The sequence below is a fragment of the Oryctolagus cuniculus genome, chromosome 1, assembly GCF_964237555.1.
Source record: "Oryctolagus cuniculus chromosome 1, mOryCun1.1, whole genome shotgun sequence".
NCBI lineage: Eukaryota > Metazoa > Chordata > Mammalia > Lagomorpha > Leporidae > Oryctolagus > Oryctolagus cuniculus.
In genome coordinates, this window is record NC_091432.1 from 167,404,579 (window position 1) to 167,548,085 (window position 143,507).

At 44.5% G+C, this 143,507-nt stretch overlaps 1 protein-coding gene, 2 long non-coding RNA genes, 2 other non-coding genes and 1 pseudogene across 6 annotated transcripts; 4 read left to right on the plus strand and 2 right to left on the minus strand.

The window, feature by feature from the left end:
* Positions 1-7,920: 7,920 nt before the first annotated feature.
* LOC100348198 (solute carrier family 25 member 36 pseudogene) lies at positions 7,921-9,696 on the plus strand (annotated as a pseudogene).
* Positions 9,697-18,443: 8,747 nt separating this feature from the next.
* LOC108176539 (uncharacterized) lies at positions 18,444-19,920 on the minus strand. Its single transcript, XR_001793205.3, has 3 exons — positions 19,776-19,920; positions 19,218-19,408; positions 18,444-18,673 (listed from the first exon to the last, which is right to left on the minus strand). It is a non-coding gene; the product is annotated as an uncharacterized lncRNA (long non-coding RNA).
* Positions 19,921-20,139: 219 nt separating this feature from the next.
* Positions 20,140-109,211, plus strand: RCL1 (RNA terminal phosphate cyclase like 1). Of its 2 annotated transcripts, none has more exons than XM_051846120.2 (9): positions 20,140-20,474; positions 58,104-58,175; positions 65,542-65,717; positions 70,873-70,947; positions 71,894-72,018; positions 79,757-79,882; positions 83,438-83,594; positions 88,781-88,884; positions 108,169-109,211. In XM_051846120.2, exons 1-9 carry the CDS (start codon positions 20,339-20,341, stop codon positions 108,182-108,184), a joined length of 987 nt encoding a protein of 328 aa, XP_051702080.1. In that variant the 5' UTR covers positions 20,140-20,338; the 3' UTR covers positions 108,185-109,211. The 2 variants fall into 2 exon arrangements, with proteins under 2 accessions (XP_051702080.1, XP_002708155.1); XM_002708109.5 differs by lacking the exon at positions 108,169-109,211 and adding an exon at positions 101,238-101,998.
* On the plus strand, positions 78,662-79,184 carry LOC138844281 (uncharacterized). Its single transcript, XR_011379848.1, has 2 exons — positions 78,662-78,740; positions 79,122-79,184. It is a non-coding gene; the product is annotated as an uncharacterized lncRNA (long non-coding RNA).
* On the plus strand, positions 89,630-89,688 carry MIR101-2 (microRNA mir-101-2). Its single transcript, NR_162503.1, has one exon. It is a non-coding gene; the product is annotated as a microRNA mir-101-2 (primary transcript).
* Positions 90,498-90,599, minus strand: LOC127485045 (U6 spliceosomal RNA). The gene has a single exon (XR_007912250.1). It is a non-coding gene; the product is annotated as a U6 spliceosomal RNA (small nuclear RNA).
* Positions 109,212-143,507: the final 34,296 nt, after the last annotated feature.

The window sequence follows — 143,507 nt, forward strand, 5'->3', positions numbered from 1 at the left end:
GAGACAGGTATTGATGCTGTAAGGTTGATAGACCAGAAAAATTACATTTCCTTGTCTATTAAAAAATTGGTTATAAAATTACACTGAGACCTTGGGGAAAAAATGACATGACTTGGAAGAGCCTCAGATTTGAGTAGAAGACGAGCTGAGCATTTAGACTTGTTCAGTTCGAAATGACTAATATTTCCCCTGGGCCATCAAAAAAAAAAAAAAAAGCCATATTGAAAGACTTCCTTGATATTTTGGTCAGCCACAAAATAACCCTGGAGTTTATTTTTTTTTCCTTGTCTGAGAAGTCAAGAAATAGAAGTAAATTCTGTAATTCTAGCAGAAAGAAAGGAGTTAAAGCTTTAAAAATTCTAATTCCTGTTAAATTTTAAGGACACAACCAAAGCAATTTTGAGCCATGGTATTTTTGTATTAAATATGACCATTAATACCATTAGTTACTTTGTCTACTTAATAATGCAAATACTTCATTGTAAGAGTACCTGTGATAACAGATTTAACTTCTACTTATATTTTTCAAACTTTCTATAAATCAGGAAAAGGTAGCACACTTTTTAGAATTTATTTATTTATTTGAAAAGCAAGTTACAGAGAAAGGCGGGGAGAGAGAGAGAGTGAGCCTCCATCTGCTGGTCCACTCCCCAAATGGCCATGATGGCCAGAGCTGGGCCTGTCCAAAGCCTGGAGCCAGGAGCCTCTTCCAGGTTTCCCACGTTAATACAGGGGCCCAAGTGCTTGGGCCACCCTATGCTGCTTTCCCAGGCACATTACAAGAAGCTGGATTGGAAACTGAATAGCTGGACTTGAACTGGGGTGTACATTGGATGCAGGCATCGTGGATGGCGGCTTTACCGCTATGCCACAGCATTGGCCCTAGGACACATTTTAAGAAAAAAGTTGGAGGCTGGCACTGTGGTACAGCAGGTTAAGCAATAGCTTGACTTCTGATTTCAACCTAGCCCAGCTCTGGTCATTGAGACGATATGGGGTGTGAACCAGCAGATGGGAGGTCTCTCTCTTCTTCTCTCTCTCTGTAACTATGTCTTTCAAATAAATAAATAAATTTTAAAAAGAGAAAGAAAAAAATTGAAGATCCACTGTACTGATTTCTTTCTTTCTTCTTCTTTTTTAAAGATTATTTATCTATTTGAAAGTCAGAGTTACAGAGAAGGAGGGACAGGGAAAGATCTTCTATCTGTTGGTTCAGTCAACAGATGGCCACAATGGCCAGTGCTGGACCAGACTGAAGCCAGGAGCTTCATTCCAGTCTCCCACATGGGTGGCAGGAGCCCAGATACTTGGGACATCTTCTGCTGTTTCCCAGGCCATTAGCAGGGAGCTGGTTCAGAAGTGGAGCAGCCGGGACTCGAACAGACACCCATATGGGATGCTTACCTTGCAGGCAGTGTGCTGCTACACCACAGCACCTGATTTCTGAATGAGTATTTTGGGTTAAGCATTTGCCTTATGCACACTAAACATATGTAAGCACAGAAGTTACTAAATGTTCCCAGAAATCCCTGGAAGTTTCCCTCCAAGAAGTACACACATGTTGATATTTCTTGGAATTCACTGCAGCTGGTTTCTCTTCTCTGGTTTCAGACTGCACTGGTCCCCAAAATCATTTAGCTGGAATTATACAATAAACCCATTGTTCTAGTACTTTTCCCTGAAGGTGAATTTAAGGATTTGTTCTTTTTTTGTTATTATAATTTCAGATCTAACTATTATCCATTCTTCTCTGTGTGGTTTTGATCTCATAGAGGATGTTTGAATCAAAGGTATCTTTTCTGGGCTGGCTTTTCTGTGGAGGGGATTTGGTTCCACCAGTGCCCAGCTTGGGAGGAGGTGGAGTCGCAGGGGTATGTGGTGTAGGTATAGTGCTCTCCAGGTGAAGGGTCTTCTTGGTTATCAGACTGAAGAATGGTCTACTGTGTTCACAGTTGGACCCCAGATGAGTGCCTGGAAAAGGGAATGATCTGGAAATAATGACACTGAGGAATAGTGCAAACAATTAGGTTAATTTCATCAGGAGAAAGGGGATACATAAGGATTTTGTAGCATGAAGAATTGAATTTACTCACATAACCAAATATGTTTCAATAAGAGGAAGAAAGAAAACTAGTTCAATAGAGAAACACTTTTACATAGGTATCAGGAAAGGAAGCATGCTGTTTCTATGACATAAGTTATCTATGTGTGTGTACAATAAGACCACGAGAGATTGTTCTCTGGGCATGGTGTACAGAGAAGCTTTGTGTTGGAAAGAGTATTGGATTTGGTCAACTCTAAGATCTCTCAAACTCTGAAAACCTATGATCTATTAGTAACTGAAAATTGACCTGAAATTTGATATTAATTTCACAGATTACACTGTTGTTCTTTAGTTGCAGAATAATTATTTGATACCTCTGCTGTTTCAAAGGTGACATGTTTCCAATGTCCTCAACTGCACTAAACTTCAGGTCTCTGTAATACAGAGTGACATTAAAGATACTTTGCTTTATTAGTCAGGATAGGCTATGTCATGTTACATTAACAATCAACCTCAAAATTTCTGTAGTTTGAAACAACCCAGTTTAATTTCCAGTTTGAGTCTACTTTTGATCCAGCTCCCTGCTAATGTGCATGGGATCGCAGCAGAGGATGGCCCAAGTCCTTGGTCCCCTGCACCCACATGGAGATCCTGGATGAAGCTCCTGGCTCCTGACTTTGGCCCAGCCTCAGCTGGCCATTTCAGCCATTTGGGGAGTGAACCAGCGGATAGAAGACTTTCTCTTTCTCTATCCCTCTGCTTCTCTCTCTAACTCTTTCAAATAAATAAATAAATATTTTAAAAATAGTTATTTAAAACAATTTTTCATTTTATTTGAAAAGGAGAGAGAGAGAGAGAGATCTCCCATCCAGTGATTTACTCCCCAAATGCCCACACAGCTGGGGATGGGCCAGGCCAAAGCCAGGAATCTAGAATTCAATCCAGATCTTCCACGTGAGTGGCAGGGACTCAAGTCCTTCTTATCTGCAGCCTCCCAAGATGTCTGCTGGCAAGAAAATGAAGCAAAGGTAGGACTGAAACCCAGGCACTCCCAAGATGGAATGCAGACACCCCAGCAGTGTACCAAACACCCATGTCATTTTGACTGAGTTAATAGTGCCAGGCAACTGGTAAAACATTACTTTGGGTTTGTCTGTGAGGGCATTTCCAGAAGGGATTAGCATTTAGCTTACTAATGGACTAAGTGGGTGTGGGTGTGGGTGTGGGTGAGCATAAACCAATCCGCTGAGGGCCCAAACAGAACAAGCAGGCAAAGGAAAGGCAAATTTGTTTTTTTCCTCTTTACGCTGGGATGTCCACCTTCTCTTGCCCATGGACATTGAAGCCCATGGGTCTCAGGCATTCAGATATGGACACCACCAGCCCCCTGGTTCTCCAGCTTGCAGGTCATAGAGAGTAGAACTTGTTAGCTTTCATAATGGTGTGAACTAATCCTCCTAATACACATGTACACACACATAACCACAGACACATACACAGGAGTCTTCAAAAACTTCATGAGAGTGTGTGGCTTTCTAGAATATATATGTTAAAAACTAACAGGCTGGGGTTTTAACCCACCGCGCCACAGCGCTGGCCCCCACAATATGTTTTATCTTGAAAGAGAAGAGAAAATATTTACCAGCTCTGATTACTGAGAAAGCCTTGAAATAAGGACAGTAGCAAACAATGCCTGGATTTTGGTCTCTCATTACCAATTCCCAATAGGAGAAATCAAGGCTTCTTGGAAACATGGCTGGTTCCAGATTTGGGGCAGAAAATGTACATTTGTGTCATCCAGAAAACAAGAAAGTTTTTAGGGAATACTGGAGTCATGCAAAAGGGCTTAGCAAGCAAGTATTCTGCAGCTAGCAGGGTAATTTGGACATTATTGAGAATACTCACTGCACTGGTTGAGATAAATCAAATATACTTACATTCATGGGCTCATGAAGACTCACACAGACAAAAATCCCCAAGGACACTTCTGCAGAACTTCTTATTTTGAAAATTGTAGATAAAAGAAAAGGAGCAAACAGAGATCTTGTCTTTTCTCTATGAACTATACCAAATTATTCAATATGGAATGTAAAAAGTGTTGAGTTTGAAAAATCCCATTTTAGATCAGATAATCAATTTATATAAAATTGTATGGTTTTTTTTTTTTAAAAAGATTTGTTTGTTTATTTGAAAGACAGAGTTAGAGAGGCAGAGAGAGAGGTCTTCCATTTGCTGGTTCACTCCCCAAGTGGCTGAAACAGCCAGAGCTACGGTGATCCAAAGCTACACCGATCCAAAGCTAGGAACCAGGAAATTCTCCCAGGTATGTCATACAGGGGCCCGAGGACTTGGACCATCTTCTACTGGTTTCCCAGGCCATAGCAGAGAACTGGATCAGTAGAAGAGTAGCCAGGACATGAAACAGCGCCAATATGGGATGCCGGCACTGCAGGTGGCAGCTTTACCTGCCATGCCACAGCGCCAGCACCCAACCAGTGTCTTAACCACTATACCAAATACCTGCCCTGAATAGGATAAATTTTACAGGGTAAATCAATTTATATCACTACAATTCTTAATGAGATGATCAGTTATGAATATATAGGGTTGTTTCATACAAATGAACAAAAGCCAGCTCTAAACCTCTCATCTTCCAAATATCTCAGGATTACCGTAATTTACAAGGGGCTGGGTATAATCCTATACAGAAAAACCACATTTACTGTGCTTTACAGATATTGTGCTTTTCATATGCTTATTTTATTTTGAAGGCAGAAAAACCCAGATGGAGAGACAGATAATGATCTTCCATCCCCTGGTTTACTTCCCAAATGCCTGCAATGGTCAGAGATGGGCTAGGCTGAAGCCAAGAGCCAGGAATTCAATCCAGGTCCTCCACATGAGTGGCAGGGACCTGAGCCATCACTTGCTGACTCCTGAAGTGTGCATTAGCAGGAAGAGGGAATTGGAAGTGGAGCCAGGACTCAGACTCAGGCACTTGAATAGGAGATGTGGTTGCTCCAAGAAGTGTCTTAACTGCTGTACCAAACACCTGCCTCAGATATTGTGTTCCAGCTGAAGGTTTGTGGCAACCCCACATCAGGACAGTTGTTGGGCATTATTTTTCCAATAGCATGTGCTCACTTGATATCTCTGTGTCACATTTTGGTAACTCTCACAATCTTTTACACTTATTCAGCGTTATTATGTTTGTTATGGTTATTTGTGATTGGGGACCTTTGATGTTGTTATTGTAATTATTTCACAGGGCATCACAAACCTCACCCATACAAACTGGCAAACTTATTGATAAATGTTGTATGTGGGGGCCGGCGCTGTGGCACAGTGGGTTAACACCCTGACCTGAAGTGCTGGCATCCCATATGGGCGCCGATTCAAGACCTGGCTGCTCCACTTCCAGTCCACCTCTCTGCTATGGATGGGAAAGCAGTAGAAGGTGGCCCAAGTGCTTGGGCCCCTGCACCCATGTGGGAGACCTGGAAGAAGCTCCTGGCTCCTAGTTTCTGATCGGCGCAGCTCCGGCCATTGTGGCCAATTGGGAAGTGAACCAGTGGATGGAAGACCTCTCTCTCTCTCTCTCTCTCTGCCTCTCCTTCTCTCTTTGTGTAACTCTGACTTTCAAATAAATAAATAAATCTTTAAAAAAAACCCTATAATGACTTACAACTAGTCAAGTGAAAGAAAAGTCCTATATCTCTCATTTTCAATTGAAAGCTGTAAATTACATTTAGCAAAGAAACCATATCAAAAGAAAGCCAAGATAGGCCAAAACTAGGCCTCTTGTCCCAGTTAGCCAAGCTGTGAATGCAAGGGAAGAGTTCTTAAAGGAAATTTTAAAATGCTACTTTAGTGAACACACAAATAATGAGAAAGTGAAGCAACCTTAAGGCTGATGTGGAGAAAATGTTAGAGGGGTGTATAGACCAAACCAGCCACAACATTCCCTTAAGCCAGAGCAAGACCCTCTCTTCAGTTCTGTGAAGGATGTGAGAGGTGAGAAGGTTCCAGAAGAAATGTTTGAAGCTAGGAGAGGTTGGTTCTTGAGACTGAAGGAAAAAAAATCCGTCTCCATAAAATCAAAGTGCAAGTAAGTGCTGATGTGGAAGCTACAGCAAGTTATCCAGAAGATTTAGTTAAGGTAACTGATGAAGGTAGCTACACTAAACAACCTATTTTCCAGGTTGGCAAAACAGCTTCTGTTGGAAGAACATGCCATGGAAACTGCATAGCTGTGGAGGATAAGTCAATGCCTGCTTCACAGCTGCAAAGGACAGGCTTTGTCAGGAGCTAATACTGGTGGGTGACTGTAAGTTGAAGCTGATAGTCATTTATTGTGCTAGAGCCCTTAAGGATTGCATTAAATCCAATCTGCCTGTTCTCTGTGCATGGAACAAAAAACCTGAGTGACAGTACATCTAACATTTTTTAAAAAGATTTATTTATTTATTTGAAAAGCAGAGTTACAGAGAGCAAGAGAGGGAGATCTTCCATCTGCTTATTCACTCTCCAGATGGCTTCAATGGCCAGCTCTGGACCAGGCTAAAGCTAGGAGTGAGGAGCTTCATCTAGGTCTCCCATGTGGGCGCAGGAGCCCATGTAGTTGAGCCATCTTCCACTGTTTTTCCAGGCACATTAGCAGGGAACTGGATCAGGAATGGAACAGCCGGGCCTTGATTCAGAGCCCCTGTGGAATATTGGCATTGCAGGCAAGTGCTTAACCTCCTGCTCCACAATGCTGGCCCTGGTTTACAAAATATTTTAAATCTGTCATTGAGACCAATTGCTTAGAAAAAATATCCTTTCTAAAATATTACTACTTGTTGACAATGCACTTGATTGCCCAAGATCTGATGGAGATATACAATGAGATTAATGTTATTTTCTTGCCTAAAAACACAAAATTTATTCTCAGCCTATGAATCTAGGAGTAATTTAGACTTCTAAATATTTTTAAAATTTTTTTGTGTACATGTTTTCAGAAAGAGAGAGAGAGCTCCTATCCACTGTTTTATTCCCTAAATCCCCACAAGAGCTGGCACTGGAGTCAAGGCCAAAGCTGAGAGACAGGAGCTTAATCTAAGTCTCCCACAAGAGTGGCAGGAACCCAACTGAATGAGCCATAACTGCTGCTTCCCAGGGCCTGCATTAGCAAAACCTGGAGTTAGGTGGGTATCAAATCCAAGAACTCTGATGTGGGATGTATGTGTCTTAAGTGCTAAACCAAATGTCCTCCTCCAACTTTCAAGGTTTATTACTTAGAAATATAGTTTTTAAGGCTGCAACTGCATGTATTTGTTAGCTTTCATTGCTACAATGAAATACCTGAGGCAGGCTACTTTATATGGAAAAAAATGAGTTTTATTTTGTCTCATGGTTCTGGAGATAGAAGGTTCAAAGAGCATGGCACAGGTTCTTATGAGGGCCCCGCCCCCTTGGACTGAAACACATCATGCTTGGAGCACATGTGTGTCTCTCTGTTGCTTTCTTAAAGATTTATTTGAAAGACAGAGTTACAGAGAGACAGAGGGAGAAATTTTTCCATCTGCTGCCTGATTCCCAAATGGCTGCAATGGCTGGGGTTAGGTCAGACCAAAGCCAGGAGCTGGAATTCCATTTGGGTCCCACTTGGGTGTCAGTGGCCCAAGTATTTGGGCCATCTTCTGCTGCCTTCTCAGGCCTCTAATGGAGACCTGAATAAGAAACAGAGCATCCAAGACTTATACCAGTACCCACATTGTGGGCCCCATATCTCTCTGTTTCTATGTGGTCTCTCCTCGCCTCCTTTTAAAGTCACCAGGATTCGGGGAGATCGCTGAGCCAGGGCGGGCGGCGCGCGGCGGGAGCGCCGCGGGGAGGGTTGCGCCGGTGGCTCTTCTCACTGTCCCCCGGGGCGCCCTGCGTCTCCCATCGGGGACCGAAGCCGTCCGCCGTGGCGGGCGGCCGGATCCGCGTCCCGCCTCGGCGCCGAGAGGACATGCGGAAGAGAGAATGAGCCAGAGGGACACGCTGGTGCATCTGTTTGCTGGGGGATGTGGTGGTGCAGTGGGAGCTATTCTGACATGTCCACTGGAAGTTGTGAAAACAAGGCTGCAGCCATCTTCTGTGACACTGTACATCTCTGAAGTTCAGCTGAACACCATGGCCGGAGCCAGTGTCAACCAGTGTCACCTGGACCTCTCCATTGCCTAAAGGTGATCTTGGAAAAAGAAGGGCCTCGTTTCCTATTTAGAGGATTAGGCCCCAATTTAGTGGGGGTAGCCCCTTCCAGAGCAATATACTTTGCTGCTTATTCAAACTGCAAGGAAAAGTTGAGTGGTGTATTTGATCCTCATTCTACCCAGGTACACATGATTTCAGCTGCAATGGCAGGTTTTACTGCAATCACAGCAACTAACCCCATCTGGCTTATAACGACTCGGTTACAACTTGATGCAAGGAGCCGTGGGGAAAAGCGATTGGGTGCTTTTGAATGTGTTCGCAAAGTATATCAGACAGATGGACTTAGAGGATTTTACAGGGGCATGTCTGCTTCCTATGCTGGCATATCAGAGACTGTTATCCACTTTGTTATTTATGAAAGTATAAAGCAAAAACTGCTGGAATGTAAGACTGCCTCTATGATGGAAAACGATGAAGAGTCTGTGAAGGAAGCATCAGATTTTGTGGGAATGATGCTGGCTGCAGCCACCTCAAAGACTTGTGCCACAACTATCGCATACCCTCATGAAGTTGTAAGAACAAGACTACGTGAAGAGGGAACAAAATATAGATCATTTTTTCAGACACTCTCTTTGGTTGTTCAAGAAGAAGGTTATGGATCTCCTTACCGTGGCCTAACAACTCATCTGGTGAGACAGATTCCAAACACAGCCATTATGATAGCCACCTATGAATTGGTGGTGTACCTACTCAATGGATAGCAGTGCGGGGCTGCTCCAGAGAGGGGAGACCAAAAGATTGCAGTGGACCATGGAGTATCCAAGCCAGCATGGTGGACGGAAGAAAAGTAGTTTGGGAACATGTAACTATGCCTAAGTGGAAGTTTGGTTGTAGGAATTTAAGTAACCATACCACATTACTTGATCTTTCAGTAATGAGGGAAAGAAAAACCTTGGCTGCCTTCAAGGAAATGCCTCTCAAAGCACTCCTTACGCAAAATTGCCATTTTCTCTACCATGTCCACCAGATGCAGTTGTGTTTCATTGATTTATGGCAGTCAGAGTATAGTGTTGTTTATTCCATGAGCACACACTTCTCCAATATTCTAAACACATACTGTAACTATCCAAAGATAGTATTGGCAGTCATAAATTTCTGATTTCTGGCTATTAATTCCTGTAAAAGTGTTAAGCAACAACATTAGGGAGAGCCTTGGTATTACTGTCACATTTTCCCAAGAAGACCTTGCTCAATATTTTATGTTCAGTTATTTGGCTTTGTAGTTGCTTTTTACAGCCAACGAGATAGCATCTAAATATCTTACATATTTTTAACATTAAATTTTGATTTCCACAGCTTACAAGTGTTTGATCTTTTGCATAATGTGGATTTTAAATTGTTTGCCAGTGTATCCAACTCACATGGTAATGGTTTGGGAAGATGAAATAAACTAGTAAAATGTTGATTCTTGACCATTTCAGTGTCTTGAGCATGTCCTCATATCTTCCCTAATTGTATGGTACTTGAATGAATGTAGTAGTCTTTTCAGTGACTTACTGGATATAAACTTGACTTTCTACCTATTTGTCACACCTTAGTATCATTACAAGTGGAAAACATACACCACTTCTCAATTTTTCTGTACTTGTTTTCACTTTAAGAATTTGAGCCCTTGAGTTGTTTTCAAGCCTATGTAGATTACATTTTAATTATTTTGTAGAGAAACTGGTAATTTTCTGTTTGGCCCTTGAAAGTTTTTATTTTAAAAATAACATACTAAAACTAATATGTGGGACAGTAACAGTATTAAAGATGAGGGTCCCTCTGCATCTGATTCAGTGGGTAATGCTCTTAACTGACTTAGAGTTTGGCAAAAGAACAAGCTGCTTTTGACAAGAAATTTATTCTGTGCTGCATTTTCTGAACGGTAAATCATAGCATTCAAGTTAGTTTGGGTTAAATGTATTAACAGGATATAACTTTTAAATTTTGCTATTGAGACAACTGTACCTTTTAATACTTTAAATGTATTCTATATATGGCCCTTATGAAGCTATTTGTTGTAATTCTCTAAGAGACTTTGCCTATGGATGTTGCTATACTGGTGTATAAAATGTCTACAATTAAAAAAAAAATAAAGCCACCAGGATTCAATAATGGGGGCCCCACCCCATTGACCTAATATAATTTAATCAATTTCCAAAGCTTTCCATCTCCAAATGGCATAAGTGGATAACATTTCCACTCTCTTAATACCATTATGACATGAAACTTTATGGTTAAATTCCTGCATGAATGGGAAAAGACAAATCATATTCAAACCATAGCACTATCATAGATAGTGTTTCCTCTAATAGATCTGGACAAAGTAAAACTTTCTAGAACTTTCTAGAAAGGATTCACCATTCTAGATGCTATTAAGAACACTTGTGATTTATAGAAGCAAGTCAACCTATCAACATTAACAAGAACTTGGAAGAAGTTGATTCCAGCAGTGCAGTGCGCCACCCTTAGCGGCTATTTGGGGGGGGTGAACCAATGGAAAAAGGAAGACCTTTCTCTCTCTCTCTCTCTCTCTTTCTCTCTCTGTCTAACTCTGCCTGTCAAAAAAAAAATGTGAATTGAATCTTTGGTAAAATTCAGTATAGTTAGGTTTTTTTTTTTTTTTTTTTTTGCTAATTTTTGCCTTTTAATTGGAGAATTTAATCCTTTTTTTTTTTTTTTTTTTGACAGGCAGAGTGGACAGTGAGAGAGAGAGAGAGAGAGAGAGAGAGAAAGGTCTTCCTTTGCCGTTGGTTCACCCTCCAATGGCCGCCGCGGCTGGTGCGCTGTGGCTGGCGCACCGCGCTGATCCGATGGCAGGAGCCAGGAGCCAGGTGCTTTTCCTGGTCTCCCATGGGGTGCAGGGCCCAAGCACCTGGGCCATCCTCCACTGCACTCCCTGGCCACAGCAGAGAGCTGGCCTGGAAGAGGGGCAACCGGGACAGAATCCAGTGCCCCAACCGGGACTAGAACCCGGGGTGCCGGCGCCGCTAGGCGGAGGATTAGCCTAGTGAGCCACGGCGCCGGCCTGAATTTAATTCATTTATTAATGTAGCCACAGATAAGGAAGGACTTACCTTTGTCAATTTGCTATTAATTCTTTCCTTTTAATCCTTCCATTGATGTGTATAGGTATTTTCTATTGTATTATTTAAATTCTTTTTTAAAAAAAGTTTTATTTATTTATTTGGAAGTCAGGGCTACATAGGAGAGAGAGAGAGAGAAATAAACATAGAGAGAGAGATAAACATAGAGAGAGATATATATATATCTTCTATCTTCTGGTTCATTCCCCAGATGATCCCAACAGCTAGGGCTGGGATCCAAAGCCAGGAGCCAGGAGCTTCTTCCAGGTCTCCCACATGGATGGCAGGGGTCCAAACAGTTGGCCCATCTTCCATTGCTTTCCCAGGCACTTTATCAGGAAGTTGAATTGGGAGTGGAGCAGCTGGGATTGAACTGGCACCCATATGGGATGCCAGTATTGCAGGCAGCAGCTTTACCCACTATGCCAAAACACTGGCCTCCTAAATTCTTTTGCCATTTGCTTTACTATATATTATTAACTTATTTTCTTAGTGGTTGCCATGGGCATTAACATTAGCATCTTTTAAAAAATTAAGTATTGGGGGGAGGGTCAGTGTAATGGCTCATCTGGTAAACCTGCCTCCTGCAATGCTGGCATTCCCTATGGGCACTGTTTTGTATCCTGGCTGCTCCACTTCCAATCCAACTCCCTGCTAAAGACCTATAAAAGCAGCAGAAGATGGCCCAAGTGTTTGGGCTCCTGCACCAATATGGGAGGCCTGGAAGAAGCTCCTGGCTCTTGGCTTTGGTTTGGTCCAGCCCTAGCCATTGCAGCCGTCTGGTGAATGAACCAGCAGATGGAAGAACTCTCTCTGTCTCTGTCTCTGTTTCTCCCTCTCTCTCTGTAGCTCTGACATTCATATAAATAAATATTTTAAAAATTAAACATTTTAATTTCTTTTGAAAGGCAGAGAGAGAGTGAAAGATCTTTAATTTGCTCATTCAGTTCCTAAATGCTTCCAACATAGGCAGCAGGAACCCAAGTATTTAAATAATCATCTCGGGAGCCGGCACTGTGGCGTAATGGGTAAAGCCACCACTTGCAGTGCTGGCATCCCATATGAATGCTGGTTCAAGTCCCAGCGGCTCCACTTCCTATCCAGCTCTCTGCTATCGCCTGGGAAGGCAGTAGAAGATGGCCCTAGTCCTTGGGCCCATGAACCCATGTGGGAGACTGGGAAGAGGCTCTTGGCTCCTGGCTTCGGACTGGCACAGTTCCGGCTATTGCAGCCAATTGGGGAGTGAACCATCGGATGGAAGACCTCTCTCTCTCTGCCTCTGCCTCCCGGTAACTCTGCATTTCAAATAAATAAATAAATCTTTAAAATAAATAAATAATGATCTCCTGCCTTCCAGGGTGGGCCTTAGCAGGAAGCTGGAACCAGAAGTAGAGCTATGACTTGAATGGAACCCGAGCACTTCAATATTGGATATCATGTCTTTTCTTCTTTAAAAGATTTATTTGTTTATTTGAAAGTCAGAGTTACATGGAGAGAGGAACAGAGACAGAGAGAAAGAGAGAGAGAGTTGAGAGAGAGTGGGAGAGAGAGAAAGATCTTCCATCTGCTGGTTCACTCCCCAAATGGCTGCAATGGCCAGGGCAGGGCCAGGCTGAAGCCAGGAGTCAGGAGCTTTTTCTGGAGCTCCCATGTGAGTGTAGTGGCCCAAGCACTTTGACCACTCTCCACTTCTATCCCAGAGCTGGATTGGAAGTAGAATAGCCTGGTCTTGAACTGGCACCCATATGGGATGACTATGTCACAGGTGCTTTATATGGGATGACTATGTCACAGGTGCTTTACTCACTATGTCACAATGCTGGCCACATCAATTGGTGTCTTAACTGCTATGCCAAATGCCCGCCCCGACATTTACATATTAATTTGTAACAATCTAGTTCAGTTTAATTTTTTTTTTTTTTGACAAGCAGAGTGGACAGTGAGAGAGAGAGAGAGAGAGAAAGGTCTTCCTTTACTGTTGGTTCACCCTCCAATGGCCGCTGCAGCTGGCGCACCGCACTGATGTGAAGGCAGGAGCCAGGTGCTTCTCCTGGTCTCCCATGGGGTGCAGGGCCCAAGCACTTGGGCCATCCTCCACTGCACTCCCTGGCCACAGCAGAGAGCTGGCCTGGAAGAGGGGCAACTGGGACAGAATCCGGCGCCCCGGCCGGGACTAGAACCCGGTATGTCGGCGCCGCAGGCGGAGGATCAGCTTATTGAGCCGTGGCGCTGGCCTAGTTCTAATAATTTCACTAGTGTATAAAATCTTCACTGCTGTAGAGCTGCTTCCCTCTCTTTTCTGTTGTTATTATCACAATCTACAACTTTGTACATTGTATACCTGTCAATATAGACTCATAGCTATTTTTTGCAGTTTCTTTTAAATAAGATAGGAAAAAAGAGAGGTTGCTAGAAAAAAATATATGGATACTGTCATTAATATTTATATTTGTAGTTACCTTTACTCTTGTTCTTTTTGTTACTCTCCACTGTCCTTTCATTTCAGCCTGAGACTTCTCTTTGGCATTTCTTGTAGTGTAGGTCTACAGAAACTTTGTTTACTGGGAGTGTCTTTCTCCCTCATATTTTAAGGATAATTTTGTTGGCTAGAGTTTTTGAGTGACAGGGGGTGTTTTTTCTTTTAGCACTTTGACTACGTCTTCCCATTTCTTTTTGACTTTCATGGTTCTTGATGTGAAATTATCTGTTGACTTTATCGAGGATCCCATGTACAATAAGTGGATTATCTCTTTTCTCATTTTCAAGATTCCCATTTTTTCCAAGATTTGATTCTGTTGTGCCTTGGTTTGGATGTCTTTGAGTTTATCCTGCTTGTAATTTATTGAGCTTCTTAGATGCATAGATTTGTGTGCTTAATCAAATTTGGGATGTTTTGGTCTACTTTTTTAAAATTAATTTATTTATTTGAAAGGCAGAGTTACTGAGAGACAGAGAGAAAGAGAGAAAGGGAGAAAGAGAGAGAGAGAGAGAGAGAGATCTTCCATCCTCTGGTTCACTCCCCAAATGGCCACAAAGGCAGAAGCTGGGTTGATCCAAAGCCAGGAGCCAGGAGCTTCTTCTGGCTCTCCCACACGGGTGCAGGGGCCCCAGCACTTGGGCCATCTTCTACTGCTTTCCTGGGCCATAGCAGAGAGCTGGATCAAAAGTGGAGCGGCTGGTTTGAAACAGTGAGAGAGAGAGAGAGAGAGAGAGAGACAGAAAGGTCTTCCTTCCATTGGTTCACCCCCAAAATGGCCACCACGGGGATCCGAAGCCAGAAACCAGGTGCCTCCCCTGGTCTCCCATGCGGGTGCAGGGCCCAAGCACCTGGGCCATCCTCCACCGCCTTCCCAGGCCACAACAGAGAGCTGGACTGGAAGAGGATCAGCTGGGACCAGAGCCCGGTGCCCTTATGGGATGCTGGCACCACAGGCGGAGGATTAACCAAGTGAGCCACGGCGCCGGCCCCCCACAATCTGAGTTTTAACAAGCTCTCCTGATAATTTTGATGAATAGTAAAAATTTTGGAACTGAAGGCTTAGGTATTTTTGAGTTCACTGATTCAGCCTAGGCTTCTCTTTCAATTAATAAGAAATTAATTCTGGGGCCAGCATTGTGATGCATTGGGTTAAGCTGCTACCTGCCATGTTGGTATCCTATATGGGTGCCAGTTCAATCACTTGCAATCCAGCTTCTTACTAATGCACCTGCAAATGTAGCAGAGGATGGCCCAAGTGCTTGGGCCCCTGCCACCCATTTGCGAGACCTGGATGGAGTTCCTGGCTCCTGGCATTGGCATAACCCAGCCCTGGCTCAATAAGATCTCTGTGAGTGAGATCCCAGTGGAAAGAACAGGTCTTCAAAGAAGGAGGTACCTTTCTCTGAAGGGAGGAGAGAACCTCCACTTTGACTATGACCTTGTCTAAACAAGATAAGAGTCGGAGAACTCAAGGGGCTTCCATAGCCTTGGAAACTCATGACTGGTGCATAGGGAGATTACTGATGCCATAAACAGGAGTGTCAATTGGTAAAGTCAACAACAGGAGTCACTGTGCACTTACTCCTCATGTAGGATCTCTGTCCTTAACGTGCTGTACATTGAGGCTTAATGCTATAACGAGTACTCAAACAGTATATTTCACTTTGTGTTTCTATGGGGGTGCAAACGGTTGAAATCTTTACTTAATGTATACTAAACTGATCTTCTGTAAAAAAAAAAAAAAAAAGAAATTATCAATTCCCAACTTGACTCTCACTGGGATTAAACATGACAATAGGTCTGATCTGATTTCATCATTTAAAAAAATCATCTATTATTTTTCACTTTATGTTTCTGTGTGGGAGCAAACTGTTGAAATCCTTACTTAATGTATACTAAGCTGATCTTCTGTATATTAAGATAATCGAAAATGAATCTTGATGTGAATGGAAGGGGAGAGGGAGTGGGAAAGGGGAGGATTGTGGGTGGGAGGGACGGTATGGGGGGGAAGCCATTGTAATCCATAAGTCGTACTTTGGAAATTTATATTCATTAAAAAAAAAAATAAATAAATAACCCAGCCCTGGCTGTTGCAGCCATTTAGGGAGTGAATCAGTGGATGGAAGCTCCCGCTCTCTGTCTCTGTCTCTGTCTCTGTCTCTCTTTCTCTCTCTCTCTCTCTCTCTCTCTCTCTTCCTCTTTGTGTGTCCCTGTCTCTTTTACTCTGCCTTTCAAATAAATTAACAAATCTTAAAAAAGAAATTAATTTTAGTTATACTTTCATTGAACTCCTACTGGATGCTAAGCACTGATATTGCAATTATAAGATACTCTCTCTGGGGGCCAGCGCTATGGTGTAATGGGTAAACCTGCTGCACACCAGCATCTGATATGGGCAAAAATTCAAGTCCTGGCTGCTCCACTTCCAATCCAGCTCCCTGTTAATGCACCTGGGAAAGCAGTGAAAGATGGCCCAAGTGCTTGGGACCCTGCACCCTTGAGGGAGATCTGGAAGAAGCTCCTGGCTCCTGGCTTCAGATTGGTCCAGCTCTGGCCATTGCAGCCATTTGGGGAGTGAACCAGCTGATGGAAGATGGATCTCTCTCTCTCTCTCTCTCTCTCTCTCTCTCTCTCTCTCTCCCTCTCCCTCTCCTTGCAAATAAATACATAAATCTTTTTTTTTAAGATACTCTGTTTGCTGTAAATGAGAGGACACAGATCCTGCCACCACTGAATCACAAAATGTTATTAGAGAGACTGCAACACAGACTATAAAACAGTATATATGCGGCCGGCGCCATGGCTCACTAGGCTAATCCTCCACCTGGGGCGCTGGCATCCCGGGTTCTAGTCCCAGTTGGGGCGCTGGATTCTGTCCCAGTTGCTCCTCTTCCAGTCCAGCTCTCTGCTGTGGCCCGGGAGTGCAGTGGGGGATGGCCCCAGTGCTTGGGCCCTGCACCCTCATGGGAGACCAGGAGGAAGCACCTGGCTCCTGGTTTTGGATTGGTGCAGCGCGCCAGCCATAGAGGCCATTTAGGGGTTGAATCAATGGAAGGAAGGCTTTTCTCTGTCTCTCTCTCTCTCTCACTGTCTAATTCTGCCTGTCCAAATAAATAAACAAACAAATAACAACAACAAAAACAGTATATATGCAAAGTTGTAGTTGTGGGTAGTTGTTGTCAAGGCTTGGAAGAGGATTTTTGGGCATAGGAACTCATCCTAAAACTGGTACAGTATAAGCATTAGTTCCAGACTTCTGTGGGAAAAAGCCCTTGGATCCATGACAGTTTGAACAAAGAAAATGGTGATAGCAGAGTCTGTGGAAGTGTCGTCTTGGGAAAGTAACTATCTCTGTGGATCTGGAAGAATTCATTCCTGCTTTGGTCCCTAAATCCAATGCTCTGTGACTGAACCAAGGAGGCATTTGTTTTTAGAAACATGGAAATATTTGTGGAAGCAATTACAAGGTAAAAAATATGTCATTTATCACTTAATGTGAAGGGAGAATTTGTGAATGGCTTACAATATGTGTAATGGACACTTTAAAATAGAAACAGAAATAGAGAAAAGTGTACTATACTCCCATTTGCTGTGAATCCAGCTTTTGAGCTGGTTGGTGTAAAGGCCAAATGAGGTGTAGACTTACAGTCCTTGCCCAGAGCCTTGCTCTTAGGAGACCTTAATAATCTCATGCAATGTGTTTTTTTTTTTTTTTTTTTGTGTGGTTTGCTAATACAGAACTATTCAGGGATATGTAGCTCTAGTTTATTTAAACTGAAACAATACAAAGGTACCACAGCCAATCTTTTTTTAAAATTTTTTTAAGATTTATTTATTTTATTTGAAAGTCAGAGTTACACACAGAGAGAGGCAGAGAGAGAGAAAGAGAGAGAGAGAGAGAGATCTTCCATCTGATGGTTCACTCCCCAAATGGCCGCAATGGCCCGAGTTGCGCCGATCTGAAGCCAGGAGCCAGGAGCTTCCTCTGGGTCTCCCACGTGAGTGCAGGGGCCCAAGCACTTGGGCCATCTTCCACTGCTATCCCAGGCCATAGCAGAGAGCTGGACAGGAAGTGAAGCAGCCAGGTCTCGAACCGGCACCCATATGGGATGCCAGCGCTCCAGGCCAGGACATTAACCCACTGTGCCACAGCCGCCGGCCCCTTCTGTTATTTATTACTGTGTAACAAGCTACCCCTAAATCCATGGTTTAAAAGAGTAACAATCATTTACTTGGTTTGTGGATATGCAATTTGGTCAGGGCTTAAAGGGGAAAGCTCATCTGGGATCCATATGGGGATAGCTCCATCTGGGCATCAGCTATGGTGGCTCCAAAGAGTGGTTGGAGGCCAGCTGGTGACTGGAATCATCTGAAATCTCCCTACTCTGGCAGTTGATGCTGGCTGTCAGCTAGCAGTGTGTGTGTGTGTGAGAGAGTGTGTGTGGTCCCTGTGCCCTGTGCCCTGTGCCCTGTGCCCTGTGGCATGGCCACCTCATGCTAGCAGACTTCTGATGAACTTTTTGTTGAAGGTTCAGGGTTCTATACATGTACGTTCATACATTTTTATATACTAGATTCAAAAAATTTGTGGAAAATAGAATTAAAAGAAAAGTTTATTTTGGTACAGAAATTATTTATTTATTTGAAAGGCAGTTACAGTGTGAGAGAGGGACACAGAAAGGTCTTCCCTCCACTGGTTCATTCCCATAATGGATGCAACAGCCAGGGTTGAGCCATGCCAAAGCCAGGAGTCAGGAGCTTCTTCTGGGTCTCCCATGTGGGTGCAGGGGCCCAAGGACTTGGGCCATCTTCTACTGCTTTCTCAGGTGCATTAGCAGGGAACTGGATGGGAAGTGGAGCAGCCAGGAGTTGAACAAACAACCATATGGGGTGCTAGCACTGCAGGAGACTACGCTACCTGCTATGCCACAATGCCAGTCACTGTGCAAAAATTTTGAAATTCATGTATAATTTCTTCACAATATGCACTTTGCATGAACTTTGGAGACCTTTTGTGTGTATACATACATACATACAGAGTGGGACGGGAGACAGAGAAAGAGTTTCTATTGTGATTCTGCATTTATTGTCTACATCACTTTAAGCAAGTCACTTGTTTTTTCTGAGCCTCAGTTCTCAAATTTTAAGTCAGGATTTGTTTTGGAATTGCCCAGAAAGACCTTGAGGCAAGGTTTTGAGTGCAAGTAGTTTATTTGAAAGTTAATCCCTGGACATTATCAGAAGGGAGTTGGGGAGTGCTACAGGGGAGGGAAAGTAGCCAGCAAGATTCTTAAACAAGTCACCAGTGTGGGCAACTGGAGCTTATTAAACCCGCGGGGACCCCTGGGGGAAACAGTGTAGAATCTCCATTCTAGCGTTGTCTCACCCAAGAGTTTCAGGAACTGGGCTATTTATGTATCAGCTCCCATAAGTCATTAGCTGAAGACTTTGGGGGTCTTCATTCCCGATCTCTGTTGGTTTGCTGAGTTTCCAGGCAGGTGGGAGGATCCCTCGGGTACAAAGATGCACGTGCAGGTGAAAGACAATTCAGCAGGTTTGCCTTCACAATAATAAGAGCTGAAAGGATATAAACAGGGCATTCGTAATTAACTAAGCATCTTTGAAGATTATTTAGAAGCGTGAAATAATTCAGTTTTCCGCCAGACGTTAGAGTGCAGGATGGGAGAAGCATGGCAAAGAGGGAAACGTGCAGTGAGGCCCGCGGAGCAGGAGGGTCGCACTCGGCATGGTGCGCAGTGAACACAATGGCAGGGCAAAGCGAGGTGTTTCACAATAAATAAGTAAAGGCCGGCTTGCGAACACCCGAGTCCACTGCCAGCTTCGACATTTTCCTCGAGTCTTTCCCCGGGTCTAAGAACCGCGCGGCACCAGCTCCCGGGGATATAGCGGCGGCTAGGGGGCCTCCAGCCGGCAGCGTGCCCACCTCTGGCTGAGGGGAAGGGGACAGCACCATCCTCACGCCTGGGGTCGCACATCGAAGGCACCCACCCCCAACCTCTCGCTCCCCTCAGCTCCCACTCCAGGGGGTAACGCCGAAGAGACTCCCGGGACCTGGGAGCCGCCCTCCCGCGCTCCCTCCCGCTGCGCGCTGTTGCCGGGGTCCGGGCACCGCCCTGCTGCACTACGGGCCAATGGCAGTGCGGCCTAGGCACCGCCCAACTACAGCTCGGGCCAATGACGGCGTGCTATGGGTACCACCCTTATTCTGCGCGGACCAGTAGTAGCGTGGTGCGGCGCAGGGGCCGCCCCCAGCTGGGTGGGGAGGCGGGGTGGTAGCCACTAGCTCCGCCCCACTCCCCTCTGACCCGGTGTCTTGTCTCTCCGTCTTCCTGTTCCAAACCACGTGGACGCGCCGGGGCTGCGGGGCTGCGGGAGGCATCTAGGGCCGCCACTGCCGCTGTCGCCTCTGCCACCGGGGTCGCGACCCCGGCTCTGGTCTGAAGTCGCCACGCCCGGGCCTCCGGTGCCTCTGAAGAGGGCGAGCACATGGCGACCCAGACGCACTCCCTCAGCTACGCGGGGTGCAACTTCTTGCGCCAGCGTCTGGTCCTTTCCACCCTGAGCGGGCGCCCAGTCAAAATCCGAAAGATTCGAGCCAGAGATGACAACCCGGGCCTCCGAGGTAACTTGGGGCAGGCGGGGGGCATGCCCTGGGGGCCGGCGCGCGGGGGTCCGTGGGGAGGGCTGGCGGCGCGTGGTGCCCTCAGCCTGAGGCGCCGGGATGGTGGGGGAGGCGGGGTCAGCCCGGAGGGGTGCGCTCAGCTGCGCGCTGCGCTCGGCGGCTCTCGGGCGCTGCTAGTAAACAGCTACACGTTTTCCAGCATTCCGTGGTGCAACAGAGCCCAGGCATCGCCCCCTTGCTTCCCTTCAGCCCCTTTTGCTCTCGCCGTAAACCTTTCAAAAGAGGAAAACAGTTTGTTGGACGGCATGTGGCGAATGCGCCACGGGGAGACATTGGCCGGGACAAGTAGCACTGATGGGGTCCCGGCCCTGTCCCGACGTAGTCTCAAGTAGCTGACTCCTTCGACGCCGGCTATCTCCGTCGCCATGCTTTCCTGGCTGCCCTCACACCTCTCATTGAGTGTGGATGAAATTTTTTTAGAAATACTGCGTTTTCCCCTGTGACTTCGATTGACGTGTTCAGGACAGTCGCATTGGGCCTAATTGCTTTGACTTCAGAAAAAGGTTGAGGACAAGTGGTCGTCTATACGCTTTCAAGCTCACTTTTTGCCCTACAGAGGTAGACAGGTTTAAAATAAGCCCCATTAAAACACACACTGCATTAGATGGCACTGGTTTTCACCTGGTCTCATGGAATAAGACGTGCTTTTGAAAGCTTCTGTCTGCTTATCTCAAAATGGGAGAGTCAGAGAAGAAAGGAAAAACCTGTCTAAGTTGAAAGAGAGGGTTTACAGTCAACACTGAAAGCTTCCTAGGTTGTGCTGGTGGGTTTAATTTTGCACCGTCTCCTTGATAGGTGGCCAGGACATGTCATCACCTATCAGGATGCATACTCTGAAGTGTTACATTTCTGCCTCTCTTGAATAATGAGTTGTGGCACAAGGGGTGTGTGTGTGTGTGTGTGTGTGTGTGTGTGTGAGAGAGAGAGAGAGAGAGAGAGAGAGAGAGAGAGAGAATACCAGGTCTTTGGAGATAGGTTGGGAAGCAGCGAATCAGAATTAGGTGCACTGATGAGAAACCTGGTAACAGAGGAAAAGCTTGCTTGCATGGTTCCTGTCCTCACTCAAATTAAGGAGAGATCACTAAATGGTTTATGCTGAAGCTCTAATTCTCAACATCTGTTTCCCTTATTTTCAGTGTGGCCCTTGAGCGATGTAGTTGCTTGATCGTTCTGTTCTGTGGCATTCTCAGCTCTCCCCTTCACCCCCAGAGTAGCCTAGAGAATTTGCCACTAGCTGGGTATGTTCAGAAGACCAGCTTCTATTGTCTATGATTATGGGTTGTAAGCTTTTTTTTTTTTAAAGATTTATTTATTTTAAAGAGTTACAAAGAGAGGTAGAGGGGTGGGGGGGTTCTGTCTTCTACTGGTTCACTCCTCAAATGGCTGCAACAGCCAGAGCTGGGCCCCTTCAAAGCCAGGAGCCAGGAGCTTCTTCCGGGTCTCCCACATGAGTGCACCCAGGTGCATTAGCAGAGAGCTGGATTGGAAGTGGAGAAGCCAGGACTTGAACAGGTGCCTGTATGTGATGCGGCATTACAGGAGGAGGCAGCTACTGGCTCCCCTGCAAGGCTGACCTCTGTGAACATTTTCTTTGCCACTCAAATACGAGTTTTTCCGAAGAACACGACTTGACCATTAAACACTCTCCTGAAAGGGTGTCAGTCTGGTACCGACTGGGGTGGAGGGGTGGGTAGTACTACTTGGCAGATGTGATTTCTTTTTTAAGATTAATTAATTTATTTTTTAAGGAATACAAATGTCATAAGTACAGCTTTAGGAATGTAGTGATTTCTTCCCACCATACCTGCCCTCCCACCCTTCCTCCTCCTGCCTCTCCCATTCCCAGTCCCATTCTCCATTAAGATTCATTTTCAATTAACTTTGTGCACAGAAAACCAACTCTATACTAAGTGAAGATTTCAACAATTTGCACACATACTCACACACAAAAAAACTTTGAGAACTAGTTTTATAGTTAACTCTCATCATATAACTCATTCAGGACAGAGGTCCTGCATTGGGAGTTAGTGCATAGTGACTCCTATTGTTAATTTAACAATTAACACTTTTTTTTTTTTAAAGATTTATTTATTTATTTGAAAGAGTTACAGAGAGAAGGAGAGGCAGAGAGAGAGAAAGAGAGAGGTCTTCCATCTGCTGCTTCCCTCCCCAGCTGGCTATAGTTACACCCATCTGAAGCCAGGAGCCAGGAGCTTCTTCTGGGTTTCCCACACGGGTTCAGGGGCCCAGGGACTTGGGCCATCTTCTGCTGCTTTCCCAGGCCATAGCAGAGAGCTGGATCGGAAGTGGAGCAGCTGGGACTAGAACCAGTGCCCATATGGGATGCTGGCACTGCAGGTGGCAGCTTTACCCGCTGAACCACAGCATATGCCCCCAACAATTAACATTCTCATGTATGACGTCAGTGACTACCCGAGGATCTTGACGTGAGCTGCCTAGGCTAGGGCAGCCTTTTGAGTCCACAAATTCCATCAGTTTTGAGATAAGGCCATAAGCAAAGTGGAAATTCTCTCCTCTCTTTAGAGAAAAGTACATCCTTCTTTGATGGCCACTTTACACTGGGGTCTCACAAGAGATCTGCATGTAGAACATTCTTGGCCGTAGTGTCTTGCTTTCCATGCCTGAAATGCTCACACAGGCTTTTCAGCCAGACTAGGAAGCCTTAAGGGCTAATTCTGAGCTCAGAGTGTTACTTAAAGCGATTCTCAATCTGAGTCTGCTGTGTGGACTGCTATCCGTGTTGGAACATTTTCTCCTTTTTAATTCTATCTATTTTTTTTTTTTTTTTTTTGACAGGCAGAGTGGACAGTGAGAGAGAGAGAGACAGAGAGAAAGGTCTTCCTTTTGCCGTTGGTTCACCCTCCAATGGCCGCCGCGACCGGCGCGCTGCGGCTGGCGCATAGCACTGATCTGAAGCCAGGAGCCAGGTGCTTCTCCTGGTCTCCCATGGGGTGCAGGGCCCAAGGACTTGGGCCATCCTCCGCTGCATAATTCTATCTTATTACCAGACACTTGATCCTATTTATATGATCACTTTAACAGTGAATCCTATCTATATGTTCACTTTAACATTTAATTTGATCACCTTAACGCTTAAGATGGCATTTTTACCGCCCAGCTTAATGGGATTTGGGGTCTCATGTAAGTCTGTAGGAATGTATGCAGAACTATACAGCTTTATAGTTATAAACTTCCTCCTTCCTCTCTTATTTTTTTGAGATCCATCCTCAATTGACTTTATACACATATGAGTAACTCTGTGTTAAGAGTTCAACAAAGAGTACGAAGAAAAAAAGTGAAAAAAAAAAATAAAGAAATGTTCCTCAACAGTTAAGACACAGGCAGCTCAAGTCATCCCTTCTCGAAGTGTCAATTTCAGTTCTACAGATTTTATTTTAGGTGCTCCATTAGTTCTCAAAGATCAGGGAGAACATGTGATATTTGTCCCTTTGGGACTGGCTTATTTCACTAAGTATGATGTTTTCCAGATTCATCCATTGTGTTGCAAATGACTGGATTTCATTTTTTTAAGCTGCTGTGTAGTATTCCATAGTGTACATGTCTTATAATTTTTTTATTTTTTTGACAGGCAGAGTGGACAGTGAGAGAGAGAGAGAGAAAGGTCTTCCTTTGCCATTGGTTCACCCTCCAATGGCCGCCGCAGCCAGTGCACTGCGGCTGGCGCACCACGCTGATCTGAAGCCAGGAGCCAGGTGCTTCTGGTCTCCCATGGGGTGCAGGGCCCAAGGACTTGGGCCATCCTCCACTGCACTCCCGGGCCACAGCAGAGAGCTGGCCTGGAAGAGGGGCAACTGGGACAGAATCCGGTGCCCCGACCGGGACTAGAACCCTGTGTGCCGGCGCTGCAAGGCGGAGGATTAGCCTAGTGAGCCGCGGCGCCGGCCTGTCCTATAAATTCTTTATCCAGTTTTTGGTTGACGGGTTTTGGTTGATTGCATGTCTTCGCTATTGTGAATTGGGCTGCAATAAATGTGGGGGTGCAGATAACTTTAATTTACTGATTTTATTTCCCTTGGGTAAATTCCCAGGAGTGAGATGGTTGGGTCATATGATAGATTTTTGAGGTATGTCCATACTGTCTTCTTTAGTGGCTTTACCAGTTTACATTCCTGCCAACAGTGGATTAGGGTACCTTTTTCTCTACATCCTGACCAGCATTTGTTGTCTGTTGATTTCTTGTATGAAAGCTATTCTACTGAGATGAGATGAAATGTCATTGTGGTTTTGATTTGCCTTTCCCTGATGGCTAGTGATCCTGAGAATTTTTTTTTTATGTGTCTGTTGGCATTTAGATTTCCTCTTTTGAAAAATGTCTGCTTAGGGGCCAGCGCTGTGGCATAGTGGGTAAGGCCGCTACCTGCAGTGCTGGCATCCCATATTGGTGCTGGTTCGAATCCCGGCTGCTCCATTTCCTATCCAGGTCTCTGCTGTGGCCTGGGAAAATACTAGAAGATGGCCCAAGTGCTTGGGCCCCTGCACCCAGGTGGGAAACCCAGAAGAAGCACCTGGCTCCTGGCTCCGGATCAGCGCAGCTTCGGCCATTGTGGCCAGTTGGGGAGTGAACTAGCAGATGGAAGGCCTCGCTCTCTCTCTGCCTTTCCTTCTCTCTCTGTGTAACTCTGACTTTCAAATAAATAAATAAATCTTAAAAAGAAAAAGAAAAATGTCTGTTTAAATCCTTGGCCCATCTCTTAACTGGGTTGTTTGTTTTGTTGTTGAGATTCTTGATCTCTTTGTATATTCTGGGTATTAATCCTTTATCAGTTGCATAGTTTGCAAATTATTTCTCCCATTTTGTCAGTTGCCACTTTCCCTGTTTTTTTTTTTTTTTTTTTTTTTTTCAATACAGAAGCTTCTCAATTTGAAGTAATCCCATTTGTTAATTTTGGCTTTGATTGCCTGTGCCTGTAGGATCTTTTCCAGGAACTCTTTGTCTATGCCAGTGTTTTGCAGGGGTTCCCCAATGTTCTTTATTAATTTGATGCTATCAGGTTGTAGATTTAGATCTTCAGTCCATGTTGGATGGATTTTTGTGTAAGGTGTAAGGTAGGGGTCCTACTTCATAATTCTGTGTGTGGAGATCCAATTTTCCCAGCACCAACTGGTGAAGAGACTGTCCTTGCTCCAGGGATTAGTTTTAGCTCCTTGATCAGATATGATTTGATTGTAGATGCTTGGATTGATTTCTGGTATTTCAATTCTGTTCCATTGGTCTGTCCATCTGTTTTTGTATCGGTACCAGGCTGTTTTGATTATAAATGCCTTGTAGTATGTCTTTAAATCTGGTATTGTGATGCCTCTGGCTTGGTTTTTTGTTGTATAAGATTGCTTTAGCTATTCAGGTTTCCTGTGTTTCTGTGTGAATGTCAGCATCATTTTTTCTAGATCTGAGAATAATGTCTTCGGTATTTTGATTGGTATTGTATTGAATCTGTAAATTGCTTTCAGAAGAATGGACATTTAGGTGATATTGATTATTCCAATCCATGAACATGGAAGATTTTTCCATTTTTTATCTTCTGTTTCTTTCTTTAATGTTTCATAATTCTCATTGTATAGATCTTTGACATCCTTGGTGAAATTTATTCCAAGGTATTTCATTTTTTTATAGCTATTGTGAATGGGATTGATCTTAGAAGTTCGTACTCAGCGGTGGCATTGTCTGTATACAAAGACTGTTGATTTTTGTGTGTTGATTTTATATCATTTTCCCAAACTCTTCTATGAGTTCCAGTAGTATCTTGGTGGAGTCTTTTGGATCCCTTTTATATAGAATCATGTCATCTGCAAATAGGGATAGTTTGACTACCTTCTTCCCAATTTGTATCCCTTTGATATCTTTTTCTTGCCTAATGGCTCTGGCTAAAACTTCCAGGACTAATTGAATATCAATGGTAGGAGTGGGCGTCATTGTGTGGTACTGGATCGCAGTGGAAATGATGCCAACTTTTCCACGTTCAGTAGGATGGTGACCATGGATTTGTCATAAGTTGCCATGATTGTGTTGAAGAATGTTCCTTCTAAACCCAATTTGCTTAGAGTTTTCATCATGAAAGGGTGTTGTATTTTATCACAGGCTCTCTCTGTCGAGATAATCATATGTTTTTTGTTCTTCAATTTGTTGATGTGATATATTACTTTGATTTGAGATTGTTGAACCATCCCTACATAATAGGGATAAATCCTACTTGGTCTGGGTGGACAGTCTTTCTGATGTGTTTTTGGATTGGATTGGCTAGAATTTTGTTGAGGATTTTTGTGTCTATGTTCATTGGAGAATTTAGTTTGTACTTCTTTCTCTGTTGCATCTTTTTTAGGTTTAGGAATTAAGGTGATGCTGACTTTGTAGAAAGAATTTGGGAGGATTCCCTTCCTTTCAATTGCTTGAATAGCTTGAGAAGAATTGCAGTTGGTTCTTCTTTAAATGTCTGGTAGAATTCAGCAGTGAATCCATCTGGTCCTGGGCTTTTCTCTGTTGGGAGGGTCTTTATTACTCATTCAATTTCCATCTTGGTTATTGGTCTGTTTAGGTTTTCTGTGTCTTCATTGCTCAATTTAGGGAGGTTGAATGGATACAGGAATCTATCCATTTCTGCTAGGTTTCCCAGTTTGTTGGCATACAGCTCTTTGTAGTGGTTTCTGATGATTCTTTTTATTTCTGTGGTGTCTGTTGTTACATTTCCTTTTTCATCTCTGATTTTATTGATTTGGCTTTCTCTCTCCTTTTTTTGGTTAGTTGGGCCAATGGTGTGTTAATTTTGTTTATTTTTTCAAAAACACCGGCTCTTCATTTTGCTGATCTTTTGTATTGTTGTTTTTTTTTTTTGGATTCAATTTTGTTGATTTCTTCTCTAATTTTAATTATTTTTTTGTGTATATTTTGTGGGAGGTGTAACTGTGAGAAGCTTGTTGGCTCTTCTCTCCAGGAGCTTATCAAATAAATAGGAGGAGCTTGAGTGTGGTAAAAGGGTTCAGAGCAGAGGCTTTCCTGAAAGCTGTGAAGGAAGACTTTCAAGATCTCCTTCTGATCTGGAGTTAAATTCAGGTTAGTGGCTATGATCATCACTGAGGTGAAAGAAACCTTTCTTTTGGCCGGCACCGTGGCTCAACAGGCTAATCCTCCGCCTAGCGGCGCTGGCACACTGGGTTCTAGTCCCGGTCAGGGCACTGGATTCTGTCCCGGTTGCCCCTCTTCCAGGCCAGCTCTCTGCTATGTCCTGGGAGTGCAGTGGAGGATGGCCCAAGTGCTTGGGCCCTGCACCCCATGGGAGACCAGGAGAAGCACCTGGCTCCTGGCTTCAGATCAGCGTGGTGCGCCAGCCGCAGCGCGCCGGCCGCGGCGGCCATTGGAGGGTGAACCTACGGCAAAGGAAGACCTTTCTCTATGTCTCTCTCTCTCACTGTCCACTCTGTCAAAAAAAAAAATTTATTTTTTTAAAGATTTATTTATTTATTTGAAAGTCAGAGTTACAGAGAGAAGAAGTAGAAAGAGAGAGAGAGAGAGAGGTCTTCCATCCACTGATTTCACTCCCCAGTTGGCCTCAATGGCTGGAGCTGTGCCATTCCGAAGCTAGGAGCCAGGAGTTTCTTCTGGGTCTCCCATGCAGGTGTAGGGGCCTAAGGACTTGGGCCATCTTCTACTACTTTCCCAGGCCACAGCAGAGAGCTGGACTGGAAGTGGTGTATCCGAGACTCCAACCTGTGCCCATATGGGATGCTGGCACTGAAGGCGGTGACTTTACTTGCTATGCCACAGTGCTGGCCCCACCATTCTTAAGTCAAAAATATTCTTCTTTTTAAATTTTTGTTGTTGTTGAAGTAAAATCCTTGAGAGAGAGAGAGAGAGAGAGAGTAGGAGATAGGTCTTTCATCTGCTAGTTTACTCTCCAAATGAACACAACAGCCAGGGCTGGGCCAGACCCAAGATGGGAGCCAGGAACCTCATCCTGGTCTCCCATGTGTGTGGCAGCGTCCCATGTACTTCCACTGCTTTTCCAGACACATTATCAGGGAGCCTTGTCAGAAGTGGAGCAGCTGGGACTTGAACTGTTGCTCCGACGTGGGATGCCAGTGTCAGAAGCAGCAGTGTAAGCAGCTGTGCCACAATGCCCACCCCATGAAGTCACATCCTTAGTTTGTCATGGTTATAGTAGCTTGGTGGCTAAGTTTGGTCTAGTTTTATACCTCAGTTTGAGTACTGATTCCGCCTTTTGGACCTTGGGCAATTTAACATTTCAGAGCCTCAATTTTTTTTTTTTTCATTTCTAAAGTGCGACATGTACTCCTTGCCTCTTAGGGTTATTGTGAGGGCTAAATAAAATACTTGAAGTGTACTGAACAGTGCCTGCAAATAGGAAGAATAAGTGCTAACTGGTTTTACTTATTATGTGGCTTCTGTTTACTGGATATACTTCTGTTTTCTGGCATCCTAAATCTTATCCTGCTTCTGTGTGGACATTTTTTCAGCTACATAAGAAGAATTATGCATTCTCTTTATCTATTCTTTTTTAGCCTAAAGTTTTCCTTTTAGGTTATCCTTTCCTAAAACGTCTATGTATATAACACAGTGGTTCTCATCCAGGGGCTGCTTTACTCCCCAGGAGGCTGTTGGCAGTGTTTGGAGATGGTTTTAATTTGTCAAAACAGTGTAGGGGGTGCTATTGGCATCTGGTGGATGGAGCCTAAGCAAACTACCAACTGTCTATGATATCATAGGACACAGCCCCTGCGGCAAAGAATTTTTCCATTCAAAATGTCATCAGTACTGATGTTGAAAACCTCAATTTACTGGATTTTAATAGTATATCTTTTTCTTTCCCTTGTATCCCTAATGATTCAGAACAGCAGCATGTCATACTGAGAAAACTGTGCAGAGATTCAGAAGTGGATGAAGCATAGGTGAAATTCTCTGACTTCAGGCAAATTTCTTAAATAAAACTGCCCCTTCCCAAGGGAGAGAGAGAGTTTTTATTCTCAACTGCAAAGAAAGATGAGTTGGAAATGATTTTAATAAATATGCAGTCACAATTATAATTAATGCTTCTCTGCTGAAGAACATGGACAGTTATTATGTCTTATTCTATTCTTCCTGATAGAAGGAATTGAATTTTTCATGTGCTTTACTGAAGGTAAAAAAAGCCAAGATACAGTAGACTAAGATAGTTGGTGAACTTGAGCCTCACTGAGTGGCAGAGCTGGAATGAGAAGGCAACCAGTTCAGCTGGGAGGCTTTTCTCCTTCCTGCTCTAACTGAAGGATGGACATGGTGTTTCTCCTCAGTATTGCAAAGCAGCTGTCCCAGGTGTGTTTGTCTCTGCATTTTGGGGGGCTGTAACTTGCAGGGTCTGGTGACTTAATAGTTTTGGCAGAATGTGAGGTCTAATTAGGAAAGAAGTTCATGAAAATGATAATTGTTTAAAGGAGAACTAGCAGAAATGATGGATTTGGGGAAGTGTGCTACTTTAGTAGTAGTTAGAAGACAAGAATGCTGCCACCTGGGATCCAGAGCAGCTCCCATGATTAAGCCTCAGCTCTTCCCCCAGTGTGAAGTCAGAGGAGTTTCTGGTACCATAGCGGTGCTACGGCATGGCTTAAGCATGTATGATTCTGAAAAGGGAGGGTTGAATAATCTTTTTTTTGGATTGATTTTTTGGAAGGCAAAGTGACATAGAGGGAGAGGCAACAGCCAGGACTGGGTCAGGTGGGAGCCAGGAGCAAGGAGTTTCCTTGGGGTCTCCCACATGGGTGCAGAGGCCCAAGCCTTTGGGCAATCCTCCACAGCTTTCTCACATGCATTAGCAGGGAGCTGGATTGGAAGTGGAGCAGCCTGGACAGGAACCTGTGCCCAGATGGGATACTAGTGCTGTAGGCTGTGGCTTTACTTGCTGTGCCATAATGCTGGCCCCAAAGGGAGTCTTAATCAAACATGTCCTTTAAAGTGTGCTGAGGAAGCATGCTATGTAGAGGTCTTTTGAAAGATAAAACATCCTTTTGTAAATGATATGTTGTTTTGGAGATAAATAAGGCTGTTCATAAATAGGACCTTAAAAAAGGCAGATGTGCCTGTGTTTTTTCCAATATAATCTGGGACTCAGAATTTTTGATAGACAACTAGATTTGGGGAAGGCCAGGTGACTAAATGTAGATTGAATATTGTCTTGTTGATTAGAAACCTACCTTCTTGTGCCACTATTAACTTTTTTTTTTTTTTTAATTAACTAATATATTTGACATGGACAGAGAGAGATTTTCCATCTGCTCGTTTACTCTCCAAATGCCTGCAACAGTCAGGACTGGGCAAGGCTGAAGCTGGGAACTCGGAATTTAGTCCAAGTTTCCCACCAAGGGTGTCAGGGACCCAAGTACTTCAGCCATCTTCTGCTGCCTCCCTCAGTGCACATTTGCAAGTGGCTGGATTAGAAGTGGAGCTGGGACGCAAAACCAGGAACTTTGATTTGGTTGCCCAAAACAAAACTTATCTTTAAAGACAAATTCCAAGAATCCTGATGTTCTATTTTCAAATCCACTGTTGCTTGGAAGCTGTGAAATATTTTCTAGGTAGAATAATGTGTATTTTAAAACTGAATTTTCATTCTGAGATAATTATAGACTCATTGTTAAAAAAAAGCAATGCAGAGATCTTGTCTATTCTTTATCCAGTTTCATCCAGTGATAATATCTGGAAAAACTATAGTAAGTACAAAATCATAGCCAGTATATTAATGTTGATACAGCAAAGAAACAACATGTCCATCACTCCAGGATTCCTCTACTGCCCTCTTATAGTCACACCCACCTTCCTCCCTTCACCACCTTCTCCTTAACCCTTGACAATCACTAGTCTCTTTTCCATAGCTGTAATTTTGTCATTTGAAGAATGTTATGTAAATAGAATCATATAGTATGTAACCTTTTGAGACTTTTTCATTTAGTGTGATTGGTTCTCTATCTAAGTAGCTTTTTTTTTTTTTTAAAGATTTATTTTATTTGTTTGAAAGACAGAGTTAGAGAAAGAGGTAGAGACAGAGAGAGAGAGAAGTCTTCCATCCATTGATTCACTCCCCAGATGGCGCAACGGCCGGAGCTGGGTTGATCCCAAGCCAGGAGCCAGGAGCTTCTTCTGGGTCTCCCACGTGGGTATAAGGGCCCAAGTACTTCTTCTACTGCTTTCCCGGGCCATAGCAGAGAGCTGGATTGGAAGAGGAGCAGCCAGGACTAGAACCAGCACCCACATGGGATGCCGATGCCTCAGGCCAGGGCTTTAACCCACTGCGCCACAGTGCCATCCCTTTTTGTTTTTTAAATCATTTGTTCCTTTTTATTGCTGTGTAGGATTCTATGATATGAAAGTACTTAAGTTTGTTTTAGCCAAGTACCTGTTGAGGGACACCTGGATTGTTTGCAGTTTTTTCTGTTACTAATAAGGTTGCTGGGACTATAAAAAGATTTTTATGGGAGCATGGCTCCCTTTTCTCTTGAATAAATAACTGGCCAAGGCTGTAGTTGCTTTGTTGTATGGTAGCTGCATGTTTATTTTTTAAGAAATCAGTTTTGAGGCCAGTGCTGTGGCGTAGTGGGTAATGCCAATGTTGGAGCCTCTGCTGCTCCATTTCCAATCCAGCTTTCTGATATGTCCTGGGAAAGCAGTAGAGGATGGCCCAAGTGCTTGTGCCCCTGCACCTGCGTGAGAAACTCAGCGAAAGCTCCTGGCTCCTGGCTTTGGATTGGCCCAGCTCTAGCTGTTGTGGCCATTTGGGGAATAAATCAGCGGATGGAAGACCCCTTCCTATCTGTAACTCTGCTTTTCAAACAAATAAATAAATCTTTAAAAAAAATAAAAAGTCACCATTTTTCCAGTGTGCCATTTCATATTCCCACCAGCTTTGTATGAATGATTTGCTTTCTTCCTGTCCTGACCAGCATTTGGTATTGTCACTACTTTTAATTTTAGTCATTCTGTTAGGAGTGTGGTGATTTCTCTTTGTGATTTTAATCATGTATTCCAAATAATGAATGATGTCTTCAGTGATCAATGTTTGCATGTCTTTTGCCCATTTGCTAATAGAATTGTGTTTATTGTTGTGTTTCCTTTGAGAATTCTTTACATATTTTAGACCTTTGCCAGACAATGTGGTTTGTGGATATTTCTCCCTGTCTAGCTTACCTTTTCATTCTCATACCTTTTCATTCATTCATTTCTTTCGCAGACGAAATTATTTTATTTTTAATGAGGTAGGATTTATCAGTTTTTCCTCTTCTTACTGTGCATTTGGTTACAGTCTAATTGGTTACAGTCTAAGAACTCTGCCTAGACTGAGAGCCCACTGTATATTGAGTATCCCTAATTTGAAACCTGAAATGCTTCAAAATGTGGAATTTTGAGCATTTACATGAAACCACCGTGGGGAAATCTCACATCTAATCTCATATGACAGACCATAGTGAAATGCAGGTGCATTAAAAATATTGTATAAAATTACTTTCAGGTGATGTGTATAAGGTATATACAGGGCCGGTGCCGCGGCTCAATAGGCTAATCCTCCTCCTTGTGGTGCCAGCGGAACGGGTTCTAGTCCCGGTCGGGGCGCCGGATTCTGTCCCGGTTACCCCCCTTCCAGGCCAGCTCTCTGCTGTGGCCAGGGAGTGCAGTGGAGGATGGCCCAAATGCTTGGGCCCTGCACCCCATGGGAGACCAGGATAAGCACCTGGCTCCTGCCTTCGGATCGGTGCGCTGCACTGGCCGCAGTGCACCGGCCATGGCGGCCACTGAAGGGTGAACCAACGGCAAAGGAAGACCTTTCTCTCTGTCTCTCTCTCTCTCTCTCACTGTCCACTCTGCCTGTCCAAAAAAAAAAAAAAAAGTTATATACAGATGAGAAATAAGTGATTTCATCTTTAGGTTCCCTCCCCAAGATACCTCGGTATGTGTGTGTCGATATTCCAAGATCTGAAATAATCTGAAATCCAAAACATTCTGGACTCAAGTGTTTTGGATAATGGATAGTGTATTTTATTAAATGTATTATTGTTTTACATTTTAGTTATTGAAGTTAATTTACATATGAGGGGTAAGGCTTAGGTCAAGGTAATTTTTCCTCTCATGGATGTCTAATGGCTACAGTATCACTTTATTGAAATGGCAGTGTTTTTTCTATTTAATTGCTTTTGCAACTTTGTAAAAAAAAAATCATAGGTTTGAGTCTCTCTTTGTGTTCTTCATTCTGCTCTGTTGATCTGTGTGTCCCTTTGTGACCACCACAGTCTTGGTTACTATAGCTGTATAAGAAGTCTTGAAGCTAGATGGATTAATTCCCCTCACTTTATTTGTATTTTTCAGACCCATTTTAGCTATTCTATTTCCTTTGACTTTCCATATAAATTTTACAATAACCTTGTATCATCTGTAAAGAAATATTGCCAAATTTTTGGCAATAATTATATTGAACTTGTATATCAGTTTGGGTATTATGATATTTTTATTATGTTGAGTCTTCTAATTCATGAATATGGAATTTTTTTAGTTTTTTAGAATTTCTTTCGTTATTGTTACATAGTTTTCAGCATATGAGTTCTTTTTTTTGTTTTGTTTTGTTTAAAGATTTATTTATTTATTTATTTGAAAGTCAGTTACACAGAGAGAGTAGAGACAGAGAGAGGTCTTCCATTCAATGGTTCACTCCAATTGGCCGCAGCGGCCAGAACTGCGCCAATCTGAAGCCAGGAGCCAGGAGTTTCTTCCGGATCTGCCATGTGGGTGCAGAGGCCTAAGGATTTGGGCCATCTTCTACTGCTTTCCCAGGCCATAGCAGAGAGCTGGATCGGAAGAAGAGTAGCCAGGACTAGAACCGGTACCTATATGGGATGCTGCCGCTTCAGGCCAGGGTGTTAACCGCTGCGCCACAGTGCTGGCCCCCAGATTTTGTTAGATTTACACTAAATATTTCATTTTTAAAATACTTGAAATGATATAATATTTTAAATTTTTGCTACCATGTGTTCATGTTAGTATATAAAAGTATAATTTATTAATTTAGTTTTTGGTGTATTTATTTCCTGCAACCTTACTGAATTGACTTATTTTATGAGTTATTCATTTTGGGGAATTTGCTACAAGACAGTCATCATCTGCAGTAAGAGTGGGGAGAACAAACATTCTTTCCTTGTTTTATATCTTAAGGGAAAAGTATCCAGTATTTCATCATCAAGTCTGTTTTTTAAAATTTATTTTCATTGTATTTGAAAGGCAGAGAGGGAGGGAGAAAGGTATCTTATATTCATATTGGTTTGCTTCCTAAATGGCTACAACAGCTAAGGCTGGACCACACTGAAGCCAAGACCCCAGAACTCAGCCTGGGTCTCCCACTAGTGACAGGAACCTAAGCATTTGAGCCAACTCCTGTTGTTTCCCAGTATGCACATTAGCAGGAAGTTGGTATTGGAAGTGGAGCCCAGACTTGACTCCAGACACTCACTCTGATATGGGAATGTAGATATTCCAAGTGACATCCTAACCATTGTGCCAAAGGACTGCCCTTGCACATTTCTTTGTAGATAATTTTTATTGAGAAAGTTCCTTTTGTTACTATTATTCTAAAAGTTTAATTCATGAGTGTTGTATTTTGTCAAATGATTTTTTACCAATTGATGGGTTCTTTTTAGCCTGTTAATATGGGATATTTTGCTGGCTTTCAAGTATTGAACTAGCCTTGAATTTCTAGAATACACTCCATTTGGTCATGGTTTTTAAATCTCTATGTATTGCTGAGTTGCATTTGCTAATATTTTGAGGATTTTTTGGTGTATTAATGATTATTATTTTATTTTTTAAATAAAACCAAATGGGTCAATTTAAATAAGTTCCTCTGTATACACATTTATTTGCTACTGAAAATTGAAACAGCATATCAAAATTTCTTTTTATTGCTATTCAAACATTTGAAAACCAGAATATCTAATTGCATGCCCTAATTATTATGCTCTAGACAGACCATTCAGTGTTTTCTTTAATTCCTTTTCCACAAGTTGTTTGCCCCTCAGTTATTGGTGCTGGGTTTCATCTCACTGCCTTTAGTCTTCTAAAACACATGGAGATGCTTGAAACTTATTGGTGCTGCCTCTCTGGATCAAATCAAAAAGACAAAAACAACTATAGTGTATTGGAAATTATTCAAATATATTCAAACTATAGATCCGTATAAATTACTGGTACTAAGATAGGAAGAGGAAGACAACACAACTAGTATCATATGTTATCAAAGTTATTGTTGTACAAATTCATTTTAGCCTAGAATAGTTTATGTCTACCACATAAAATTACCAGCAAGAATAGTAAGATCAGGCATATGCCTAACCTGACTGTTTGTCATAGTCCATTCCTATCCTGACATTCTTGGAAGGATCCCATCCATGATAGAGGCAGGAACTGCAGCGACACCTGCAGTTCTGGCTGTCACACTTCTTGGTCCAGTCTAAACTCCGTTAGGATCACTGTGTCTGTGTTCTCTTTGAAGCTGAGAATATCTGTATGTAGAAAGGTTTCTCAGCTTTGCTGGCCTCTCTTCCCACTCAGGTAGGAATGGCCTTTCCCCTCTCCTCCTTTCTGGCCTCCAGAACACCTCTGTCAAGCTGTTGAGGTGGGTCTTCTGGTACAGGGGAAGAGAATTTGGCAGTAGGGTTGAGTGTCAAGAGGCTGAATCCTGAGAATTTTCTTCTGTGGACATCCCAAAAGACTCTGGGTTCAAGTTGGGTTATGCTTTTGCGGTAGGTCCATGGCAGTCTAATGATACTACTTAAGTATTTGAATCTCAGGTAAGGAGTGCTGGACTTTCTCGTTACTCTACGGTAGCCTGGAAAGAACTAAACAGCCGTGTGAGACACAGGAAATGCAGCCTCCAACACAGAGAGGTGAATTGAGCCAGCTTAAAAAATAAGCAGTATCTTGTCTTCAAATCTGGTTTTGGTTCAAAGTGATACTGATTTAAGATATATTGGAAGTGTTTTCTCTTTTCTGGAAGAGATTGTATACAATTGTTTTTAATTCTACTTGAAATGTTTTTTATAATTCTCCAATGAAATCATTTGGACCTAGAAGTTTATTTTGGGAGAATTTTTCTTTTCTTTCTTTTAAGATTTATTTATTTGTTTGAAAGGCAGAGTTACAGAGAGACAGAGAGAGAGAGAGATAATCCATCTGCAGATTCCCTCCCCAAATGCCTTCAATGACCGGAGCTGGGCCAGGCTGAAGCCAGGAGCCGGCAGCTTCTTCTGGTTCTACCAGTTGGGTGCAGAGGTCCAAGCACTTGGGCCATCTTCCACTGCTTCCCAGGTGCATTAGCAGGGAGCTGGATGGGAAGTGGAGCAACTGGGACGTGAACCAGCACTTAGGTGGGATGTCGGCATCTCTGGCTGCGGTTTTACCCATTATATCACAATGGAAATGTTCTGTTGAAATAGGACAAGAGAGGGATTATTTCCTCCCAGTGTGTTCATGAGGAAGAGGACTAGGACTGAAGAGTGTGGCTATGAATGGGAAACTTGAAAACCAGTAAAAACCAGCATAAATCAGAGAATTAGGTTGCCCTTTATTGATTATATTTCTTTTACAGAGTTTTATGTAAGCATAGTGAAATATTTAGGAAATGTTGAAGGTATGTGACAGAAAAGTTTTTTTAATGTTATAAAAATAATATGCATTTGTCAGGGGAAACAATTATTTTGAATTCAAATTTAAAGTAATCCATGCAGATTGCATCCCATATTGCCCCTGTCCTCAGAAACCACAGAACTTAACTGTGGGCTCTCATTAGTCGTATTACAAACAAGCAGTCTGCCAGACTTTTTTTCCGGATGTTTAACAAAAAACATTACCATTACCAGGCATACTGTGGCTTGTATTTTCACCTTGACAACTCATGGTGGACATTATCACATGGCAAGACACATGAGTTTTCTGACATGTTCTTAAAATAGCTGCAGAGAGTATTTTACAATATGGGCATGTTCAAGTACTTAGCCATTCCTTTCAGTGTAGTAGCTATTTAAGTAATCTTCACTATTTGTTATTATAGATAAAGCAGCATTTTTTTTGTAGCTATATCCTAGCATAGTTCTGTTCTTATAAGAAAGTCTTAGATATGAAGTTATTGGATCAAAGACTGTGCTTTAAAAAAACAGGGAATGTGAGGTCAAATCGAATTATGTGAAATTCTTTTGCGGTAGTCTCCTTCATTGATTTTCTTCTTTGTATTGGTACCTTCTGTTGCTTTTATTTCTTCTTGAGATTATTTTAATGGCACTTCTTACACCATGGTATGTTGGTGAGGTGATTAGGTTTCTTTGTTCTTTTCCTGTTTTTAAACACCTTTTTTTTTGGTGCTGGATTTTTGGTGTAACAGTTAAAGGCACTGCCTATGATGCCAGCATCCCATATGGACACCAGTTCCAGTTCTGGAAACCCCCCTTCTAATCCAACTCCCTGCTAACGCCTTTGGCCTTTGGAAAAGCAGCAGAAGATGGGCCAAGTGCTTGGGCCCTTGCTACCCACAAGGAAGAGCTGGCTCTTGGCTTTCGTCTGGCTCAGCCTTGGCCATTGTGACCATCTGGGGAGTGAATCAACAGATGGAAGATTCTCTGTGTCTCTCACTCTCTCTCTGTCACTCTGACTTTGAAATAAATGAATCTTTAAAAAAAAAAAAACACTTTTTTCTGTGGGATTTTTCATTTTTTAAAATAAAGTACAACCATATAAAATAATGTACAAACCAACTTGATGAATTATTACTCAGTGGACATACCCATATAGCTATTACTCTACCCTATCCCTAAAACTTCCCTCATCTTTATTGCTTTTCATTACCTTTCCCTCCATGCCCACGATAAGCATTCAGCTGACTTTTAGTTTATTTATTTTTATTTATTTGAAAAGTAGAGTGACAGGGAGTGCACACATGCGCTTCATCTTCTATCCACTGGTTAACCTTCCAGACACCTACAGTAGTAGCCTGAGGTAGGCCAGGCCAAAACCTCCATTTGAGTCTCCCATGTGGGAGGCAGGGACCTGTGTGCTTGAACTATCATTTACTACATCCAGGTTGCACATAAGCAGGAAGCTGGAATACAAAGTGAAGACAGGGCTTGATTTCAGGCACACTGATATGGAATGCAGGCATCCCAAGCAGCAGCTTAACCCACTGTGCCATAGCAGCCCCCTCTGAATTGACTTAACACCATAGAATAAGTTTCTAAAATGTTAACTATAATTTATATAAATAGGATCATGCAGTGTGCATTTTTTTGTGTGGATAAAGAGGAATGTAATATTCTCCTTAACCTTATAGATGCTGTTTTATTTTCTCTCATTTTCTTTTCTTTAAAGGCAGAGTTGCAGAGAGGGAGGGAGAGAGAGGGAATAAGAGAAGGAGAGAAGGAGGAGGGGAGAGAGAGAGAGAGGTATCTTCCATGTGCTGGTTCACTCCTCAGATGGCTCCAAGGGCTGGGGCTGTGCCATGCTCAAGCCAGGAGCCAGGAGCTTCTTCCAGGTCTCCCATGTGGGTGCAGGGGCCTAAACAGTTGGGCCATCCTCTGCTACTTTCCCAGGTGCATCAGCAGGGAGCTGGATCTGAAGTGGAGCATCCAGATCAGGACTCAAACCAGTGTCCATAGGGGATATCAGCGTTGGCATTGTAGGTGGCGGCTTTACCTGTCCTGTCACAACACCAGCCCCAAAGCTGCTGTTTTAAATATAAGCTCTTCATTGCATTTAGTAAACTCGCTTATGCTTATTTTACAACAGAGTTTTACTGAAAAATAGAAGTTGAATTTTATCATAAATATTTTAATACTAATATAGTTGCTGGAAATTTCCCCGTTTTTTATAATTTTTTTATTTTATTTTTTTATTTTTGACAGGCAGAGTGGACAGTGAGAGAGAGACAGAGAGAAAGGTCTTCCTTTTGCTGTTGGTTCGCCCTCCAATGGCCGCCGCGGCCGGCGCGCTGTGGCCGGCGCATTGCGCTGATCCGAAGCCAGGAGCCAGGTGCTTCTCCTGGTCTCCCATGTGGGTGCAGGGCCCAAGCACTTGGGCCATCCTCCACTGCACTCCCGGGCCACAGCAGAGAGCTGGCCTGGAAGAGGGGCAACCGGGACAGAATCCGGTGCCCTGACCGGGACTAGAACCGGTACTAGAACCGCTGGTGCCGCAAGGCAGAGGATTAGCCTATTGAGCCATGGCGCCGGCCTCCCCCTGTTTTTTACTTGTATACTTAATATTATATTTAAATATGTTGTAGTTTTCCTTATGACTTATCTGCAGCCCATTCTTGAGATATACTGCTCTTAATCATGGTATATAATTTAAAGATGTATTATGGTCTCTTTTCTTAGGTGTTGCTTAGGAATTTTTGTCAGTTCTAATTAAACTTACTTATAGTTGAAAAGAATTTCTAGTTGGTCCTTAATTGTTTTGTTATAGCCATCTTTACGCATTCTTTTTTGTACTTTGCAATGTGTAATATAAGAATTTCTTCTTTGAATGTTTGGGAAAAAATTTCCCAGTGACTTCATTGGTGTTCTTTTCTGTTTATCATGTGATACATCTGCTCATTCTAAATCCTCAGTGACTTGCTCTTGCTTTTCCTTTTCTTGATTACTAAGATATTTAGAGTAGAAAGACTTTCTTTGGCAGATGCCATATATTTTGATTAATTTTGTATTTGAGAAACTTTTATTATGTTCTGTGAGTTTTCCTTGGTCTTTTAGGAAGGGTGTTGTGTTTCTTTACCTTTTTGATTTTTATTTTTTAAGATTTAATTTATTTATTTGAAAGAGTTACAGAGAGGCAGAGGCAGAGGAAGGGAGGGGGGTCTTCCATCCACTGGTTCACTCCCCAAATGGCCACAATGGCCGGAGCTGGACCAATCCGAAGCCAGGAGCCTGGAGCCTCTAGGTTTTCCACATGGGTGCAGGGGCCCAAGGACTTGGGGTGTCTTCTGCTTTTCCAGGAACATTAGCAGGGAGCTGTATCAGAATTGGAGCAGCTGGGACTCCAGCTGGCACCCACATGGGATGCTGGCACTGCAGATGCAGCTTTACATGCACCACCACAGCAGTGGCCCCTGTTTCTTTCCATTAAAATGAATTTATCACATTATAATTATATATGTATAAATAAATAAACATTTCCAAGTGACTGGATAGATATCTTTTAATTTATTCTAAGAATTGGGCATGTGTTTTTAATTTTTACCTTTTGGATTAAATGAAGAAAATCTTGACTTTAAAAGATTTATTTATTTGTTAGAAATTCAGAGTTACATAGAGAGAGGCAGAGACAGAGATCTTTACTCTGCCAGTTCACCCTCCATATGGCCTCAATAGCCAGGGCTGAGCCAGGCCGAAGTCAGAAGCCAGGAACTTCTTCTGGGTCTCTGACATGGGTGCAGGGGCCCAGGCACTTGGGCCAGGTTTTGCTGCTTACTCAATCAGCATGGAGCTGGATCTGAAAGGGAGCAGCCAGGACTCTAACCAAGGCTCATACATGATGTTGGTGTTGCAGGCAGCAGCTTAACCCACTACGCCATGATGCCAGGCCCTGAAAAACATAGCTTTTTAAAAGATTGATTTATCTATTTTGAAAGTTAGAGTTATAGAGAAAGGAGGAGAGAGAGAGAGAGAAAGAAAGAAAGAAACCTAGAGCAAGGAGGGGAGAGAGAGAGAGAGAGAGAAAGAAAGAGAGAGAAACCTATCTTCCATCTGCCAGGGCCAGCGCTGGGGCACAAACCAGTGCCTATGTGGAATGCCAGTGTCATAAAGGCGGCGGCATTACCCACTATGCCACAACACCAGACCCAGGAAATGACGACTTCTAATTTCACATGTTAAGATTTCACTGTTTTAATTTCACTGTTTTGTCTGCCAGTATTCGCTAAAGAAATTGAAATCATATTGCAAGTATTACTTTCAGAATTTATTTTTTTAAAGATTTATTTATTTATTTGAAAGAGTTACACAGAGAGAGAAGAGGCAGAGAGAGAGGTCCTCCATCTGATGGTTTAGTCCCCAATTGGCAGCAACGGCTGGAACTGTGCTGATCCAAAGCCAGGAGCCAGGAGCTTTCCTCCGGGTCTCCCATGTGGGTGCAGAGGCCCAAGCACTTGGACCATCTTCTACTGCTATCCCAGGCCATAGCAGAGAGTTGGATTGGAAGTGGAGCAGCCGGGTCTCAAACTGTCACCCATATGGGATGCTGGCACGTCAGGCCAGGGCGTTAACCCACTGTGCCACAACGCCGGCCCCCAGAATTAATTTATTTGAAAGGCTGGCATGTAGGTGCACACGTGCGTGCATATACATGTATATATACACACACACACAGATTGAGGTTTTCCATCTGCTGTTTCATTACTCAAATGCCTGCAACAGCTCTGGCTCTGCATCCACGTGTCTTCCACCTGGGTGGCAGGGATCCAAGTACTTGAATTACCACCTGCTGTCTCTTAGAGTGTGCATTAACTGGAAGCTGGATTGGAAGCACAGCATGGACCTAAACCCAGATATTTGATGTCAGATGAGAATGTCATAGGTGGTAACATAACTGATTCAACAAAGCCCATCCCACAAATAATACTTTTTAACTTTCTCCTTAATATAGTGTGAATATTTCCTATATAATTAAATAATTCTTTTAGAAACGTTTCTAATGGCTACGTAGTATCATAAAGGGATATCATAGGCTACTTAAAGAAAACCATTTTACTAGCTATTTAAATTATGTTGCAGTACCTTTATTCATATTTTTAAATTTTTTATTTATTTATTTTTTAAAAATATGCACTCCTGGCTTCTGTGAGGCTCAGTGCTGGCTTCTGTGGGCATTTGGGGAATAAACCAGTGGATGGTAGATCTGTCTGTTTCTGTCTCTTTCTCTGTCTGCCTTTCCAACAAAATGAAATTTATTAAACAAACTCATTATAAGGCTGCACAGTGTTCTGATAGATGGATATACCATGATTTCTGAAACCAGCTGGTATTTGTGCACATTTGAGTCAGAATACTTCTTTTTTCTTTTTTTTTTTTTTTTTTTTTTTTTTTTTTTTTTTTTTTTGACAGGCAGAGTGGACAGTGAGAGAGAGAGACAGAGAGAGAAAGGTCTTCCTTTTGCCGTTGGTTCACCCTCCAATGGCCGCCGCTGCAGCCGGCGCACCGCGCTGATCCGATGGCAGGAGCCAGGAGCCAGGTGCTTTTCCTGGTCTCCCATGGGGTGCAGGGCCCAAGCACCTGGGCCATCCTCCACTGCACTCCCTGGCCATAGCAGAGAGCTGGCCTGGAAGAGGGGCAACCGGGACAGAATCCGGCGCCCTGACCGGGACTAGAACCCGGTGTGCCGGCGCCGCAAGGTGGAGGATTAGCCTATTGAGCCACGGCGCCGGCTCTCTTTTTTTTTTTAAGATTTATTTATTTATTTGAAAGTCAGAGGTGAAACAGAGAGAGGGAGAGGCAGAGAGCGAGTGAGCTCATTCACTCCCTAGTTGGCCTCAATGGTCGGAGCTGCGCAGATCTGAAGCCAGGAGCCAGGAGTTTCTTCTGGATCTCCCACATAAGTGCAGGGGCTGAAGGACTTGGGCGATCTTCCATTGCTTTCCCAGGCCATAGCAGAGAGCTGGGTCAGAAGTGGAGCATACGGGACTTGAATCGGCGGTGCCCATATGGGATGCCAGCACCGCAGGTGACTGCTTTACCCGCTATGTCACAGTGCCAGCCTCAGAATACCTTTTTTAAAATTGTCATATGTGGGACCGGTGCTGTTGCGTAGTGGGTAGTGCCACTGTCTGCAGTGCCGGCATCCCATATGGGCGCCGGTTCTAGTCTCGGCTCCTCCTCTTCCGATCCAGCTTTCTGCTGTGGCCTGGGAAAGCAGTGGAAGGTGGCCCAAGTCCTTGAGCCCCTGCACCCAGGTGGGAGACCCAGAGGAGGCTCCTGGCTCCTGGCTTTGGATCAGCTCAGCTCCGTCCGTTGCAGCCATCTTGGGGAGTGAACCAACGGAGGGAAGACCTTTCTCTCTCTCTCTGATTCTGCTTTTCTCTCAGTGTAACTCTTTCAAGTAAATAAATAAATCTTAAAAAAAAAATTGTCATGTGTTGGGAGCTGGTGCTATGGTGCTATGGGTTGGTTTTCCGTCTGTGGCACCAGTATCCCATATGGGCACCAGTTCTAGTCCTGGCTGCCCCTCTTCCAATCCAGCTCTCTGCTATGGCCTGGGAAAGCAGTGGAAGATGGCCCAGGTCCTTGGGCCCCTGCACCCACATGGGAGACCTGGAAGAGGCTCCTGGCTCCTGGCATTGGATCATCACAGCACCGACTGTTGTGGCCACCTGGGGAGTGAACCAATGGAGGGAAGACCTTTCTCTGTCTCTGCCTCTCACTCTGTAACTCTACCTCTCAAATAACTAAATAAAATCTTCAAAAAAATTGTCATTTGTGTAATTTATTTGAAAGGCAGAGAGAGAGGGAGAGGGACAGATTCAGAAAACAGAGAGATCACCTCTCTGCTGGTTCACTCCTGAAATGCCCACTTCAGCTAAGGTTGTGCCATCCTAAAACAAGGAAGCAGAAATTCAATCCAGGTCACAACAAGGGTAGCAAGGACCTACGTACATGAGTACTCACCTGCTGTGTCCCAGGGTATCCATTAACAGGAAACTGGAATTGGAACCATAGCCTGGGACTCATACCTAGCCACTTTAATATGGGATGCATACTTCCCTAGTGACTTTTTTTTTTTTTTAAGATCTATTTATTTATTTGAGAGGGAAAGACAGAGAATGTCCATCTGCTGGTTCACTCCCCAAAAGGCTGCAAAGCCAGGGTGGGGTCAGGCCAAAGCCAGGAGTCTGAAACTCCTGTCCTGTCTCCCACATGGGTGTCAGGGGCTGCTTTCCTAGGCACACAAGCAGGGAGCTGGATCTGAAGTGGAGCAGCCATTGGAACCTGTGCTCATATGGGATGCCAGCATTGCAGGCTGCAGCTTTTCTTTTTTTTTTCTTTCTTTTCTTTTTTTCTAAAGATTTTTATTTATTTGAAAGATAGAGTTACAGAGAGGTACAGACAGAGAGGTCTTGTATCTTCTGGTTTACTCCCCAAATGACCGCAATGGCCGGAGCTGAGTGGATCTGAAGTCAGGAGCCGGGACCTTCTTGCATGTCTCCCACATCAGTGCAGGGGCCCAAGGTTGGCCTTCCTCCACTGCTTTCCCAGGAAAGCAGAGAGTTGTATCAGAAGAGGAACAACCAGGACTAGATCTGGTACCATTATGGGATGCTAGCACTTCAGGCTGGGGCTTTAACCCGCTGTGTCACACAGCACCGCCCCCCCCCCCCCATTTTAAAATTTTTTTAGAAAATTAAAGAAGCACCCAAGATTGATACATCTTTTAGGAGTACTTAGTCATAATTATAATACAACTTTTTGAGTACAGGAGTCCCGCATGGGAAGTAAGTGCACAGTGACTTCTGTTGTTAATTTAACAGTTGACACTCTTATGTATGATGTCATGATCACTCGAGGCTATTGACATGAGCTGCCTAGACTATGGAAGGCTTTTGAATCCACAAACTCTGTCAGTATTTAGTCAAGGCCATAAGCAGAGTGAAAGTCTTCTCCTCCCTTCGAAGTACTTCCTTCTTTGATGACCACTTCTTTCCACTGGGGTCTCTCCCCCCGAGGTCCTTCATGGAGGACATTTTTGGCCACAGTGTCTTGGTTTTCTATGCCTGAAATGCAGGCTGCAGCTTTACAGGCTAAATCACGATGCCAGCCCGACCAAGTGACATTTTAACTCCTTTGCCAGATGCCTGCCCCAGAGTTAGAATACTTTAGATTGTAGATTGAAACTGTGTATATTGAAATGTGCTCCTTTTAAAAAAGTACATATCTTTATATTGTGTTTTTCCCTTATTTGAGATGTAACTTTTATGTTTCCTAGTGAGGGATCAGTCAAGCTGGTGAATACCACTATCTGTCTTCCAAAGATATACAGAGACACTTATTTGGGGGATTATTCCTGGGATGTTGGGGTGGGGGAGATGGAGAGGGAGGGGAATGATTAGGCACAGGAGATAATAAGAAATTTCAAAATTCATGGTACCAACCATGAAAAGTTTTTTAAAAACGTGAAATAGAAGAGCCTAAAAAATACGTAAGACATTAAAATGGTACTTAAGGAATTGTAAGATGTGTGTGACCTGCATCCAGCTCAAGAAATAGAACCTTGCCAACATGTATATACCTCTTAGCATTCAGAGCTCCCTGCCCTGCCCCTGGTGGTGGGCACTGTCCTGACCATTGTGACATTCACTCTGATTCTCTATCATTTTATGACCTGATTATATATTCCTAGATAATGTAGTAAAATTGTACTTGTTTTTGGAATTTTCCCCCTGAATTGTTTAAATACCTGAAATTTTATATCCCTGATGGGGAGGGGATCTTGAAGAGTTAAGTCAGAAAGGGAATGTGGGAGGTAATGAACAACGAATCCGACATAGCCTGGTTTAATGAAGTTTGGGAGTTTTGATGGTAGTGTTATTGGGTAAGCTTAAGATCTTTTTTGTAGCAGGTGATGTAGCTGGATCTTCACTGTTGCCAGGACTCTGGATCTAGCCTTCTCTGTGTTCTTTGACTAATGCTTCTGAAGTACCTGTTTCTATGACTTGGGATGGTCCTGCGTGGAGGCCTCTTTAGGCACCCATCTCTTCCTAGTCATGTTCCTGCTGGGCATTTCTCAGTGGTCATGATTAAGAGTCCTTTTGGACAAGCCTCTGGTTCCCATTATTTTTCTGAAGTCTTACTGCTTTGCTTTTTCTGTCCTAATTTGTAAAAGCTATAGTATGGAGTTTAATGATGGATTTGTTTGTCAATACTTATTTCTTTTTCCTATTTAGGCACCTGGAAAGCTTGAGCAAGCAAGAAGATTTCTTTGTTTTGGTGAAGGGTACCTTACCTTGCTTTGGTTTTAAACTTAACTAGAAATTTGCATTGTGACAGAGGTTGTACCTGATGGATAAAGATGTCTTCTCTCTCTCTTTCTTTTTTTATAGATTTATTTATTTATTTGAAAGTCAGATGGCTGGTGCCACGGCTCACAAGGCTAATCATCCGCCTATGGCGCCAGCACCCCGGGTTCTAGTACTGGTTGCTCCTCTTCCAATCCAGCTCTCTGCTGTGGCCTGGAAAGGTAGTTGAGGATGGCCCAAGTGCTTGGGCCGTGCACCCGCGTGGGAGACCAGGAGGAAGAACCTGGCTCCTGGATTCAGATTGGTGCAGCGTGCCGGCCATAGCAGCCATTTGGGGGGTGAACCAATGGAAGGAAGACCTTTCTCTCTGTCTCTCTCTCACTAACTCTGCCTGTCAAAAAAAGAAAAGAAAAAAGGAAAGTCAGAGTTACACAGAGAGAGAAGAGGAGAGACACACAGAGAGAGAAGTTTTCCATCCGCTGGTTCACTCCCAGGTTGGCTGCAATGGCCAGAGCTGCTCCATCAGAAGCCAGGAGCCAGGAGCTTCTTCCGGGTCTCCCACATGGGTGCAGGGGCCCAAGGACTCCGGCCATCTTCTACTGCTCTCCCAGGCCATAGCAGAGAGCTGGATCTGAAGTGAAGCAGCCAGGACTCAAACTGGCACCCATGTGGGATGCCGGCACTGCACGTGGTGGCTTTACGTGCTATGCCACAGCACCGGCCCCAAAGACGTCTCTTTAGAGAAAAAGATAGAAACAGTTTCTAATTCCTCTTCATAGTTCAGTTACTTTTATATTTCTGTAGTGCTACTTGTACAAAAAACAGCCTGTCCCGTATAGAATACATACAAAACTGAGACTAAGAGTTCATGTACTATGTGCAGTCTGACATAGAATAGTTCCCTTATCTGCAGGAATTACATTCCAAGATGTATGGGTGGTCTTTAAAAAGTTAACTGAAAACCTTGAATAGATTTCAAAAAAATTTTTTTAAGGATTTATTTTTATTTATTTGCAAGTCAGAGTTACACAGAGAAGAGGCAGAGAGAGAGAGAGAGAGAGAGAGAGACAGAGAGGTCTTCTATCCAATGGTTCACTCCCCAACTGGCAGCAACGGCCGGAGCTGCACTGATCCAAAGCCAGGATCCAGGAGCTTCTTCCAGGTCTCTACGCGGTTGCAGGGGCCCAAGGACTTGGGCCATCTTCCATTGCTTTCCCAGGCCATAGCAGAGAGCTGGATTGGAAGAGGAGCAGCCAGGACTAGAACCAGCACCCATATGGGATGCTGGCGCTTCAGGCCGGGGTGTTAACCTGCTGCGCCACAGCACTGGCCCCTCAAAAAAATTTTTAGGCCTAAATCAACTCATCTTGTAATTTCATTTTCTAAGAACTTTTGGAAGTGTCCTTATATACTCTGTTTTCTCTGATACATCTGTACCTACCATAAGAGGTTTCTCTGGCATATCTGAACTGTCAGCATTACTGCTAGTGTGCTTGGGCGCCATTCTTAGTAAAGTGAGCATTATTGTAGCTTAAGCACTGTGCCAGTTGCTCTGACAGTTAAGAGGGCTACCAAATGACTAATGGGTGGGTATACTGGACCCACATACTGTTTGTATGCCAGACAAAGGCACAGTTCACATCCTGAGTGGAATGGAGCTACTCAGACCACCGTGTAATTTAAAGCTTATAAATTGTTTATTTTTGAAATTTTCTATGTAGTATTTTTAGGCCAGAGTTGATTGTGAGTAACTGAAAGCAAACAAAGCAAAACTATGGATATTTCTATTATAATTTCATTAAATTAAATCAACACATATGTATGCAGTTACTGATGTATGCTCTCTGGCAAGGGTTAACACCATTGCTCCGTACTAGGAAGCAGAACCTGAAATGGTTACATCTAAGCAGATAACTACAGTTGAAGGATTCGTAGACAAGCAGATAATGACCACATTCCATTCCCAGTGTTTGTTTTTTTCTTTGACCTGGGGAAGGCCTCTATCACAGCCCCCACTTTGATGCTCAAACCGCTTTGGGGTCAGAGAACATCACCTTTATCATGTTGACTCAAGGCATCACTTTGGCTTATAGAGCTGTTTTTTATATCTCCACAACATGGGTGGCTGTTTTTAACCTTTTTAAGTTATCTATTTTTGTTTTATTATTATTTTTTTAGACAACAGTTACTCAAGTTGAACTTTTTACAAACTCTTTTCTCAGAGGCAAGTATTGCAACTATGATTGGGAACCAAGGGTGTGTATCATAATCAGGAGGTAACAGAGAACGAGAATAGTCTATACAGTTTGTTTGATAGCTGATTGTTTAACATTTTGCTGTGCATGGGTCAGTCAGTTTTCGGAGTGGCTGAAGCAGGGCTGTGGTTTTTGGGTACTCTTTTGAAGCTCAGAGGCTTCTCAGTGTATGGCTCGCTTGTTCTGGATGGGCAGCTTGCACAGTGTTTATGGGATCTGAGATGCAGTCCCAGTTGCAGGCCTCCGGCTTTACTCTGTTAGGGTGGATCCAGGGAGCTATTTCAGCCACTCTGACTGCAATACGGGTGGAGAGAACAACAGTAAACTGACCTCTTCAAAGGGGCTTTAGGGGCTGGGCATTTTATTTCCTTACCCATACCATATCTCTTCGCTTAAAAGGATGAGCTTTTATGTTTAAGCTCACATCAGTCATTCCCCAACTCAGGGATTGATGGAGGTCATGGCACAGCTGAGAGCCTGCATCTGTTGTCTCAAGGTGAGGCTGCCTATTTCTTTTAAATCTCTGTGCATTCCCTTGATTGTATAGGGAGGGTGCCCATAAAGAATTTCAAAAGGAGAACCCTTTCTGTTTAGTAGGGCTACATCTAATTCTCAACAGTGCTGTTGGTAATAGCCGATCCCAGTATAAGTGAGTCTCTTGGCACAGTTTACTTCATTGTGTTGTGAGTGTCTGGTTCTTGTGTTCCACTTTTCCAGAGCTCTGGGGCTGATAGGCCATTGTAACTTCCAGATGATTCCTAGTCCTTTTGCCATCACCTGCATCACCTCCACTATAAATTCAGGCCTGTTGGCAGACCTAATAGTAATTGGAATTCCAAAACGGAATGATTTTTTTTTTAAGTGAAATTTGGGCCACCTAGCATGCTTTTTTAGTATGGGGTTGGAGAGCCTCTACCCACCCTGAGAAAGTGCACACAAGGACCAATAAGCATTCCATAATTAAATTTTCAAACGGAGTTCCTCCTATGCTATGCACCTGGAGGGGTGCTTGGCAGAGGTTCTTCCAGGCAAACATTTCACATTGTCTGCAAACTGTCCTAGCTATGTTGGAAAGCCCAGGGTTCTAAAGGTGCCATATTCCAGGGCCATTCTGCCTGCATGAGTTCCTTCATGAAACTGCTTGATAAAGGCCGAGGCTAGCGGCTTGGGATGGCAACCTGGCCACTCTCAAATTTCTACCATTGCCCAGGGATATAATTTCTGATTCAGTTTTGAACCAGGTTAGCTCATGCTGAGAGTAGTTTGGTTCCTATTCTGCTAGAGGACCAGGAAACAGGGCAGTCAGTGGTCAGGGTGACTGGCCCTGTTGTTTCTGTGGTGGCCATGGGCTTAGCTTCTCAGTCAGCTTTTCTGTTTCCTTGCACTGTGAAGGTGTTTCGCCTCTGATGGCCCCAGCATTGCATAACAGCCACTCTTGTAGGTGCCCACACAGCATCCACAAGTTAGTGCCCCGACTATTGTGCCAACATGCCCATGCATAGATAGGAAAATGGCTTAGTTATGTCCAGAATCCCCTGAGCTGAGGCATTGGTGAGTGCCCTTTTAATCTGTCTGGAGTCCTTTCTTATGTCTGTTTTTAGAACAGAGGCTCTCTCTCTCTGCCTGCTTTCTAACTTTATAATGTGGCTTTGCCAAACTAGAGAAACTAGGTATCCATATTCTACAGAAGCCATTGGCTCCAAGGAACCCTTGAACCTGGCACTGGGTTGAAGCAGTGGGGATTGAGCAAACTGTTTTCTCTCAAGCTGACGCTGTCCTTGGGACAAGTGAAAGCCAAGATATCTTACTTTCTCTTGGCAAATTTGAGTCTTTTTTAAAGAGATGTTGTAGCCAGCCTCCCACAAGAAAGTGGGGAGAGGCCGTGTTCCCTCCATGCAGTCCTCTTGTGTCTGCCCATGTTAGCAGATCACCCACATACCAGAGTAGCCTGCGGCCATGCCAGTTGACTGGGAAAGCTTTTCAGTCAGAGGCTAGCACAGTGCCAAAAATGGTTGGAAAATTTGTAAATTCTTGGGGTAGTCTAGTCCAAGTTAGCTAGCCCTTGTGTCTTTTCTTGGGATTTTCCCACTGGAAGGCAAAAATCAGCTGACTGTGAGGGACCAGATGGAAACAGAAAAAGGCATCCTTTAAGTCGAAACATGTAAGTAGCTTCAGCAGGGATGAGACTCAGAAGGGTGTAAGGATTTGGGACTACCGGGTGTAAAGTTACAGCTTGGTTTACTGCTCGCAAGTCCTGAACTGGCCGATAAACATCTGTCCTCGGCTTCTGAACTGGTAGAAGGAGTCTATTCCATGACAACTGGCAAGGCTAGAGGATCCTATGCTTTAGAAACCTCTCTAAATATTTTTGAATTTTAATCTGTGTCTTGCGAGGGATGAAATACTGCCTTTGTCGGATGGGCCCAGTTCCTGGCTATAGTTTTATCATTTATGTAGGACACGCTTCTAGCCAGTCCTTGGCTGGGAGGCGGTTGTCCTCTGTCCGCGCCCCCAGTACCTTAAAGGAGAGGGCCCGTGTTGTGTCTCCCCCTGGAGGCTTTCGAGGCTCCGCTCTTCCTGAGGAGCTGTGAGTCAAAATTTTTGTTTCTGGTCCTCCAAAGATCAGAGCCACTTGACTGCAGGAGTTGAAGGTTATCTGAATCTGCAGCTTCTCTAATAAATCTTGACCCATTAAAGCCACTGGCGGTCAGGAAGATGTAGGAACTTGGGAATAACTTCATGGCTGCCTGAATTACATGGCCGAGGCAGGAAAAAGGACGATGAGCTTGGCGACTGGTGGCTCTCACAGTAGTAGGCTGGCTCTGAGAGTGGCCCCACGGGGTGGATCACTACTGAATTCTCTGCTCCCAAGTCCACCATGAGGTCAGTGGGCTGGTGCCCCTGACAGTCATTTTGACCATGGGCTCCTGGACGCCCAGCAGAATGGAACCTTCTGTCTTTTTTTATAGTATTTTTTCTAAATACATACAACATGTACACATATAATAATATACATTACAGGACAGAATAATAAAGAAGCTTGGTAACAGTCTTTTAACATCTTTAACTGCTTAAAAATTACCATTAATCAATTAGAATTACTTTTTGCTCTTAGAAACCTGAATTAACCATACTTTTTAAGTTGCAACCTGTAGTCCATTGATTGTAAACTTGTTAGAAAACTTGCATTTAAGAGCATTTGTTAGAGTCCTTAAAAAAAAAAACCCTGATTTTAGGTGTTTTTAGAGAAGAATACAAAACTGTAGATGACAAAAGACTTTAGATAGCCATGGTTGAAATTATAAAACTCATTAATCATCAAGAAGAGGCATTTGTTTACTCCACAAACACCTGTCTGATTTTGTAATCACTTGTCTCTTTTAGGCCTCTGGGCTTTTTTTAATAAGATAACTGTCATGACTGATCAACAACAAGCTCATTAGACTTCTGTAACTTTGGACATTTGTATCAGTACATTTTATATTAGCACAACTTAAAGTTTAGTACCATTTTACATGTTGACAGTACCTTTGCTATAATCCAAATAGCCTAATTAGTTGGAGTATATACAAGATGAGAGATATATCCTTCCACATTTCCAGGAGCCCAGCTGGAAATATCAAAGTTTAAAGAATTTGGAACTTTGACTTTCTAAATGTTAAGGATGTCAAGAAGGCTTAAAATATCTGCTTGAAATAGGATCCCTTAACATCACAACATAATATAAACCAGATTTAATCATTGTTATAAAGTGATCACTCAAACACTTTAAAATAAGTACATATTTAAACAAACCTTAACTCTTAAAACTCAGCTGTTTTTAAACAGTCAGAACTTACCAAGACAGAAAACACAAAGATTACCTCCATAGGATACAAAATTTGTTTTTTTAGTCTGTCACCAAAATGGGAAATAAAAACCTCAGATGTAAGAGTTAGCATGTGGATAATCATCCCATAACTTGAAACGATTTAAGAGAGTCAGAACTAAAGTTTCCTGGAGCTGGCTAGAAAATTGACAGTCACAGATTAAACAAAAACTACTTAAAAGGAGATGCTGCAGTTTTTTTTTTTTTTTTATTTAAGCAGATTTTAAAATTAAAGATCAACTATTTAAAAATATTTACTAACATGTATTTCAAAAACCTCGTTGTTTTAACAGAGGATCAGATTCTAATCCTATGTCACTGTACCTTTGGTTTTAATGTTAAATTTTTAGAAAACATTATAACTACATTTTAATAATTATAGTCAATTTTTCACACAGATATTATAAGATTATTCCGCTTAAAGCTTTTGGTTGTGTGTGTGTTTTGATAGGCAGAGTGGACAGTGAGAGAGAGAGACAGAGAGAAAGGTCTTCCTTTTGCCGTAGGTTCACCCTCCAATGGCCGCCGTGGCCGGCGCACTGCTGCTGGTGCACCGCGCTGATGTGATGGCAGGAGCCAGGTACTTCTCCTGGTCTCCCATGGGGTGCAGGGCCCAAGCACTTGGGCCATCCTCCACTGCACTCCCTGGCCACAGCAGAGAGCTGGCCTGGAAGAGGGGCAACCGGGACAGAATCCGGCGCCCCAACCGGGACTAGAACCCGGTGTGCCGGTGCCGCAAGGCGGAGGATTAGCCTAGTGAGCCGTGGCGCCGGCTCACTTAAAGCTTTTGTGACTTCCTCACATATTTCACAACTTACACTTTTAAGTATTTTGCCCTATTTTTTCTTTTTCAGTCTAGAGTAAATTCTCCTGTAGGACAAAACAATTTTTTACAAGCATTGCCCTTTTTTACTTAAAAAAATTTCAAAAAAATATTATTTATTTATTTATTTGAAGGCAGATTTACAGGGAGTCAGAGGCGGGGGTGGGGGGAGAGGTCTTCCATCTGTTGGTTCACTCCCCTGATGGCTGCAATAGTTGGAACTGCACCAATCTGAAGCTGGGAGCCAGGAACTTCTTCTGGGTCTCCCACAGGGGTACCGGGGCCTAAGGACTTGGGCCATCTTCCACTGCTTTCCCAAGCCATAGCAGAGAGCTGGATCAGAAGTGGAGTAGCTGGGACTCGAACTGGTGCCCATATAGGATGCTGGCACTGCAGGCGGTGGCTTTACCTGCTATACCACAGAGCCAGCCCCTAAAATTTATTTTAATAACCTTTCTCACCTAAAAAGATTTTCATGCTTGTGACCCTTTTTTCATTTGTTGATTTCCTTGATTACATTGAAATAATTATTTAAAAATCTCTAAATTAAGACATTCTAAAACTAAAAGAACATGTCAAATATTAACCCCAGTTACTTTCAGGCAGTCTTGAATTATTTTTCAAATATAGACTATTTATGAAAACATTAACAAACTCAAATAGTTATATTTTTTAGAATTTAAGATGTTAAGAATATCAAAGTTTACATTTAGAAAGATTTATCTCATTTACCTTTACCCAATTTGTACTGAACAGTTACACCTAGATAAGATGGTGAGATACTATATGATACTTTTATCTGAATTAAGGTCAAAATTACTTTTTTAAGGAATTTTATTATTTTTCATAAACCAACTCTAATTGGAAATCAGTGACATAAACCAGAGACTGCAAAATCTACCCCAAGGGGCAATAACAAGAACTCATTACCATTGTTATTTTGGCTGAATCTGTTAAACCACATTACAAAACAAGATGGGTGAGTTACAAAGCAAATTATTTTTAAGGCAATTAATTTTTAGTTTCAAAAGGGAGAAATCCTTTTAAACCTAGTTACAACTGTACCAGATTAGCACAAGAGCAATTACCCTGGCATTTTTATGCATGAGATTGTTATTTATCAAAACTACCTCTAACTGGTCACCCAGTGTCTCAGAGTTGCAGTTTTTTTTTTTTTTAATTAATTAATTTATTTATTTTGACAGGCAGAGTTAATGAGAGAGAGACAGAGAGAAAGGTCTTTTTTTTTTTCATTGGTTCACCCCCCCAAGTGGCCACTACAGTTGGCATGCTGCACTGATCTGAAGCCAGGAGCCAGGTGCTTCCTCCTGGTCTCCCATGTGGGTGCAGGGCCCAAGGACCTGGGCCATTCTCCACTGCCTTCCTGGGCCACAGCAGAGAGCTGGACTGAAAGAGGAGCAACTGGCACAGAATCCGGCGCCCAAACTGGGACTAGAACCCGGGGTTCCGGCGCTGCAGGCAGATTAGCTTAGTGAGCCCCGGCTCCAGCTGAGTTGCAGTTTCATCTCTGTGCTATATCGTTTTATGAGATTGCTTGGGCAACCCTGCAAGGTGATCAGCCTCCCTTTCTGCCACTCAGGCAGATCTGCTAAACCAAATGAATCAGGGTTCCTACCAGTTCCAATCGGTAGTGCTCCCTAGATTGATTCCTCTGCCTACTGGGTCCATTGTGCTGGCAGGGTCAGAGTCCTAGCACACTGCGGAGAGCCACTCACCACAGAGTAAGTGATCCACTGGCACCACGAGAGATCACTCTGCCCCTGATGCTCCAGGGACCCTGAGCCCTAATCAACAAGGGAGGTGGAACAAACACTAGCCCAATCCCAGACGAGCCCCCAGAAAAATGTAGGGGGGGCTCCTGAATAGAGATGAGACATCAAGGCCAGGAAGCAATCTTTTATGTTGATGATGATGATGATGATGATGATGCCACCGCTGGAGGCATAAGGCCCAGTTGGGTTTTTATCCCAAAGACTGAGCCAAGAAGGGTATTTCCTTATATATGGTTATAGCCTCTTTGTCGTCTTTATATGGTTATATACATACATGAGATTGGATATTCTAATATTACGCGGCAGCCACAGGAATTGTTACAATACTGGCATGCATATGTAGTTACTGATGTAAGTTGTTGGGCAATGGTTAACATCATTGCTTTGTACTAGCAAGCAGAACCTGAAATGGTTACATATAAGCAGACAGTAACTACAGTTGAAGCATTCAAAGACAAGCAGATAATGACCATATTTACTTCCAGTGTAAGTTTCTTTTTCACTGTCTGATCTTGTTGAGGCCTCTTATCACAACACAGCAGTTCTTATTAGCCATTTTTATTTGTTTCAGGCTCTCATGGAGTTCCTCTGACTTCTAGCCCAGTGCTCTTTGTTCAGATTACAGAATCTCCTCTGACAGGAGTTATGGGACAGGGTTAAGTAACAGACCAGGTGGGTGGGAATTGCTTATTTGATCTGCTCACCTCTTGGGGTCAGTTCAGGTGATGTTGGAGTCTGTGCGGCAAGCTCTGCTGGCAGGCAGTCAGGCTGCGTTTGGTGCCACAGGAATCAGTCTTTCTGTCCTTGTTCCCAAGCTAAACCTAAAGGGAGGGGTGTGTGACAACAGCTCAGGGAAGGCCAGTGCACCCGCTATGCTATTCTGCCAGAGTCTCTGTTCCCCCTCCTCGCTTAATTTCATGTTGACAGTCTCTTCTTTCTTCCCCTCCCTCCCTCTCTTTCTGTTCTAAAGAGTGACAGACTTATATTTTAGCTAAAAATCTGCTCATATATGGCATTGAAGCAAATTTAAGTGTAAAAATACAAACTTTTAAAATATAAAATTAGGCTGGCACCACGGCTCACTAGGCTAATCCTCCGCCTTGTGGCGCTGGCCCACCGGGTTCTAGTCCCGGTCAGGGCGCTGGATTCTGTCCTGGTTGCCCCTCTTCCAGGCCAGCTCTCTACTGTGGCCAGGGAGTGCAGTGGAGGATGGCCCAAATCCTTGGGCCCTGAACCCCACGGGAGACCAGGAGAAGCACCTGGCTCCTGCCATCGGATCAGCGCGGTGCACCGGCCGCAGCGCGGCGGCCATTGGAGGGCGAACCAATGGTAAAAGAAGACCTTTCTCTCTGTCTCTGTCTCTCACTGTCCACTCTGCCTGTCCAAAAAAAAAAGTAAAATATAAAATTAAGTTCATGTAAAAACCTATAGTGGGGCCGGCGTCGCGGCTCACTAGGCTAATCCTCTGCCTAGCGGCGCCAGCACCCCGGGTTCTAGTCCCGGTCGGGGCGCCGGATTCTGTCCCGGTTGCCCCTCTTCCAGGCCAGCTCTCTGCTGTGGCCAGGGAGTGCAGTGGAGGATGGCCCAAGTGCTTGGGCCCTGCACCCCATGGGAGACCAGGATAAGTACCTGGCTCCTGCCATCGGATCAGTGCGGTGCACCGGCTGCAGCGCGGAGGCCATTGGAGGGTGAACCAATGGTAAAGGAAGACCTTTCTCTCTGTTGTCTCTCTCTCTCACTGTCCACTCTGCCTGTCCAAAAAAAAAAAAAAAAAAGTAAAATATAAAATTAAGTTCATGTAAAAACCTATAGTGGGCCGACGCCACGGTTCACTAGGCTAATCCTCCGCCTAGCGGCGCCAGCACCCCGGGTTCTAGTCCCGGTCGGGGCGCCGGATTCTGTCCCGGTTGCCCCTCTTCCAGGCCAGCTCTCTGCTGTGGCCAGGGAGTGCAGTGGAGGATGGCCCAAGTGCTTGGGCCCTGCATCCCATGGGAGACCAGGATAAGTACCTGGCTCCTGCCATCGGATCAGCGCGGTGCTCCGGCCACAGTGTGCCGGCTGCTGCGGCCATTGGAGGGTGAACCAACGGCAAAGGAAGACCTTTCTCTCTGTTGTCTCTCTCTCTCTCTCACTGTCCACTCTGTCTGTCAAAAACAAACAAACAAACAAAACAAAAAAAAACAAAAAAAAACAAACCTATAGTGAAGAAAACCCATTTATGAACAGTTGGTATATATTTTTTCGTCTTTTTCATTCAGTTAAAAGACAGTGGCCATGATTATAGCACTTTTTTAATGAAATAAAAAACAACTTCTTGCATGATTTTAGGTCGGGAAGGTGTTAGAGGAAATTACTGTTTCTGAGACTGAAGGGTGGCCCTTAAGTTAATCTCCCTTTTCAGACATCCTGGAGCAAGGAAGGATTTGATTTCAAAACTCTCCCCTACTTTGTGCTGTTTCTTCCTGATTTGATGTGCTCTCCTTAGGTCAGAAAAACAGGTCTTAGATGATTTTATGCTGCTGAGATTGAGATCCTGTTTGTTTGCTGGTGGAGTTGCTGTTCCTGTGCCATATGAAAGCTGAATTGTTTCTGATTGTTCTGCTGAACATGTATATCCATCCTTGTTGGGGCTCTTTCAACTGCTCAGGTTCCCCAACCTTGTTCCTGAGGAAAACCCAGGTGTGATACAGGAGCTAACCTACCCCTCCTGCAATACCTGCAGCAGAGTGGCTTCATGGGCATGGTGACTAACCTGCTGGCGATCTCTTTTCTCTTCCCACAGATTTTGAAGCCAGCTTCATAAGGCTTTTGGACAAAATAACTAACGGTTCTCGAATCGAAATAAACCAAACAGGTAAACTCCTTTTCTTTCCCTGCATGAAAGCACCTACATACACCATTGAAACAACCTCTGCTTCTCACTCTTCCATAGTGTAAATGCTGTATTTTGCTTAAAACTCTACCTGAAAGAGAAAAAAAAAGGGGGGGGGGGGCTGGCGCTGTGGTGTAGTGGGCTAAGCCTCCGCCTGCAGTGCTGGCATCCCATACAGGCGCCGGTCCTGGCTGTTCCTCTTCCTATCGAACTCTCTGCTAATGGCCTGAGAGAGCAGTGGAAGATGACCCAAGTGGTTGGGCCCCTGCACCTGTGTAGGAGACTCGGAAGAAGCTCCTGGGCTGCTTTGGATCAGCCCAGCTCCAGCCATTGCGGCCAAAAATAGGGAGTGAACCAGCGGATGGAAGACCTCTCTCTCTTTCTCTCCCTCTCTCTCTGTGCCTCTCTGCCTTTCAGATAATATTTAATTATTTGAAAATCAGAATTAGAGAGAGGGAGAGACAGAGAGAGATCTTCCATTGGCTGGTTTACTCCCCGAATGGTCAAAATGGCCAGGGCTCGGCCAGGGCTCAGCCAGACCGAAGCCAACAGCCAGGAGCTTCATCTGGATCTCCCACATGAGGGTAGGGGCCCAAGTGCTGGGCCATCTTCAGTTGCTTTCTCAGGTGCATTAGCAGTGAGCTGGATCAGAAGTGGAGCTGCTGAGACTCGAACCAGTGTCCATATGGGATGCCAGCACTATAGTTGGCGGCTTAACCCACTACTCTACAGAGCTGGCCCCTATATAAAAATTTTCAAAATATGTTCACTTTTAATATCACATTAAATTCTTAAGGCAAACTTTGGGGCCGGTGCTGTGGCTCACTTGGTTAATCCTCTGCCTGCGGCGCCAGCATCCCATATGGGTGCTGGGTTCTAGTCCCGGTTACTCCTCTTCCAGTCCAGCTCTCTGCTGTGGCCCAGGAAGGCAGTGGAGGATGGCCCAAGTGCTTGGGCGCCTGCACCTGCATGGGAGACCAGGAAGAAGCACCTGGCTCCTGGCTTCAGATCGGCAGAGCTCCAGCCGTAGCGGCCATTTGGGGAGTGAACCAATGGGAGGAAGACCTTTCTCTCTGTCTCTCTCTCTCACTATCTATAACTCTACCTGTCAAATAAAAAAAAATTCTTATGGCAAACTCTGAGGTAGTTGCATATGCTGAATTTATTTTATTTTCTCTCTTACAGTAAGTTTACAGATGTATATGTAAATGTGAGAACTCCTTCATCTCTTGCCTTTCCATTCCCTTCTCTAGGGGCAGCCACTGTCACAGTGTTTGTTGACACAGGCACTTACATAACTCAGACCATCAACGGGGTCATGCTCCTCATAGTCTTCAGCAGCCAGTATTTCGTCACTGGCATTAACTGTCTTAGGGAAATCTCTCTGCCAGCAAATACAGGTCTGTTCAGTATTTCTGTTCGCTGTGTATAGTATTCCATTGTATGGATGCACAATCATTTATTTAACTGCTTCCTACTGTAATCTTTTAGGTTATTTCTTTTCTCTTTTCTATTAGTCTTTCTCTTCTTTGTGTAGACCATGGCAAAACTCCATTGGCCAACTTCATGAACTGTGTACCTTTGTGTATATATTCCACACATAATTCTTTGACCTTTCCTGTATACTGGTGCTTTTAAAAAAGAAGACAAGATTGAGTTCATACATAGCCCTGTTTCATGGGAGGTTTGCTGATCTGTGACTGCATCTAGCCATACCTTACAGAGAGCTGGTTTTGGACGTGAGCTGTTCACATGCTCTTTGCCAGCTGGAAGACCCTTAGTCTTTCGTGGCTTGTTTGATTGGAAATTGCTGCAAGTTTTTACATAACTTTTTAAAAAGGTTTACTTACTAGAAAAGCAGAGTGACACACACACACACACTTCACACACAGCTTGTATTTTTTATATAAGATGAACAAATTTCATGTATTTCATATTTTCAGATATAGGAGCATAATGAAACTTACCATCCTACCCTCCCTCAAGCCCACACTCCCACCCTCCATCCTCCTTCCTTTCTTATTCTTTCTTTTAATTTTTAAAATGTCTTACTTTCAGTTTATTTTAAAATCATAAGATTAACCCTCTAGTAAGTAAAACATTCAACAAAAAGAAGAAAAAAAAAACCACCAAAAACTCTGTTCCTCAACAGCAGAGACAAGGACTGTGAACAATAATCAATTCTCAAAATACCAATTTCATTCCAATATTGCATTCTAGATTAGTTACCACAGAAAACGTATGGCACTTGTCTTTTTGGGACTGCCTTATTCCACTAAGTATAATAGTTTCCAGTTGCATTCATTTTGTTGTGAAAGACATGATTTCATTTTTTTAACCACTGAATAGTATTCCATATTGTATATATACACATTTTCTTTATCCAGTCATTGGTTGATGTGCATCTGGGTTGATTCCACATCTTGGCTATTGTGAATTGAGTTGCAATAAACATGGGAGTACAGTTAACTCTTTCATATGCTGATTTTATTTCCTTCAGGTAAATTCCCAGGAGTGGGATGGCTGAGTCTATGGTAGTTCTATTTTCAGCTTTCTGAGTATCTCCATACTGTCTGCCACAATGGCTGTACTAGTTTACATTTCTACCAACAGATTAGGGTACCTTTTCCCCCACCATACCTGTTCGAGTCCTTTTTCCATTCCTTGAGTGGATTTTTTGTTTTTGTTGTTGTTGAGTTTCTTGAGCTTTTTATAGATTCTGGATACTAATCTTTATCAGTTGCATAGTTTGCAGATATTTTCTCCATTCTGTCTGTTGCCTCTTTACTTTGTTGAGTGTTTCTTTTGCAGTATAGAAACTTCTCAATTTGATGTTATTCCATAAGTTTTGGTTTTGATTGCCTGTGTCTCTGGGGTCTTTTTAAGAACTCTGCCTATTGGCCGGCGCCGCGGCTCACCAGGCTAATCCTCTGCCTAGCGGCGCCGGCACACCGGGTTCTAGTCCCGGTCGGGGCGCCGGATTCTGTCCCGGTTGCCCCTCTTCCAGGCCAGCCCTCTGCTGTGGCCAGGGAGTGCAGTGGAGGATGGCCCAGGTGCTTGGGCCCTGCACCCCATGGGAGACCAGGAAAAGCACCTGGCTCCTGGCTCCTGCCATCGGATCAGCGCGGTGCGCTGGCCGCAGCGCGCCGGCCGCGGAGGCCATTGGAGGGTGAACCAACGGCAAAAGGAAGACCTTTCTCTCTGTCTCTCTCTCTCTCACTGTCCACTCTGCCTGTCAAAAAAAAAAAAAAAAAGAACTCTGCCTATGCCAATGTCTTGTATGGTTTCCCAATGTTGTCTAACAATTTGATGGTATCGGTTGCAGATTTAGGTCTTTAATCCATTTTGAATAGATTGTGTGAGTTGTACAGTAGGGGACTTGTTTCATACTTGTGCATGTGGAAATTCAGTTTTTCCAACATCATTTGTTGAAGAGACTGTCCTTGTTCCAGGGACTGATTTTAATGCCTTTGTCCAAGAATAGTTGATTGTGGATTTGTGGATTGATTTCTGGAGTTTTTATTCAGTTCAATTAGTCTACATGTCTATTTTTGTGCCAGTACCAGGCTGTTTTAATAATAACTGCCCTGTAGTTTGTCTTGAAATTTGGTTTTGTGATTCCTCTGGCTTTGTTTTTGTTGTTTAAAATTGTTTTGGCTGATCGGTGTCTCTTGTGTTTCCCTATGAATTTTAGCATTGTTTTTTCCAGATCTGAGAAGAATGCTGTTGGTATTTTCATTGGGATTGCATTGACTCTGTAAACTGCTTTTGCTGGTATGGACATTTTGATGATATTGATTGTTCCAATCGATGAACATGGGAGATTTTTCCATTTTTTTGTGTGTTCTGTTTCTTTCTTTAATGTTTTGTTATTTTCATTGTAGAGATCGTTGACATCCTTGGTTAAATTTATTCCAAGGTATTTAAATTTTTTGGAGCTATTGTGAATGGAACTGATCCTAGAAGTTCTTTCTCAACCATGACATTGGCATTGTCTGTGTATACAAAGGCTATTGATTTTTGGGTGTTAATTTTATATCCTGCCACTTAGCCAAACTCTTACAAGTTCCAATAGTCTCCCCCCCCCCCCTTTTTTTTTTAAAGATTTATTTATTTATTTGAAAGGTGGAGTTACAAAGGGGCAGAGGCAAAGAGAGATCTGCCATCTGCTGGTTCATTCCCTAATTGGCCACAATCAGTGGAGCTGGGCCAATCTGAAGCCAGGAACTAGGAGCTTCCTCTGAGTCTTCCATGTGGGTACAGGGGCCCAAGCACTAGGGCCATCTTCTGCTGCTTTCTCAGGCCATAGGAGAGAGCTGGATCAGAAGTGGAGTGGCTGGAACTTGAACCAGTGCCCATACTGGATGCTGGCACTGCAGGTGGCAGCTTTACCCACTATGACACAGCACCAGTCCCTCCAATAGTCTCTTAATGGAGTCTTTTGGTTCCCCCTCTATATTTAATCATGTCATGCAAACAAGGATAATTTGTCTTCCTCCTTTCCAATTTGTATCTGTTTGACTTCTTTTTCTTGCCTAATTGCTCTGGCTAGAAGTTCTAGAACCATATTGAATAGCAATGGTTAAAGTGGGCATCCTTGTCTGCTTCTGGATCTTAGTGGAAATGCTTCCAGCTTTTTTATTTTTATTTTTTATGATTTATTTATTTATTTGAAAGAGTTACAGAGAGGGAGAGGCAAAGGCAGAGAGAGGAGAAGGATCTTCCATTTCTTGGTTTACTCCCCAAATGTTGTCTTCCTTATTCTTGTTTCTAATATTTCTGTGTTTATTTTTAGGCGTTTATGGAAGTACTTGTTGGTTTTCTATTCTGATGTGTTCTGTCTTTGAACTATGCCTCTGTGGCTTAGTGGAGTGTCTGCTCCTTCAGTGAATACCCAGAGGCATGGTCTGGGTGGGTCAGGGAGCTCTGGTCAGTGCACAAGGGTGAGATGAGAATCTAGGTGACACTAAAGTTGGACATGGCAGATCTCCTTTGTTGTAATCAAGGGTAGGGTATGTTGATGCCTGTTAGCATAATCACAGTCTCACCTCCTCTCTTCCAAGGTGATCAATGCCTGGGGTGAGCCCAGAGTGGGTACAACCCTGACCCATGCTGGCGCCTGAACCACAGAGACAATCTGAATAGTCCTCAGCATGAACGTGAAACACTCTGCTGTGACCTACCCCAGGCAATCAGAGAGCTCTGAGTCTCTGATGCTAGACACAATGATTGGGCAGAGACCCAGCTACACCCTATGCCCTATCGTGTAGACACAGAATTCCCACAGTCATAGCATGCAAAGGCTCCCACAGTCACAGGGTACAGAGGATCCCCTATCAGTCCTGCGAGCCTGACCCATCCACTGAGAGAACAAAACCAGCTGCCTCTGGGTACTCTACCTTGTCCATTGAGCCCCAGAGCCTGTGATAGGTTGAGAGGATGGGAGTACCCCACAGTCCTAAGTGGGTACCCAGCCCCCTGTCAGCCCTCTCAGCCAGACTCAAAGTCAGTCGGAAACACAGATTTCCCCCCTCTTTTAAAATGTCCTGGCCTCTCCTCGCCTCTCCCCACCTCTCCCCACCTCTCCCCGCCTCTCCCTGCCTCTCCCCGCCTCTCCTTGCCTCTCCCCGCCTCTCCTTGCCTCTCCCCGCCTCTCCCCGCCTCCCCCCTCCCCCCCCCTCCCCTCCCCTCGCCTCGCCCCTCCCCTCCTCTCCCCTCCCCTCTCCTCCCCTCCCCTCTCCTCTCCTCCCCTCCCCTTCCCTCCCCTCCCCTCCCCTCTCCTCTCCTCTCCTCTCCTCTTGACAGGCAGAGTAGACAGAGAAAGAGAGAAAGGTCTTTCTTTACCGTTGATTCATCTCCAATGGTCGCTGCGGCCGGCGCACTGCGCTGATCCAAAGCCAGGAGCCAGGTGCTTCTCCGGCTCTTTTCTAGGTTAGGTAGGCATCGTGCCCGCTGCTAGGGATCTTGTTAGTGTGGTCCACGAGGTTCTTCTTCATGCAGTATTACCAGTGACATGGGCTGCCATAGTCTGCTCTCACCTTGCTCTCAGAAGCTAGCATCTCCTTCAAACCCTGGCTGCTGGAATTGTGTGTCGTGTCCCACTCGCTGCTGTGTGTCTGCTCTTTCCAGGCTGCTCCATGGCATCTCTCTTCTTTCTGTAGAATTTCCACTTCTCCTCTGGGAATACATTTCGTCTACTTTTTTTCTGTCATCTTCCCCTCCTCAAAATCAGCATATCTTTTACCTATTCAGCTATCTTTGAAACTAAAGAGAAAAACTTTCCATTCACTAGTTTACTCTCCAAATGGCCACATCTTTGCAAAAGATTTTGAGCAGCCAAATTACCTTGTTCACCTTTCATCTAGTTGTTTCCTCCCAGTCCCCCAATGTCGTTTAGGGTATTTAACTTTGTTCATTTTCTGATGTGTCAATCCCATAAAATTTTTGGGTGAGTATTAAGAAAGTAAGTAAAGATAATAAAGAGCTTCTACTAATGCCTTAAAATGCTTTGGTTGTTTCTGTTCATTAATGTTAAAACAGCTGCTGTGAATGTCATTGAATGCCTTAGATACTTGCCTTTTCTAGGCATCTTACTTTATGAGATACCTGAAGACTCTTACTTCAGGGGACCCAGGGGAGGCTGATCCCAGTGGGATGATTTAAGAACTTTTTTTTTTTAGGATTTATTTATTTATTTGAAAGGCAGAATAACAGAGAGGCAGAGGAAGATAGAGAAAAAGACAAAGTCTTCCATCTGCTGGCTTACTCCCCAGATGGCTGCAACAGCCAGAGCTGTACCATTCTGAAGAGGAGCCTCCTCTGGGTCTCCCACGTGGGTGCAGGGGTCCAAGGACTTGGGCCATCTTCCACTGCTTTTCCAGGCCATAGCAGAGAGCTGGATCGGAAGTGGAGCAGCCAGGACTCAAACTGGTGCCCTTATGGGATGCTGGCACTGCAGGTGGCAGCTTTACCCATTATTCCACAGCACTGGCTCCTAAGAATGTCATTTAAAACCTACAGTTGGTGCAGTCTTGGTGTGCCCTTGGGAAGCTAGGGTGCTTATGAGGAGCTCTTCCCTGGGCCCTGCCATGACTTGGCAACTTGGGTGGCTTAGGGAGGGGTTTAATTTATTACTGTTTATTAAATTACACTCACAGTTTATTATTGTTTCAAAGGCTTGACAGTCATGAGTCAGCATTTACAGTGAAGTATGGACTCTCAGGAATGGCATTTTGAATTCCCTTAGATACCCTTGTTACATTTTCCCCTTGGGACTCACTGCCTTCATTGCCTTTGTGACACTTAGTGTTTTTCCTGCTGAGAGTGGCTCTTTTTCCCCTGACTCCAGGAACAACCTTGTATTACCAGCCTGGCCTCCTATATGGTGGGTCCCTGGAACATGACTGCAGCGTGCTCCGCGGCATTGGCTATTACCTGGAGAGTCTTCTTTGCCTGGCTCCATTCATGAAGCATCCACTAAAAATAATTCTGCGGGGAGTGACCAATGACCAGGTGGACCCCTCGGTGAGTATTGAGTACAAGCCATGGTGTCAGTTGCATTTTGTCTCTTTCGCCGCCTGATTTCTGAACAAAAAAAAGTTCCTCATAAAGCACTGTTTTATTTTGAATTATATCTTTGTTATGTGCTTTGAGATTTATAGGTTAATCCACTTCAGGAGGCAGATGAACCCAGACTCATTGTAATCCTCAGGGTCAGGACAATTGTTAATATTCATCCAGGTGCCTATCGTTGTTGTGTAAGAACCTTCGAAACAGATGCTTAGAGTCTCATTGCAGTTGACATGAAGTATGACTTTGTTGATTGAAGTGTGTGAGAGTGATGTTTTTAGAAGGTTATGTGATAGGTGAAGCTGGAGGGCAGCAGACCAGGACATAATATCCTCTTGGCATTACCACAACATGATCCTGACTTATGCAGGCTTCTGGCCTACGCTGAAGAATTTCCTTCATCGGAGAAGAGTTTGCAGATTTAGTAAAAAGGCCTAAGTGCAGAGAAGGAATGTATGAGCTCTGATAGTTTGTTGGTTCTAGCAGGCTTCTTATTAAGCATGTCAGTTTTCCTGCGTGTATTTATATGGAGAGAATGGTTCAACATCCAGCTAAAGTTTTCACAGTGATCACCACAGCCGTCTTAGTGCCAACCTTGGACATCTTACATTGAGGAAAGGATTCTCTGCTTTTGTATGCCCTGTTATCCAAACTGTGTCTTAAAGCTGATGGCCTTGAAGTCCTGCTATGGACAAAGGCTGTGACCATTCTGCAGCTTCTGAGACCGAAGGTGAAGTGTGTAGCTTTCCTAACTGGTGAAGACCAACTGCTTGTGCAGTGAGCCCTGAAGTGGAGACTGCTAGTATTCACTAAGATACCAGCTAGAGGATAACCATGGTTGGTATGTTCTTAGGCAGTTAAAAATGTATTTCTCAATTCTTCGAAATTCAGTTGTATAAACTCTTTTCCTAGAATGCCAAATACAGTGCAAGATCTGAAATCCTTAGTTGTAAATGTATGTTGTATAAGCTGTTTAGAATTTTAAACAAATTTAAGTGCTTGCTCTTTTCCTGCAGTTTCTGGGAGATGCTAGGAAATGGGCCCTTTGGTACAAGTATGAGAGGGGGCTCTACTCTTTTAGATTACAAGGGGCTAAGACACCTCAGACGATGGGGAAGGGTCCTGCGGTATACTTAGGACTTTAGTGCTGTATGTCCAATTAGTACTCTCTTTTTCCATAATTTATAATACTCTTAATAGCTGTTCTCATTGGCAATATTAGAAAAGTTTTAAACATTAACCGTAATAAAGATCAGATGATGAATTCTCCAGAAGGTGGTGCCTAATCCTGTTATGCAGATTGTTATAAACAAATCTGTTTTCACATGCTACAGGATCATCTGCTTTTTGCCAGCTGCATGACTAAAATGATGTCGGTTGGTACATAGCCCCACCCAGGTTAAATAAATACAATTAATTTTGGATAAAGAGTAACTTCTTCAGCCTGCAGCTTTCTCTTTCTATGTGGTTTCCTCATCTGTTTATGTCCACATCCATTCTCTTCATACAAGGATGAATACCAGGAGTGGTTGTGCCCTCCAACAGCCTTCAGTCTCATGGAGGTACATATGATCAGTATAGCTAAGGACTACAAGGCTAAATACCCCTGGGGCCTGATAGAGAGGTGCAAGCAAAAGGCTGAGTAGTGTGGTATCTTGGTCTGTTTCGCATTATTATAACAAAACACCTGAGACTGAGTAATTTATAAAGAACAGACATTTGTTTCATACTGATATGGAAATCCAAGACTATGGCACCAACAGGCCTTTCTTGTGCATCATAACATAAAGGAGGCACCCTGTTGTGAGACACAGAGAGAAGTTGGGCCAAACCGACCCACTCCAGTGACAATGACTTTAATCCGTTCATAAGGGTGGAGACATGACCAAATCACTTCTTAAAGGCTTCATCTTTTAGTACCTTTTTAGTGGCAGTTAAATTTCAACCTGAGTTTTGGAGGTGACTTTTTTTTTTTTTTTTTTTTTTTTTATAGGCAGAGTGGACAGTGAGAGAGAGAGACAACAGAGAGAAAGGTCTTCCTTTGCCGTTGGTTCACCCTCCAATGGCCGCCACGGCCAGCACGCTGCGGCCAGCGCACTGCGCTGATCCAAAGGCAGGAGCCAGGTGCTTCTCCTGGTCTCCCATGGGGTGCAGGGCCCAAGCACTTGGGCCATCCTCCACTGCACTCCCTGGCCACAGCAGAGAGCTGGCCTGGAAGAGGGGCAACCGGGACAGAATCCGGCGCCCCGACCGGGACTAGAACCCGGTGTGCCGGCGCCACAAGGCGGAGGATTAGCCTAGTGAGCCACGGCGCCAGCCTGCATAAGGTTTTGTAATAGAGCTGAAAAATTCTGATTGTTTCATGATGTTGTATCTATCATAACGTCAGTGCAACACAGTACTCACAAGTTTGTAGTGATGCTGGTGTAAGTAAATCATACTACTCTGCCAGTTGTATAAAAGTGTAGCATTGCATTGCAGTTATGTAGAGTACACAGCACTTGATAATGACAGACAACTGTGTCAGTTTATGTATTTAACTATTTAAAAAAAAAGATTTTTTTTTTTACTTATTTGAAAGGCCGATATACAGAAAGAGAAAGAGAGAGAGGGAGATCGTCTATCTGCTGGTTCACTCACCTATGGCTGCAACAGCAAGGGCGGGGCCAGGCTGAAGCCAAGAGCCAGGAGCTTCATCCTGGTTTCCCACATGGATGTAGGAGCCCAAGGACTTGGGCCATCTTCTGCTGTTTTCTGAGGCTCATTAGCAGGGAGCCGGATCAAAAGTGGAGCAGCCAGGACTTGAAGTGCCTCCCGTATAGGATGCTGGTGTTGCAAGTGGCAGCTTAACCCATTATACCAATGCCAGCTCTTTATGTATTTACTATCTATGTTTTTGTTAACTCCTTCCACTTACTAAAAAAAAGTTTACTGTAAAACAGCCATGGTCAGGTCCTTCAGGAGATGTCAGAAACCAGTGTTGTTATCTTAGGCGAGGACAGCCCCATGTGGGTCACTGTGTCTGAAGGCTGCCCAGTGGGTCAGGATGTGGATGGTAGTAGAAGATAGGGATATTCATGATGATCCCAATTGTGTGTAGGCCTAGGCTGTTTGTCTCTCTCTCTCTCTCTCTCTCTCTCTTTTTTTTTTTTTTTTTGACAAGTAGACAGTGAGAGAGAGAGAGAGAGAGAAAGATCTTCTTTTTCCCTTGTTTCACCCTCCAATGGCCGCTGTGGCCAGTGTGCTGCAGCCGGCGCACCGAGCTGATCCGAAGCCAGGAGCCAGGTACTTCTCCTGGTCTCCCATGGGGTGCAGGGCCCAAGCACTTGGGCCATCCTCCACTGCACTCCCGGGCCACAGCAGAGAGCTGGACTGGAAGAGGGGCAACCAGGATGGGACAGAATCTGGCGCCCCGACCAGGACTAGAACCCAGTGTGCCAGTGCCGCAGGCGGAGGATTAGCCTATTGAGCCGCGGTGCCTGCTTGTCTCTCGGTTTTTAACAAGAAGTCTAAAATTAAAAATAAAATATGTAAGCAGTAGACTGTGCCTTATAGCTTTGGTGTAGTACGATGTAGGTTTATGTAAGTATATTCCATGATGTCTGCACAGTGAAATGGTCTAATGCATTTCTTAGAATGGATCCCTTTTGTTAAGTGATACATGACTGTATTAAGTATTTTTTTTTTAAAGTTTATATATTTGAAAGGCAGAAATAGAGAAAGAGAGCTCTTCCATCTGCTGGTCACTCCCCAAATGTCTGCGACAGCTAGGGCTGGGCCATGCCATCTGGGAGTTCCAGGTTGGTGGCAGGGGCTCAAGTACTTGGGCCATCCGCTGTTATCTTTCCAGGTGCCTTATGGGAGAGCTGGATTGGAAGTAGAGTAGCTGGGACTTGAACAGACGACCGTGTGGGAATGCCAGTGTTGCAGGCGGCAGCCCAGCCTGCTAGACTACAACCCCAGCCCCAACTGTATTTTTAAGTGTGTTTAACTTTACTACTTAATTGGAATTAGTTAATCTTTAGTGGGTTTTCTTAGTTACTGCCCCTGTTCTGGCTGGTGCATTCCGAATATCTTCCTATACCTCACAGGTCATTTCTACCTCTGGTTGATTTACTGATATCAGAATATTTAGTTGGAAGCTGTTTTTTTTTTTTTTTTTTTTTTTTTTTTTTTTTTTGTTATCAAACCTTATTTGAATTGGTGGAAACTTGGAGATACCCAGACTTGAGGCCTTCATCTTAGAGACAAGGGCATTCAGGCAGTTGTGACTTTCTTGACTGAGGCCAGGCAGCTAAGTAGAGCTGAGGCACGACTAGGACTTTTCCTTACACTCCCTGCCTGTACTGGGTCTGCCCTCACTGTCTCCTGACAGGGTTGACTTCCACACTCTCTGGCCAAGAAGGGAATGTCTCTTGCCCCATGAGACAAATAAGGCAACATTTACTGGCTCGCTAGGTGGTTGTGTTTTGGATGTCATCTTGATGGCCTATGAGGAATCCCCAAATGAGAAAGAAGAGACCCCCAGCATCTCTGAAAAGAGAGATCATGGCAGTGCTTGGCAAAGTCTTCATAACTGTGGATGTTGTTGTCATCGCATTTTGGGGTTTGTAATGCTTGAGGCTATTATTCTTTTTTTTTTCCCCCACCCCGAGGCTATTATTCTTCACTACTTCACACTCCAAGGTAGAATAACCACCTACATTTGAATTCTTAGCTTAGCCATTGACTTAGAGTTCTACCAGCTCTAAGCCATAAGCAACCATATTGGAAAAGTTTTATAAAAAAGGCTGATAGTTCCTTTTATAGTGAGATCCAGTTTGTTGTAAGTTTCTCCATGCTTTTTGCATGATGCATGTGGTAAGCACAATGGCTGGCAGGTAGTTGAAGGTCTCCATGCTGTACGTGAGCACGGCCAGGCCCACAGAAGCTCAGTGGCTTACAAAGTCACAGCAGGGTTAGAGGCAGCCCACACTCTCAGTTGTAAGCCAGCATCCCTCTTCACCAGACTCCATCATATACAGGTTGCTAAGCCTCATCTGCTTTGGACTCTTCCTAACTGCCACAGGCTAATGAACATTTTTTTTTCCTCCGTGGAATAATTTCACAGGTTGATGTTCTTAAGGCAACGGCACTTCCCCTACTGAAACAGTTTGGGATTGATGGTGAATCATTTGAGCTTAAGGTAAGACTGTATGAATTGCAACTTGTTGGAAGAGCAGTGTAACTCTGTGTGTGTGTGTGTGACTACTTATCAGAACATCTATCTACAGGACTCATGAGCCACACACTTCAGACTTCGAACTAAAAGGGGCCCTTTATTTTATTTATTTTTTTAATATTTTTTATTTTTCCCAAAGAAACTTTATTTCAGGTGAAAGGGGCCCTTTAGTGATGACAGTAGTGACATTGATGTTTGTACTCACTTTGTAGTAGGGGCTATGGTATATATACTAGTATTAACTCCTTTATTTCTCCTACCAGCTCTGTCTGTATAGTTAATGAGAGCAGCAGGTATTCTGGCACTATAGCTTCTCTGGTCTAACCCAGGATGCCTTTGAGAATTTTTCAGTATGTCCATAACCTACAAGTAACTCAAGCATCTGTTCATTTACTGTCAAAAGGAATTATACTAGTCCATTGCAGGAACACTGAGTTATCTTAAGCCATTTAACATCTCTGCATTGTAGATTAATATTGCTAAGCAGGGGAAAAACCTTATTTTTCTTTAATAGTATAGAGTTTTGATGGGTGAATTACTGACATAGGAAGAAAGAAGAGGTTGCTGATGGTTAAGAAATGGGATCAGCTGATGAATGAGACCAGTTCCCCATTTTAGAGTACAGAAACAGGTCCTAGTGGTGAAGGAACCTGCCCAGGGTGATATAGATGGGTGGAGCCACTTAGCATTCCACTTTGTGTTTGACTCTGGTTTTAAGTCCACTGCTCTTTCTGACACACCATGGGCTGCCCTCTAGGAGCTAGCAGGGGGTGCTGCTGGTGTTGCAGGATTGGCAGGTTGAAGATGAAAGGACTGTCCGGCCCATTGGTATACACCTTCACGGACTGGGCATCCAGGTAATCCACTGCCTTGCTGTGCCCTCGGCTCACTTTTCTCACCTTCTGTGCAGATTGTGCGGCGGGGAATGCCTCCTGGAGGAGGTGGTGAGGTGCTTTTCTCCTGTCCCGTGAGGAAGGTCTTGAAGCCCATCCAGCTCACGGATCCGGGAAAAATCAAACGTATCAGAGGGATGGCGTATCCTTTGCTTTTGGTGAGGTTTATTAGTTTTTCTTGCCTGACTGTGATAAAAATTACAGAAAGCTTTACTTCTTTCCAGAGTTATTTGCATTTTAGACAACAGTCTTGGGAAAGACTTCATAGTGAAATGTAGTTATTGACTGAGAAGTGCTGCACTATTATCTGCCTCACCATGATTAGATTGGTTGATGCCCTAATTGTTTTTTTGGTAATGTACATAAGCACATGGCTTTCCTGTGTGAAATATCCTTCCAAGGGCTTTGGTTTGGGGGCCAGGAATTCACCACAATCCCTCCCTCAGAAGAGTTCATTTTCCAGTGGGAAAAAAAAAATATGCACACATACACTTCTTTAGTTTCTAAATTTTCATTTTATTTGAAAGGAAAGGCAGAGACACAGACGAGAGAAATTTTCCTTCTACTGGTCCACTCCCTAAATGCTTTTAACAGCTAGGTCTGGGCCAGGCCAAAGCTTGGAACCAGAAACTCAATTTGGATTTCCCATGTGGGTGGCAGGGACCCAAGCACTTGAGCCATCACCTGCCTTCCAGAGTGCACATTAGTAGGAAGCTAGATAGGAAGTGGGAAGGCCAGCACTGAAAGCAGGCATTGCGGGGCCGGTGCTGTGTTGCAGTGGGTTAAAGCCCTGGCCTGCAATGCTGGCATCCCATATAGTCATGTTCTATCCCGGCTACTTCTCTTCCAATCCAGCTCTCTGCTATAGCCTGGGATAGCAATACAAGATGGCCCAAGTCCTTGGGCCCCTGCACCCACATGGGAGACCTGGAAGAAGCTCTTGGCTTCTATCTTTGGGTTGGCGCAGCTCAGGCCTTTGCGGCCATCTGGGGAATGAATCAGCAGATGCAAGACCTCTCTCTGTCTCTACCTCTCTGTAACTCTGTCTTTCAAATACATAAAATAAATTTTTTTTGGCTGGCGCCACGGCTCAATAGGCTAATCCTCCGCCTGCAGCACCAGTACACCGGGTTCTAGTCCCTGTCGGGGTGCCGGATTCTGTCCCGGTTGCTCCTCTTCCAGTCCAGCTCTCTGCTGTGGCCCGGGAGTGCAGTGGAGGATGGCCCAAGTGCTTGGGCCCTGCACCCGCATGGGAGACCAGGAGAAACACCTGGCTCCTGGCTTTGGATCAGCGTGGTGTGCCGGCCGCAGCACGCCGGCCGTGGCGGCCATTGGAGGGTGAACACAATGTCTACTTCTTATTCAGTGCTTGCTCTGTATGTACACTGATAATTACTTGAGGTTTATGCCCCAAATGGCTGCAGTGGACGGGGCTGTGTCAAGTTGAAGGCAGGAGCCTGGACTCCATTGGATTCTCCCACAGGAGTGCAGGGGCCCAAGTACTGGGGCCATCTTCCTCTGCTTTTCCAGGCACATCAGCGGGAGTGGGATTGGAAATTGAGCAGCTGAGACTTGCCTGGATTTCAGGCAGTAGATTAATCCTCTTTGCCTCAATGCTGGCCCCTAGATACCTTACTTTTAAGCCTTAGATTCACTTTTTTTTTTTTTATTAAGATTTATTTATTTATTTATTTGAAAGGCAGAGTTACAAAGAAGCAGAAGCAGAGATGGAGCGAGGGAGAGAGTTATCTTCCATCTATTGGTTCACTCTCCAAATGGCCATAACGGTTGGAGTTGTGCTGATCCAAAGCCAAGAGCCAGGAGCTTTGTCCAGGTCTCCCACGTGGGTGCAGGGGCCTAAGGACCTGGGCCATCCTCTACTGCTTTCCTAGCCCATAGCAAAGAGCTGGATTGGAAGTGGAATAGCTGGGACTTGAACCGGTGCCCATATGGGATGTCAGCACTGCAGGTGGCGGCTTCACTCCCTATGCTACAGTGCCAGCTCCAGATTCACTCCCGATTTTGCTTACATCTTATTTTGCAGGTGGGGAAATAAGGCTTTTAAAAGGTTAAAGAATTTGCTAATAATTTCACACTGCTGATAATGACAGAACTGGGATTTGAACTCTGTCTGTATTACCGTGAAGTCTAGGCTTTTTTAAAAAATTTATTTATTTTATTTGAAAGGCAGAGATATAGAGAGGCAGAGGCAGAGAGAGAGGTTTCCCGTCCGCTGGTCCACTCCCCAAATGGCTGCAATAGCCGGAGCTCAGCTGATCTCAAGCCAGGAGCCAGGAGCTTCTTCTGGGTCTCCCACGCAGGTGCAGGGACCCAAGGACTTGGGCCATCTTCCACTGCTTTTCAGGCCATAGCAAAGAACTGGATTGGAAGTGGAGTAGCTGGGACTCGAACTGGCATCCAAATGGGATGCCAGCTTTGCAGGCAGCGGCTTTACCCACTATGCCAAAGCACCACCTCCAAAGTCTAGGCTTTTAACCTCTGTTTTTGCCTAAAGAAAGAAGAGGGCATTTAACCTTAGTTTTGGAGACTAGAGACTTGTTTAAGTAAAAGTAAAGGAGGATTACTTCTGATAGAAAGTGCCTACTGTTTACAGTGGTCCTGTGGAGTGACAGATGGTGTGGCCTGCCAGGTTTCATGTTGTCAGCAGCATTTGATGGTAGAACATGGGGCATAATGTGGCAGAGCCGCCAAGGGGCTGAAGCCTTTGTGGAGGTGGTTGTCTTATTCAGAGTTAGCGATTTTCATCTGGAGAGGGAATTTGTGCATTAGGAGGACAGTTCTGGTGCTATGCTTCTTTCTTATGGTAGGGGTTTTAGAAAGTACAGGTTTAAAAAATCATAACAGCAGCTTCTTAGAGGCAAAGGAACAAGGAATTGTTGTGCCCTATTGAGAGATAGTGAGGTGGGAGGTGGCGGTTGGAGGACAGGGAAGCACAAGAGTTAGAAAGGGTAAGATGCAGGGATCTCCTTGGTGTGTGGTGGAAAATGGAGACTCTGTGGGTGATGTTGGTGGCTCACTGAAGCCCCTGGGTAGAGAGGTTTGCCCTAACAGTAGCTACACAGATAGGTCCAGTTTTATACTTATGGGGTTTAAGGATCATTCATGTCTAGTAAGATAGGTCTAGTATGGAAATGAGAAAGTCAGGGCTGTAACTCAGGGTGAGGTGAGGACTGGTAATGCATGATTAGCATGTAGAATACAGAAAGGAGAGTGGAACCCTGAGGGAGGCCTTGCAAACCAGAATGCCCAGGGCAAGTCAGAGGTCAGGGAGGAGCAGAACGAGCATACTGCCTCCTAGGAACCCAGGCCAGCACCTTGAAGGCCAGAGGAGCCAGCATTAGGGAGGGGAGGAACTGAGGGGCTCAGAAGCAGGTGCCTCTGGTGCCTTGGGAAGAGCTCTTCCTGGAGAGCAGCGGTGTGGAACCCAAGTGGCCACTTTGGGATTATGGCATGGAGTGGAGGGCCATGGGGCAGGGGGCAGGGGGACACTTCCCAGAATCTTAATATGGAGAAGGAAACAGATGAGGGGATAACCTGATGAAAATAGAATGCAGATGGCCGGCGCCGTGGCTCACTAGGCTAATCCTCTACCTGCGGCACCGGCACCCCAGGTTCTAGTCCCCGTCAGGGCGCTGGATTCTGTCCTGGTTGCTCCTCTTCCAGTCCAGCCCTCTGCTGTGGCCCGGGAGTGCAGTGGAGGATGGCCCAAGTGCTTGGGCTCTGCATCTGTATGGGAGACCAGGAGGAAGCACCTGGCTCCTGGCTTCGGATTGGTGTAGCACACTGGCCATAGCAGCCATTTGGGGGGTGAACCAGTGGAAGGAAGACCTTTCTCTCTGTCTCACTCGCTCTCTCTCTCTCTCTCACTGTCTAACTCTGCCTGTCAAAAAAAAAAAAAAAAAAAAAAAAAAGAATGCAGAAGACTCCCCCCTCCCCTTTCTTTTAAAAGGGTAATAACAATTTGAGTGTTTGTAGTTTGGACAAGGAGGCTTAAGTAGGAGAAAGGGAAACTGAGGAAGCCAAGTAGTAAGGTGTTGAAAATCCTGGCTCCTAGAGCGACATGGATAGAGGCTGTGTCACTCACTGATGGTAGCACTTCGGCCCCAAGCTTTGACTGACTCCCTTGTCATGGGGCCTGTTACACCTACTGCACAGAGGTGCATGGAAGATTAGCAGAGGCAGGAGATGTGCAGTGGAGGCACTGGGCCCATGTATGAGTGATCATTTAGCAGCTGCTGTATTCATGCTGACAGAAGTAGGAATCTGGGTTCAGTGGCCTGACTCATTTGGAGAATGAACCAGTAGTTGGTTCTCTCTCTGTCTCTGTGCCTTTGAAACAATGAAAATAGATAAATAAAAAAGTTTTTAAAACCCCACAAAGTAAGAAGATGCCCAAATTTGCCTTTTCTTCTTGATCCATGTCAGTTACTTGGGGATTAATCTCATTCTTGTTCACAAGCACTTCGTATTCCAGTGTATAAGGGACCTCACATCCAACTCTGATGATGCCATTGAGTTGTTTTTTGTTTTATACTGTTGCTTGCATGTGAAATGGTACACACTTTCAGGACTGGTTCAGGTATTTTCCCTCTGGGGTGTGTTTGCTTACGACTGCTCTGAGCCCAGTCTCTCTGGCCTGGACCTGTGATTCCCAGCAGTGTGCTCTATGTGTTGACACTGTCTCACTGGATTTCATAGAGGCCATCATTCCTGGTGCCTCTGTAGTTTCTGTATTGGGAGTATTTGATGCTGCCGCTGGGAAGTGCTGAAGGTTCCTGGGTTTTACAGGGGGAGCATAAAAGTGACAAGAGCCACGATGCCCCGGGCACTTTGGGTGTAGCTTTGTTCCTGCCTGGCTTCCCCCTTAGTGTTCTTTGAACTTCTTCTCTGTGGAAGCTGAGCAGGAACGTGACTTGTGAGGTGCTGAGTCTTCTCTTTCCTTGTGGCAGAGGATGAGACCCTTGCATCACCCTGGATCCATCAGTGTCTGGTAGAGGTTCCCCCCTAACCCCGGGAAAATGGGTGCCCAACCCTTGCTCAGACTCCGGTCTGTAAACCTTTCCAGCCTCTGGGCTGCAAAGCTGCCCGATTAACAAACACCTCAAAGGAATGTGGGTTTGAATTATCGCTTTCCTTGCCAGCTTTTGGAGCCTGGGGAAAAAGAGCTGCCTTCAGAAAGGGCTATATTTGATTTTGTGTTTTTTTCCTTGTGAGGCTGGCTGACTGGTTGGACTGAACTTGGAGGCTGTATTTCCCGTCAGAGGTCTGCCATTGGGAGAACCAGTCCTGCTGTCTTGTGTGCATTTGTGGTTTTGACTGGATTGCCCCCAAAGTGCATCTTTGGCCACTTGCTTTCTACATGGTGATGACGATTGTCAGGGCCTCGGAAGGAGCTGCTGGGACATGGCAGTGGTTACCTTGGATACCACCCATGCTCGTTCTCCCCAGCCAGGTGTGGCGTGGGAAAAGGGAGCACTCTGTTTTTCAGTTTCGCGGTGCTGTACCAACACTCAGGATTTGGTACATAACAAAAAATAAAGATGCAGGGGTAGAGGCAGAAGAGGGTACTGAGTTGATATTTGTGGGATGATCTGGTTTCCTTTCCTTGACTGTAGGGAAGGCCCTTTGAAAGTGTCTCTTTCTTTCTTTCTCTTTTACGTACACTCACCACACCTCCTACCCCAATGCGTGCCTTGGCTTTCCAACCTTGAACACCAGGGAGGGCAAAAGCTGGAGTCCCATAAGAACTATAGTTATGAACTGGTCTCTCTTGGGTGTTGATCCTCTCTGTGGTGTTTATCAGTAGACTTTAGGAGGTTCAGAAAGCTCTGACGTTTTCTGCAGAGTTGTGTGCTCACATATGTTTCTTGGGAGAGGATCCGTAGCTTTCCTCAGATGCTCAGGTAATCTGTGTTTTAGGATTTGAATCTTGAAGTAATAATAGGACAAGCAATAGCTGATGCTTGCTGGGCTGCTGCCACACCCCAGGTAGATTTACATGCAGTATTTCATTTGAGGGAAGGGAAAGTATTATGGTTATCCTCCTTTTCTGGTGAATTTGAAGCACAGAGAAATTAGCACACTTAACCCAGACTGTTGTCATACGGGACTTGGACTCCAGAAGTTGGCTCTTAACCATTCTTCAGCAGGGCTTCCCTGCCCAGCCAGATAGCTCCAGGTAACTCTGGCTGTCACTGGCCTTGATGCGCCTTTGCCTTCTTCATTTCACTGGTCGAATTTTAGAATTGTCTTCCCTTGGCCCTGAATTAATCCATTACCCTCATGCTTTTCTTGTCTTTGGAGCTGTAGGAGGAAGAAGATGTATTTTAGAGTGAATGTGTGTCTTGGTTCTGTGTCATGGTTCTCCTTCTGTATGCCCTGGAGCTGGGTATTAAGGCCCTTGCCACAGGGTTGCTGTGAGCATAGGTAAGGTCATAATATATGTGAGGGGATCTGGGGAGCTGCAAATGCTGTGGGATTTCATGTTAGGCAAGTGACATGTCCCTTGCCCTCCTGGAGAGAGTGGGCAGCCTCAGGCCTCAGAAGGACAGCGCCCTCTCAGTCCAAAGGGTAGGAGACCCAGGGCTGTTTGTCTGAGCTGCTTGTGGTCAAAAGTATGTTCTGCACAGGCGAGGTGGTGATGTCACTGGGCTCTGTGTGTGTATTGAAAAATCCCTCTTTGCTCTTTCCTCACTCCAGGTTTGTCCTTTGAGTCAAGTCAAATATTTATTGAGCATTTCTGAGTACAAATGTAGTGTATTAGAGAGTTGTGAGGGATACGGAAGGGAAGCCTCTGTCCTTGTGGAGCGTGCGGGCTCACTGAGAAGCGAGAACCCAATGTGTGTACGTGAAGAGGATACATGGTGGCCACAGCTGGGTGCTGGCTCCAGGCTGCAGGAGAGTCAGGGACCTGTGGGCTGGAAGAACGAGGAAAGGCGGTTCGGGGTGAAGGATTTGAATAGTTTGGGAGCATGGAGGGCGTGATGGTGCCAGGCCGAGGGTGAGCTCACTGAGCAGCAGAGGTGACTTGGGTTGTGTGAGGGAGATGGATCTTTTAGTGGAGTGTCTGGGACAGGGCGCAGGGGGATACCAGGTGCCATGTCAGTTCCTTGCAGTCTCTGCTCATTTTGTTTCTGCTTTGTTCTCACATATGCAGCCAGCTCTTCATTGTCCTTTGCATGTGGAAAGTGCTCAGTATGTATTTCCTTTTTCTTTGACCTATAGGATTGGGGAGAGCCCATCTCTGTTGTCAAGTCTAATTTTTGATAATAGTCTCCACTTTCTCAAGCACTGGCCTTTTCACTGGAGTTACTAATATATTTCTCCTTTCTTTTCTGGGTTCTCTGATGAAGAAGTGCTGATTGTCAGTATTTTGACCATAAGGTAGAAGATGTGAGGGGTCTGCATCATCCACAGATGGAGTGGTTCTTAAATAACAGAGTAGGCTCTTTAGGATAGAAACACCTGTTTGAGTCTTTATAAATAGCAGTCACCAAACTTTTTCTGCTTCCCTTCTCAACATGCCGGGAGGTGGGATTGCTCTTGGCCCAGGTCAACACCTGTGTAATGTCTGTTTTGGCTTATTATTTACGGCAATGGGAATGACAAGGGAATGGAAAGTTCTTCTGGTATTGTACCCCAAAGGGAGCCTGACTTGTTTGGATTTTTTTTCAACCTTTAATAATAATAATACTAAGGAAATAAATTGAGTTATGGTACTGTGAAGTTAAGTAATTAATTATAGTTGGAAAGCAGAACGGAGTTAGAAAGTCCCAGTTTGTTGGTATAATTCCACACACAGTTGTCAGTTCCCTGTCCCCGAGCCCCAGCAAGATGATGTCCTTAACTCCAGATTGCAGGTACTCTGTACGCGTCTCACCGCAGATGGCAAATCGGATCGTGGATTCTGCAAGGAGCATCCTCAACAAGTTCATACCTGATATCTATATTTACACGGACCACATGAAAGGAGTCAACTCTGGGAAGTAAGTGTCTGCATTTTGAAGTCTACTTGTGCAGCTGCCTAGCAAATTTGTCGTCTTCCTTTTCTGGTTGAAGTTTAAACTGCCGGCTCGGGTCAGGCGGCTGGAGGAAGAGCGATTTTAGAATTAGTCTGTCTCCTTCCAGTTATTGCCATTGTTACCACCAGGCATTTTTTGAGTGCCTGTCACATGGAAAGCATCCCAGTGGCAAGCACTGAGATCCTAAGGTCCATTCCCTAACCTTGGACACTTAATACTCATCTATTAATAAACAGTGCTTCAGGCTTTAAATCCCATCTTCAATGTGTCCAACAAAAAGTTAAAGTGAACAGGTTGTTCCCCCAAGTAAATGACAGTAGGGGGAAAATCCTTTGTTATTAAGTGCAGGTCAGCTTATCTCTCCATCACTGGGAACAGTATACCTAGCTCCACTGGAAGCTGTTATTGCAGATTTCAGTTTGGTTCAGTGAAAGCCTTTGCTAATGAAAAACAAAGAAAAAAACCCCACTAAAAATTAACATGAAAGTTAAAAAATAGAACATTAAAAGAAAAATTTTCAAAAGATTTATTTATTTATTTATGAGGCAGAGTTACAGAGAGAGAGAGAGAGATCTTCCATCTGCTGGTTTACTTCTCCAAATGGCTGGAGCTGGGCTGATCCGAAGCCAGGGGCTAGGAACTTCTTTCGGGTCTTCCACATTACTGCAGGGTCCCAAGGACTTGGGCCATCTTCTGTTGCTTTCTCAGGCCATTAGCAGAGAGCTGGATTGAAAGTGGAGCAGCCAGGGCTTGAACCGGTGCACATATGAGATGCTGACAGTGCAGGCGGCGGCTTTACCAGCTATGCCACAGCACCAGCTCCCCCCCGCCCCCCCCAAAAAAGAAATTTTAAATAATGAGAATTAAAGCAATAAAAGAAAAAAATAGTGATCTATATAATGAAAATGGCTGTACAGGCTTTGCTTGTATGTTTAGAATTGGGGAAGCAATTAAAACCACTTTAATTATGAAAAGGTTAAGCATGCAGGAAATCTGTAAAAATGGTCTGATGAACATCTACATGTATTTCCACTGTAGTTAATTAAGACTGTTTTGCCACACTGCTTTATTTGTGTGTTTTGTCTCTTGTTAAACTGTTTCACTGTGATCGATGCCATCATTATACTTTGAAATTTTCTGGTTGTGTCTCCTAAAAATAAGGATATCAGAGTCAGGGGTTAACTCTTGAGGTAAGAAGCAAGCTTTTTCCTGAGTGAAATCACAGATGTTCCATTTTCACAGGTATTCCACTTGAAGTATTTTTTTAAGATTTATTTATTTATTTGAAAGGCAGAGTGACAGGCAGCGAGAAAGAGAAACAGAGAAAAAGGAAGCTCTTTCCTCCACTGGTTCACTATCCAAATTGCCACAGCAATCAGATCTGTGTCAGGCCAAAGCCAGGAGCCAGGAACTCCATCCTGGTCTCCCATGGGCCACCTTCCTCTGCCTTCCCAGGCACATTAGCAGGAAGCTGGCTGGGGAGCAGAGCAGCTGGGACTCAAACCAGCACTCTAGTATGGGGTGCCAGGGTTGCAAATAGTGACTTAACCTGTTGAACTACAACATAGGCCTTTGGGGTGTTTTTTTAAATTTCATCTAAAAAAAAAAAGTAGGGGGAAGGGTGTGGGAGTGGATGAGGATCTTTGACCTCCATGAGGCCCAGTGGAAAGATGCAGGTGATTTCAGAGATTCAGTGGTAGCTCATAGTCCAAAGCAACAAAGTGCTAGTGTCAGAGGTTAGAATTGGGAAAGCATTTGTGTGCAAAGCTGGCCCTTTCTTCTGGCAGTTGGAAAAGTCAATGTTTGATACCACATCAAGCATCAACAATATTTTCTTTTTTAATTTATTTAACAGGTAGAGTTATAGACAGAGAGAGAGACAGAGAGAAAGGTCTTCCTTCCGTTGGTTCATTCCCCAAATGGCCACTACAGCTGGTGCTGCGTCGATCCAAAGCCAGGAGCCAGGTGCCTCCTCCTGGTCTCTCATGTGGGTGCAGGGTCCCAAACACTTGGGCCATCCTCCACTGCCCTCCCGGGCCACAGCAGAGAGCTGTACTGGAAGAGGAGCAGCCGGGACTAGAACCTGGCGCCCAAATGGGATGCTGGCACCACAAGCGGAGGGTTAACTAAGTGAGCCACGGCACCAGTCCCGGATTATATTGTTGAGAAGGTTGCCACATCTGGTGGCATTTTCTTAAGAGACGTTGAACCAAATAGATTTGAGTTTTATGGAGAGGTGCTTGTGTTTATTGTTTATGGTCTGATTTTCTTTGGTAGGCAAACTGGTTGACTGCATGGTTATCATGGATACTTTCCCCTAGATGTATGTTGGATGCATGAGCGAAAGTGCATCAGTGGTCCTGGTCAAGAAAGGTGTTGGGTTCTGGCTGTTGGGTGGTAGAAATACAATGGGGGAGAACATGGTACTTGCTCACTGGTTATATTGATCGAATTCTGAATTTTGAGCTGGTTTTTTTTTTTTTGGGGGGGGGTACAACAATGTAAAGGTGTTTCTTTTTTTAAAAATTTTTTTTATTTGAAAGAGTTATACAGAGGCAGAGGCAGAGAGAGAGAGGTCTTCCATCAGCTGGTTCACTCCCCAAATAGCCAGAACTGGGCTGATCTGAAGCCAGGAGCCATGTGGGTACAGGGGCCCAAGGACTTGGGCCATCTTCCACTGCTTCCCCAGGCCATAGCAGAGAGCTGTATCATAAGTGGAGCAGCTGGGACTTGAACCAGCGCCCATATGGGATGCTGGCACTGCAGCTGTACCTGACCATGCTCACTATGCCACAGTGCCAGCCCCTAATGGTGTTTCTAATCTAGGCCCTTTTTGGTTTGTGTGGTATCTTTCATTGCAGGAAAAAGCCTGATGTTTCTCAAGAAAAGTTTTAATCTGATAGTCTGTAAGGCCCTTGTACCTCCTGTGTAGGTTGTGACTAAGGGTTGAGTTAAGTGCTGGGGTGGAGAACTTGCATAGCCTTTGGAGTCTGGAAGGCCTGTGTTTGCAGCTCATCTCTGTCACTTCCTAGCTATGTGGCCTCAGTGCAGGTTGCTTAATTCCTTCGTTTCCTCATTTGTAAAAAAATAAAATAAGTATCTACCCTGCAGTGTTGTAGTATCACAAATATGGTTTGCAGAGCCCCTAGCCCAGTAACTGGCAGAAAGTAGATGCCCAACATCTGGTAGCTCTAGTTCATGTTGTCATACACTGTTGATTATTGCCAGTTCTCATAGGAAGAGCGTTTACATTTAGGAGGGAAGGGGAAAAAGAAGGGTGGAGAGAGCTAATAGGAAAGCAATGGGCCCTTGTGTCTCTCTTGGGTTCTGCTTTGTGTGCCCTCACCAAGTCGTCTCTTTCTCCTGTGTCAGTGAGTAGGAGCTCCAGTAAGCTTAATGTAACCGGAAGGAAGCTTTAGGACACAGTGCCATCCAGAAGATGTTTGTCTTCTCTGTTTGCCGGTGAGTATGAGCTCCATGCCATTCGCCCTACTCAGTGTCTGTCCCTTGAATCCCCAGGTCACCAGGATTTGGGTTGTCACTCGTTGCTGAGACCACCAGTGGCACCTTCCTCAGTGCTGAGCTGGCCTCCAACCCCCAGGGCCAGGGGGCAGCGGTGCTTCCAGAGGACCTTGGTAGGAACTGTGCCAAGCTACTACTAGAAGAAATCTACAGGGTATGTCGTCAGCCTGTGGGCTGCAGGGAGAGCAGCAGTTGTGAAGCAGTTTATGTTCTCTTGTTTTTGTTCTTTGGCAACTTTCCTTCTCTTCCAGGAGCTTAAGCCAAGGAGTTAACCACTTCCACAGATTAAATGGTTTAGTGTTAATTAGTTTAATGGATTAGTTGAAATAGAGCATGAACAGAGATCCAGCACCATTGGTTGGTTGGGACCCAGGGCACACTTTTTTTTTTTTTGGTGAGAGGCACAGGGGAGAGGGCAGGGAGAGAGATGGACTGGCAGACTGACAGAGCTTTCATCTACTGGCTTACTCCAAATGCCTACTGCAGCTGGATCTCCAGAGCCAGGAGCTAAGAACTCAGTTAAGATTTCCCAAATAGGTAGCAGGAACCCAAGAACTTGAGCCACTCCTTCAAGCTTCTGCATTATGAGGAATTTGGAATTGGGAACCAAAGCTGAGAACTGAACCCTGGCATTCCAATGTGGGACATGGTTGGTTTAACCAGTATATTAACCACTAGGCCAAATGCCTACCTCAGGCAGGCAGATTTTAACCGTGGATAGAGGAACCACCCAGAAGGGTTGTAAAGGATAGAGAAGGTAAAAAACAACGAAGCAGGTAAGGTAAGGTAGTGACTGGCATGCTGCCCTGGCCAAACAGGGTACCACCAGCTCCCTTGGTTGTTGCTGTGTGAGAGTGGGGGCTCATTGTTCTCAGATTTGTCAGAAGAAGTTGGAAATCTGGATTTCCATGTGACAGTTGATTCAAACATGAAATAATGTCAACAGACTGGATTTTGCCGTGTATTCTAGATCATGGAAAAATGTTCAGGGAAGGCAGGCCTGTGCCAGGCGGGGGCTTTGGAAAACATGGGAACACATGCCAGAGAAAGGATGACCCAGTGTAGAAGACAGACCTCAGCCAGTTGTCATTTGTACACCTCTGCTAATGGGACGCCACAGTTCCAACCGCCCCAGTCTGGTTGGCCAGTCTTTCTCTGTGGATCTGTGTGTGCAACATGCACAGATGCATGGACATGCTTCCACCCTTTCCCCCCAAGTGGTTGAAGTGACCTAAAGAAAGAAATTGGGAGGAAAGGGAGATGACGGCAGAAGGAATAAGATGTCGTTGCCTGGAAAAGCCTTCTCTAGGATCCCATATACTAGGCAGGGGAGTGTCTGAAATGTGATTCTGAGATGTTTGTTGGTCTGCCCTCTGTTTTGCCGTGGACACACATCAGGGTGGTGAAACCTTTTCCTTCACACGCAGAGTTCAAGCCAGGCTCTGAGGGAGGGAATTTTCTCTGCTGTGTGTTGTCAGGCCACATGTTGTAGAATTGAATGCTAGCCAGAACTGTATTCTGGGCGACTTGCTATTGGAGGATGTATAGTGTTTGTCAGTTCTCTCTTCTGCACTGAAGGAGCTAAGAGACTTCTCTCTTTGTATTTATCTGTATATCTCTTCTCAGTTCTTAGTCATCTCTGTGGTCTCCAAGAAAGCTTTGTCCTGTCTAAAGTAGCAAAAATCACATCTGAGCCCAGTGAAGGGAAATCAGTAAAGGAGGGGCAGGGGTGATTTTTTTTTTCTTTTAATTCTTCCTTTTGCCACTAGTCCAGCTTATTACTCACATGGCAGGTGAAGCCGGGGCCATGGATATTGCTCCCCAGACAGATCTCACAACAGAAGGCTGCTTATGATTGTAGTCTGCTCCCTGGTCCAAGTCAGCACTCTGGAAAATGTCTCATCAGGAGGAACAAATGAGAATAAGCTGTTTCAGAGTTCATTAAAATGTCTTGACCCAAATGGTTCTATTTAATAGCCATCTAATTAAAAATCAAAGATAAATGACCCACAGTTGTGTCTTCCAGGGAGTGACTCTGTCCCTGCTGCCCAACTTCTAGCTGGGAAGTCGTAGAGGAAGGCCTTCAGCTGAAATCCAAAAGGGGGAGATTTCCTTTCATGAGTCTTGTGCAGTCCAGGTCTGGCCTCTGATTTTTTGGTGCTAAGTCAGTTCTAATTATGGTGCTAAAGTTAGTGGATATTGGAAAGAGGAGTAACTACAGGTGTGGGGGCAAATCATCAAGGAGTTGCCCTGCCAGTTACTTTGTTCACAAAGGTGGGCCATCAAGGGCTGACGCTGCGGCTCACTAGGCTAATCCTCTGCCTTGCGGCGCCGGCACACCGGGTTCTAGTCCCGGTCGGGGCTCCGGATTCTGTCCCTGTTGCCCCTCTTCCAGGCCAGCTCTCTGCTGTGGCCAGGGAGTGCAGTGGAGGATGGCCCAAGTCCTTGGGCCCTGCACCCCATGGGAGACCAGGATAAGTACCTGGCTCCTGTCATCAGATCAGTGTTGTGCACTGTTCGCAGCGCGCCAGCTGCGGTGGCCATTGGAGGGTGAACCAACGGCAAAGGAAGACCTTTCTCTCTGTCTCTCTCTCTCACTGTCCACTCTGCCTGTCCAAAAAAAAAAAAAAAAAAGTGGGTTATCTACACATTTAAGCAGGGAGAAAAAGGTGGCTGTGATCGGTGTGTATCCGATCCCCTTGCTGGCTTGTGCTGGTTTCCTTTTTCTGTGGTGGCTGGCAGGCCCTCTGTCTGACGACAGGGACACTTCTGTCCCTTCCTAGCAGACCTTGGGAGAATTGGAAGCATCACATTACAGAGGGGCCCAGTGGGAGCCCAAGGGCACAGCTGGTGTGTGGGTTTCTGTCCCTATTAATAGCAGAGTATAAGCTTCAGGGTGAAAACACAGCCCACCAGTCCATTAGAGGAAAAACATGTAGGCTTTTTTTTTTTTCCCCTCTTTCCTCTAATTGAGATCTACTTTAAACCATTTCATGGTGTCTGGACCGCATTTGTTTGTTTTGTTTTAGTCATTAAGAAAACTTCCTTTATGTATCTATGATGTTTAATTATTAAAAGGATGGAAATACTTTTTTTTTGAATAATTTTCTACAGATTTGGGATGTGACATGATTTGAATGAGTCATAGAAGTCCATCCCTTTTGAAGGTGCTCTGGTAATCTTACTCAAGTTTTAAGTTTCTCATCTAATCCCCCAAGTTGGCATCTGTGCCCTCTAGCTTCTGTCCCAGGCTTTCTGGAATGCCCTTTCCATTGGTCCATCCACTCCTTTGCACTGCCCTGCCTTCCACTTGGATTGTGATGATGTACTGGTACCCACACCCCTGCCCCCCAAACTGCAGACCAGGAGACATTTTCAAGTCCTCTCTGACATCCTTTTCACTCATAGTCTCCCCTTTAACACCTGTCTGATTTCCTACCTCCTGTACACAGAGACCTTCACTGGCTTCTTAGTTTCCGGAGATAAATATAGAACTCTTGACCTAGTTACATAAGCTCTACATTTGTCTAGCCGCCCCACTCCCTCCCTCCCTGTGGCTGTCAGGCCTCTTTGAGAATGGCCTCCTAGCGATCCTTAGTGGACCCTGGGGCATGCTTTCCTCATCTTCCTTCTCTTCCTTCCTCTCTCTCCAGGGCCAGCTCAAGTCCTACCCCTCAAAGTCTTCCTCTAGTGTCAGCTGAGCAGTTGCCCTCCCACCTTGGTAGTCTGGTAGCCCCCATGACTCCCTCCGTGTATCCTGTACACGAACCCTAATGTAATATTGCAGTAAAATATTAATCCTATACCTAATAAAAAAATCAGTTGAAACTGAACTAATGACGTAAGGATAGAAACAGAGACCAGACAGAGTGGTTTGATTCCAGGCAGTCATATGGAAAGGGAGCGAGACATGTGGCACAGGCCCTTCATATTTCCTGTGGGTCAGGTTTTCCTTTTTGGGTAGAAAAAATACTCTTATCTTAAAATATGGTAATGAGATAACCGTTTTCCCCTTTTGTTAAGTAGTTAAGAAGAGCTAACAGGAGGATAACCTCTTGATTTTGGCTAAGGATATCCTAAATAAGTAGTGCCAACACCTGAGAATGATGTATTCCCTACCTCAGATCCATTATAGAGGACAGCGGTGGGTATGCCCACATAAACAACACTGACTTCTGGTCAAAAAGTCCAGACTTGGACAGTACTGTGCTAGGGTCAGAACGTGGGTTTCTTTTCTTTTTTCTTTTCTTTTCTTTTTTTCTTTTCTTTTTTTTTTTTTTTTTGACAGGCAGAGTGGAGAGAGAGACAGAGAGAAAGGTCTTCCTTTTGCCATTGGTTCACCCTCCAATGGCCGCCACGGCCGGTGCGCTGCGGCCTGCGCACCGCACTGATCCGAAGGCAGGAGCCAGGTGCTTCTCCTGGTCTCCCATGGGGTGCAGGGCCCAAGGACTTGGGCCATCCTCCACTGCACTCCCGGGCCACAGCAGAGAGGGGCCTGGAAGAGGGGCAACCAGGATGGAATCCGGCGCCCCGACCGGGACTAGAACCCGGTGTGCCGGCGCCGCTAGGTGGAGGATTAGCCTATTGAGCCGCGGCCATATTGCAGAATATGTAGGAATTCAAGGTTCTCTTGATTTTATTATGTACCATGTAAGTTTGAATCACTATAAATAAAATTGTCCCAGGATCGTACACATCAGTAATGCATGCATCTAGAAGAAGCAAAGAGCCGAAACAGTTGAGAAAATCAAGAATGAAAGGAGAAAGGCCACCAAAGCAGTTGTACATCAGGAGAAAGTTTTGGAAGATAATTCTGTTGTGCTTATTGAGGAAAAGGAAGGAAAGTAGTGGGGGCTGGGGCGAAGGAATAATGTGTAAGTAATAAGAATGGAGGGATCTGATCCTGCTAACTCGGGTTGAAGGCACTTGTGCAGAGAATAGGTGGCGGGGGAGTTCCCGTGGCAGGGCAAGCGGTTTGTGAGTGGTCGGTAGTAAGACCCTTTAAAGGGAGGGCCTTTTTACTGTTCAGTAAATATGAGTGCCATCCACTGGGCCTTTGAGATAAAATAGTGTCTCCCAGAGTGTTGCTTACACTCAATAGAATGATATTATGCTCCTGCTATGATCACACTGATCATACTGATCATCTGTCAGTTTAACCCACTAAAGTTAGCTGATGCAAGGCTTAATCTTACTTGTCTTCTGTTGTATCTGTTTGGATTTTACTCTGAGTTCTGGGTTTGTGTTTCTGATTTTATTTCCCCTTTTCTCTCTTGTTGCTTCCCCTGCCCCTTGTGGTTTGTGCAGTGTTTAATCATTAAAGTTAGTTTGTGCTTACAGGGTGGATGTGTGGATTCAACCAATCAAAGCCTGGCCCTGCTGCTCATGACCCTTGGACAACAGGATGTTTCCAAAGTCCTGTTAGGACCACTCTCTCCCTACACGTGAGTGATTTTCTTTCACCCTTGTTATTCTGTCTAGTTTAATTTTCTGATTGCAAAAAGTGACAGTGTGTTGTGCATAGTTTTGTTACGTGACTGCTTGCAGTTGTCACTCTTAACCTGGTATTTCTTTTATGAAGGAGTTTTACCTTCCTTTCCTTCCTCATTCCCACCTGTCATTCCCATGTAATTAACATTACCTCATATCTCTGGAGTGATACTTTTCTTGTCTGTGCTTTAGATGTTATTTCCTTTATGAAGGTAAACTCCTGGCTCTGCACAGCTAGGATTTTATTTTATTTATTTATTTATTTTTAAAATTCCCCTTCTCTCTGTCAGTCTTCGCTTGCTGTGGCAAAACGGGCTTTTTGTCCACGATGATAAGATATGAGCTGGCTAGAAAAGATAAAGTGAGGCAAAGTTGATAGTCATGCTCCTGGGCTAGTAGTGAAATTGTGGGGGTGAGGCTGGGCTGTGGCTGTTAACAGAAGCTGGCTGCTCAGGTGTAAGAGCAAGCGGTCTGTAGAAAGCAACTCCTCAGAGGACCTGACGTAGGAACTAACTGCACAGTGAAAGAAGCTTCCCCAGGGCTCACGTAGGCTGCTGAGAGCAACCTTTTTGAATACTGACATGTGTTAAGTGTGCACATATGTGCTTGTGTACTTCCGGATGGTTCCGTGATCATCTGTGGGTGGTGAGCTGGGTGGGAGGAAGTACTCAGCTAGATATGAGACTGAACTGTCCTTTTTCGGTTATCATGGTACCGATGCTGTATATCTGAAAGGTACAGTACTGTGATAACTGAAGAATGGTGGTGCCATCACATTGAGAAAGGGACAAGGCGTGTGGTGCAGCAGTGTAGCTATGAGCCATGGCCTTGGCATGAAAACCAGAAGCTGGGAAGCAATTCTTTGGGAGGTGCCCCCCTCACCCCATCCCCGCCCCAGATAGACTTGTGTACAGTGTTCACAGGCCAGGGAACCTAAAATTAGGTAATCCTAAATGGCACGCTGACGTCAGCAGGTAACACTGCTGAAGCATTTGGAGAGGTGCTAAGCGCTGGGAGTATACTTCCCATTTGGTAGTGAAGCATTTGGAGAGGAGGTAAGAGCTGGGAGTGTAGCTCTCTGAAGTATAGTGTAGTGTTTGCTGGAAGCAGCTGATAGCTGTGGGGCCACCTGGCCCCCGCCGGCTTTTTAGGGCCTCTCATTGCTGCAGCTTCCCCAGCTGCTACTCCAGGGCAGCAGCCTGACCATTCGCACAGCAAAGAAGCCTTGTTGCTAAATGTGTGTGATCTTGGGCATGGCTTTGGTAGAACATTATGTGAGAAATGGAATACATATTTTCATTTTTCCTTGACACTGTTTTTTTGGCTTCTGTGAAGTTTTTCAAAGATGGTCAAGATGTGACTGGACATTTTGTAAATTCCTGTGTCCTTCTTAGGACACTGCTCTCCGATCATTCACTGCAGTGGCTTTTTTTTTTTTTTTTTTTTTTCTAAAAAACCTTGCCTAAAATTGCTGTATCACTCTGAATGGAACTCTCCCCACTCCCAGGAACCTTTTATTTAAGGAATACAAACTTGATACATTTCATATTTACAACTTTAGGAACATAAAAATATAGAACACTTCATGAATTTGCGTGTTATCTTTGCACGGTGGCCATGCTAGTCTTCTCTGTATCATTGCAATGTAAATGTGTTGCTGAAGTGAGCACCTGAATGGAACTTTAAAGGAGTAGGACAAATTGTGTTTGGAACTAGGGCTTGAAGACATTCTGCTTCCTCTAGATTACCTGCCCCACTCAGGGCTTCTTGCCAAGGGGCTTGCCATGAAGGGGGCCTCCCTTTTTTGGGTCAGCTAGCACAAGCAAGGGTAAGGGGGTTTGTTCTCAGAAAAGCTGAACCTGTGTTTGGGATCCATTTTACCTTTAGTCACTATGAAGGGCTCCAAGTGGCCCACAGCGTGAAGGGTGAAAGTGGGCCCCAATAGACAAGGTTCATGTCGTATTTATAAAGCCCGGTGGAGGGTAAAATGGGACAGAATCATGGCCAGGACCATCATGGTTGGGGGAACAGTTTATTCTAGTTGAATTCACAATCTGATGAGCTATCGCATTTATTTTTGTGTGCAATTAAAGTCATAGAAATGCTTTATGAAACCTCAGGTTTCTAAAGAAAACCAGAAGCAAGACCCTCCTTGTTGCTTTTTTTCCTAAATGTGTGTCTTCTGGCAATTTGCACATGTTTTGATTTGCATAAATAGCTTTGTGAATGTTTATTTGCAATGTTGGCTTAAGAAGGAGTTTTTTCTTTCAGCATTGCTTTCAAAGCCCTTTTGGAAAGTGAGGGTCTCAGTGTCTCTCTGTTTTCCTCTTCTCACCGTCTTACTTCAGGTACCACTGTTGCCCATTTTCAGTGCTGCTTGAGAGGGTCCATCTGTATGTATGAGTGAAATTCTCCAGCAAGGGCAGAGAAAATTTTTTTCCAGTAAAGTAAAATAGTATTGGATGTGGGGAGCAACTGAGACTAGACTAAGTTACTGGAACTAAGACTAACACTATGCATCTGATCTCCCACAATATGGCGCTGAGAGGGAGCAAACAATTTCTATGCAGCTGCCTCACCAATTTGACTAACAAGTGGCAGGAGCTGATCCTGCTCCTGATTGGAGGAGAGCAGCGTGCTCAGCGTGTGGGCAGCAGAGCATGGATTGGTGGAAGAGGACTGTAAAGGAAGAGAGAGACACTATGCCCTGGGGAAACATCTGAGGAACATCTGAGCAGCCCCTGAGAGAGCCGGCTGCTGGTGTGCCGCTCCTCCGCGGAAGCGGGGAAAGTGGCGGGCTGCCGCCCTTCCGTGGAGGTGGGGTGGGGAGGGGGGGCCCGGCAGCTAACCCGGGACGGTGTCCTTCCTCTGCGAGTGAGGGAACGGCAGCTAACCTGGGAAGGGCCGGGCAGAGAGAACAGCGCAGGGTCCGGTGTCGTTCCTCCGCAAATGGGGGAGCGACAATTGGATAACATGCTGGGGTGTGGAGAATCCGTTTCTGTTAAATTTATCGAGTTCCTTTTCTTTTCTTTTCTTTTTTTTTTTTTAACAGCCAGACTGAATTTATTCAGAGGAAATAAATTCATAGATACTGAGGTGTTTTTTTTGTTTGTTTTTAAGGTAGTTTACATTTGGTGACATTGGTTTTACCCTTTCCTCAAAAAGTTTAATTTTACAGCTTGTGAAGGATTCACGCTTATTTTATTTAAAGTTGAATTAACGTAAAGAAAACAGTATGTATTACAAGCATCTCCAATGGCACATTCAGAAATTGTGAAAGGATCCCGGGGTGACTGGAGTTCCCCGTGTTCTCTCAGTGCACAAGCCCTGGGGTGCAGCCTACCTGGGCTGCAGTTCTGACTCTTCATGGGGCTACCAGGAGATCGTGGACTTGATATTTTATGTGTCTGAACCTCAGTCTCACCTCTAGATAAGGGGACTACTCCTGAAGTCATAGAGGTGGCCGAGACGGAGCCATGCTTAAATGAGGTCAAGCATTCATTGCTCGTGGCAAGGCCCAGTTAGTGCTGCATGCTCAGGATCCTTTCTGGACACCCCCTTGCCCTACCCTAGTCCATTCTCTTAGGTCACTCTGACCATCAGGAGGCCTGATAAACGCTTGTGGGGAGATTGTATGCCTGCGTAAAGATGTGACTGAGTTCCTCCTGCCACATAGCTGAATAAGCTACACATATTTATAATGCCCAAGAATTGTGTAAAGTAGGCGTTCATTTAACAAACAGTGTTTACTATGTGCCAGATACTGTCTTAAGCTTTTCAGTCATTTAGTTTGCATCGTTACCCAGTGAGGATAGGAAAGGTGGACACTGATACTGTCTACCTTACAGGTGATGGAATCGAGGCCCAGAGAGATCAGGTTGTGCACAGAAAGTCAGGGTCACACAGACAGTAAGTGGGGTTCAGACCCAGACAGTTTCACACAGAGCCGCTGCTTCCCTCAACCACTGTGCTCTTCTGTAAGAATTGGGGTTCTGTGTAGGTCGCTGGACTCCCTGCTACCTTACCTGAGGCAGGATGCCAGAGAGTCCTCATTTGTTGTGGAATACTCTCCTTCTATCTTTGTTGGAGTCTGAAATACACCATGCTGCTTGTTTGTTTTCGGACTTCAGTAATTTGAGGAAGGGCTGGGGAGTTGGAGGCTACTTGTTCAACACCCACCAAGTGGGGCTTCTGGGCTCAGCCAGTCTGAAGATGGGTAAGATAATGAATGCACAGGAAAACAGTGGCCTGCTGCTTCCGAGGTCCAGTGTCGTCACAGGTGTCTGGGAGCTCACACAGCATTGCTCCACCTTAAAATCTGGGAAGTGCTTTCAGTGCTGCATAGCCCTGTCATCTGTGCTAAGTTAGATCCTAGCACAGAACGTCTGTGGGAAAATGGGATTGAAAGGAATGTTTATTTGGGGGCAAGGACATCTTGAAATTCATGTTTAATTTTTGCAGAAGACACATTTTCCGTGAACTTTTTGAAGATCTCTCATATTTGGCATGTTGTAAAAGTGACACCTAACTTTTCAGATGAAGAAGAAAGGCCAGTGACCTGCTCATAGTGACTTTCTGTGGAAATTCAGCTGGGATTCCCATCCCTCAGTGGTGCAGCCAGCCTGGTTCCCTGTTTCCTGCTGCCTCTGTAACCTAATTTAATAACTTCCTGGTCAACTAGGCTTTGGAAAAGCTGCTTTTCAGCAGATAATTTTTTTCACCGATATATTTTAATTTGCGGCTTGGTCATGGCTAGGGGGACCAGAGTTGAGCAGATTATTTTCTTACCCTGAGATCTTCCCCTTCAACTTCTGGGTGGCTTGGTGGGGCAATAGGCAGGGCCCTGTGTCATGGTTGTGTCAGCGGGATCTGCCGAAGAGTGTTCCCTCCATAACTGCTCTCACTCCACTCTGTCACATGCTTCCAAAGGGGAACCTACTGAGAGGGGCCTGGGCTTGGGGCTGGGGCCCAGGGCTGCTGGGATGCAGTGGGCAGATGGCTGTGAACTTCATGGCTCTTCCTTGCTGGTCTGCAGCAGCAGTAGGAACAACCCACCTTTCGAAAATACAAAGGAAAAATTATCTTCATCCTCTGCAATTCTCTGAAAACTGTCAGATGGACTGGGGGCTTTCGTTGAAGAGTCAATTGTTTTTGTTGTTTGGTTTTTTCCAAATAAATTACTTTGTCCTGAGAAAAATAAAAAGATTCCCTGTAGATGCATTTTTCCAGGTGGGGAGTTAACATCCTTCACAAAGCGCGTCTGGAGCCCCTGTTGCTGCAGTGCTTCATCTGAAAAGCTGCCAGTTCTGAGTGTGCGTGTCTGCTGAGGGTCAGAGTAGTCCTCACTTTGCCATCCGTCGGCCTGTGCTGGCTGTTTGGCTGTGCAGTTTTACCTGTAGTGCTGTGGAAGAAAGGCAAGGATTGTGAGCTTGGAAGGTGGTCCCCTTGAGGAGCTGCTGCCGTGCACAGCTGTGGGGCTGTGGAGAAGGCTGAGCATCAGCTCTGGACAAGACATTGTTCAATGGAACAGACAAGGGTACCTCACAAAGTTCGTGGAAAGGCACCGGCATCACGGCTCAGCTAATTAAGCCACTGCTTGTGACTCCCATATCGCAGTGCCTGGGTTTGAGTCCTGCCTCCACTTCTGATCCAACGTCCTGCTCATATGCACCCTGGGAGGCAGTAGATGATGGCTCAAGTACTTGAGTCCATACCAATCATGTGGGAGAACCGGATGAAGTTCATAACTCCTGGCTTTGACCTGGGCCAGCCCCAATTGTTGTAGGCATTTGAGATGTGAACCAGTGGATGGAAGATCTCTTTTCTCTCTCTGTCTCTCTCTTCCTCTCCCTCTGTCTCCTTTGCTCTGCCTGTCAAATAAGTAAACATTTTTTAAAATTCATTGGAAAATAGAATTAAAAGATAAGTTTAGGGACAGGTGTTTGACCTAGTAAAGATGCCTGCATCCCACATCAGATTGCTTGGCTTTGAGTCTTGGGTCCTGTCTGAATTCCACCTTCCTGCTAATATGCACCCTGAGAGGCAGCAGGTGATGGTTCAAGTAGTTGGGTCTTGTCACCCACATGGGAAACCCGAATTGAATTCCCAGCTTTGCCCTGGCCATATGTAGGCATTTGGGAGTGAATTAGTGTAATGGGGGTGCCCTCTCCTCTCTCTCCCTGTTTGCCTCTCAAACAAATACATTTTGAAAGTTTGTGGAAAATGCATATTATGAAAAAACTATGCGTGGATTAAATTTTTTTTTGCAGTGAAATAAACTTAGCTGTTAATTTCATTTTCTGTGAACTTTTGGAAATACCCCTGTAGATACAGGGAGAGTTTGTTTTCCTTTAGTTTTCATTTTCTTAAGAAAGCTGTTTATTGGGATTTAATATCATCTGTGGTTGTTTCTCAGCTTCTGAGCATTTTTGCTTTTTAGTATCCAGCTATTGCTAACAAAGGGAGAACCGGGTTGGAGGTGGGGAAAGATTCTGAAATGTACCTTAATCCAGTCTTGTATACAGTCTTCTCCAGAAAGGCCAAAGGGCTGGCAGAACATTATGTGAAAAATGGACCTGAATTTGCTTTTTCTAACTGTTCCAAAGGCTACAAATACCTGACAGCTGCAAATATGTGGGCCTGCACACTCATGCCTTGTGTTTCTCCCATCCTTTTTTCTCCAAGAGATCGGAAGCCAGCTGAGGCCCCTTAGGAGTTGTGCCAGCTGGGAGTGTATTTGGGTTTTCCAGCACAGTTGAATGATTCAGAATGAAGTAGGCTGGGTGAGGCCTTGGGAGCAGTGTGTGCCCCAGGCCTGTGTAAGTTCTAGGCAGCAGCACCAGAGAACAAGATGTTTCTTCCTTAGAATACAGCTGAGTGGGTGAGATGGCTGGCTTTGTCTGTCCTGCTGCTAGCTACAAGCCTTGCCTGAAGATGTGGACTGTTTACCTATGGGTTTGATGTGTTTTTCTTTTTTTCCCTAGGACAGGGTGGGGGAGGTAGTGGGATAGATGGAGAGCAAAAAAAGGGGGAAACAGGGAAAAATTCATTTGGCTCATGAGACTGGAAAGCCAGCAGGGGGAGAACTGACTTCCCTTAATTGCAAAGTATATTGGAGTCTTTTCTCAAGATTACCCCTAACGCCTACATTTATTCCATGTGTATTTCTTGAAGGCCTTTATATATATAGTGACAGAAAGTCATTGCCCTTGAGGGGCTTGTAACTTGCCCATGTGGAAAGACCAGTTATTGCAACATGAAACACCAGCATTTACTTAAATACCATAAGCAGAGAAGGCCATGGAAACCTATAGGGGAGAGAAATATCTCATGGGGTAGGGATTATTGGTTGGCATGGCTTTGTAGAAGATTGACAAATGGGATGGTATTTTTTTTTTTTTTTTGGATAGGCAGAGTTAGTGAGAGAGACAGAGAGAAAGGTCCTCCTTCCATTGGTTCACCCCCTAAATGGCCGCCTTGGCCAGTGCGCTGTGCTGATTCGAAGCCAGGAGCCAGGTGCCTCCTCCTGGTCTCCCATGCGGGTGCAGGGGCCCAAGCACTTGGACCATCCTCCACTGCCCTCCCAGGCCACAGCAGAGAGCTGGACTGGAAGAGGAGCAACCAGGGCCAGAACCTGGCGCCCATATGGGATGCCGGCGCTGCAGGCAGAGAATTAACCAAATGAGCCATGGCACTGGCCCCGGGATGGTATTTTAAGGATGAAGACGAAACTGCACATTCCTAGGTGGGAGAGAAAGCTAAGAAGAGGGCGATTTTCCTGTGCACAAGCAGCATTGGCCTGAGCATATGCTCTCCAGGTGGCTGCCGCTAGCCTCACAGCCCTGGAGAGCTGAGGTTTTAACCACATTGCCATTGGCCCTGCTTCTTGTTGCCTTTTCTTTCCTTTGACTGGATCAGTGCTCTAAGGACAGAGGGCTGGGAGCCAGTGCAGGATTCAGTGCAGGAGACTTTATATAGTGTTTAGTAAACACTGGGAAAAGGGTGGGAGCCAGAATCAGGATGTTCTCTTTAAGGTCACAAATATGTATTTATTTTAAGCAGTTTTATTGAGATACAGTTCACATGCCCAACTACCAGTTTAGTGTTTAAACCAATGCACTGGAAAGCCAAGACTGTGGCAAAAATTATCCTACATGGAGGATGTCTGTGAGACCTCAGTGGAAAGAAAGGGCCATCAAAGAAGGATTTACTTTTTTCTGAAAGGAGGAGAGAGCGTCCACTTTGCTTATGGCCGTGTCTAAATACTGATGGAGTCTGTGGTCGCAAAAGGCTTCCATAGCCTTGGCAGCCCATGGCAAGAGACTCCGGTGATCACTGACACCATAAATAAGAGTGTGTCTCCCACATACTTGGGCTATCCTCCCCTGCTTTCCCAGGTGCATTAGCAGTGAGCTGGATCTGAAGTGGAGCAGCTGGGACTTGAACTGGCATTCATAAGGGATGCCAGTACTGCAGGTGGCAGCTTAACCTGCTATGCTTTATATCAGTGCTGGGCCCCCCCCCCCCCATGTGATCTTTTGATACATGGGTACATTGTAGACTGTTCAATTAGTAAATAGATCTATCTTCTTGAATGTTTAACACTTTCTTTATGATGAAACATTCAGAGTCCTACCTTACAGTTTTTTAAAATAGAGAGATAGTATGTATTATCTTGTCACCCTACTGTGCAATAGAATCCCAGAACTTCTTACTCCCATTTAGTTATAACTTAGTATCAGTTAATCAAACCTTTCCTTATCACTGCCAACCCTATTCCCTCCTCAACCTCTGGTATAGATTTATTTATTTTATTTGAAAGTCACAGTTACAGAGAGAGGGAGAGTTTGGAGAGAGAGAGGTATCTTTCATACACTGGCTAATTCCCTAGATGGCTGCAATGGCCAGGACTGAACCAGGCTGAAGCCAGGAGCCAGAAGCTTCATTCAGGTTACCCATGTGAGTGACAGAGGACCAAGTACTTGGACCGTCTTCTGCATTTCTCCTGCCATTAACATGGAACTGGATTGGAAGTGGAGCAGCTAGGACATGAACTGGTGCCCATATGGGATGCCAGTTTATAGGCAGTGGCTTAACCTACATCACAGTGCCAGCCCACTGTTACACTTTTAACTTCTACGAGATCACTTTTTTTTTTTTTTTTTTGACAGGCAGAGTAGACAGTGAGAGAGAGAGAGAGAAAGGTCTTCCTTTTGCCGTTGGTTCACCCTCCAATGGCCACTGCGGCCGGCGTGCTGCGGCTGGCACACCGCGCCTATCCAATGGCAGGAGCCAGGTACTTATCCTGGTCTCCCATGGGGTGCAGGGCCCAAGCACTTGGGCCATCCTCCACTGTACTCCCGGGCCATAGCAGAGAGCTGGCCTGGAAGAGGGGCAACCGGGACAGAATCCGGTGCCCCGACTGGGACTAGAACCCGGTGTGCCAGTGCCGCAAGGCGGAGGATTAACCTAGTGAGCCGTGGCGCCAGCCAAGATCACATTTTTTTAAGACTGTATATATGAGTGAGATCATGTTAGACCTGCCTTTCTATGATCATGTGATACCTGTCTTTGTGCTTGTCTTACTTCACTTAACATGTTTTCCTCCAGTTCTATCCATGTGCTTGTGAAGGACAAAATTTCATCCTTTTCTGTGGCTGAGTAACATTCCATTGTGTTTATGTAGGACATTTTCTTCATCCATCCATCCATCAGTGGATAGTTTTTGTTTCGGTTTCTCAACTATTGTGAATAGAGCTGCAGTAAACATGAGAGTGCAAATGTCTCTTCAACAGACTGATTTCATTCCATTGTTTGTATACCTAATAATGGAATTGTTGGGTCACACAGTAATTCTATTTTTAGAACCTTCCATACCGTTTTCCACAGTGGCTTTACTAATTTACATTCCTACCAACAGTGTGCAAGAGTTCTCTTTTCTCCATATGTTCAACACTTGTTATCTTTTTGATAATAGCCAGTATAATTAGAGTGGTACTTCATTGGGGTTTTGATTTCCATTTCCCTGATGATTAGTGATATCAAGCATTTCTTCATGTACCTAGTGATGTTTTTATTTATTTATTTTTAAAGATGTGTTGTTTATTTGAAAGGCAGAGTTACAGAGAAAGAGGGAGAGACAGAGAAGAGAGATCTTCTGTCCACTGTTGACTTCCCAAATGGCTGCAATGGCCAGGACTGGGCCAGGTGAAAGCCAGAAGCCTGGAACTTCCTCAGGGTCTCCACATGGATGGCAAAGACCCAGGCACTTGGGCCATCTTCCAGTGCTTTCCCAGCTGCATTACTGGGGAACTGGATTGGAAGTGGAGTGGCTGGTACTCATGTCCCAGGCAGTGGCTTAACCTGCTGCATATCATTGCTGGCCCCTGATTTTTTTTTATTTTATTTTATTTTTTTTTATGTAGCCATCCTACTGGGTTTGAAGTTGTTTCTCATAGAAGTTTTGTCATTTCCTCAGTGACTAATGATGTTGAGCATCTTTTCATATATTTATTGGTTATTTGTCTTCTTTGATGAAATGTCTGTTTAGATCTCTTGCCAATATTTTCATTTTTTAATTATTGAATTCTTTACATATTCTGAATGTCAGGCCCTTATCAGATGTATGACTTCCAAATATTCCATCCTGCAGGTTTTTCACTTTCTTGATAGTGTCTTTGATGGACAGAACATTGTAATCTTGCTTAAGGCCAATTTATTTTTTTCTCTTATTGCTATGCTTTTGGTGTTGTATTTAAGTAACTTAAGCAATTGTTTTCTAACTCAAGCTAATGACGATCTATCCTTGTCTTTTTTTCTATGAATTTTATAGTTTTATCTCCAACAGTTAGGTCTCTGATCCATTTGAGTTAATTTTTGTATGTGAGGTTAGGTGATAGTCTAACTTCATTCTTTTGCATGAAGATGTCTAGCACCATTTGTTGAAAAAAAGTCATCAAATTATCAATTGACTGTAAGTGTGTGGTTTTATGCTTTGACTGTCAGTTCTACACCATTGATCTGCATGTCTAGGATCAGTACTGTTAAAGCCTTCTGGGTCATTCCATGTGCAGTTGAGGTTGTACCATCTTGCTGGGGTAGGGAGTTTGGTGGTTGGACTGGGAGGTAGCACAACACAGAATTTTTATAATACTCCATTACAGATGGACAGGCCACTGTTCTTCACCAGCCTGATGTTTCCTAAACTTTCTTGCTAAGAATTACCAGGGATGATTGCTAATGATAGATTTCGGATCCCAAATGGTTGGGGAGCACACGGCCCTGTAGGAGTTGGGTAGGGAATATCTGAGTGTGCTCTGTAGTCTGGGTTTTTTTGTATGGGCACTGCCACCCTCCTGTTGCAAGTTGCTCAGAATCTTGAAGAACCTGTGTACTTAATGGACTCCCCAGGTGAATATCAGGTTAGCTGGAATGAGGCTGAGTCTGGTAGGGCATACAAGTTGAAGCCTGTAAATTCATACCACTCTTTGTACAGAGCATTGCCATTCCCAAGAGACTCTTGGAATGATGCCGTCTCTGTGTTAAGCGAGATTACAAGGAATAGCCCTATGAAACTCCTTGCCATGCTTCTGTGAGCTCCTTCTTGGCCACTTTAATATTGCTCTTTGCAAATATATGGAAAAACTGTTAACGCCCACAGTTCTTCCCTGTCTGTTGGTTGCTTTATTTAAATTCCCACAGTACTTTTAGAGGATATTTAACTTATGGATTTTGTCTATACCTCTAGATTGAAATCTTCATGAGGGTAAGTTTTAAATTCTTTTTCTAATCTTCTCTGTTGGCTACAACACCAAGAGAGGTTGGCACCAGGAACAGTGCCTGGCATATATAGTAGACATTCAGTAAACATTTGTTGTGTAAATGGAAGGATATTGTTCAGGAAGAAAGGGAGATGCTTTATCTCTTTTTTTGCTTCAGAAGTAGTCATTCTACTTGTTTTTGTCTCAAGGTGCTGTGAATCGTGGAAGTACGTTTTTCTGTCTTTGCATGGCTACTCAAAGATGACCACTCTAACAAGTGTGTAGACTAAATGACTTACATGTCATTTATTAACTGAAAACTTTTTTTCTCCTTAATGTATTTTTCCATATTGTATGCATCTCTACAAGCTGTCTAAATCCTCTTTGGAAACTGGCAGGCTACGAATGTGTGTTGTCTAATCAAATTTGATAAGAAATTCTTAATTTCAGTCAAAGTTTCCTCTTGGTCTGGGAGTTAAGTTGGGGTTCCAGGTGGGAGAGGGAGATTATTTTTTAAACAAATTCCTTTTTCTTTCTTTTTTTTTTAGGATAGAATTTTTGCGGCATTTGAAGAGCTTTTTCCAGATTATGTTTAAAATTGAAACCAAGCCATGTGGTGAAGAACTCAAGGGCGGGGATAAAGTACTGCTGACTTGTGTTGGCATTGGCTTCTCCAACCTTAGCAAGACCCTCAAATGATACTGTCACAAGATCAGGCCCTCTTGCCTACAGACAAAGCCAAAGCTGCCAAGACATCAGAAGGGACAAGTAGAAATGTCTTCATCCAGGACAGGATAACCACTTTTATTGAGGACTTCCTTAATTTCCCACCAAAAAGAAAATCAATATAAAATCAGACATCCTGTATTGTGTAGTTGCTGTTTCTTCAGTCACCATAAGAACTCCCTTGGTTTACCTGGAGGAAGAATGTGCCTTTTGGATATGCTTTGTTGTTCAAACAGAATCACAGATGTGCTCCCACAGCCCACAAACTGGTGCTTCTGTCGTATGGGCATTTTCCAGACTTATGCAGTCTGTTCCTGTTCTTTCCACAAGGATTTAACTTGTTAAGCCTCCATTTCAGTTACAGAGATTAAGAGAGATAATATGTGTGGACGGTCTTTATGAGTGGCACAGTGCTATGTAAGTGTCAGAAATTGGTATGTCGAATTACTGAAGGTCTTATCTTTTGAATGGATCGCTGTCATGGATGTAGATATTGTTGCTCTTGTTCATTGACTGTGTACGTGAGGGACAGGTAGAGGGGAGGGGGCATGGGTCCAATTAAAGTTTTTGTACATTTTCTATATCCCAGGTGTGCTCTACATGTCCTTATTTTGTTCTTAATACCTCCATGTTGTAAAGTTTATTATCTGCACAAGTAAATTCAGAAAGGGGGTTTTACTCCTTTGAAGTTTATAATGTAGAGACATTGGATCTTCTGATTTAAAGATCTAAGTGCAATAAAATCAGGTCCTGGGAATTTTACCTACTTGCAAGCTAAGAAGTTCAATTTTTACTGTTTTCTAGATGCCAGCAGCAATCGTGAGAGTCCTGGGTCAGAGGCAGAGCTTAGTAGGCAACATGAGCCTCATGTTACATTGGTTTTCTCTCTTGCTCAGGTCTCACAGTGGCCATGGAGGGGCCCAGATAGTTGCCACACATGCCATGGGTTTGTGGCACAGCCAAGAAATATGGTTGTTGGAGGACTCACCTCTTCTGTAGCAAGTCTGCTCTTGGTTACATAGGGGGACATTCCTTCATCCCTCAAGATGGCCTTTCTCAGAACTGTGTTTGCAGCAGGCATACCCTGCAGGAAGTGGATTGCCCCACCAAATAGTAGAGTCTACATTTAGTGTGTGTGTGGGGGTGGAGGTGGGGGTTGGAGTTGGTAGGAGGGGAGTATCTGCTTCTTTCTACCAGGATTCCAAATGGTATCTCCCACCTAGGGTGAACTTTTTAAATAAGGAAAGGTCTTTGTCTCACCAATCTGTTTGAATACCTATTTTTTCCTCCAGTGAAAGAGGGAACCAAAAAAGGCTGTGCTCTGGTGAGTGAGCATGTGGGAGGATCTGGAGAGAGAGAGCTGATGTGGAAGAAGGCCAGGCCACTCTGAACTGTGGCATTCTGCTGAGTGCTTCATATGGCAGATCCATGTTCTGTTGGTATGGAAGAAATGGCCACAACCGTAGCAGCCAAAACCATATCCATTCATCACTTCACAGTTCTGTATGTCAGAAGTCCAGGAAGACTTGGTTCTCTGCTTAGGGTCATAGAAGTTTGATACTGAGATGGCAGTTGGGCAGGACTCTCATCTGAATGCTCCAGGAAAGAACATGCTTCCAGCTCTTTCAGCTTGTTGGCAAAATTGGTTCAGGACTGTTATTTCCATTTTCTTGCTGGCTGTCAGCTTGAAGCTGCTGCCTGCGTTCCTATTCACTTGGTTGCCTAAAGCTAGCAATAGTGCATTGAGTCCTTCTCCTGCTTCAAATCTGACTTCGTCTCGTGATGCCAGCCGGGAAAATGTTGCCTTTAAGTGGTTCATTTGACAATAGTCCCACCTAGATAATCTCCCTGTCTTCAGATGAGCTGATCACAGGAATTCCTAGGTTTGTGTTGAATTATCACAAGCTGGGGACCATAGATGGCCATCTTAGATGGTCTACCATGCATAACAACAATCTTACGGCCTCTTACTTTTGAATGCAGAGCTGCACATCCAGAACTAAAGGTTCACATTGCTTTGCACGTGTCAAATATTGTCAGAGGCCTTCTTGTCCTTTGATAGCAGCTCTGGAAATGGTACTGTTGGCCAAGTTAGGGTAGCAGGTAGAGGCCAGACAGATTGTCGCAAGCAGTAGAAGGGACATATGCTCCTGTCTGCCGCAAGCCCAGTAGTATCTGATGAGGTTCCAGCTCTCCATCTGGCTCTACTGCTTCAGGAATGGGAACAAATGTCTGGCAGTAGTGGTGATGATATTGCCAAAAGAGGGACAAATTTATTATTTAAATAGTCTGCTCCCAGTCACTTCTCAAATTCCCAAGAGAAGCATGCCATTCCTTGGACAGAGTCATCCTTTGCTGGTTGCTCATACAGACAATTCAGCTTCTGCAGGCTCAGCCTTGTTCCCTGCTTTGCTTCTGTATGTTCAGCTACTCTGGGGTGGTTGGTGAAAGAGAGTCCAGCATCTGGGTGCTTGGTTTTCTAATGTGTCCTATTTGTTCCTCTCTGTTCACTCTGAGTCACAGTAGCTGTTGTTCAATGGGACAAGTGAATTCTTTAGTCAGATCCACGTGTGCCTTGCTGGGTGTCATGGCACAATCCTTGTCTTTGCCTTCGTGTCATCTGTCAGCCCTGCTTCTGTCTTTAACATGCTTCAATTACGTTTTGTGCCAATGCCAGCCTGCTCCCTCCACGTGATTGCTTTACCAGAGCTGTTGCTAAGGAGTGGGAGGAAGCTGGCATCCTGCGTGTGCCGCATGCTAAAAGAAAACAGCCACAGGGGGACCTGCTGACATCCAGGTTGTCTTCACAGGGCAGATAATCCTTGCAGGTTTTGAGTTGCATCGTTTTAAGTCATTTCCAGTAAAAAGCAGTAAAAGACAATCTAATTACAGATCTATCCTAAAAAGACAAAAACAAAAACTTAAGTTGCACTATGGTATCGGTCTCGTCATGCCTCTAGCACAAGACCATGACGTGGATATTTCCCTCCAGGTCTTTCTGTTTGGAAGCTCCAGGTGAGGCCCATGCTGGCAATTAGTGAGTAGAAGAGTTGAGAATACTGAGGGCACAGAAGGAAGTAGACAGGATAGATTAGAAAGGTGATAGAGAACCAGAAGTTTTGGGGAAGACAAAAGTACCAAAGGTTTGGCAGTGCCCCAGCTGGAGGAGGAAGAGAATTACGGAGGACTGAAGAAATGGTTTACTGGGGGCTTTGGTGAAGGGTGTGAGGATTGGCGTGTGGGAATCCATTGCCTTGTCCTTTGGCACTGTGTTGGTGACCTGGGCAGCTATAAGGAGGTGGTTTTAGCCAGTCTAAGATGAATTGGCATGTGGCACTTGGGCCATATCCCAGCCTGGATCTCCATTGTTCCTCACCTGGCTCCAGAGTGGATCAGAAGTAACTTGTACTTCGAATTTCCATGCTCAGATGACCCTGGCCTGTTCTTTAGAAGTGACTAATAGTTAATGGGAATGTCAATAGACAAGGCAGAGCTTTCTGTACTTTTATCAGCCTCATCTGAGAATCCATTTAAGTGGAACAGTTTATCAGCGTTTGGCATCAACGGAGGCCAAGCCACTTTACTTCTTTATTCAAGCAAATAAAAGCTGTCATTTTGGGGGAGTCCCTGGTGTCTAGGGCTGCTCTGATTCCTTGTCACCTGTCACCCATATCCGGTAGATCATCTGACCCCTAACCCTCAGCCCAGACCTTGGGGCAGTAGCTATTTTAAAACATCCTAGATGTTTTTGATATGTGAGTTTTTCTGAGAGCTCAGAACATTATTTATTCCCCTGTGTTTTCTCTCCATTCCCAACCCTCTAAACTTTAGAATCTAAAGAACCTTGCATCCTGACTGTTCAGACTGATTAATTTGTTAATCATTTCTCTCTGCTACAGTTTGAGAAATAATCTATTCCAACAGATGAAAGTAGGTGGATTTATAGAAATCAGAGGCTAACTTAAAGGCAAAAGATAACGCACCAGACCAGTGATGACACATGTGGTGACTGGATGTGTTTATTCTCTGAGCATCCTGGCACCACAGCCCCGATGGAGGGGTGGTCTGTTGCCAAACTCACTAGTGGCCATCTGGTCAGTGGAGCTGTGCATTGTGAGCAAGTGGTAGTCCAAAGGGAAGTGGTAGAGGTAGCTGCCTCTTCTTACTACACCTGGGAATGGTGGCACATCTGGAAGTTCTTTGTAGTCTTTGATAAAGAATGATGGGGGCTGGGGGGTAGGAGGCATCTATTTTGAAATGGTACATGGCTGCTACCGAGAGAGCTTTAACTTCAGTTGTGACAGCCATCCTCAGGCTGTTGTAAGCTCTAAGTGCACCTGGTATCTGGCCCCTCCCACGTCCTCTTCTCTTGACTACCTTCCCTTTTACCCATTAGGATTAGCTAAAGACATCACACCACCATCTACAAGCTTTGAAGGACCTCTGAGGATGTTTGCAATGAACCAGGCAAAAAAGTTATGACTGCAAATTATGCAGGGAAGAAAGTAAATACAAATATCCATAAAATGAAATACTTTCTAGTTTAATTGTTAAAATATCAAGGATTCTGTTCATAGGAATTTTAGTACACACAATGATCACCAACGAGTCATAGCTCATTGTTCATTTTCTGTTTGAGGCTGGCTAATTTGGAAAGAACACTAGTTCTTTTAGTTCACGAATTTGGAGGTTCGAGGGTGAGGGACTGCGTGTGATGATGGCCTTCTTGCTGACAGTCTCAAGACAGCACGGGGCATCACATGGCAAGAGAGACAGTGTGCCTGTCACCTCTGATCTCTTTTTTCTTTAACCACCAATAGTCAGTCAAGACTTATCTACTTTGATGACCTGGTTCTGCCTCCCCCCCCCCCCCCAATCTACCTTTGAACACCATAGTTGGATCAAGTTTGCACCATCTTAGTATAAATGCCATCATAAGAACCCTAGAAAGTAAAACTGCCCTTCCTCCAACTGAGCCACCTTCGCAGTCTTAAAGCCTGAGCAGCTTCTTAGGGAGGCTCACTCACTCTCTCCCCCCAAAACTCTCCCTGGTACATGTTCTCATAGATCTCTGTATCCCCAACCCCTTGCTGTAGCACTCAACACACTCTGTTAGTTAATTCTCCCTGTTAACCAGTGGTAGCAGGGACCAAGTCCATCTTAATTTTAAGGTTTTAAGATGTGAATATCTTAAAGGAATTTTTTTTTTTTTTTTTTGACAGGCAGAGTGGACAGTGAGAGAGAGAGACAGAGAGAAAGGTCTTCCTTTGCCGTTGGTTCACCCTCCAATGGCCGCCGCGGCCAGCGCGCTGTGGCCGGCGCACCGCGCTGATCCGATGGCAGGAGCCAGGAGCCAGGTGCTTTTCCTGGTCTCCCATGGGGTGCAGGGCCCAAGCACCTGGGCCATCCTCCACTGCACTCCCGGGCCACAGCAGAGGGCTGGCCTGGAAGAGGGGCAACCGGGACAGAATCCGGCGCCCCGACCGGGACTAAAACCCGGTGTGCCGGCGCCGCTAGGCGGAGGATTAGCCTAGTGAGCCGCGGCGCCGGCCCCTTAAAGGATTTTTTTAAACTATGTTTTTGAGGTCTGATCTAGAGTTGATTGAATTGGAGTATTCTATAATGGAGGTCACATATATGTCTTACTTTGACAGTCTACATGGATGCATTATTTCTAATGAGTTAGACTATGATGAATGGGCTCAATCATATGAGAAGTCCCACACTAATGCCCTCAAAACAGCAGTGCGTGTATTATACTCCTCCATCAAGCTTTCCTTGATTCAAACCCCTGGTTTCAAAGGTCAGTTTCTGATTTTGAAAGTGAACCAAGATCCGCACGGTGGGTCCTAATGTCTTTTAGCCATTTTGTACAGTTGATATCTTACTGGACTACAGTATGTACCTCTGAAAAGGGCAGTAATGAAAGCCACTATCTGGTATGAGTTATAGCCAGATAGATTCCTCCAAAACCCCTTGACCAAGACCTCCCCATTGTGAAGAATGAAAGTACCCAGTGATGGCTCAGCATCTGTCCCCTTACAGCTTGGCAGTCACAGAAGCAGGCCCACATCTTCCTCTAATTCTGCTGCACTATGCAGCTTGAAAACCGTTTTTAATTAGAACCTTGACTGCTATGCTTAAAACTTAGGGGCAGGGAGTCAGCTAGAATAAGGGGAGTCAAGAAGGTGCGTAAGGAGGTGGGCATGTCAAAAGCCAAGATGCTTTGTCCCATAGCAGAGTACCAGTGTTTCATCAGATGAAAGTAGGAAGCCAATTGCAGCAGACTTTTGTAATTCTGTTTCCAAATCAGAGAAGGCCAACAAGCTCAGGCTGAGTTGTCTGCTGTGCATAGGTTCTGCCAGTGATGAGGAGATCATATGCAGGATCTCTATTTTTACTGAATATGATCCACACAGACAGCATGGCCGGCAGCTGAATACCCAGTACTGCCCAGAATCTCTTGTAGCTTCCACACAACCAGAGCCTCACAGCCTCCTGCCTTGAGGTTGAAGGCATGGACCATACTGCTGTTGGAGCTACTGGCATCTCTGCAGCAGCTAAGGGAGTCATTCTGGTTTTTGGTCTCTTTGAGCCAATCTGTATTTTCCCCATCTGAGTAGCTGTGAATTCCACAGCCGTGCAGCTGTCTCTATGTGTGATCAGTAGCCTGGATAGCAGCACTGGGCTGCTTCTATTGTAGGTCTTAATGTACTTTTTTTTTTTTAATATATATATATTTTTTTTTGACAGGCAGAGTGGACAGTGAGAGAGAGACAGAAAGGTCTTCCTTTGCCGTTGGTTCACCCTCCAATGGCTGCCGCGGCTGGTGCACCGTGCTGATCTGAAGGCAGGAGCCAGGTGCTTCTCCTGATCTCGCATGGGGTGCTGGGCCCAAGCACTTGGGCCATCCTCCACTGCACTCCCGGGCCATAGCAGAGAGCAGGACTGGAAGAGGAGCAACCGGGATGGGACAGAATCCAGCGCCCTGACAAAGACTAGAACCCTGGGTGCCAGCGCCACAGGCGGAGGATTAGCCTAGTGAGCTGCGGCGCCGGTCCTTAATGTACTATCTGAATGCTGTGGTCCACCTTGTTTTTTGCCTTTGCAACACTACAACACTACAACAACCTCTGTAACAAAGACCAAGGGAAGGATGATGACAAATGTGGCAGTCCACAGGGACTTTGCTGGATTCTGGTACAAGAGTGCTCCTACAGCTATGATCACTATGGTAGGGATGAGCGTGTATACATCTTCAAAGAAGAGGTAGTAGTCATCGTAGGTGATATAGGCTTCCTTGTGGCATAAAATGCCAGCTGCACCCCAGAAGATGAGAATGAGAAAGACTGGCACAGTCTTGGAGGAGGTGATACAACACTAGCCCATGGCACCAGCAACCTGCCAAGGCCCTGCTTGATGAGTATTCTTTTTTTTTTTTTTTAATCCTTTAATTAAAAAAAAAATGCATCAGGGTTGGCATTCTGAAGCAGGGGGTTAAGCCTCCACCGCTGACACTGGCATCCCATATTAGAGTGTGAGTTCAAGTCCAGGCTGCTCCATTTCCTATCCAGCTCCTTGCTGCTGTGCCTGGGAAGGCAATGGAAGATGGCCCAAGTGCTTTGGTCCTTGCCACCCATGTGGAAGACACTGATGGAGTTCTGGCTCCTAGATTCAGCCTTGACTGTTGTGGCAGTTTGGGGAGTGAACCAACAGATGGAAGTCATCTACCACCACCCACCACCTCCTCCAAGCTGTTGCTCTGTCTTTCAAATAAATAAATCTTAAAAATTAAACATGTGTGTGGAAAGCTTTTTGTCTTTTGAATTTCAGCATAGCATTATGGAAATAACACAAGTTAGAGATGACCCACATTCGATCCTAGCTGCATCAGAAGCATGGGGCCAGCCCTCCATCCTTCTGACCCTGAGTTTCCTCATCTGGAAGTGGAAAACATCTGCCTCACACTCACCTCGGCACTGAGAGAATTTATTAAATATGATGGTGTGAAGATGCTTTTTAGCTGTTCACTCCTTGGTAAAAGATTCAAAACAGCATTTCTGCTAATATGTTAATGTCCGCATGAGTCATAGGGTGTTTCTTTGCATCTAATACTGGGATGTGCTCAGCTAGAAGACCAGAGTTAGGGCACCTACGCGTGGCGTGAGGTCAGACTGCCCATGACAAATGTTAGAGTTAAAAAGAGCCTCCGGGCATGCCAGTGAAGCTCACTGTGTTCCAACACAAAGTGCCAGGATCTGTCTAGTCTGGGCAGAGTGAAAAGCCAGGCTGACCTCACCACTTTCAGATCCTTGGGGCTGCTGTGTGCACCAACCACTTGAGTGTAAGGGATGGCATCCTTCCCATTCCCATCAGGAAAGAAAAAGAATCACAGTTCTAGGAGCCAATTCAGAAAGTCTGTAACATGTCAGTCTGGTTTTCCTGGTGCTGCATGTAACATGGTATAACAGAATACAAAAGAGTCACTTGAACCTTAAGTGTTGGGGTTGGGAACTCTGCCTAAGGTTTGCCATTGAGCTTGTTCCTCAGCTTTTTGAGCCTGCATTTCCTCGTTAAGATATGAACAAAAGCTACGTCAGAAGGCTATGAAGATTAAGCTTGCATCTTGTGCAAGCCATGGCATACATACTAGGCATTAACAAACTAAGAGTTGATTTCTTGACTGGTGACATATTAAAAATTAGGCTTCTTGGAGCTTGCATTGTGGCATGGTGGATTAAGTGGCTGCTTGTGAAGCTGGAGGAGTGTCTGTTCAAGTCCTGGTTGCCCCACGTCTGATCCAGCTCCCTGTTACTGCACTAGGGAAAGCAGCAGAAGATGATCCAAGTGCTTGGGCCCCTGCTCCCATGTGGAAAATCAGTGGAGTTCTATGCTCCTGGCTTCGGCCTGACACAACCCTAGCCAGTGCAGGGATTTGGGGAATGAACAACAGGTAGACGATCTTATTGCCTCTTTCTTGTCACTCTACCTTTCAAATAAATAAGCAAGTAAATCATTTAAAAACATTAGTTTCTTGAGCCCAGAAATATGACAGGGGTATGGAAGTCAGTTTAACTTGGTTGATTCCCTTAGGCCTTGAATTTGGTAGAACACAGTTGCAGATGAGAAATCCAGCAAATTGACTGAAACATGAGAATATTTGGCTTCAGGTATAGTTGAGTTCAGGGGTTCAGAAAATGTCATCCGAATTCAACTCTGCACCATCCCTAGCTCTGCTTTCTTCTCAGTCATCTCCCTTTTCCAGCAGGCATTGTCTTTAACATTATGTTCTCAGCAACCCTGACGAGCAGAGGAATTCTTTCTACCAATGCTTTATTTATTTACTTGAAAGGCAAAATCTAGGCGAGGGCGGGGGGAATCTCCCATCCACTGGATCACTCCCCAAATGTCTGCAGTGACTGGGGTTGGGCCAGGCCAGAGCCAGGAGCTGATAATTCAATAGTTTTCCCACATAGAATCAGCACCAGCCATCTCCCAGGCTGTACGTTTAGCAGGAAGCTGGAATTGGGAGTGGAGCCAAGACTCGAGCTTAGGCAGTCTCTTATGGGATCCAGGTATCTGAAGAGTTCACTGCTACACAAAATGCCCACTCTTACTCAAAACTTAAAAAAAAAAAAAAAAAAAAAACTGGGAAGAATGCCCTGATTGATAGGATCTGGCTTCTGTCTTCATCCTTGGAGTAGTAGTGATGCCAGCCTCACCCAGATTGTTTGGAGTAAGAGGAAAAGAAGAGGTGATTCCCAAGGAAAAATCTGAAAGCCCTTAAATAATAATAATAATAAGGCACTGGGGCCGGCTCTGCGGCTCACTAGGCTATTCCTCCACCTTGCGGCGCCGGCACACCGGGTTCTAGTCCCGGTCGGGGCGCCGGATTCTGTCCCGGTTGCCCCTCTTCCAGGCCAGCTCTCTGCTGTGGCCAGGGAGTGCAGTGGAGGATGGCCCAAGTCCTTGGGCCCTGCACCCCATGGGAGACCAGGATAAGTACCTGGCTCCTGCCATCAGATCAATGTGGTGCGCCAGCTGCAGCGCACTGGCCGCGGCGGCCATTGGAGGGTGAACCAACAGCAAAGGAAGACCTTTCTCTCTCTCTCTCTCTCTCTCACTGTCCACTCTGCCTGTCAAAAAACAAACAAACAAAAAAAGGGCACTGGGAATTCAGAAACAATAGCTATTCACTATACACCACATTGTCTAGTTCCTGAATATTCTCAAAAAGATGCCCCCTGCTACTGCCTTCCTACTACCATGTTCTACCTTCCAGAATCTTCTAGTCTACTGGCATAGAATCAGGTGTTCAAAGATGAATCCATTTTAACCAGTCGATGCCCAACAAAGCAAAATTGTTGTATCCAGAAGGCCAAAATTAGAATGTATGCTTGGTGACTATTTCTCATTTTAGCCAGTGATGTTTTTGAATTAGAGGGCAGATCAATTCCCTGGGTGATGACCTCAAGAGAGGAGAACTGGCAGTGATCAATTCTGGGTGTGGGAATAGCTTGTGGGTGTGGGCCAGGAGGAGTGGTAGGGAGGAAGATGGGGACTTTTTCCCCATTGGCAGAAATATAAAAGTGAAAAATGATGACAATGTAAAGGGCGACAAGTGAAGAACAATCAAGACAGAATGAAGCCAGGGTATTGGGGGGAGGCAAAGAGGTTTTTCTCTTAGTTCTAAATAATTTGCACTATTTTGTTTTTAGTATATGTGCACACTATCTTGTCACACACACATATACACACAGATTTGTGTGTGTATATAAATGTGTGTGTGTATATATATGTATATGATACTCCAGAAAGTTTGGAAAATGGAATTAAAAGATAAATTTGTTGCAAAAAGATTTTGAAATCAATGCTTATAGGAGATCTTCAAAAAGTTCATGGAAAATATATGTTATGAAGAAATTACGAGGCTGGTGTTGTGGTGTAGTGGATAAAGCTGCTGCCTAAAGTGCTGGCATCCCATATGGGTGCTGGTTTGAGTCCCAGCTGCTCCACTTCCAATCCAGCTCACTGTTATTTCCTGGGAATGTAGTAGAAGGTGGCCCAAGTCCCTAGGCCCCTGTACCAGTGTGGGAGACCTGGAGGAAGATCCTGGCTCCTGGCTTCAGATCAGCCCAGCTCTGCCCATTGTGGCCAATTGAGGAGAGGACCAGCAGATGGAAGACTCTCTTTCTGCCTCTCCTCTCTCTGTGTAACTCTTTCAAATAAATAAATAAATCTTTTAAAAAATGTATGGATTTCTAAATTTGTGTTGTACCTAAATGAATTTATATTTTAATTCTATTTTCCATGAACTTTTTGAAGTTTCATTATATAGGTTACTTTGCGTTAAGAATCTCAGGTACAACTTCTGTAATTTTCTAGTACCTTCAAGGCAAATAAGGATCAGAATTTGCTTGGAGTGAGCATGTGGGCTCAGTGGTTAAGACCACTTAGCGTGGTTGGCAGGTGTTATGGTATAGGGTGTAGGCTCCCATGGCATCCCATATCCAAGTGGCAGTTTGAGTCCTGGCTATTCTGTGCTTCTGGCCCAGCTTCCTGCTGATGGTCTCTGGGAGGTGGTGGATGGTGGCTGAATTACTTGGAGTCCTGTTGCCCATATGTGAGACCTGGATGGAGTTCCTGGCTCCTGGCTTCTGCCTGGCCTAGCTCTGGATGTTGGTGGTATTTGCAGAATGAACCAACAGTTGGAAGATCTCCCTCTGCCCCTGTTACTCTGCCTTTCAATTAAATAAATAAATCTTATAAATAAATAAATAAAAGCTCCCCTTAGGATGCCTGCATCCCACAGCAGAGTGCCTGGATTCAAGTCCCACTTCTACTTCTGATTCAGCTTCCTGTTAAAGTGTATCCGGGGACACAGCAGGTAATGGGTCAGGGAGACATGGGACATGGGAGTCCCAGATTGACTTTCCATCTCATGACTTCAGCTGGGCCCAGCCCCATCTGTTGCAGGCGTTTAGGGAGTGAATCAGCAGAAGGAAGATCTTTCATCTCCCTCTGCATTTCATAAGTAAATAAATCTTTCAGGAAAAGATTAGAAATCCCCTTTCTCTTACTCCTCTGTACCCTTCCTCAAAAAAACAAAACTGGACAAAAGACTGCCTTGTGATGTGGCAGGAGCCTCGGAAAGAGGTACGGGAGAGAGAGGAGCTTGCAGTGCTGCTGAACAAGTTGTGTAGGTCCCCTGCACATTAGCTGTCATCCAGGATTCTGGGTCAGAGCACACTGCTCAACTACCACTTTCAGGGTCTCTTTAGGTGCAAGGTAATGCTTCCCAAAGGGTCCTTCATGGAATCCTAGCATCATGGGGTGCTTCCCCTGTAAAGGGCATGACATTTAGAAAATCCTCCAGGCTGCGTCCCAGGCTCAGAGTCACAGTGCATGTTAACATAGCCAATGCTCCAAGGAGTCCTGCAGTTGAAACTGGTTGACTTAGCTCTCTACCGCTTTTTTTTTTTTTTTTTTAAGATTTATTTATTTATTTGAAAGAGTTATGGGCGGGGGGGGGGGGGGGGAGGGTGTCTTCTATCCAATGGTTCACTCCCCAATTGGCCGCAATGGCCGGAACTGCGCTGATCCAAAGCCAGGATCCAGTAGCTTCTTCTGGGTCTCTCACACGAGTGCAGGGGCCCAAGGACTTGGGCCATCTTCTACTGCTTTCCCAGGCCACAGCAGAGAGCTGGATTGGAAGTGGAATAGCCAGGTTTGGAACCGGCCCCACTCTACCACTCTTAGACCATGGAGCTCTTCCCACCCTGCAAAGAAAATAAAAAAAAAAAAATTAACTTTACACAGTGCTTTTGTTCTGCAAATCCTACTTTAGGGGTTTCTGGTTTATGAGGATATTTTTAGGAAACTAGAACCGGTGCCCATATGGGATGCTAGCACTTCAGGCCAGGGTATCAACCCACTGCGCCACAGCGCCCGCCCCAACTTCGGCATTCTTGATTGGAGGTTGGTTGTTTTTTTTTTTTTTTTTTTTTTGACAGAGTTAGACAGTGAGAGAGAGAGAGAGAGAGACAGAGAGAAAGGTCTTCCTTCTGTTGATTCACCCCCCAGATGGCTACTATGGCCGGCGTGCTGCACCGATCCAAAGCCAGGAGCCAGGTGCTTCCTCCTAGTCTCCCATGCGGGTGCAGGGGCCAAGGACCTGGGCCATCCTCCACTGCCTTCCCAGGCCACAGCAGAGAGCTGGACTGGAAGAGGAGCAACTGGGACAGAACCGGCGCCCTGACCAGGACTAGAACCTGGAGTGCCAGTGCCGCAGGCAGAGGATCAGCCTAGTGAGCCACGGCGCCAGCCTGATTGGAGTATTTGTGAGAAGCCAAGCAGCTGGAGGGAACCAGGGTGGAGATCCGTGCTCACATCTAACCCTTGCCCAGTTCTGTGGTACTACCTGGTCTCACACCATGTTCCCTTAGTGTCTGGGTTAAAAGCAATTAGAAATGTCAGGTATGTGGACAGGATAGGGTTTTTCATCCCCCATTGTGTGATTGCTTCGATGTCCCCAGTTTCTTGAGAATTGCTCTGGCTGCTCTTGGCTCAGAGGCTGACTATGGGCTTTCAGCAAGAAGAGGTTGGAAGAGTTCTGGGAGAAACTCTTGGGGAGGGGGGCCCATGGAGTAACAGAAGGTTCCATGAAGTCTCATGGGTGACTGTACCTCTTAGACCAAGCCTGAGCTGTGGAATACCTAGATCTGCAAGTCCAACTGCTGTCAGCTGTGACTGCGATGCAAACATGACCTTTGAGGCAGAGGCCTGGTAGATGGGAAGGAAGAGAAGGCTTGGGATGTGTAAATAGAAAAGATGCACTTGTACTTAAAACAAGCTCCTGTCTTGAGTCACCGCCAGCCCTACTCCTCTCGTTAATGAACCTCCAGAAGAGAACCTGGCTGGATGCTTTCTGAATGCCCTGTTTTAAATGTAGAGTTTCCTTGGATGCTTTTAAAAGCTGTAGATCCCACATGCCAGTGCTAAACGTTTGCAGCTCTTCATAACCTGAGTGAATATTGTGCACAGTCTTGATTGTTGTCTATTTTGAGTGCTGAAGATGAAAGAGCAGCAGAGATTTGATCAGAGCCCCAGAAGTTCGAGCAGAGCTCTGAATGCCATCCAGCTTGGAAATAACGAAGAGATCTGGAACTCTCCACCCACCTGCCTGAGAGCAAGAAGAATGAAACAGGGAGCAGAAAACAACTTAGCTGCGGAACTAAGGAGTGTGTAGTGAGAACCTTTGTTAGCAACATCAAGAAAACAGCTTTAGCAAAACAAGGGGTGCTACAAGGAGACACAGGAGGGGGTGAGCTGCACCAGTCCTTGGGGAGTGCCCTACTTCTCTGGTCCATTTGCCAGGATTCCGTGTGCCCCAACAGGACTGTCTGTGCACTAATGTGCCTTATATATCCCTTCCTATTTATTGAGAAACGAATGACATCAGCCATGCTGCTCCCCTGTCAGGGAGCTGTCCAAGCCTGATACTTAGCTGCAACAGCACCAGTCAAAAATCGCCAAACCTTTGAGATGATGATAATACCATGAAAGAAGGGCAAACAACTTAGCCAGTGGAGACAGCGTAGCTGCTGAGCGAAAAGGCGGTGGCACATCCTCTCTCGGGTGATTCCCTAGAGCTGGATGTGAGACCAAGCAGAAATTCCTGCCAGGCTTCCCCTGCAGTCATGATTCCTCTTCCCGGGAGATCTGCTCTTCCCAATGAGATGAGCAGTGAGGGCTGTGCTGAGAAGACGCTTCTGTGGTGGGTGGGAGCTGGGAGGGCTTAAGCACGCAAGGATGGCTGTAGTTAGTCTGGACTTGCTGCTTGCATGGGCTGGGGTTGGAGCATGGTGTCTAGGATAGTACCTGGAGAAGGACCAGTGTTTGCAGCCCAAACTGTGTAGCTGAACTCCCAGCCATACTTGCCAATTCATTGTTTTCCTTCTGAACATGGTGCAGGTTCATTTCTGGGTTTTAAAGGCAGTGATTCTCATTGGAGGGAGAGCACACTTCCCGAGCAACAGTGTCATAACCATTTGTTCTCCCCATCTTCTGGCCCCAACCTCCATTCTGATTTGCTTTCTCTAGAGAATATGTAGTGTACTCCCTACCTGCCAAAAAACATGTCTTGACACTCAGCTGAAATGAAGTAGAAAAAAAGTTTGAGAGCTACTGTTTTTAGGTAAATGTGATTCTTCTCAAGTTACAGAATTGCCTTTCTGGGGGTGAATTGCATTTCTTTCCCATCAGATGCATCCCTCTCATCACAGCTCTTAACTGCCCTACACTTACAGAACCAGTTTCCTCTCTGGGGATTCCATCAGAAAGGGAAGTCTCAACAATTCCTAACAGCAGCTTCTTAAGCTGCTCTGTAGGCTGCATTGCTTTTTATTTGAGAGGTAGAGGGGAGGGAAGACAAGGAAGAGAAGGGGTGGGGTGGGAGAAGGGGAAGAGAGAATATTCTCACATCTGCCAATTCACTCCCAAATGCCCCAGGAGCCAGAAATCAAATCCAGATTTCCCACATGGGTGACAGGGGCCAAAGTACTTGAACCTTTACCTGCTGCCTCACAGGGTATGTGTTAGCAGGAAGCTTGAACTCAAAACCAGGCACACAAACATGGGATGCAGGCATCCCAAGCAGCTACTTAAGCACTGAACCAGGCATTCACCCCTGTGTGCTCTGAGTGAATAGTAGCTCGATTCAGAAATAATCAACTATTGATTTTATTTATTTATACAGAAAATACAACGTGAGACCTAGGGTCATCTTTTGCTCCAACTTTTCTTTTGTTTTAATTATTTATTTAAGAGGTAGAGCAGGCAAGCAGGCTAGCTTTCCTATCTGTTGGTTTATTCCTCAAATGCCTTCAATGGCCAGGACTGAGCCAGGGCTGAAATTGGGAGCTGGGAGCTCATATAGGTCTACAAGGGTGGCAGCAACCCAATTACCTGAGCCATCATTGCTGCCTTCCAGTGTCTTCATTAGTTGGAAGCTGGAGTTAGGAGTCAAAACTGAGAATCAGATGCAGGTATTCTGATGTCAGACATGGGCATCTTAACTGCTAGGCTAAATGCCTGATCCTGCCCATTCTTACTTCTCATGTTTTAGACTCTCTTAGTCAGTCACTAGTAGCATATTAACATTGCCTCCTTAGTAGCTCTCATGTACATTTTTTTAACCATTGACTTGGGCATTCTTAGTCTTGGAATTATTGTCTCTGACTCTAGTCATGCTCCCTGAAATTCATCCTCCACTCTGTTCTCCACACCTGTTTTAGGAAAAAAACCACAAATCTTACTAGACCAGTTCCCTGTTATTTGGCTTCATTGTTAAGGGGAGAGGGAATTTGTATCAGAATTTCTAAAAATCTTTGATGGGTATAATTCCCTTGCTAGGAATTGATCCTGTTTGAGTACAAGGATGGTCACAGGAAGTATCTAACCTTTCAGTGTTAGAAAATCTGTCAGTTGGGGCCAGTGTTGTGGTATAGAGGGGTAAGTCACCACCTGCAGTGCTGGCATTCCCATCTGGGCACTGGTTCTAGTCCAGCTGCCCCACTTCCTATCCAGGTCCCTGCGAATGTTCCTGGAAAATCAATGGAAGATTTTTTCCAAATGGTTGGGCCCCTGCCACCTGCTTCAGCCTGGCCCAACCAACCCTGGCTGTTGCAGCCATATTGGGGGAGAGATCCAGTGGATGGAGGCTCTCTCTCTCTCTCTTTGTCTCCCCTCCCCTTCCCTCTCCCTCTCTAATTCTGCCTTTCAACTAAGAAAAAAAAATTTTTTTTAAAGTATGTCAGTTGAGTTATGGGGCACTCATATGATGGCAACCTATAGAGCCATTTAATATCCACAGAAAATTCAAGACGGGGGGACAGCTTTGACCAGGTGCTATCCTTTATTGGAGCCCCGTGGAACCCGGGGCATATTCCTCTCCCACAGCATCAAAGCATTTGCTCCACTGTGTTTACTTCTCGGTTCTTCTCTGTCAGATTAAGAGGTCCTGAAAAAGGGACTGTGTTGTGTTTGTGTCTTTACCCCTAAGGTCCACAGCAATGCTGGCTTTGGTATGGGGTGGCAGTAGGATGTCCTTAAAGGTAATTCCAGGTTTAAGATTTGACACACTTAAGTGGTATTCCACAAACTGAAAACAATTTCAGAAAACAAAAATTCTTACACCTAGAATTTCATTTCTCCCCACAATGACATTTTCCATGAAAGAACCATCTTTAGTGGCCTTGGGGGTGGCAGTCTTCACACTGCGGAAGAGCTGAGTGGCATGATCCTATCCCTAAACGCCTTCATCTTACCTATACTCAGAGTTTCAAAAGCACAGCCTGACAAGACTGCTGGCTCCTGTCAGTGCCTGGGTGAGGCACTCACATCTTACAGAGAACCCTGACGTGTCCACTCACTGCTTGTAAGAGCTCGGTCACCAAAACCTGTCAGGCCCAAAGGACAAGCACGGTTTGATTCACTCCTTGGTGCTGACCTCACCTAAACATTAAATTGAATCTAAATTTAATCAGGCTGTTGCTGGGAAACCAAGGAGTATCAAATATCTGGCATCTCCAAGGAGGAGCTTGTTTTGTTTTTTGTGAATCTACAAGTTGCTCCTGGTGCCATTTTAGTGCTTTCTTTGCAGTAGGAAAGTGGTTCCCACACCATCCACTTCCCTCCTTTTGCAGCTGATGAGGCTTGAAAATGCACTTTAGCAGCTGCCTGTACAGTTGCCTAGAAGGCCTGCAATGTCCAGATGGACAGGCCCTCCCAACAGGTGGAATGAAGAATTGGTAAATGGGAGAGGAGATCACACAGTCTTTTTTTTTTTTTTTTTTTTGGACAGGCAGAGTGGACAGTGAGAGACAGAGAGAAAGGTCTTCCTTTTGCCATTGGTTCACCCTCCAATGGCCTCTGTGGCCGGCGCACTGCGCTGATCCGAAGGCAGGAGCCAGGTGCTTCTCCTGGTCTCCCATGGGGTGCAGGGCCCAAGGACTTGGGCCATTCTCCACTGCACTCCTGGGCCACAGCAGAGAGCTGGCCTGGAAGAGGAGCAACCGGGACAGAATCTGGCACCCCGACTGGGACTAGAACCCAGTATGCCGGCGCCACAGGCGGAAGATTAGCCTATTGAGCTGCGGCGCTGGCCCACACAGTCTTTTCAGAAGAAAGACTCTAGAGGAAAAACACTTGAGTAACAATCACCAGCTCATCTTCTACTCTGTTTTGCAGCTCGTTGCCTCTTACCCTGTGCGGGTGTCATACCCAGCGTTGCCATCCTCTGTTGGCTTGTTGAGGAAGACAGGCAGTCAAGCTGGGGTCTCCTCTCCCGTGTTTCTCCCCTAGGGACAGAAATACAGTTTTGTGCCTGTTTCCCATCTTAGCCTTCTTCTCTTCTCCTTTTCTCGGGCCCTTGGCTGGCCATTGCAGAAGCTGTGTGAAGGGGTGGTGCTGGCTGTTGGGAAAAGCGATGGTCCATTCCCATGTTGTTTGTGGAGCTGCCACACACACTGCTCAGACACAAGCTGGGAATGAGGCCTTGGATGCCAGCTGTTTGGAGCTCAGCCAGAGCATGTGCTTCTCATTGTCTCCTTTCTCTCTCCTTGCAGCTAGTCATGAAAGCCATCTTTCTCAAATGTCTGAATCCCTTGGAAACTGGGCTCTGCACTCAATTCTACTGGAGTTGACCATGGGCTATCCTACCAGAATTTCCATCTAGTCCTCTAGTTCCCTTAAAGCAAAAAGAAAACGAATTGTGAAAGGAGAGTAGCACAGTGCGAAGGTGGTCTAAGGATAGCCGTTCTGACCAAAATAAAATTATCACCTTAATGGGAGGCACAGAGTGCAGCCTCTCATGTGCTTCTTGGCCTGGGGACTATCTGAGTGTCCTAGAGCTTCCATAACAAAGTACTATAACCCAGGTGGCTTAAAACAACAGAAACATATTGTTTCACAACTCCAGAGGCCAGAGGTCCAAAATCAAGATGTCTGTAGGGTTAATTCCATCTGGGAACTCTGAGGAAGAATCTATTCCATGCCTCTTTCTTAGTTTCAAGTAAACCCAGGCATTCCTTGGCTTGTTGATGCTTGTAGATGTTCACTGGCTTGCAGATGCAAACCCCTGTGTCTGCATGGTGTTCTCCTTTGTTCTCTGTCTTCATGTGGATATCTTACAGACAAGTCATACTGGATTAGGGGTCCACCCTGCTCCAGTGTGACCTCAGCCTCATCTAATTACATCTTCAGTATGCCTATTTCCAAATAAGAACATACGTTTTCTAAGGGGACACACAGCTCAACCCCTGATAGACACTAAAGGTGAAGGACTGGCGCTGAGTGGATCTGGTAGATTCCCTAGAAGCCCCTGTGAAACAGGGACAAGCTAGCTAAACTCTTAGATGTCATAAAACATTGATTTTGTATGTATTGTATTTGTTACTATTTTAGTGACAGATAATAGAAAATAACTTAGGAATAGTTGGGTTGTGTGTGATGGAAATTCACTTCCAGCTGACTTAAAGAAAAATAAATAAATAAATCTAATTCATTGACTTATATAACTAGAAAAACCTGGGAATGGGCCTGTTACCCACATGATGACAATTCCTGACTCCTGGCTTCAGCCTTGGCCATTGTGGACATTTGGGGAATGAGCCAGTGGATGTGAGCTCCCTACCTCCTCATCTCTCTATCAAGTAGATAAATAAAAGTTAAAAATAAAACAGTGATTACTAGAGGCTGGCATGATGGGGAATTAGGAACCAAAATACAGTTGGACAAAGCTAATGTGATTTGGTTTTCCATGGAATAGTTGCTAATTATAATCTATGGCAAAGGAAATGGACGGGCTAATTGCTGTGCATGTCTGTTGAACTATTGCTCTGTGCCCTATAAAATATACAGCTTTTCATATTTTAAAAGTTAGTTTTAAAAAATTGTGTCCTAAGAGCTAGGTTCCAATTTTAAAAATTATTTTAAATTTTAAAAGTTTTAAAAGTTATTTTTAAAATTTTAAGTTAAATTTTAAAATTTAACTTTTTAAAAGTTAGTTTTAAAAATTTTAAATTTTAAAAGTTAGTTTTAAAAAATTGTGTCCTAAGAGCTGGGTTCCAGGAGCTACAGGGGTAAAGTCATGTGGTATCAGCCATATCAGCATGATGCCTCATACATAGTTGGTCTGTGGTGAATACTTGTCATGAAAACAAAACAGAATGGAATTTAGAACAACCAGAAAAAGAGAGCCTTTACCTTCACCATTTGCCTAGGAGAACGATTTACTGTCTTGTCCTTGTGAATTCTAAGAGATTAGGAGAAAGGCTTCTGAGATGAGGGTTATTTCAGAAATCAGTTTTAGGGGAGAGCTTCCAGAGTTTTCAGCCTCAGTAATGACAATAATGGTTAACATTTTGGAGCAGCAGCCATCTGCCAGGCTTGGGGCTAAACGCATTGCTAAATGCATTTGGAGTTGGTGCTGTGGGCACTGGGTACTGAGCCTGGCTGCAGTTCAAAGCAGTAAGTGTCCTATCAAAGACTTGGACCCTTGAAAACAGTACTGGATTTCATTCTTCTTTGTGCCTTCCCAGAAGCTTGGGTTTGCTCAGTAAACGGGGGTCAAGGTTGAGAGGATCTTATTGGAAGCAAGAGCCTCACTCAGTCCTTTGGCTTCAGGACAGGAGTGTGTATGATGAACATTTCCACAGGAGACTGCAGTGCTTGAGCAATGTTAGAAGGGGATTTTCTAGGATGCTCTGAGCCAGGGGTGGGGAACCCTCTTTTATGCCACAGGCCATTTGGATATTTATGACATTCATAGGCCATACAAAATTATCACCTTAAAAATTAGCCTGCTATAAATATATTGAATTTTGAGTCCTGCCTGCGGTTGCCTTGGCAGGGTCAGACCAAGTGATTGCACGGGTCTTACATAGCCCATGGACCAGACAGACATTCCCCACCCCTTCTATAAATGAAGAACTGATTTTGCTTTGGATTAAAAACAAAACAAAACAAGCAAACCAAAACACTGTGTGGTAGACAGACTTACTTCTATTTCCTTGTGAATGAAACACCTTAGAAATACCTCAACCACACAAAAAGAGTAATTTATTCACATTTTCTGTTCTTACTAAGTGGTCACGTGGTAAAAAAGCTTGCTATCAGAAACTGACTAGTTTTTTCTAACCTTTTATTATCTATTTTAGTTTATTATATGACTTCAGTAAAATACCATCCACTGGGTCACTTATAAACAGCAGAAATTTATTTCTAATAGTTTTGGAGGCTTGGAAGCTGAAGATTAAGATGCTGGTAGATTTTTTTTTAGAGAACTTTCTAAAAAAATTTTTTTAAGATTCATTTATTTGAAAGAGTTACACAGAGAGAGGACAGGCTGGGGGGGGGGGGGATGGAGGGAGAGAGGTTTTCATCCGATGGTTCACTCCCTAATTGGCCGCAACGGCCGGAGCTTCTGGGTCTCTCACATGGGTGCAGGGGCCCAAGGACTTGCGCCATCTTCCAGTGCTTTCCCAGGCCACAGCAGAGAGCTGGATAGGAAGTGGAGCAGCCCGGTCTCGAACTGGTGCCCATATGGGATGCCGGCCTACAGGCCACGGCGTTAACCTGCTGCACCACAGCACCGGCCCCTCTAAAAATTTTTATTCATTTACTTATTTGAAAGTCAGGGAGACAGAGAGGAAGAGACAGAGAGAGACAGAGACAGACAGAGAGAGAGAGAGAGAGAGAGAGAGAAATCTTCTGTGTACTGATTTATTACCCAGAAGGTTGCAACAGCCAGGGCTAGGCCAGGCTGCAGCCAGGATCCAGGAACTCCATCACAAGGGTAGCAGGGACACAAGCACTTGGCCCATATTCTGCATGCCTCCTAGCATGCATTAGCAGGAAGCTGGATTAGAAGTGGAGCAGCCAGGATTTAAATTAGCACTTCAGGGCCGGCGCCGCGGCTCACTAGGCTAATCCTCCGCCTAGCGGCGCCGGCACACCGGGTTCTAGTCCCGGTCGGGGCGCCGGATTCTGTCCCGGTTGCCCCTCTTCCAGGCCAGCCCTCTGTTGTGGCCAGGGAGTGCAGTGGAGGATGGCCCAGGTGCTTGGGCCCTGCACCCCATGGGAGACCAGGAAAAGCACCTGGCTCCTGGCTCCTGCCATTGGATCAGCGCGGTGCGCCGGCCGCAGCGCGGCGGCCATTGGAGGGTGAACCAACGGCAAAAGGAAGACCTTTCTCTCTGTCTCTCTCTCTATCCACTCTGCCTGTCCAAAAAAAAAAAAAAAAAAAAATTAGCACTTCAGTATGGGATCCTGTGAGGGATATTGCCATCACAAGTGGCAGCTTAACCCACCGCTACAACACTGGCCCAGATGTTGGCAAATTTGGTAGTTGGTGAGGACCCACTTATTCACAGATGGTTCACAAATGGTGCCTTCTTGCTCTGTCTCCACATGGTAGAAGGGGCAAGTGTCTCTTGGGCTCTACCCCAATGCCTTTATTACCCCCAAGGCTCCACCTTTTAGTAGCATCACACTGGGAACTAGGTTTCAGCATTTGAAAGGGGCAACACAAACATTCAGACCATAGCTGTGTCTAATGTCTCATATGACCCTTGTAGCAGCAGCCTCCTGAGATGAGCGTGGAAAGCCCTCAATGGCAGCATACCCACAAGGGCAGACCAGGAAATCGAGGACCAGTAGGACTACTTTTTGGTTTTATTCTGAGGATAAGACAAAAATTACTCCTGCATCAGATCTCTCAGCCCAACAGTCCGAGGACCCTTGCACCTGCTGTTGCTTGCCCATCATAGCTGCTAGGACCTTATTTGTTTTATCTGGAGTATCATCAACCTACAGGTTAAGCAGGTCAATTGGTTCTCACCTGGCTAACCCTCCATATAGACCTCAAGTTGCACATTGAGTGATACTTTTTCAAGGAAACACCATGCTCAGCATGAAGGTGGGAACATATATTCCTTCATTCATTTACTCATAAATTTGTGCCAGACACTGAGGTACCAGAAGTACAATAATACACCTGAGGTACAATAATGAAGATGACATCAAATTTTAACCCTTGTTGAACTTGTGTCTACTATACAAAATAACTATTACATACTTCAGATATTTAAGTAAAAGTGTGGTTTTTAGGAAAAGGTAGGGGAGCAATGGAAAAATTGAACATGGAAGCAGTTCTAATCAGTTTATGTTGCTGTATCAAAATACCATAGACAGACTGGCTTATTAAAGATGACAATTTGTTTCTCATAGTTCTGGAGCATAGATGTCAGGGATCAGGGGCCAGCATGGATAGATTCTGGTGAGGGCCCTCTTCTGGGTTGAAGAGTGCCAGCTTCTCAAATGGATAGATTTCTGGACACATACAACCTTCCTAAACTGAGCCGTGAAGATATAGAAAAATCTAAACAGACCCATAACCATGGAAGAAATTGAATCAGTAATAAACGCACTACCGAAAAAGAAGAGCCCAGGACCAGATGGCTTCACCGCCGAATTTTACCAGACATTTAAAGAACAACTAACCCCAGTTCTTCTCAAGTTACTCAAAACAATTGAAAGGGAGGCAATCCTCCCAAATTCTTTCTACGAAGCCAATATCACCTTAATTCCTAAGCCCAGAAAAGACACAACAGAGAAAGAAAACTACAGACCTATCTCCCTGATGAACATAGATGCAAAATTACTCAACAAAATTCTGGCAAACCGAATCCAACTGCACATCAGAAAGATCATTCACCCAGACCAAGTGGGATTTATCCCTGGTATGCAGGGTGGTTCAATATTCGAAAGTCAATCAACGTAATACATCACATTAATAAATTGAGAAGCAAAAATCATATGATTATCTCAATAGATGCAGAGAAAGCATTTGACAAAAATACAACACCCCTTCATAATAAAAACCCTAAGCAAATTGGGCTTAGAACAAACATTCCTCAACACAATTAAGGCAATTTATGATAAACCAATGGCCAGCATCATATTGAATGGGGAAAAGTTGGAGATATTTCCATTGAAAACGGGCACCAGACAGGGATGCCCACTCTCACCATTGCTATTCAATATAGTCCTAGAAGTGTTAGCCAGGGCCATTAGGCAAGCAAAAAAAATTAAAGGGATACAAATGGGAAAGGAGGAAGTTAAATTATCCCTATTTACAGATGACATGATCCTATATATAGGGGACCCAATAAATTCCTATAAGAGAGTATTGGAATTCATAAAAGAGTTTGGTTAAGTAGCAGGATACAAAGTCAGTGCTCAGAAATCAACAGCCTTTGTATACACAGACAATGCCATGGCCGAGGAAGAACTTCTAAGATCAATCCCATTCACAATAACCACAAAAACAATAAAGTACCTTGGAATAAATTTAACCAAGGATGTCAAAGACCTCTATGATGAAAATTACAAAACATTAAAGAAAGAAATAGAAGAAGACACACAAAAAATGGAAAAACCTGCCATGCTCATGGATTGGAAGAATCAATATCATCAAAATGTCCATTCTCCCAAAAGCAATTTACAAGTTCAATGCAATACCAATCAAAATACCAAAGTCATTCTTCAAAGACCTAGAAAAAACGATGCTGAAATTCATATGGAGAAACAGGAGACCGAGAATAGCTAAAGCAATCCTCTACAATAAAAACAAGGCCGGAGGCATCACAATTCCAGACTTCAAGACATACTACAGGGCAGTTATAATCAAAACAGCCTGGAACTGGTACAAAAACAGATGGATAGACCAATGGAACAGAATAGAAACACCGGAGATCAATCCAAACATCTATAACCAACTCATATTCGACAAAGGACCTAAAACCAACCCCTGGAACAAGGACAGCCTCTTCAACAAATGGTGCTGGGAAAACTGGATGCCCACATGTCAAAGTATGAAGCAAGACCCCTACCTTACACCTTATACAAAAATCCACTCAACATGGATCAAAGAACTAGAGATGCGCCACGACACCATGAAACTAATTGAGAGCATAGGGGAATCCTTCAAGATATTGGAACAGGCGAAGAATTCCTGGAGAAGACCCCAGAGGCACGGGTAATCAAAGATAAAATAAACAAATGGGATTACGTCAAATTGAAAAGTTTCTTTACAGCAAAAGAAACAGGAAAGTGAAGAGGCAACCAACAGAATGGGAGACGTTATTCGCAAACTACACAACAGATAAAGGATTAACAACTAGAATCTATAAAATAATGAAGAAACACCACAGAATCAAAACAAACAACCCAATAAAAAGATGGGCCAAGGACCTTAACAGACATTTTTCAAAAGAGGAAATCCAAATGGCCAACGAACACATGAAAAAATGCTAGCCATCAGGGAAATGCAGATCAAAACCACAATGAGGTTTCACCTCACTCCAGTTAGATTGGCTCACATACAGAAATCAACTAACAACAGATGCTGGTGAGGATGTGGGGAAAAAGGGACATTAATCCACTATTGGTGGGAGTGCAAACTGGTAAAGCCACTATGGAAGACAGTTTGGAGAGTCCTCAGAAACCTGAATGTAGCACTACCACAGGACCCAGCCATCCCACTCCTTGGAATTTACCCAAATGGAATTAAAGGGGAGAAAAAAAGAGCCATTTGCACCTCAATATTTGTTGCAGCTCAATTCACAATAGCTAAGACATGGAATCAACCTAAATGTCCATCAATGGATGATTGGATGAAGAAATTATGGGATATGTACTCTATGGAACACTATACAGCAGTAAAAAACAATGAAATCCGGTCATTTGCAACAAAATGGAGGAATCTGGAAAATATCATGCTGAGTGAAATAAGCCAGTCCAAAAGGGACAAATATCATATGTTCTCCCTGATCGATGGCAACTAAACGAGCATCTAAAATGATACCCATTGAAGTGAAATGGACACTATGAGAGACAATGACATGATCACCCCTTGTCTAGACTGTTGAGAACAACTTACTATTTTATTCTTTTTAGAATTTTTCTTGTTGTTGTTGTTGCTCTGTTTGTTCTACTTAATACCACTGGTTGAACTCTGTAATCAATACACAATCATTCTTAGGTGTTAAAAATTAACAGAAAGATGATCTCTGTTAAACATAGGAGTGGGAATGAGAGAGAGAGGAGATATATACTTCGGCACATGCTCACTCGGACTTACCTCCAGTGGTGGAACTAGAAATGTGCCAGGGGATTTCAACTCAGTCTTATCAAGGAGGCATGTACCAATGTCAGCGCACTAGGTAAAGTGATAAGTATAAATACACAACCAATCAAAAAGATAGGGTAAGTGTCGATGAGATTTCACAAATAAGACCAGTGTAAGCAAATAATGAAGGATAGAATTAAAAGTGAGAGAATGATCCTGTGGGGGAAGCAGGACACACAGCAGACTCATAGAATGGCAAACGCTCCAAACAGCACTCCGGCCTCAGAATCAACCCTTGGGGCATTCGGGTCTGGCTAAAAGGTCCATGAGAGTCTCACAGGCATAGAAAGCCATGACACGGTAGCAAAAACAGCTTAAATGAAAGATCCTGGTGAACAAGACCCCAGCGGAAGGAACAGGCCATCAAGGAGGGAGGCGCCTTTCTCCAAAGGGAGGAAGGAACCTCCACTGTGATACGGCCTTGACTAAACAAGTTCAGAGCTGGTGAACTCAAGGGGCTTCCATAGCCTCGACAGCTCATAGCAAGAGTCTTGGATGATTGCTGACATCATGAATAAGAGTGCCAATTGTAAAATCAACAATGGGAGTCACTGGGTACATGCTCCCCACATAGGATCTCTGTCCTTAATGTGTTCTACTATGAAACTTAAAAACAACACTACTAGTCGAACAATACCCTATACCTTGTGCAGTTGTGTGAGGGCAGCCTGTTGAAATCCTTGCTTAGTATATACTAAGTTGATCTTCTGTATATGAAGGTGATTGAAAATGAAACTCGATGAAGGGCGGGATGGGAGAGGGAGTGGGAGAGGGGAGGGCCGTGGGAGGGAGGGAGGTTGTGGGGGGGGGGGAAGCCACAACAATTCAAAAGTTGCGCTTTGTAAATTCACATTTATTAATTAAAAAAAAAAAAAGAGTGCCAACTTCTCACTGAATCTTCACATGGCAGGAGACAGCCAGCTAGATCTGTGGTCTCTTATAAGGGTGCTGATTCCACTCCTGATGGCTCTGCCCTGATTGTTCCCAAGATACTGTCACACTGAGGATTAGGGTTTCAAGATGAGAATTTTGGGAGGACACAGACTTTCATTCCATAACAAAACTCAGATTAATATGAGGCATAGACATAAGGGGAATAGTGTGGGATGAGACCAGAAAGGCAAGTAGAGGACAGATCATAGGTCTCTTGTTGGCTAAGCCTTTCAGGGGTCTGCAGGGTAATCCATGCACAGTGAGAAGCCCCTAAAGGGTAGTGATGTGGTCTGATTTGCAAATTAAGAGACCATTTTGCCTGCTGTGTGGGGGATGGACAGTAGCAGGCTAAGAATGCATGGAAGAGACCACATGAGAAGAGCTATTACACAGGTCTGGCTGAGATCCAACCAGTTTCTTTAACGCAATTGGCTCTCTTTCTTCCCAGCCCAATTATGGGGCCTTTCAACTTCTTTCCAGTTCATGGTCCCAACTGTTCTGGCTAAAATAGCATGTTTGGCTTCATCTGATGGCGATACACAAGACCGTGGAATTTATGTAGGAAAGAATGACTTTGGTTAACATTCTTCAAAAGGAGTATGTTTTTGCACCAAGCACTTAAGTTTTCTTGGATCTTTTATTCCCTTTAAAAGATTTATTTATTGGTTTATTTGAAAGTCAGAGTTCAGAGAGAAAGGAAGAAAGAGAGAGATACCTTCCATCCACTGGTTCACTCCCCAAGTGGCCACAACAGCCAGTGCTAGGCCAGGATGAAGCCAAGAGCCAGGGCTTCATCCTGGTCTCCCACATGGGTGTGTTAGAGTCGACCGCCTGAAAAACGTCACCAAGAGACACATCTCTTATGCAAACAGCAAGGGGAAGCTTTATTGATTATCCAGCATGCTGGGGCTGTCTGATCATACATGAGCAGAGCAGCCTCGAGGAACTAAAGTACAGGGTTTATAAAGGCAAAAACTGCAAAATCGGGAGGGGGGAATACACGGTTGCTATGCACAGTTGCTAAGATCAAAAGAGAGTACATAAAATCAAAAGAGAGTATATGGTTACTGGGGTCAACATAACCTAAAACCTAAGTGAAATTAATATTTATCATAATCTTGACAATACCAGTTACAATCTTACAATTAGAATTAGGACTTGACATTAATGTAAGACACAGACAAATCATATCTTTATTATTAGCCCAGGTAACCCAGGTGCAACCTTTTTACTTTTAAGCTTGAGCAATCATGCTAGGGGGTTTTTTGTGCTCTGCCAAGGGTGATGTAGTGCACTGCTATTGTCCGATTATTTGAGATCATAGTTTCATACCAGAGTCTCACGGTGGGGGGTTGCTTTCCCAGAATGGAGTCTCAAGTGCTCCAAAATGGAGTCCCTACTGTCAAGGTGCTACTTCACTCTGTCTTATTTTCACAGCTGTACCAGGAAGGTTTAAACCTGTAAGCTTAAGCTTAACTTTTTACACTCGCACATATACAATTTTAACTCTTCAGGTGACAGGGGCCCAAAAAGTTGGGCCATCTTCCACTGCTTTTCTCAGACCATTAATAGGTATCTGGATTGGAAGTGGAGCAGCTGGGACTTGAACTGGCACTCATGTGGGATGCTGGCATCACAGACAGTGGCAGGGCCACAGCATCAGCCCCTTTCATGGACTCTTACATCTTGTCCAGTAACAATACCAGTAACTTAGCCTAACAGTCCAATAATCCCAATCATTTAGCAGATGCTTAGTAAGTTAGCTTATTAAGCATCTACTCTTTGCCCAGTGCCTTTTGTTTTTTAGTTGGAGGCTCTCATGTGAGTCTCACAGTCACCTCCTGAGCTAAGTTTTCATTACTGCAGTTGGTGGATACTGTGGTTTGAATGTGGAATGCCCTCCCATAGGCCCATGTATTAAAGACTTGGTCCCCAGGGTGGTTACGGAAAGTGGAGGAACCTGTAGGAGGTGGGGCCTAGTGAAAGGTCCTTAGGTCATTGAGGGTGTGCCCTTAAACGGTGGTTCTGACGGGCCTCCTTGGTGGTTTTCTTAAGAGGATTGTTATAAAAGGTTGCGTTTGGCCCCACCTTGTCTCTCTTTCTTTCTGCTGCTAATTTGACTTGTGACTTCTCCGACATGTGTTCCCCACATTGCCACCTGCCATTTGCCATGAAATCCTTACCATAATTGAGCAGAGGCAGATACCATGCTGTGAGCCTCTAAAATTGTGAACTAAATAAATTTTTCCCCGTGCAGTTCAGCTGCCTTGGGCTTTGCATTTTGGTAATGGAAACCTGATTAATGCAGTGGGGCTGTGTATCAGGGGTCCATGCAGGAAATCAAAACTGCACCAGGTATTTCAAGAAGGAAGGGATTTAGTATAAGGAATAGGTGCTTACAAAGCCATTACAAGGGCTGCGTGAGAGGAAACCCATGACCTTTTGGTCTTAAGGTCATTCTGCTGTAGTGGAGAATCACAGGTTTTCTCATCTCCTTCTGTCATCAATGTCTGTCATGCTGTCACTTTTCCATTGCTTCTCACCCACAGTAGAGCATGGCAGCTGACCACTGCCAGCACTCCCATTTGCTAGAGCCCACGTTTGGCCTGAAGAGATGGTAGAGTGGTGTCTCTTGATTTCCGCTCTCCAGATCTCACATAAACACACCAATTCACATCCAGAAATCTGCCTGAGAGGGGACTTGGAACCAAATTTTCAGATTTCTAACCTTTCCATAGAGAAGGTGAAATAGCATTTTAGAGAGCCACTTTAAGTATCCAGCAAATGAGGCAGCCACAATGGAGCCGGCGCTGTGGCACAGGGGGTTAACGCCCTGGTCTGAAGTGCCAGCATCCCATATGGGCGCCAGTTCGAGACCCGGCTGCTCCACTTCCCATCCAGCACTCTGCTATGGCCTGGGATAGCAGTAGAAGATGGCCCAAGTCCTCGGGCCCCTGTGCCCATGTGGGAGACCTGGAAGAAGCTCCTGGCTCCTGGCTTCAGATCAGCTCAGCTCCTGCCGTTGCAGCCCATTGGGGAGTGAACCATCGGATGGAAGACCTCTCTCTCTCTCTGCCTTTCCTCTCTGTGTAACTCTGACTTTCAAATAAATAAATAAATCTTAAAAAAAAAAAATGTGGGCATGGTGATAGCACAACATATAGGAATTTAAGCAGAAAAGAATGATTTTGGCTAACAATTTTCAGAAGGAGTATTTTTGTTTTAAGATTTATTTACTTATTTGAGAGTTACAGACAGTGAGAGGGAGAGAAAGAGAGAAAGGTCTTCTGTCCGTTGTTTCACTCCCCAGATGGCTGCTACGGCTGGAGCTGTGCAGATCCAAAGCCAGGAGCCCCAGCACTTCCTCCCGCTCTCCCACATGGGTGCAGGGGCCCAAGCACCTGGGCCATCCTCCACTGCTTTCCCAGGCCACAGCAGAAAGCTGGATTGGAAGAAGAGCAGTCGGAGGCCGGCACCGCAGCTCACTAGGCTAATCCTCCGCGTTGCGGCGCCGGCACACCGGGTTCTAGTCCTGGTCAGGGCGCTGGATTCTGTCCTGGTTGCCCCTCTTCCAGGCCAGCTCTCTGCTGTGGCCGGGGAATGCAGTGGAGGATGGCCCAAGTGCTTGGGCCCTGCACTCCATGGGAGACCAGGAGAAGCACCTGGCTCCTGCCTTCGGATCAGCGTGGTGCGCCGGCCGCGGCAGCCATTGGAGGGTGAACCAACAGCAAAGGAAGACCTTTCTGTCTGTCTGTCTCTCTCACTGTCCACTCTGCCTGTCAACAAACAAACAAACAAAAAAACAGTCGGGACTAGAACCGGTGCCCATATGGGATGCCAGTGCTGCAGGCAAAAGATTAACCTAGTGCGCCACGGTGCTGGCCCCAAGGAGTATGATTTTGTACCAAGCATCTAGGTTTTCATGAACTCTTATATCCTGTCCAGTAATAATACCAATAACTTGGAACCCGCGTTGAGGTGCAATGGGTTAAGCCCATATGAGTATATGAGTAAGCTATCCCATATGAGTATTTGTTTGAGCCTTGGCTGCTCCTCTTCTGATCCAGCTCCCTGCTATTGTGCCTGAGAAAGCAGCAAGGGATGTCCCAAGTGTTTGCCACTCACGTGGGAGACCCAGATGGAATTCCAAGCTCCTGGCTTCTGCCTGGCTTGGCTTTGGCTATTGCAGCCATTTGAGGAGTGAACCAATGGATGGAAGATCTCTCTCTATCACCAACTGTCCCTCTTTGTAATTCTGCCTTTCAGATAAATAATTAAATATTTTTAAAAAAGCCCAATGACTTAACCTAATAATCCAGTAATCCCAATAATAAGTAAATGCTTACAGAGCATCTAATCTATGCCAAGTGCCTTTTGTTTTTTAACTGTAGGCTCTCATGTTAAGTCTCACAATCGCCCCCTGTGTTTTGGTTGTCTCCGTTAGTCCTGTGTGTTAAAGACTTGGTTCCCAAGGTGGTGTTTTTGAAATTGAAGTATAATGTTCATATAAAAATGTACAGACTTTTTCAAAATTATTTGAGAGAGAGCTCACACCCATTGATTGACTCCCCAGATGCCCACAGCAGCTATGACTGGGCCAGGCAAGAGCCAGTAGCTGGGAATGCAGTCCAAATCTCCCACTGGGTTATCAGGAAACTGATTATTTGTGTCATTACTGCTGCCTCCCAGAGTATGAATTAGCAGGAAGTTGGAGTCAGGAGGCAGAGCCAGATTTTGAATTCAGATACTCTAATGTGGGGCAATAAGAGAGTCTTAACTGGTATCTTAACTGCTAGGCTAAATGTCCACCCCAAAACGCATAGATTTTAAGCATGATGGGTTTGGAAATGTGTATACTCATGTAGCTTGTACCACAGTCTCTTTGTCAGTTCTTCCCATCTCCCATTCACAATCACTATTCTGATATCACCCATTTATTTTTCCTTTTTATTACAAATCAATATTATCTATTCCAGGACCTTAAATAAATAGAACCACGCAGTATATCCTCTTTTGTGTTTTTTCTTCTTTTTTAATTGAGAGGCAGAGAGAGAGAGAGAAAGACAGACAGAGAGACCTCCAATCCACTGATTTCACTCCTGAAAAGTCAGCAGTGGCATGAACTGGACCAAGCACAGAGCCAGGAGCCAAGAATGCAATCAGGTTTCCTATGTGGTAGGTAGGCACCCAATTACTTGAGTCATCTGCTGCCCCCCAGGGTCTGCATTGGTGGCAAGCTGGAATCAGGATCTGGAACTAAACAATCGAACTCAGGCACTCCAATGTGGAACACAGGCATCTTAATCACTAAACTAAATATGTACTCCAGTGTCTGAGTTCTTTGGCTTTTAAACAACATTTGAGGAGTAGACTTTTGGTGTAACCTTTAGGACACCGGTAATAGCAGCTACATCCTGTGTCAGAGTATCTGGGTTTGCTTCCCATCTTCAGCTTCTGATTTCAACTTCTTGATAATGGCTGACCCTGAAAACAATGATGATGGATCAAGTTGTTGGGTTGCTGCCACCCATGTGGGAGACTTGGATTGAGTAACCAGCTCCTGGCTTCAGCCTGACCCAGTCCCTGCCATTATAGGAACTTGCAGAGAGAACCAGCAGATGGGAGTTCTTTCTCTATGTTTATCTCTGTTTCTTACACTCAGACAGATAAATAACAATTAAAAAGAAATGTCTGAGAGATTCAGTCACGTTGTTGCCCTGAACTGTTTGAATATCTTACATCCTTGTATTAGTTGATGAACATTTATGTAGTATTCACTTTGTGGCTATTGTAGAGATAGCTGTTTAAATCTGTATTTTTTTTAAAACAATCATCCTTTTTTTTTTTAAGATTTATTTATTTATTTGAAAGTCAGAGTTACACAGAGAGAGAAGGAAAGGCAGAGAGAAAGACGTCTTCCATCCACTGGTTTACTCCCCAATTGGCTGCAACAGCTGGAGCTGTGCCGATCCGAAGCTAGGAGCCAGCAGCTTCTTCGGGTCTCCCATGTGGGTGCAGGGGCCCAAGGACTTGGGCCATCTTCTGCTGCTTTCCCAGGCCATAGCAGAGAGTTGGATTGGAGGTGGAGCAGCCAGGACCTGAACCAGCACCCATATGGGATGCTGGCACTGCAGGTGGTAGCTTTATCTACTATGCCACAGCGCCGGCCTCTGGGTAATTCTGATGCCAATGGATTATAGTTTGAGAAATATTGCAGAGAACCAAAACTTAGAAAGATTAAACAAATGGTTGAGAGTTACTTAGCTAAAGAGGCTTTGATGGAGAAAGGAAGATTGAAGAGCCTGTGCTTTCCCCACTGGCCGAGTAGACCTGAGAAAGAGAGCCTTAAACATAAGCATGTTTCATTATCAATCGCTGCATAATAAGACAACCAAACTTTGGCATCAACAATCATTTTTTCTTATGATTCTGTGGCCCTGGATGGTTTGTTCTTCTGCTGGTCTCCCCTGGGTTCTTGTGTAATGTGCCTGGTAAAGCAGAAGATATACCAAGTGCTTAGGCCCCTGCAATGTGGGAGATTCACATGAAATTCCAGGCTCCTGGCTATTGCAGATATTTGGGGTGTGAACCAGTGGATGGAAGATCTCTCTCTCTCTCTCGCTCTCTCTCTGCCTCTCTGTCTTTCAAATAAATAAATAAATCTTTTTAAAAAAGGTAAATGTTAACCAGTGATGTAGCCTAACCCTAGACCCTGATTTCCTGTTATCCTTGAGCAGGAAACCATAAGTGAGAGGAAGGAAGAAGAAAAGGAAGGATTAGAAGGTAGGAACAACTTGGGGTTGAATAGTTTGTTGTTAACTCTTCCTTTTTTGCACTTATTATCTGAGTAACTTCTCTGTACCTGTTCCCTACCACACACTGGAGCAAACCCCCTACCCCAACCCAGGCTCCTCTTACCGTCCCTATTCTGCCAATCACAGATCCTGTTCCCCTGAATACAATTTCTAGTATTAAAAGCAAGTCTCCTAATTAAGCACATTCATACTCCAAATGGATGCTTAATAGCTCTTTAAATTTCCTAGAGATATTTCCAATTTTCTAAATCAATTTAGATCAAATGAATCTTTGAATAGTGGAATTCAGTGTAACAAGATAAAAAGAGGGGCAGGCCCTGTGGCATAGCAGGTTAAGCCTCCAACCTGCAATGCCAGCATCCCATATGGGCACTGGTTTGAGACCAGACTGATCTATTTTCAATCCATCTCCCTGCTAATGCACCTAGGAAAGTGCCTGGGCCCCTGTCCCCATGTGGGAAACCCTGAAGAAGCTCCGGGCCCCTAGCTTTGAGTTGGCCCAGCCCCGGCCATTGTGAACATTTGGGGAGTGAACTAGCAGATGGAAGGTCTCTCTCTCTCTCTTTCTGTTTCTCCTCCTCTCTCTTTAGTGCTGCCTTTCAAGTAAATAAAAAATAAATCTTAGAAAAAGATAAAATGAAAAAATATACAGTGGAAGATATTTTGTGACAGGTTTTCTCACCACCTCCTTGGCCTTTTTTTCAGGTTATCTTCCTAAGACTAATCATCTGGGTTATTCTGGATTTACACAACTCCCAGTTCTTTGAAGGTCCCTCCCAATGTTTTTTCCCCACAACTAGTCCTGCAGACCTGTTTGAGGAAGGGGCATTGGAGTGAGTTCAGCCATGGATGCACGAGCCTGCAGAGTGGGCCTTTCTTCACTGCATTGCTGATTTACTCCATCCCTGCCGACCATGTCCCAACAAGTGTGTAGCTTTGACCTCGCTCTGTCTTTGGGGTACTTGAACCCAGCCCAACACCAAAAGGTGATCAATACTCAAAGAACAAGAACCAGGAAAACTGGAGGGAATTTTTAACTGGACAGTCTGGGGATTTCCATTCTGACTTTAGTATTCTTGTTAATTCCGGGTTATTCACAAGCATTTGTATTTGGCAGTCACAAAGTACTGTGAACAGGGGATTTCTGCTTTTGCAGAAATGGGATGAAACTGGGTTATAAAAGATTAAAGTGATATTTGCTTGAGGTCACACAGCTAGTTAGAAAAGAGCATAAGAGCATTTATCTTAGTTTCTAACCCTATGTTCTTTTGAAAAAAAAAAAAAAAAGAAATGCTCTGTGTCATTTAAAACATAAGGTTTGCCCTGATAAGCTTGAAGGTCAACTCTTTCCTCTTGAGTTAGTGAAAAATAATAAATTTATATTTGTAGCATTTTTCTGATGGCCTGAAATAGCTTTTCTGGAAGTATATTGTCCCCTTGAACTAACTATTCTTAAAAGGCTTTTTTCTTTTTTTTGAAGATTTATTTATTTAGGCTGGCACCGCAGCTCGATAGGCTAATCTTCCACCTTGTGGCGCTGGCACACCGGGTTCTAGTCCCATTCGGGGCACCGGATTCTGTCCCGGTTGCCCCTCTTCCAGTCTAGCTCTCTGCTGTGGCCAGGGAGTGCAGTGGAGGATGACCCAAGTGCTTGGGCCCTGCACCCCATGGGAGACCAGGAGAAGCACCTGGCTCCTGCCTTTGGATCAGCGCGGTGTGCTGGCCGCGGCACGCCAGCCGCGGCGGCCATTGGAGGGTGAATCAACGGCAAAGGAAGACCTTTCTCTCTGTCTCTCTCTCCCACTGTCCACTCTGCCTGTCAAAAAAAAAATAAGAAAAAAAAAAAGAAAATTACTATGTAGTAATTGTGTATAGGTATGGAATATAGTATGATATTTCAGCACATATTAGTATGTACAGTGCATGCAGGGTAATTAGCATTTCCATTTCTTTTTTTAAAAAATTCTTTGACTTTTAATTTTTTTTTTAAAGTTTTATTTTATTTATTTGAAAGAGTTACAGAGAGAGGTAGAGACACAGAGAAAGGTCTTCCATCTGCTGGTTCACTCCCCAGATGGCCACAGCAGCTGGAGCTGTGCCGATCCTCAGCCAGGAGCCAGCAGCTTCTTCTGGGTCTCCCATGTGGGTGCAGGGGCCCAAGGACTTGGGCCTTCTTCTGCTGCTATCCCAGGCTATAGCAGGGAGCTGGATCACAAGAGGAGCAGCCAGGACTAGAACCGGCGCCCATATGGGATGCCAGCGCTTCAGGCATGGTGTTAATCCACTGCGCCACAGCACTGGCCCCAGCATTTCCATTTTTTTATCATTTCTTTGTATGTGGAGTCTTTGCGCCCCTAACTTTAGTTCTTCATGAAATATAAGGATACTGGGGCCGGCACTGTGGCACACCGGGTTAAAGCCCAGCCTGCAGCGCCGACATTCTATATGGGTGCTGGTTCTAGTCCCAGCTGCTCCTCTTCTGATCCAGCTCTCTGCTATGGCCTGGGAAACAGTAGAAGAAGGCCCAACTCCTTGGGCCCCTGCACCCGCATGGGAGACCTGGAAGATGTTCCTGGCTCCTGGCCTTGGATCAGCTCAGCTCTGGCCATTGCAGTCATTTGGGGAGTGGACCAGCGGAATGGAAGACCTCTGTCTCTCTCTGTCTCTACCTCTCTTTGTAACTCCTCTGTCTTTCAAAATAAATAAAATAATTTAAAAAAAAAAAGAAAAAAGAAATATAAAAATACTGAAACATTATTTGGAATAGTGGAATTAAAAGCGTGAGTTTGAATGCAAAAGAAATTTTTAGTGTAAAAAGTGTTTTTTGTGGTATGTAGGAGATTTATATTATGAAATAACATTGGATTTCAAAAATTGGTTTTTTAAAGATTTATTTATTTATTTGAAAGTCAGAGTTACAGAGAGAAAGGGGGAGATAGACAGAGATTGTCCACCTGCTGATTCACTCCTCTTTTGGCTGCAAAGGCTAGGGCTCTAGCAGGCCAAAGCCAGGAGTTTGGAGCTTCTTCCATGTCTCCTACGTGAGTGGCAGGGGCCCAAGCACTTGGGTCATTTTCTGCTGCTTTCCAAGGCAAATTAGCAGGGAGCGGGATTTGAAGTGGAGAAGCTGGGTCTTGAATTGGTGCATATGCTGCAAGTAGTGGCTTTACCCTGTATGCTATAATGTGGTTCCCCCCCTCAATATTTTTTTGCACCAAAATAAACATACTTTAATTACTTTTTCTATTAACTTTTCGAAGTACTCATATATAATGTGTTATTGTGAACTAAAGTCACCCAGTGTGCCATGGAACACTGGAACTTACTCCTTCTGTCTCACTATGTTTTCATACCCATTAGCCAATGTTCCTCTGCCTCCCCTTCCCTACCCCTTTCCAGCCTCTAGTAATCCTGATTATGTATTCAAATCAACTTGTTTGTAGCTTCCACAAATGAGAGACAACATGCAATATGTGTCTTTCTGTGTTTGGCATATTTCACTTAACATGTCTTCTGGTTCCATCCACTCTGCTATAAAGGATTTCATTCTGCTATATGATATTCTATAATAATCCATTTACCACTTTTTTTTAAGATTTTTTTAAAAAAATTTATTTCTTTGAAAGGTAGAGTTACAGAGAGAAAGAGAAGCAGAGAGAGAGAGAGATCTTTTTTTTTCTTTTTCTTTTTTTTTTTTTTTTTGACAGGCAGAGTGGACAGTGAGAGAGAGAGACAGAGAGAAAGGTCTTCCTTTTGCTGTTGGTTCACCCTCCAAATGGCTGCCACGGTTGGCGCGCTGCGGCCGGCGCACCACACTGATCTGAAGGCAGGAGCCAGGTGCTTCTCCTGGTCTCCCATGGGGTGCAGGGCCCAAGCACTTGGGTCATCCTCCACTGCCTTCCCGGGCCACAGCAGAGAGCTGGCCTGGAAGAGGGACAACCGGGAAAGAATCCGGTGCCCCGACCAGGACTAGAACCCAATGTGCTGGCACCGCTAGGTGGAGGATTAGCCTATTGAGCCGCGGCGCCTGCCAGAGAGAGATCTTACATACACTGGTTCACTCCCCAAATGGCCACAACAGCTAGAGCTGGGCCAATTTGAAGCCAAAAGCTGAGAGCTTCTTCCAGGTCTCCCATGTGGGTGTAGGGGCCCAAACACTTGGACCATCTTCTGCTGCTTTCCCAGGCAATAAGCAGAGAGCTGGATGGAAAGAGCAGCAGCTGGGACACGAACCAGCACCTATATCAGATGCCAGCATTGCAGGCAGAGGCTTAGCCTACTACGCCACAGCACCCGCCCTCACATTTTCTTTATTCATTGATTTATTGGTGGATACCTTGGTTGATCCAAATATTAAATTCAATGAATTAATGAATATAGCACATTAAAAGAAACTAAAAGGGGGATTGAGGTAATGGTTGATTGAGCCAGTTTGTAGTGTTTGTAGTAAGTGCCATAATCAAGCCTGACTTTCCTATTGCTTCTCTTCAGTTTCTAACCCTGTAAGGGATAATACCTCTATTTTCTCTCCCCTTTCTACTCAGTTTATCTCTATGAGAATTTCACTTTCATTATAACATTCAACAGTTCTCAGTAAGGTCACCAATGATTTCCCTTTTACCAAACCCATTGGATATTAACGTTTTGGTACATATTGGGTGTAAGCTCACAGCAGAATTTGACATTGTTGACTATTCTAGAAACTCTTTATTCCTTTGACACATGGAATACCCTCCTGATTATCTTCCTATCTTTATGACAGATTTTTTTTCCCCCAAATATCTCTTGCTGACACTTCTTCCATGTCTTTACTTAGGTTACTGGAGTTCCTTCAATCTCTATTTATGCCTTTTGTTAGGGGCTGAAATTCATATGTTGAAGTCCTAACCCCTGGTGCTTCAGAACTTGACTGTCTTTGGAGATAGGTACTTTAGAAAGTTAGGGGTGGGCTATGATATTATAAGACAGATGTCTTTATCAGAGGAAGAAATTTGGACACAGTTAAGTACTGAAGAAAGACCACAAGAGTCCTCAATGAGAAGATGATCACCTGCAAGCAACACATTGATTTCTCAGACTTCTAGCCTTCAGAATTGTGAGAAAATAAATTTCTATTGGTAAGTCTATGGTACTTTATTATGGCATCCCCAGCAAACTAAAATACTCTCCTTTCTTCTGATTTTGTTTTTGAGTGATTTCTCCTACTCCAATGGCTTTATCTACCCTCTGTATTCTGATTCCCCATGATTTTCATCTCTGGTCTAAATAAATCACCCAAGCTCAAAATCAATCTTCCAGCTAACCACCTACTTGACATCTGTGCTTGGGGCAGACTGAAAACAGCCTACCTGACAGTAGAAGTATTTAACAAAGATTTTAGCTACTATGCAGTGCCAGGGAGGCAGACTTTAGACACTACAGTACAGCTAAGTTAATTGCCTAGTAAAACAAATAAACAGAGAAAAATTACCTCTTCTGAGGAATATAACAGAATTAAGAGCCACTATGATATATTATTCACAGTGTTCATAGATAATCCAAAATTTCTAGGCATAGAAAATGCGATATAAAAAATGAAAACAATCAATGGAGACCAACCTTAGGATGAGTCAGATTTAGCATGTAAGAATTTTAATGATTCTAGGATATAAATACTTTATATAACTATTGTAACAACTCATGGAGATTAAAGAAAATATGCTTACCCCAAAAGAACAAATAGGAAATCTCGATAGAAAAACAGAAATTAAAAAAATAGAATACAATGGCAGGTGCAGAACTAAAAGATAAAGTATCTCAAACCAAAATTTACTGGATCTCTCTCTTTTTTTTATAAGATTTATTTATTTGAAAATCAGAGTTACACTTGAGAGAGGGAGCGACAGAAAGAGAGGAGAGACATCTTCCATCTGCTAGTTCATCTCCCAGGTGGCTGCAACAGCTAGGGCTGGGCCAGGCCAAAGCCAGGAGCCAAAATCTGCATCTGAGTCTCCCACGTGGGTGCAGGGGTCCCAGCAGTTGTGCCATCCTCTGCGGCTTTCCCAGGCACATTAGCAGGGAGATGGATTAGAAATGGAGCAGCCAGGACTCAAACGTTTGCTCATATGAGATCCTGGAGCTACAGATGACCTCTTAACCCACTGCACCACAGCTCTGGCCCCTACCTATCTTAAAAAGCAAAGTAGTATAGTAAGCAACTACAACTTAAAGAAATGAAAGGAAAAATATTTTTACAATGGGTATAGTTGCAAGAACCTGTGCAAAAATATCACAAGGTCTAACATACATGTAATTGGAGTTCCAGAATGAGACTAAAGAGCAAATGTGGTATACAGTTTACTTGTAAAAATATATAGCACATGCTTTTCTCAAATTTGCAAAAGGCATATATTTATAGATTCAAGAAGCCCCAATTAGGATGAATTTTTAAAAAAATGTCTAGACTCATCATAGTTAAACTTTTCTCCCTTCCCTTTAAGATTTATTTGTTTGTTTTGAAAGAGTTACAAAGAGAAAGAGAGGGAAAAGATACAGAGAGATCCTCCAACAGCTGGCTTACTCCCCAAATGGCTGCAATGGCCAGCGCTGGAGCAGATCAAAGTCAGGAACTAGGAGCTTCTTCTGGGTCTCCCATGTGGGTTGCAGGGGCCCAAACACTTGGGCCATCTGCTGCTGTTTTTCCCAGGCCATTAGCAGGGAGCTGGATTAGAAGCAGAGTAGCTGGGACATGAACCAGTGCCCATGTGGGATGTTGATATTGCAGGCCATGACTTACTCACTACGCCACAATGCCAGCCCCCATCATTATGGCTAAACTTCTAAAAACCAAAGATAAAGAGAAAATATTAAAAGCATCTGTAAGAAAACAACATATTACTTGTAGGCAAAAATGATTCAAATGGTTATGGACATTTCACTGGACACTGTGGAGGCTAGTGCTATCTTTAAAGTGTTGAAGGAAGGAATGAACTATCAGCCTAGATGATAATGACAATGACAGTGTTAAGTACAAAGAGGGTGAGGGTGGGCATATCAAGTTACAAAAGGCATATATTTTATAAGGTAGTACTCATATAAAGTAGTACCATATTAACTAAATAGAGTTGAAAATAATTTAGGATATATATTTAATTTTTTGAGCAATCTCTAATGCAAAGACGTTTATATAGGAAGGCAATAGATGAATTATAAAAGATTTCTTTTTTTAATTTTTTTTTTTTTGGACAGGCAGAGTGGACAGTGAGAGAGAAAGAGAGAAAAAGGTCTTCCTTTTCCATTGGTTCACCCTCCAATGGCTGCTGCGGCCGGTGCGCTGTGGCCGGCACACCGCGCTGATCCGAAGCCAGGAGTCAGGTGCTTCCCCTGGTCTCCCATGCCGGTGCAGGGCCCAAGGACTTGGGCCATCCTCCACTACACTCCCAGGCTACAGTAGGGAGCTGGACAGGAAGAGGAGCAACCAGGACAGAATCCAGTGCCCCAAACAGGACTAGAACCCAGTGTGCTGGCGCCGCAGGCGGAGGATTAGCCTATTGAGCCTTAGCGCCGGCCTAAAAGATTTCTTAAAACAATTCAAGTAACATGAAAGATCAGGAATAGTACAAAAGAGGTATAATAAACAGAAGGATCAACAGAAAATAAATAGTAATGGTCATACAGTAGAATGCTAATCAGCAATAAGGAACCAGCTACTGGGCTGTGCAGCAACATGAATAACCTGAAAGAATATTATGCTGAGTGAAGGAAGCCAGACACAAGAGGGTAAAAACTGATTTCCATTTTTACCACCATTTTAGAATAGGTACAACTAAGTTACACTGAAAAATCATCACAACCATAATTGCCTCTAGAGTGTTAAGGGGTGAATTTGTTGGGAAGAGGCTACCATAACAATTTCTAGGGTAATGATAATATTTTAGATCATGGTGGGGGTTTGGTTTACACAGGTTTATGTAGTCATGTGGCATATAACCACGCTTTAGTCAATGACAGATGGCATGTACAATGATGTCCCATGAGATTATAATGGAGCTGAAAAATTCCTTTTGTCTGTTGAACATAGAGCTGAAGAAGAGGCAAGAGACAACAAAGCTACA

Bases quoted from the DNA above. Each gene is read 5' to 3' on its own strand.
- RCL1 (XM_002708109.5), top strand. From the start codon at position 20,339: ATGGCGACCCAGACGCACTCCCTCAGCTACGCGGGGTGCAACTTCTTG. The intron at 65,718-70,872 runs GTGAGTATTGAG...ATAATTTCACAG, and splicing joins ATGACCAGGTGGACCCCTCG to GTTGATGTTCTTAAGGCAAC. The intron at 79,883-83,437 runs GTAAGTGTCTGC...TTGAATCCCCAG, and splicing joins AAAGGAGTCAACTCTGGGAA to GTCACCAGGATTTGGGTTGT.